Raw genomic sequence first — 134816 nt, forward strand, 5'->3', positions numbered from 1 at the left:
GCAGGAGCCATCGGCACGGTCCCGAGATGCCCCCCGGAAGGGGGCACCCATCCAGCTGCTCCCGGAGCACCGGCGCCCCGCAGGGCACGGACTCCTGCACTTTCCGGGGCGCACAGGGCTTCTGGGGCGCTCAGCCCCGCCCGCCCTCACCCGGCGTCTGCCGCGGACGGTCCTGCACCTGCCGGTCTCAGGGCACCGCCCCGGGAGCCACGGCGGCTCCCCCCCCCCCCCCCCCCCGCCCACGGCCTGGCCCAAGGCGACGGCCCACGGGGAAGCCAGAGGCTCCCGTCCTGCCCTCCCCAGTCTCCGCGAGGGCCGGACGCCCCAAGCCTGAGCCGGGGTCCGCCAAGCGGTCAGCAGAGCCCCGCGGCCTCAACTGCTCTGGGAAAGACTGAGGAGAGTCGGGTCCGGGGCTCTCCCGTCGGACTCGATTGGCCGAGGACAGGGCCGGGGTCCGTGGGGGGGCCGTGGGGGGCCCGTGGGGGGTCCACACAGCGGCCGCAGCCCCCGCCCGTCCCCGCCAAGGTCGCCGGCGGCCGCTTGCTGCCCTAGGGCGGCTCCGGCGCTCCCGCCTCGGCTGGAGGACCTGGGGACGGTCCAGCGGAACGGACAGACCGGGGACGAGAGTCCGCGGAGGACGGTCGCCCGATGGAAGATTTAAGCCAACCTGACATTTTAAAGGTCCCTTTTGGGACGTGGGGAGCCAGGCGCGCCCATACACGGAGATCTTCTGCGCCAGACACTAGGGAGTCGAGTCCGCCGCACAGGGGCCTCCCACGTTGCCTCACCGCCGCTGTTTGCCGGTTTCAGTGAAAATGACCGATTTCAGTGAAAATCCCGCTGCTCGGCTGGAGGGAACCGGTGGGCTCCCCAGGCAGGCCCGCGGATCAAGACGCTCCCAGGACAGTTTCACCTTCTGGGGGGGGGGGTGAGACCCGCCCCGTGGGGAGGTGACTTGTTAGTTTTTGTTACTAAAACCAGCATCCTGAATGGAAAGGGCAAAACCAAAACCAAAACAAAAAACAAAAAAACCCAAACAAACCGCGGGGATGCTGCTCCTAATGCTGGAAAATAAATAGAAAAGTTAAATTTTTCCTTTTAAAAATAAAGCGACAGGTCGACGGGGCAACGACGCGGGGGAGGACGGCCCCCTTCACGGGTGCGGCCGCGTCCCCGGGCTCTCCCGGCGCCTCCTGGCTGGGCTGCGGGGACCCAGTGAGCCGTGGGGCCGGCGGCGGGGCTGCCTGGGGGCACTGACCCGCTGTGCGCCCGGGCCCGTCCCGGAGCCTCAGCTGCCCCGAGCGGCCGCGCAACTCCACGGGCACCACCGCGGCGCGCACGCGGGCGTCTGGAAGGGCTGGGGCTCTTTACGCCGCCTTGGGAGACCCGCGCCGACCCCACGGTCCAGGGGTCGTCTCCGGGCTGCGGTGGCCTGTCCGGACACGGGACAAGCAGCCCCCTTCCCGCCTTCTCCTCCCGGAGGCGGGTGTGGGGAAGCCCTCGGGGCCGGCTGGCACCCTCCGGGGCTGGCGGGAACACGCCGCCGAGGGACGGGGCCGCGGAAGGGAGGCCTCCGTGACCTGCAGGACACCCGCGGCCCAGGCACACGGCGCAGCCGGGTCACCCGTGCGGTTGTGCTGGGACCCGTCCTATCGCCGTGGCCCCCGATGTCTCGTCTGGGTCGCACCCGACGACCCCAAGCTCAGAGCTCCCGACAGTCGCGGGGGGGCCGTGGAAGACAGGCTGCGCGGGGGCGGGGGGGGGGGGCTGGCAGGGTGGCGAGGTCTGTCGGCTGGTCCCGGAGAAGCCGCTCCCCTCGGCTGCCACGGCGACCCGGCCAGACGCCCCGGCTCCTCAGACGGCTGCAAGGAAGGACACACGGTGACTCCTGGGCCGTCCACAGGCTCTCGGGCCTCGCCTAGGTCCCCGGCCTCCACCACCGGGGCCGCGGCTCCTGACACTGTGCCCCTGGAGCCACGGGCCGGGCTGGCGGGGGCGGGGGGCGGGGGCACGGCTGCGCTGGGGGCCCGGTGCCCTGGAGGACGTGGCCAGCCCGTGGGGGAGGGCGGCTTCCCCTCGGGCCCCCTAGTGTCTCCCAAGGGGGGGGGCTCTGGAGGCCAGCTCCCCGACGTCTCCCTGCCCTGCTCCCTCCCCGTCCCTCCCGAGTGGGGAGGACAGCGTCCCGGGGAGCTTCGGCCAGGGCGTCTCTGGGAGGCCAGACCCTTCCAAGGCTCAGGGCTCACGTCCTCCCAGATGTGGGCAGAGAGGAACATTGGTGAGAAGCTTCCTCCACCCATTTTTTTTGGGGGGATTTTATCCATTAATTCCTGAGACAGAGAGAGGCAGAGACCCAGGTGGAGGGAGAAGCAGGATCCCTGCAGGGAGCCCCAGACCCCGGGGTCACGCCCTGAGCTGAAGGCAGGTGCCCCACCGCTGACTCCCCGGGGCCCGGACACTTCCTCCCGTTATGTCCGCCCCGAGGTGCACACAGATGGCGCAGCATCTGCAAGTCCTCTTAAAAGGCTCAAGCAACGTTCCTCCTGGTGCCCGACAACACGGAAGCTTCACCAGCTCTATGGATGGTCCTCCGAGGCCGTGGGGGAGACGGGGAGTGGGGCCCGCAGAGGCCCCTGTGGCTCACGGTCAGACCCAAGCACACCTTTGGCTGACTCAGTTTACCCACGTCATTCACAAACCCTCCCAAGGCCATGATAAGGGTTAACGCGTTAGCATCCTCAAGAGGCTCCTGGAGATTGAACAAGCCGCCCCTGCCTGGCCCCTGCCCCGGGGAGGTGAGGGAAGGGGGAAGGGGGCTCCTCCACCCGCTGTGCCCCTGGCGCGGCCCCTTACGCCCCTTACCTGTCTCCGAGTGGCAGCAGGCGGCCCTTCCCTTCAGCAGGGCGCTGGGCTTCTCGTGCCGGCACAGGAGGGCCTGGCACCACTCACAGTGCTTCCGGACCTGGCAGCAGCTGTGGGCAGAGGGCAGAGGACGCGGCTGTGCGGGGCTCGGGCACGGGGGCGCCGTGGCGCGTGCCCGGCCTTCCCGCGGGGGCCCCGGGCGGGCGTGCAGCTCGGCGCGCAGCCTTTCAGTTGGGTGCAGGCCGTTCGGGCCGCGGCGGAGCAGCACGTGGGCTGGCGGGCAGAGAAGCAAGCGCCGCGTGGGACGCAGCTGACGTGGAGACCCCTGGAGCTGTCCCCGCGGGCACGGGGGGGGGGGGGGGGGACAGTCTCCGCCCACCTCACGGGAACGGGCAGGGCTTCCTGCTGGGCGGGGGCCCAGGAGCCAGCGAGGAAGCGGGCCCGTCGCTGGGCCGCCCTCCCGGGGCCCGCTGGCGTCTCATGGTCCCCAGCCCGGGGCCCCGCATCTCGAGGCAGCGGAGCGAGAGCCTGTGACCCTCCGTCCTGGCGGCCAGCACCGTCTGTGTGGCACGGCGCCCTCCTGAGTCGCGAGGCCGAGGCCCGGGGGGTCCAGGGTTCCCTTCCGTGGGCAGCTGGCGGGGGGCTGGGTCCAGCCACGTCCTAGCAAGGGTCACCCAGGCGGTGAGGCGAGGCCTCCACACAAGCTGGTCGCGACCAACCGCGAGTCAGGAGGCCGCAGGCTGCAGCCCCGGCAGCCGGTGGGGTGGGGGCTCCCAGCCTCGAGCAAGGGTGGGCCGGGGAGGGGCAGAGGGACGAGGACCCGCTGCCTCCCTGGGAGAGAGGCCGCCCTGCCTTCCCGCCTCGTTCCCGTCTGCAGAGACCCTGGGAAAACCCCCTTCTAGATTCCCCCGGGACAAGCTCCCGGGGCCCCCAGCTTGTCCCCGAGGCTCTGGGACCCCTGGCCAGGCAGGCGCCTGGGAGCGACGGCGGGCGCAGGTGGGCGGCCCTGGGGGGCACCCTCGTGGGGCGCAGGCCCGACTGCTGCCCTTCCCAGCACACGGGCGGGACACACGGCGAAGGGCAAGGGGCGGGGAGGGCAGCCTCACCCCTGCCCCCGAGGCTCCGTCGACAGCACTCGCTCACTGTGGCCCCAGAGGCGTGCGTGTCGCCCCAACGGCCACTAACCAATGCAGGCCAGGGCCTCACGACCGTCTGTCCCGGCCCCTCGGGGCCTCCGTCTCCCCTTCATCACCACGCAGCCCCTCCCCGGCCCCGGTGCTACAGAGGTGCGGCACCCGAGCCGATGACGCACAGGGCCTGCTCCGTGACGGGCGTGTGTGGGCACTTCCGGGGAGGCCCGCGGCCCACGCTGCCACCACAGCACGGGGGCGTCCCCCTCTGCAGGAGAGCCGGGCCAGGACGCAGGGCAGGGGCCTCCCTTGGTGGAGGCGCAGGAGGGCCCCCGGGGATGCAGGGTGAGGGGTGGCAGGGGAGGCGAGTGCAGAGGGAAGGGCCATCGGGGACCTGTCCACGCGGCAACCCCGACCTTCGCCGCAGCCGTGGGACCCGCAGAGAGCCCCGGTGCGGAGGAGTCTGGAGCCCTCCCAGTCCCCCGGCACGTCACCGCGAGGCCTGCAAGCCCAGCCCCGGGGACACTGCATGCACCTGCTGTGCACCGGCGTCCGGTGACCGCAGTGGGGACCCTCCCGGGATGGGCCCTTCCTCCACTCGGGCAGGTGGCCGTGAGCTGGGCGCCCACAGATGCCCGCGGGGCCCGCCGTCGGGGGCAGCACCTACTTACTGTATCAGCACACACGCGATGATGAGGACGGCCAGGGCCACGATGGAGACCACCACCAGGGCGGTGATGGCCTGCTTCTTCTGGCTGGCGGCCACCACGGCCAGGAGGTCGGCGTGCTCACAGCGCGCCCCGACGTACCCGGAGTGGCAGCTGGGGAAGAAAGGAAAAGGCGCTCCGTCGTCACCGAGTCAGACGCGGCGACAGGGAGGCCGGTGAGTTAGGTCCCCAGGCCCCTCTGGCAGCCCACAGGAATCCGGGCTGTTTCTGAACTAAGTGCACGTATTCGGAGTTTGACGACGAGTGGAAAACACGCTAACCCAGCAGGAGACACGCACGGGCTGCGCTTTGCTGTGCCACCGTCTTCATCGAATTCCGTTAGCCCTGAGCATGCACGGAGGCGGGGGGCACGCGGGGCTCGTGCTGCAGCGGGGCTGGGCCACCTCTGCGAAGGCAGGGCCTGAGAAGCCAGCCCGTTCCAGCGACGCCGGCCTGCTCCCCCTGGAGGATCCGTGGGGGCAGGACGGAGCTGGAGCTGCGGGCAAGCGGCCCCCGGAGAGGGCACGGCCCCGTAGAGAGCACGGCCCCCATAGAGGGCATGACCCCCCCCCATAGAGAGCACGGCCCCGTAGAGGGCACGGCATCACGATCACGGGTATCACAGGCTCCTTCGCTCTCCCGTGTGCGTGTGCGTGGAGGCCCAGGCTGCTCCCTGCGTGCAGCTCTCGCTCCCGCTGCCTCCCGGACCCCCATCCCTGGGGCCGCCACGGGGTGAGCCCCTGGGACTGGGTCGGCCGAGGAGGGGATGGTCGTTTCCCGATGCAGGTGGTCCCCCCCAGCCCCGATTCTTTTCAACAGAAGATACTTGCTCGCGGCCCCCGCACGGGTCCCTCCGTCCTGCTGACTTGGCTACTGTACAGAATGTGGGGTCACCGCGGCCTCGGGGGGCCTCCTTCCCGCAGGGACTTGCGCCCCACGTCGCACATGGAGGCCGACCTCTGTTTCCCCCAACGTGGCCACGGCAGCCACCTTCTCCCTTTTCTTCCCGGGAGGCCCCTCTGGACGCTGGTCTGTGACCTTCACCTCGAAGGATGAGGGAGACGAAGGGGCTGCGGGGTCCGGCTGCATCGTGCAGGGCTTTGCGGTCCCCTAAGCCCGGGGGCGGGAGGGCCCCAACACGGTGTCGTCTCTGCGGCACAGGCTTCTCTTCGCGTTGATGTGGCGACGCTCGGGCCAGAGCAGCAGAGTGCGCCATCACCAAGGCGCACGGGACGCGCTGCCCGAGGCCTCCGGGGACGGCGGATGCTGCTCTGGGACTCCTGGCCGGGGTCTGCGGGTTGCGGTTGGGCCCTCGTCCTTCTTTTAGGGGTCCTGGCCTGGCACACATGCTCCCCCCATCCACGCACGGTGGTCGAGGCACCCGTCCAGCTCGGGGGACAGGTGGCTCACGGACAGGTGGCTGGGGACACAGGTGGCTGGGGGACAGGTGGCTGGGGGGACAGGTGACTGGGGACAGGTGGCTGGGGACACAGGTGGCTGGAGGACAGGTGGCTGGGGGGACAGGTGACTGGGGACAGGTGACTGGGGACAGGTGGCTGGGGGACAGGTGGCTGGGGACAGGTGGCTGGGGGACAGGTGACTGGGGACAGGTGGCTCGGGACAGGTGGCTGGGGGACAGATGGCTGGGGGGACAGGTGACTGGGGACAGGTGGCTGGGGACACAGGTGGCTGGAGGACAGGTGGCTGGGGGGACAGGTGACTGGGGACAGGTGACTGGGGACAGGTGGCTGGGGGACAGGTGACTGGGGACAGGTGGCTGGGGGACAGGTGACTGGGGACAGGTGGCTGGGGACAGGTGGCTGGGGGACAATGGCTCAGGGACACATGGCTCTGGGGACAGGTGGCTCGGGGACAGGTGACTCTGGGGACAGGCTCCCGCCCCGCCTGGCTTCCTGCGCATTCCAGGCTGCGCCCCCCAACACTGCAACGGTGGAACCAGGGGACCGTGGATTAACCCCTCCCCGCTTTTGAAAGTGACTTATTTCAGGAGGAGGCCAGGAGGGCGAGAGAGCGCCTGCGCGGGTGGGGGTGGGGGTGGGGGGTGGGGGCGCGGAGGCACAGGCCTCAGCAGGACCCACCCCGTAGCCCCTGAGCCCCACAGCCCCGCAGCACCCCCCCCAGCCCCCCAGCCCCACCCAGGCCCACAGCCCCGTGGGGTCAGCCCTGAAGCCCAAACCTCTCATCCTCTGAGCCACGGGGCCCCACCGGCCAAGCTCTCGCCAAGGCCTGACCCTGTTGGGTGCCTGCCCCCCCACACCTGCCCCCTCCCCGTGGTGTCCCCGTCACCTGCGCCCAGCCCACCTGCCACCCGCCCGCGTCAAGCGGTGCTCAGCACAGGCACACAGACACACGGATGGACCCACAGACGGACGCACGGCCACCGGGACGACCGCTCTCCGCCGCCCTGTCCCCGCCGCCGTCAGGCCGCACCTCGAGGGGCCCCTGCCTGCCCCAGGCGCCCCAGGATCCCGGCCCTCGGGCCGCCGTCCTCCGCGGCCTGGCCCCTGCCCCTAGGCCAGCACAGGAGGCTGCCGGGGAGCCTGCACTTCTGGGGTCTCAGGGGGCTCAGGGCCCTCACGGGAGCCTGCGCCAGGCCATGGCACGTCCCCAGGGGGTCCACGCAGCTCCCCAGGCTGTGCAGCGGGTCCGGGCGCCCCTCCTCTGGCCTGCAGGCTCTGGAGACACGACCCCTGACACCTCCCACTGGGGCCTCTGCACACCTGCCGCGCGGACCATCGGCGCGGGGCTCCGAGGATCCCGGTTAAACGACGGTGGCCTCGGGCCGATGCGCACAAGGCGGCCTTCCTGCCCCGCGCCCCGCTCCTCCGGGAAGCCGCGTCTCTTACTCCCAACAGTCACGCATGCAGGTGAGGCCGGGGCTGCTTAGGGACGAGGGGGTGGGGGGCTGCCAGGGTTAAGACCTAATGATCCCCCAGGGAGGCGACCTTTCTGGGGTCCTGCCACGGTCTTCATGGCGCGGAGGGCAACCTGGGGCAGTGCTTTCGCGCCAAGCTCCGAGCCTCAGTGCAGAGGGAACGGCGGACTGCTCGGTCCCCTCGCTGTGGCGCCGCCAGTCCCCCCGGCTCCCCCGCTGCGCCATCCACCCCCATGCGCAGGAGACACACCCCGGCTGGCTCACCTGCTGCCGGCTACCCCCCCCCCCCCCCCCCCCCCCGTCTTCCTCCCAGGGGAGCCCCCTGGTTTGTGTGCCGGGCCCTTGCCAGCCCGCCCGGCCCCAAGCTGCCCCTGGAGGGGCTCCGGCTCGTTGGAAGCCGTCGTGTCCACCGGCACGTCTCCGTGATCACGCACGTCTCAGCCTCAGGGGCTCAGGGAGCCGAGCGTGCGCGTGGCGAGCACTGCCCGAGAGGCCCAGGGGGACGCGGCTGCGCCCGACCACGGCCCTGCGGGTCCCGGCCTGGGCGCGCTCGGGGAAGAGCAGGTCCTCGCCCCGAGCGGCCAACTGCGTCAGGGGCGCGAGAGCTGCCGGCCGCGGTCCTCGGGTCCCTCCGCCCAGGCCTGAGAACGGTGGCTTGGAGGAAAGGCCAGAGGTAACAGTGAGGAGGCGGAGGCGGAGCCGGGAGCCACCCACCATGAGGGCCTCCTAGCGACATCCAGGTTGGCTGCCCGCTGCCGTCGCCTCGGGAGCCCGACACCACCCCCAGGTCCGGGCCGCGGCGTCAGAACCCGCGGGAGGCCGGCCGGGCCGCGGGCACCAAGGGGGCCGCAGAGGAAGGCAGTGGCCCCGGCCAGGGGGCCCCGAGGCCTTTCCATTTTTGTTCCCCCGTCAAGACGGCTTCGGTGCTTCTCCTAGGAGCGAACTGTGGCTGGAGGCCTCCCCGCGTGAACGAGAAGAGAGAAATGATCCTCGAGGCGCCTTTTCTGTCTCCCCGGCCGCGGGCCTGCGTGCGAGCCTTGCCGTCCACGGACGTGCTCCCTTCCCCCGGTCACAGGGCTCTTTTCCAATTTCCAAGGAATATGATGATGCGTAGAGGCCTATGCTCCCAAACGTTTTCTTTTTTTTCTTATAAATTTTCTCCAGCTGGAAAAGGAACGTTTCTACGCAAACTGGGAAGGGCATATATTACAATAAAGCAGGAAAAAAAAAAAAAGCCCACACTCGTTGACCCCACGTCCCCTAGTGGCAAACTGACATGTTCCTTTTTGAGCTATTTCTATGTAGTTTTTAATATTGTCGTTTCCTTTTTTTTTTTTTTTTTTTTTGCAGTCTTGTCTCGCCATGTCATTTCCATCTCGTCACCACGTCGTTAGAGGACCGGGAGGTCGTTTCAAATGTCGCACAACGATGTGTGTCCCAAACCCTTCCGGCTCAGGCCGTATCCAGCTCTGGCATCACGGACCCCGACAGGCCGTCACCCGACTGTACGCGCCTGTTTGTGCTGCAGACGATGTGCTGGGGACAGGGCCCCGCAACGGGACGCCTCACGGAACAGACCGTGGAGCCAGACGGCTCGAGGCCCGTTCGTCGTCGCCTGGTGCCTGCGGGGCCCTGGGGTGCGCTCCTGCTGGGGGCAGCGCGGGAGTGAGGACGCGCCCCTTCTCCAGGCCTACGGATGGCACAACCTCGTGACTTCTCCCTGTTTTTTACCTTAGCTCCGCGCCCAACGTGGGGCTTGAACTCAAGACCCCGAGATCAAGAGTTGCAGGCCCTGCCAACGGTGCACCGCCCGGCGCCCCAACGTCGACTGCGTGGCCCCTGCACCGGCCGCCGCCCGCCAGGACGTAGACCTGCGCCACGTGGCCCGGGCCCCGCCTGCCCGCACCTCCACCTCCCGCTCCCCTCCTTGGTCGCGTTGCAGCCGGCCGGGGCGGAGGGCACGTCCCCACGTGACGCTGGCCTCTGTGCGGAGCCCCCGACAACGTGCCTGGCCTGGCCCCTGGACAGCAAACCCGTGTTTGCTGCGGGAATGTGAAGTCGGGGTTCGGGCACCGCAGAGCACGCTGCAGGAGGGAAGCCGCGGACCGGCTGCCACGGGCTGAGCCCCGGGAACCCTCGGGACAGGTCACCTGAGGACGGTTCTCCGTTGTTCCAAGGCCCCGCAGGCAGCAGCCCCTGGGCTGAGTGTGCCCTGGGGGAAAGGCCGTGCAAGTCCCGACCCCGCACTCCTGGGGCTTTGCTGTCCTTGGAAATCCGTTCCCGTGTGCTCCTGCTGTCCCCGCGGGGACCTACCGAAGGAAGCCGCAAGCACCGCCCGCGGTTCAGCCGAAACGTGGGGCCCAAGACTTCGCTCACTACCGTCGGCTGCGTCTGACGTCTGACGGGCTGTGTGCTCTGCCTTCGGCTCACGCTTCGGGGTGAGACGTCATTCCAGGTTCTCCGGAATCCTGAGGACCGTCTTCTCATAGAAAACAAGGCTGAGGCACGACAGTAGCTTAGAAGGAGCCCCCGCTTCTTCGATTATGATCTCGGGTCACTACGGGCCTTTCTAAGGCCGTGACGCGGCCGGCCAGCCTCGAAGGAAGGCTGGTTTTATTGGCCGGAGTGAGTGTCAGCAACCCAAGGGGCGGTTCACGCGAGTGGGGACAGAAGGTTCTGCTCTCGGCCCAGACTGGGAGTTCCCGCTCTGGGGGGGGATTAGTTATCCCAGTCTTCTAGGAACTGCAGACACAAGGGTCCGTGTTTGTCCCCACCAGGCATCCAAGCTCACACGGTGAGCAGAGTGGGTCAGGGCCCACACCCGGGTCAGCACGGGGCAGTGGGGAGCCATGGGGGTGAGACCCAGGGAGGGCGAGCTGGGACGGCACGGGATGGGGATGGGGATGGGGTGGCGATGGGACAGGGACAGGGATGGGATGGGGATGGGGATGGGATGGGTATGGGATGGGGACAGGGATGGGATGGGGACGGGTATGGGATTGGGATAGGGATGGGGATGGGTATGGGATGGGGACGGATGTGGGATGGGGATGGGGACAGGTATGGGATGAGGATGGGATGGGGACGGGATGGGGATGGGATGGGGATGGAGATTGGATGGGGATGGGATGGGGATGAGATGGGGATGGGATGGGGATGGGATGGGGACGGGGGCTGGGATAGGTTCAGGGATGTGATGGGATGGGGACAGAGATGGGATGGGATGGGGATGAGATGGGGACAGGGTGGTGGGTCAGTGAAACTTGACCTCTGGGGATCCCTGGGGAGCTCAGCAGTTTAGCGCCACCTTCGGCCCAGGGTGTGATCCTGGAGACCTGGGATCAAGTCCCACATTGGGTTCCCTGCATGGAGTCTGCTTCTCCCTCTGCTTGTATCCTGGTCTCTCTCTCTCTCTCTCTCTCTCTCTCTCTCTCTCTCTTCTCTCATGAATAAATAAATAAAATCTTAAAAAAAAAAAGAAACTTGACCTCTGAAATGCTGGTAACTTCCTGCAACTCCTCAAGGATGACGCAGATCGTCCCCTGCTGCCACGTAGAACACACCTGTGGGCCGATTACCGCCCCCTGGGCTGCCAAGGTCTGCTGGGGAAACTGAGGTCAGGCGGCGCTCAGTGCTCGCAGGGCTGTGCCTCCCGACAGGTGGTCGGCCTTTCCGAACCACAGGGACGGCCCGGCTGTTTCTGGAGATCCCGCACTTGCCGGGTGGTCTGGGCGGAGGGCTGGGGGCGACCCCGACGTCCCTGTGTGCGCGGTGGGCAGACGCCAATGCCTCTCTTGGAAACAGAAGAGCCTAGTGATTCGAGACGTTCAAGAGCAAGACTGAACTGAGCGAATGTCGAGATCCCGTCGGCGTCCTGCAGCGACGTGTGACCTCCCGTCAGCCCGGCAGGTAGAAGCCGGGGGAGGCACCTGCGTGGGCGGCGTCTCTCGGGGCACACGGGGCCCCTCAGGCACGTGCTGTCACAGGAGCTGCCCCGGGGCGTCCCGGGCGACCGGCTGAGCTCGCTCCTGGGGGACGGCGGCGGGGGCTTAGCACAGGTGACTCCATCGGGGACCTGCCGTCTCTTTGTTTAAACAGGTGAGCTTTTTAGGGCCGAACAGAGAGCCGCGTGGGGCAGGAGCTGAGAACACGAGTTTGGGGCCTAGAATCGAGCGGACTGAACCCTCAGCTCAGCCATTTACCAGCTCGGGGGCCCTGGGCCGACGGCTTCCGCGGGGCCGCCCAGGCGGTCGTCTATGCAGCAAGGACAAGGACTCCCAGTCGAGAAGGGGGCCGTGAGGACTCCGTGCGGCCCTGCAGGCGGGCGCGGGGAGCCAGGCCCTGCACGCGGCTACGGCTTTTCCAGAAAGCTCGTGATTAGTAACATTTACAGCGTGAACGGGGGTGGGGGGCGGCGGGGGCTCAGGCGTCCTGACTGTGAACACGCAGTGCTGTGTAGACGTGGTGGACGGTGAGCTCCCCGGGCTTCCAGAACGAAGAGGACAAAACCCCCCGGGCCTCCTGCCTTCAGAGGCGACCGCCGCGGCCCGGGGCTCTGTCGCCGCGGATGGTGCTGCTCCCGGCGGGCGGCTCTCGAAGCACTTGCGGCAGCCCCGGCCGGTGCGGAAGGCGCCGGGGAGGAACTCGCTGAAACTTGGTCCCCACTCGGCAGGGACTCGCCGTCTTTCTCCAAAGAGGAGCCTCCGCCGCGCAGCTGGGTGCACTGGGCGCTGCCGGAGGGCCCGAGGGTCCCCGCCGAGGGTCCCGGCCACACCGGGGCTTCCTGGCGCACCGCGGCCTTTGTGGGCTCGAGCGTCCCGCACACGCTGTGCTGCTGACAACGCGGTGCCGTCAGCCCCCGGGGGCCCTTGCGTATAATTTAATAGAAATGGTAATCCTGAGTAATCGTCGTCGTGCTTTGTGTTCACGGGCTGGGACGCGGCCGGGGCAGCCCCCCGGTGAGGCTCCAGGCCCTGCCCGCGTCCATGCAGCTGCGCCTCCGGGGGACAGAAGCACAGCATCGGGCGGGCGGACGCACACCCGCGGCACCGTGGCTGGGAGCTCCTGCTCTGCAACCTGGGCGCGACCTCTGTGTGCCCGACTCATGGGGTCCTGACGGGGACGCGTGGCCGAGCCCAGGGAGCGGGCCTGGACCGGGGTCCGCGGAAGCGCAGGGCCCAGATCCTAGCTCCCGCTGACGTTGTGGCGTCCCTCACTGGTTCTGTGACGCTGGACCGGGCAACGGCTGCCTTTCTACCAGTTGTGACCCACGGAAACGGCGGCGACCGCACGGTGGGTGGCTTCCCATGGGGGCGGAGGGCGGGTTTTGTTCCCTCCCACCCCCAGGGGCCACCTGGAGGCTCGCGATGGTGGCAACTGTGAGGCGGGGGCGCCGGTGCCGAGAGGGTGGGGGCCGGGCTGCCGTCCCTGGACGCCCCGGAGGGCCCGGAGCCCCGCAGCTGAGGACTGCCCCCCCGGGGGTTCTACATGGGCAGATGGACAGACGGCGCTTCTTAAACACCCCTTCCCCAGACCAGCGTGAACCCTCCGCCTGGAGAACACAGGCCCCGGCCTCCGACTTGTCTCCAGTGTCGTCTCCCCGCTGGAGCCACCGCAGGTCCCCCGACGCCCAGGCCTGGGGCGCCTCCCCGTCCTCCCCGCCGGGCAACCCCCCCCCCCCGGCCGCTCAGGGAAGCTTCCCTCAAGAGCCCGGGCACGGGCGCCGAGCACAGCGAGCCCCGGGCCCCCACCCGGCGCCCCGCCCTCCGGAAGCCCCAACGAGGGAATTACGCCTGGACCCGGGGATTTTCAGAGTCGGCCGAACCCAAGCGTGACCCCGGGTGCTTGTTACAGACGCAGATCCCCAGGCTCCCACCCGCCCCCACTCCCCGGCGACCCCGGGGTCCCACCACTGGAATCCGGAGCTTCAACCCCGGGCTTTGAAGCAGGTGTCGCTCAGCCTGCTGTGCGGACCGTCCCCCCCCCCGCTCCGGGGGCTCAGGCAGGTGGTGGGGATGTCCCCGTTCCTCCCACGGGCTGCAGCGACGCCCCCGGCCCCGGGACCTCAGGACAGCAGGGGACACTTACACGCACGCGGGCTTGTCCTCCTGCACCAGAAACCTGCAGGTTCCATGGAAGCAGAACTGGCTGTGGGAGTCCGGGCAGTCGTTGAAGTGGGACACCACGGCGGCGGCCACGGGCGGGCGTGCTGCGGAGAGAAGGACATGCGGCTCAGACCCGCGGCCCCCGCCGCCCGCTCCCCCTGCACGGGGTCCTCGGCGCTCCCCGTCTCCGGGGCGGGACCTCGGGCGCCAGGCCCTCGTGCCTCCCCGCAGGGTGCACCGTGCCCCTACCTTGTCGAACACTGAACGGACTCTCCGAGGGACCCAGCGTTTAGGGCCTGCCCTGCGCGGCCGCACCTTAACTTTTGCAAAGCGACAGCGACCTTTGTTTCAAGAGAGCCTTCCCAGAACCGCGTTTCAGAGGCAAGAAGCCAGAAGGCAGTCACGGGGCAGTGCCCGACCCCCGAGGTGAGGCCGAGCGGCAACAGGGGACGGCGCGAAAGGGCCTCGGGATGCGTTACCCTAAATGAAATAGGTACGTTTCCAACGTGGTTTGTAGAGGACGAGCCCGCGGCTGACGTAGGCAACAGCTCAGGTATGGACAAGCCTGCGGCAGGCGAGGAGGCGCCGGGGCCGGGAGGGGCCTGGAGCCCAGGAGCCCGGGGGGAGCAGCATAGACACACACGGGAGGCCGGGCGTGGGGAGGGCGGCCCCCCTGGGAGCCCCTGGAGCGTCGGAGAGCCAAGGTCATGCCCTGGAGCCCCTTGGAGAGCCAAGGTCACGCCCTGGAGTCCCTTGGAGAGCCAAGGTCATGTCCCTGGAGACCCTCGGAGAGCCAAGGTCATGTCCCTGGAGACCCTCGGAGAGCCAAGGTCACACCCTGCTCCTGGACCTACTGAATCAGGGTCTTGGGAGGCGCCCAAGGACCTGTGACAGGCTCTCCAGGGGATTTTTCTTTTTAAGATTTTGTTTATTTGAGAGAGAAAGATAAAGAGGATAAGCAGGGGGAGCAGCAGGTGGAGGCAAAGGGAGGAGCAGAGGGCCTGATGCAGGACTCGATCCCAGGACCCGGGATCACGACCCAAGCAGAAGGCAGATGCTCCACCGCTGAGCCCCCCAGTGCCCCCAGGTGATCTCCTGTGAATCAGGTTTGTTGAGGTGGGATCACGGTAGGTTCGCAGGTGCCAGGGACCGTGCTGCACAGGGACGGGAGGCCTGGCTTGTGTCACACGCGGAACATTGTTCAGAGACAAAGGCCTCTCAGAAGAGCAAGGGGAACCCTTGTGGCGGCAGGTCACGACCCAGGTGCTCACGACCCAGGTGCTCACGACCTGGTGGCAGGAAGGCCTGCCCTGCGCCTCCGCCCTTCGTGACCCGGGGTCAGGTCCACGGCCACCCAGGAGGACGAGTCTGGATCTGCCCTCGGGGACACGGCTCTCCAGGGCCCTCGGGCAAGGACAAGGCCCCACCCTGTGTTCCCCGGTAGCCCGGCCCTATGGACGCTTGGCCACGGCTCCGAGACGACCCGAGAGTCTCTACCAACATGGGGTCATAAAGGGAGCGTCTCTACCAACAGGTGAGCGAGCGGAGAAGGGAAGGGAAGGGGGGCGGAGGGGACAGATGCAGGCCCAGCAACAGAGAAGGAGCCACCAGGCCAACGCGTTGGGGGGGGAGGGGGCAGGCAGGGGCAGGAGAGGTCACGCAGGTGCAGTGGCCCCAGGGCACCCAGAGCCCAGCCCCGCCCCAGCCTGGGAAGGCCACACACGCAGGCTTGGCTTCGGCTCTGCCCTTCCCCCAGGGCTCCACATGTCCCACCTTCTGGAGACAGAGCAGGATGCAAGCCCCGCAAGCCCCGTGCAAGCCCCATGCAAGCCCCGTGCAAGCCCTGCGTGGCCCTGAGGCCTGGAGCCGGGCGACGAGCAAGGCCTGCCTGCAGCCCACACACACTGGCTCCACGGCGCGGGGTCAGGGACCCGGAGGACGGGCCCTGGGTGCCCCTCAGCCGCGGTGGCCCCGAAACCTGTTCATCTTCACACTGTTTCTCCGGATGACGGAGCCACGACGGCGCTAGAGACCTTTGCTGACCCGTCGGAGCCCGTGCGAGGTGCGAGCGCCGCTTCCTCCAGTTGCTGTGCTGCACCCCAGGGTCTGCAGGGGGAGGCCCAGCCGCCCCGAAGGCCCATGTGTGCCCCGTGCAGGGCCCTGATGGGCACTGGGCGCGCGGAGGGGGGGCCCGAAGCCCGGGTGGGGGCGCGGCGGGCTTGCTCTCCTCCAGGCCCGGGGCTGGTCCCAACCAAAGCTTTTGGAACCGACCCTGCGCCGACCCCGCGTGACTCCAGCTGGAGTTGCCGAGGGCGCGGCCCGTGCACATCGCTGCAGACGCCTCTCGGGGGGGCCGCGGAGCTGAGCCCGGGGACCCCGCACCCGGCCATGGGCCTGGGGCCTGCTTCACAGTGAAGGGCGTCTGCAGCTGCAACCTGGGCACGAGGTGCAGGGACCCGACGGGGCGGCGGGGGGGGGGGCTCCCTGGCTCGGCAGGGCCAGGCCAGCCGTCCTGCGGTTCCCAGGCAGCGGGGTGGCCACCCGGCCGTCGGGGGGCCCTCACCGGGCTCTCTGGGCTGCTCGGGGAGGCTCCCCGCTCTGTGTCCCGGTGCCCGGGGTCGCGGACACGTCCCCACGGCAAAGCTCCCTCCACAGCCGCCTCATCCCTCCCTCCAGGACCGGGGCTGACCTCGCCACAGTTTGCTGTGGACACCGGGCTCTCTAGTAGGAACTTCCAGCCGAGGTTCCTGACCTGCGACCAAACATTCTCTCCTCAGACACGGAGGCAAAACCCAGTAAGGCTCCTGGAACGTCCTGGAGGAAGGGCCGTGGGTTCCCTGAGTGAGGCGGGGAGTGGGCGAGCAGCCGCGGCAGGTGAGCGGGGAGGGGGGGCGCACACAGATGCCGCGGACCCAGGGCCTCTCGCCCCGGCCGGGCTCCGTTCTGGGCCCGGGGGCTCGCCTCGGGCCAGCAGCCGCCCCCCTGGACGGGGTAGAGACGCGTCCCTGGGCCTCGAGGGCACAGTGAGCATCCGGGAGATCACAGGCATCCCGAGGGCGAAGGGCATCGTCAGGAGTGAGCGTGGGGGTGCTGCCGGCCTTCTCCGCGGAGAGGAGGGCCCCCGGGAAGGGGCCAGGTTTCCTGCGGCTGCGGGACTGGGCCGAGCCAGGGGGCGGCTGGGATGCGGGCGGCAGGAGCCCCAGAGTGCGGAGGAGGCGTCCCGGCCGCCTTACGGGGGAGGGCAAGCTCCTGTCCCAGGCACCTGCCCGTCCCACGCCATCATCTGGCCCGTTGGTTAAAACCGAGAGCAGGGGATGCTTTAAAGACAGCGTGGGGAGCAGCCTGCAAACAGCTCGAGACGGGACATTCGCTTTCGGGAAGCGACGAAAGGCAGCCCTCTCCGCGGCGCTGGGCCCCCACGGGGCTGTGCTGGGCGCAGGGGAGGCCGGGCCACTTCTGCCGCCGTCGTCCCACCCACGGTCCTCAACCTCCTGACGGCAACGCCTGTACCGAAGGTGCGGGTTCCCCCGAACGCAGGTTACGGACCCTTCACCGACCTTCTGACGCCGTCTAAGCCTAACCCGGGCGCCTGCCCACCCCCCTCCCGGTTTAGACCCTCCGTCCCCGGGGCTCGCCACGCGTCCTCCTGTTACATCTCCAGCCGGGCCGCGGGGTGAGCGCTACGTCCCCGCTCGGTGTGGGTAACCTGCTCAAGGCAGCTGCCTGGGAAGCGGGACGCACGGACGGCATCTCTGACTCACGGGGCCGCGGGGCCGCGGAAAGCGAGGGTGCTGCCCCGGCCGGGAAGGATGCGGGGTCGGCGCACGATCTGCGGGGCAGCCTAGGCAGCTCCGGGCAGCGGAGGGGGCGCTTCCAGGAGGAGCACCCGGAGGCAGGACTGCTTCGGGACAGCGGGGACTCCACGCGTGGAACGTATTATCTGCACGCGGGAGCGGAGGACGGACGCAGGCGCAGAAATCCTTTGCTGGGTTCACGCCCCGAAGGGCCTGGGCTTAGCGTTCGCAGCCCGGTGGGATCTTCTGAGGTCGGACTCTGCAGGGTCCTAATGACGGTGACGGTGTCAACCGCGGCGACCGTTAGTGAGTTGTCTACGGCTGTCTACACCACTGCCCGGCGCGGCATCCAGAGAACTCCAGGTAATCCTCGCAAAGGTACTAGCCCGGTGTGCTACGTGGAGAAGCCAGAGCCAGGCCGGCTGTCGCGAAAGCTCTCGCTCTAACAGCACACCGTCGCTCGGGGCGGGGGGGACACAGAGAACGTGGGGGAGTCGGGGGTCAAGAAACCCTTAAGGGCACCTTGCGTCGGGAGGACACCTCTTCCATTTGAAGAACAGACAAATCAGGGATGAGCAGGAAACACGAAGTCCTGGGACTGTTCTAGAAGCAGAAGCGCGTCCGGTCCCACGGCAACGAGGCTTTACTTGGCACCGAGGCTTCAGGAACCCAGTCCGATCCTGGTCCTGGAGCCACAGGCCCACACCGGGGAGTCTCACCCCACGACGTCCACACCCGTGCCACGGCCGGCGTCCGGCTCGCCCTTGCTCCACAGCGACATCGGCCCCGTCCCCAGAGTGCGTGGGGAGGGGCAGGGGGGGGAGGCGCCCCAGGAGTCCCCAGTCGGCGTCCGGGTCCATCCCGGAGTAAAAGACGGGACAGAAGGGGGGTACGCCCACCCGCCCCCGCCCCCACCCCCCGCCGGCTCCCCGGGCTGCCCCTCCTTCGGCCTCCGGCTTGTCCTCTCCCCGCCTCGCCTCGGCCCAGTCGGAAGCACAGAACCCATTAAGGAAATTGCAGGTCACGACTTCGCTTTGAAGACCGAAAGGCGAACCACCACCCCCGCCCCCCGCCCGCCCCCGTCTATTATTTAACGACTTGATTTCAAAGAGACAGAGCATTTCTTTCTTTCACGTCTTCCACCCAGAAAGCCCCTTATTCTAATTACATCCTCCTGGGGGCCAACAGCATCTGGAACCGCACTGCGAGCCGCGTCTACGCAGTCAGCGTCAGTGTCAGGCCCATCAGCCAGCCTTGAAGCAGAACGGGAACGGCCCCGGGAACGGCCCTGGGAACGGGCGCGGGGTCCCTCTGGACGGGGGATTCTGTCGGGCTTTGTTGAAGGAGCAGCCCCGTCGGAGCCCAGGGCTGCCCGGCCCCCTGTTCTCCTCTTCATTAACGTCGGGATTGCTAGGTAAGGGGGTTGGCAGGAAAGCCTCAGCCCACCCCTAGGAAAAAACGCTTCCTGCTGTCGAGTCTTTGAACCATAATCCCGTCAAGCCTTCCACCCTGAGTACATGTAATCACTACCCGGGTGACTGTTTTTCTAGAACACTCTATTCCCGCGGAGCTTTAGACAGATGCCTTTTTTCATTTACAGTCGGCAGATGTGGTCTGGATGGATGGAAGATGCTCTTCATTTTAAGTGAGATTGAGGCACCCAGAGGTGAATTTAGGGCAAAGCTCCATAGCCCTAAAAACCGGCTTCCCCGGGTCAAGGTCTGACCCTCGGATACGAGGCCGGACCCCACTGCCGGGGCCAAGGTGACCCTGGGGCGTCAGAGCCCTTCCGACAAGCACACCGAGGCCCGACAGCTCCCGACGACGATGACGATTTCAGTCCAAGAGACGGAAGGCGAGGGCCCTGCGCCTTCTCCGACCCGCGTCCCACAGGATCGCAAACCCCTGCAGCCGGGAAGACATGGGGCCGCCCGGGCGCGTCTCATCGGGGGCCTCGTACCCACCCTGTGTGTCCTGGAGCCTAATTCTATGTAAAACAACTTTTACAACAACCCCACAAGGAGTTCCATGGCTTGTTATTTAAGAAGTCCTACAAGTTCACGGCAGACGTTCTAGAAAACACCAAAAACCTACAGAGATTACTTGTTGGCTTATCGCTGAGGAATAACCGCCGTCCCCGCAAGTGCTTAGCATTTCCCGTTAATTTTCCTTGCTTGTCCTTTGCATATGGGACGATGTTTCTTTGACCTCTGTCCTCTTGTAGTGATTGAGAATACGTATTCTCTTCTCAATATATTGATTAAGAAACCAATTTAGAAGTAAAAAAAAAAAACTACTTAACGTGATTTTAACGTAAAGATTTACGTTAAAAAAAATTAACTGATTTACTGATTAAGGAGGACATCCGATGTTTCATTAGCCCAGCCAGGTAGGGCACTCTTCCTGCCTCCTTCCTCCTGTCCCCGGTTTCTAGCCATTATTTACTTATTTATTTTTTTAAAGATTTTATTTATTTATCTATGAGAGACAGAGAGAGAGAGAGGGAGACACAGGCAGAGGGAGAAGCAGGCTCCATGCCGGGAGCCCGACGCGGGACTCGATCCCAGGATCCTAGGATCACGACCTGAGCCAAAGGCAGATGCTCAACCGCTGAGCCACCCAGGCGTCCCTCTAGTCATTATTATAACTTGATTTCATGTCCTTCCCACATTATTTTTATATGTAACTTGTACTTTCTTTTGTATTTAGTGTAACCAGACTGACAAGTCACTTGGACGCACATTATCACTTGTTCTTCTGTCTTCCTGGTTTTGGGGTTTTTAATAATACAATTGTTTACTTAGCCAAAGAGGATTTTTATAAAGATTTTTTTTTTTTCCAGGAAGGGCGGCACGTGAGGCGTTTGTCTATCAATGAAATATCTTAAAAACACCGTTCTGTGCTCTCACCCAGGCTGACGGCTCTGCAGGCGAGCGGCAACTCGAGTCCCTCTGTGCAGACCCCGCGGGCCTCCTACCATTTCTTTTTTTTAAAAAATGAAAATTGTCAAATTGCACTGAATGTTAATATGTTAATAAGTCTTAACATTATCAACAAGTCGCTTTCGGCTTGAGAAAGTTCTCTTTAATGATCCCTTCGATGATGTTGTCAACCCTGGTTTGTTTTCTTCTTCTGGAATCCTTGTTCTGTATATTGGATCATCTAGTTCTATTTTCCAGATTTCTTTTTTCCTCATTTATTCTGTTTTTTTTTTTTTTTTTTTTTTAATTCTCCGAGTTCTGGGAGATATTTACCATGCTTGTGCATGCTCTCTCTCAAATAAATACCTAAATGAAATTAAAAAAAACAACAACAAAAACCAGATTGCTCTTCTCATAGAACGCATCTTTTCACGTGGCCAGTGATTTCTTTCTCCGCCGTCTCTACAGACACGAATCTACGTTGTGGAGCGTGACGGGGGAGCGAAGGCAGGTTGCGCCAAAGGCTGTGCGGTCCTGCTCAGTGTTTTAGGCCCAAATAAAGACAGAAAAGGGAAAGTTTAAATGTACTGGCTTCAAATACCTGACGAACCTGATGACCGAGCAAGCGCAGCAGAGCCTTTCCTCTCGGGCAAGGAGGACGTCTACCGGTGTGGTCCCCTGTCGGCCAGGCACCGTGCCCTCTTGCAGGCGACGGCGGACTGCACTCGTCCGCGGGGTGGCCCCGACTTGAGGCCTCGGTCCGAGCCCACGGAGCCCCCTGCGCCCCCCGCCACGCAGCCTCCCCTCACCGCATGCCAGGGCCCTGCCTCCACCGCAGGACTGTGCTCCTGACAATCCCCCTGCCTCCCGGGGTAGAACGGGGCCCATCTGCACATTCAGTGGCAGGAGTTCTGCGGAGCGCCCCTAGCTTCAGATCCCAGCGATCACTCTGATCACTCCGGCAGCACGTCCCGGGGCAGAGGGAGAAGAGAGGAGGGAGAGCGTCACCCCGGAAGCCGGGCACGTCCTACACGACGTGCACACCGGGCGACCCGCACGCCGCTAGCTCCCACCCCCACAAACACTCAGAAGTTTCTCCTGGAGGCTACTTGAAAAATGGGCGCTTGTCCCTTCTCCCCGCGCGCACCACAGCCCAGGGCTGCCTGGCGCTCCCGGAGTACCCTGGTGCCCCAGCCCCACCGGCCTACGTCCCTGGGGCTGTGTCCCCCTCCCTGTCCTCCAGGTCTGCCTGGGTCCCAGGGAGGAAAACTCCACACCAGTGTTCCTGCCCCTTCTCGGATCTAAAGGCTCTGCCTCCTATAAAGTTGGGAATTCTTGGGATCCCTGGGTGGCGCAGCAGTTTGGCACCTGCCTTTGGCTCAGGGCGTGATCCTGGAGACCCGGGATCGAGTCCCACATCGGGCTCCTGGTGCATGGAGCCTGCTTCTCCCTCTGCCTGTGTCTCTGCCTCTCTTTCTCTCTCTGTGACTATCATAAATAAATAAAAATTTAAAAAAAAAAAAAAAAGGAAAAAAAAAGTTGGGAATTCTTGGTTTAAGCCCCACAGGCTGAGTATAAACCAACCGAGTTGGACCTTTGTTCTTAAAAGGCGGAACGCTGGGGGATTCCAGAAACACCAAGGTCATTTGCTCTCTTGGTACCTTCTCCAAGCCACACTGGTTGCAGAACAAAGACCTTCTATTTCATCAAAACGCTTCTTTTCCATCAAAAGTAAAACCCGTGAAGCCCTGCAGGTAGCTCTGCCTGCTGCCTGGAGCCCCAGCCTCGGGCCCACGCAGGGCAAGCGCCTTCCGCCCACCTGCCGTCGGCCACCGAACGTGTGTCCGTGTGGCAATGGCCCGTGACGGCCAGTCTCTAGGGGGGGTCCCCACATCCCGGATCCACGGCCCGTGATGTCCCTCCCACCCCGTTGGGGGGCTGCACCCGGGAGGCTAGGCCAGAAGAGGCCCCACAGCCTCCGCTGCGCACGTGCGGCCCCTGCCTCTCTGCGCCCACCCGGGGAAGCCACAGGAGGTCGCCGTGGCAGGGAACGGAGGCCTCTCGCCCCGAGTTGGGTGAATGGGCCAGGATCCGGCTTCCGCAAGCTTCCAGGTGGTGGGGGAGCCCCGGTCGGAGCCCCAACAACAACTCCACTAACAAGCATTTACCAAAGGCGTCAGGGGTGGCCTCTGTGCTAAGACTCCTACACGGACCATCTAGATTAATTCTTAGAAAACCCCTGTGACATCACAGTTCTATTTTATACCCATTTTGCAGATGGTGATTGTGGGTTTGGAGAAGTTTAGGGCCCCCCCAAAGGCATGGAGCTAGAACAGGCGGAGAGGAAACCTAAAAGCAGGCAGCGTGACCTCAGAGCCCAGGCTCTGAAGCTGGAGGCCACGGGAACAGGACACAGCAGAAATACCACCTTCGACGATCTGATTTCCACACTAATTTAACTTAATTCTCCATCGATTTTGCCAGCGGTCCTGGAATGCTCCTGGGTTATATAAACTTGTGGTCACCTAAGGCCTCTCGCTTTTCTCCACACAATCTGCTGTCAAACGCGGCCTCCTATCCTTCCTAATTAAATCTCTCCCCTTTTCCCCCTAATTAAATCATTCTTAACCTAAATAGCGTTAAGCTCGTCACTGTTCAATTTAACCTGGTTGATTGGCTTTGATCCAACGTTCTGGCAAAGGGCTTTTTCCTCTTTGAGCTTTTGTTATATCATCGGATGCTCCAGCGATCACTGCGATCACTGCGGGCTGCCCGTCGTCTCTGCCTTCCAGCTCTTTCTTCAATATGTTCTTGGAATTCTCACCGGGAGCGGGAGATAATCCCGCAGGCACCCCAGGTCACTGCGAGTACAGCAGTGGACACCTTCTGGGATGTTCTGGCTGAAAACTTCCTAACCTTCCTGAAGGCTCCCCGGTGAACCCGGGCAGGCTATGCCTGGGGGTCCGGTCATTTCCGGAGGTGCCGGTCGTTGCTCCACTTTGCTGACCAGCCACCCTTCCCACTCCCATTTCTCCAGCTTGTCCTACTGAATACTTATTTTTGTCACGTGCTTTGCTGAAATCAGACTGTATCTTCTCGACAGCATGACCCTGGCAGCAGGATTTCCTTCATTGTCCTATAATGCTGCAAAAAAAAAAAAAAAAAAAAAAAAAAGAAAGAAAAAGAAAAAGAAAAAGAAAAAGAAAAAGAAGGTCGCTCTAACTCCTTTTTGGTGGGTTCGTTCGGGGCCGAGTATCCACTCTCTGCTGCGATAGCTTGGTCTAGGGTTTCCTTCAGAGAATCATCAGGTTTTATCCTCTATAGTCTACAGACTCTTCAGGTGTTTCCCCTTCATGTCAGAAACATATTTGCCTTTTTCCACCTTCCGAGCAGTTTTCATATTTGCTACTATTTCTTAAAAAAATCACCAACAGGGGTGGAATGATCTTTGCTACGACTTTCCTCGGTATCCTGAGGTGTTATTCATTGTACCCTTGAAAATAAACCCATTTATAGCATGAGGTGGTCTTTTACGAAGATCCTTGCTCACCTTCTGCTTCTTATGTACTTTGGCTTCATCCTCTCTTCATCTGTCAAGGACCCTTCTCCTTGACAGAAGATATGAAGACAGAATCATAGTTAGGAGGAGCCTTTTCCTGGTTCTGCTCTAACCGTATTTGACCTGCCCCAAAGGATGGACCTACCCCTTCCCTTTTCACCTGTCTGTTCCCAAATATGGTTTTTAAAGATTTTATTTATTTATTCATGATAGTTACACAGAGAGAGAGAGAGAGGCAGAGACACAGGCAGAGGGAGAAGCAGGCTCCATGCACCGGGAGCCCGACGTGGGACTCGATCCCAGAGCCTCCAGGATCGCGCCCCAGGCCAAAGGCAGGCGCCAAACCGCTGCGCCACCCAGGGATCCCCCAAATATGGTTTTTAAATGCCCTTTACCTGTGTGTGGCCAACAGCCACGTGGGCAACCCTCAGGTTCTCCGTCCTTCAGTTTTCCGGACGTTCTCACGAACACCTGCCAGCACCCACAGTCACACCTGCCACCCAGGAAGCACCAACATCCTTGTTCACCCAACAAAGTGTCATTCAGTACCGTTCTTTGTCATACCTCTTGGGACACCTCTTTCTTTTGATCGTCTCTGCGCAAGTTATTAGGTGGTACGGGAGACAGCGTTGGAGAACCCAGATGCACTTGGGTCTTTAAACGTGGACGCCTCATCTTTCTCTGCATCCTCTGACCATCAAAGTGGAACCATTACAGGGTCCAAGCTCCCCAGGCCATGTTCCTTTTTAGAAGTCTAATCATGCGATCCCATCTGGTTTTTCTCTGAATTTTTGTAGACTCTGCTTTGCCGAAGTTGAACTATGCCCAGTGCTTCCTTCTTTCATGGCTATAGACTTTAAAATGACACACAGATCAACCTGATGTCCCTTCTGGTCAAGTTGCATTCAAAGCAGCAGGTGACCCTGTTGTCTTCCCTATCTTTCGGGGCAACACCACAACCAACGGGTATGTAAGGAATTTTTTCAGGTGTTCCATTTGTGGTGCACTGAAATTTCCAGAAAACGTACCAATCTGAAGTTTGCCGTCAAGCCACATTCTATCCTTATGACTACTTTGTAATCAGCATCCGGCCAGTATTAATTACGCGGGTAAATCATCTCCGGAATTGATCCGTGATGATATTAGGTTTGATGCTCCTTCCTTTTACGTTTCAGTCAAACATTCAGGTCCCTGTTGAGTGTGCGCTCAACAATTTGGGGCTGCCTGGCAAACATTTTTCTACTTCCCAAGAGCACCGATTTTCTTTTGGGGAATTACCTCTCCCATCATGGGTTGACACTGCTTTAAGGCTACAGTCAGATGCCCTAACCTCTCTTATGTGCCCTCTTCTCTAGAATTTGAATCTTGAGAAGACAGAGGGATAGTGCAGGTGGCGTTCATACACCCGACTGCGGCTTGCTGAGCCCCATCCTTGTTTGGGGATGGAGTGTGTGGTGCCCAATTCCTGGCTCCCTGGAGCATCCTTGGTTACTCTTCATTTCCAATAACGATTCTCCAGCTTTTCCGCCAGTTTTGTGGGCTTCCAACAGCCTTCCCACGAGGTCGTTTTTGCTCGAGTTAGAATTGATTGCGGCGACCAAAGAGCCCCAGTTGGTGAACTCCAGAATGAGGCACAATCGTCCAGTGACGGATTCCAATACCATTCATTTCCGCCGGGTCTCTGACGCCCGCAGCATTGGAATCACCCACCCAACTCACTGGAGTCATCTATTTATTCCCATTTTCAAAAACATTTTCCCGACAAGCCCACAAGACACAGGGGAATTAAAATTTCAAGTTTAATCTATCGGCCGCCTCCAACGTGAGCTCTGGGGCTATAGTTACCTGAGGTCTTAAGTATTGTTTACAGCCATGCTATGCTCCACATCATTACTGCTCTTTCTTAACTCAGGCTCTCCCCGAGCTGACAAACATGACTTCATGGCCTCCTTGAACATTTTGTGAAATTTAAAAATAGATTCAATATTGTATCTGAGAGCTGAGAATCAATTCAAAGGGCTGAGTGTTATTTAATTTTCAAACGACACCTGCTACCCCCTCCATAGCATCTGCTCTTACAGTTTTATTTGTGTCTTTATCGCCTCCTCCGAATTTCTGTTTAGGGACATACGGTGCAGGTAGGGCGGCTCTTTGGCCAAACATGTATTTATTTTCCTGTCTTTACGTGATATAGTCTGTCTCCTGATGGAATCTTTATAGGCCACGGTCATAGTTACCTGTCATCTTTATATAGGCGGCAGGACCACTCCGGTCGCTGTGTTGGCTCTTCTGCATCATACGTTGTTGGATGGATGGTCAAGAAAAACCAGATACTTGCTAATTAGCTGCAGCAGGGCAAACACCACACCCTTCAATAGGAAATCACAGCTCCCAACCACGCTGTCCCCTCCTGGAATTGAAGACTCTTTGGATCTTCTACTTTCCCACGTTATCTAGGCGATGGCATTTGAAAGGCAAAGGCTCACAGAGCAAGTCTCTTAATTCCCGTGTCCTGAATATATTTTCCCCACCTGCCAGGTCAGTAAGTCACTGCCTCCTCTCCTCACTGAAGTGGGTCTCTCCCGCATGTGCCCGCCTGTGAGACTCTTCGTAAAAATGGGGAAGGTCTATGTTCTGCCTCCAGACAACATAGCAAAAATGTGCTCTGTAGACCTGGGTGGTGAAACAATCCAACATTCACATCTATTCCACACCAGTTCCTACGGGAAGGACCCAGGGAACAGGGCGGGGTACTGCGCCTCCTTGGATCTTTGTTTGGGTGCCTCCAGGGTGCACTCCTCCGGGTGGCACCAGACCCCAATCACAGGCCCCTAAGTGGTCTCTCAAAAACCTCTGAGTAAATCCCACCCAGATTCTTACGGCAGCTCCATCTCCCCGCCCCCGCCCCCGTTTTAGGAACTTATGAAATTGCAAAAGCAACCTGTGTTCGAGGCAGAAGACTTGAGCTAACAGCAAAGCACAAAGAAAGATAAAAAACGATAAAGATTAAAGTGTAAGTCGCTGCGAGCCCGTCTCACATAGATAATCACTACTGAGCGATAACCTTCGTCTTTTCCTTATTCTGTGTCCCCACTTTGTCCCCAGGAGGAAATCGAGTGACACGGCCGTGAACGCTTCCCCACCTCAGCGTTACAAGGCCAAGAAACCTTCAACGGCTGAAGTTTCCCACTGATACGGCTGCCTCAGTCTCGGCGGACCCCGTGACGGCTTCCCCACGCCTCAGTTTTGTGAATAATGCAGAACCGGATATCCTTCCACGTACATCTTTTTGTTCGTGCACATCTGTGACGACTTTCCTGGGAGCAGAATTAGTGCGACGAAAGGAATGCTTATTTCTAAGAACGTCAAGCTGCGTTCCAGGAGGTTCGCCCCAATTTACACTCCCCCTAAGAGGGAGGTGAAGGGCCCTCTGCATCCTTCCCAACACGAGATACCATCTCCCACTTTCCTCTTGGCCAAGTCCATGCAGGTAGATGGGAGTCTCATAGTGCACTTTCTTGATTTCCTGTGATGCCCCCTGTTTTTTCAGATGATTACCATTAGCATTTGTATTTCAACTCCAGTTAATTAGCTGTTTATATCTTTTACTCATTTTCCTACTGATACGTCCTTTCCTGTTTGTTTGTAAGAGGTCTTTAAAATAATTAGAAGTCGGTAGCCTGTTACATAGATATTGCAAATAACTTGTGGTTGGATCTTCATTTTGTTTATGCAGAAGTCACCTTGCATTATGTCTAGAGGTCTTCCCTTAAGATTATATATTTACCTACTTTTTCTTCTACTATTTAATGGTTTAAATTTTTTTTAAGATTTATTTATTTATTCATGATGGGGCGGGGGCAGAGACACAGGAGGAAGGAGAAGCAGGCTCCATGCCGGGAGCTGACGTGTGACTCGATCCTGGGACTCCAGGATCGCACCATGGGCCAAAGGCAGGCGCCAAACCACTGAGCCACCCAGGGATCCCCGGTTTACATTAAAAAAAATATATATTTTATTTATTTACTTGACAGACAAAGGCAGAGCAAGCATAAGCAGGCTCCTCACTGAGCAGAGAACCCGACGTGGGGCTCCACCCCAGGACCCCGGGATTGTGACCTGAGCCAAAGGCAGACCCTTAACCAACTGAGCCACCCAGGCGCCCGGGTTCACATTTAATCCTAAACCATCTGCAATTTTAGCGTACAGTGTATACTTTATTATTTTCTGAATAGCCAACCGATTTTCCCATTGCCCCTTATTATCCGGTTCATGGCTTCCCTATCGGTCTGAAATGTTCCCTCTATCACACATTAAACACTCCTTTTGTGGTCTATTTAGTTCCACTGAGATTCTGGGTATTTCCGCATCAGTACCAAACCGTGTTATTTATCGTAACCTCGTAACACGGTTCACTGGCCGTACAAATCCTTCATTCTCCTTTGCCGCCATCTCTCATGTTTTAAGGACGGATGTTCTCAGGTTTACTTTGTCCTGATGATCTTTGCATCATTTACAAGGTCCGTCCCCCGTAGCCTCATCTTTTGGAGACTGACATTTTAAATGAGCTTAGGGATAACGGGTCACGTAAATATGAAGATTTCCTAGTCACAAGCGCTATGTTTCTCCGTTTATTCGAGTCTCCTTTGTGCATCCGGCAGTGAAGTTCCTTGGAGCTCCTCACGCAAGCACCTTGTGGGGTTTGTATCTGCTTGTACTACCCCCAGCTCAGGGTTACCTGCCCCTCACAGGGACAGGCCTGGCCGGTCGGGCCGCTGCAACAGTCCGCCTGAACGCTGCACGGGAGGCAACGCAAGACCCTCCGCTTTGGCGGCCTGTGTCCTGGGGGGGCCGGGACGTCCACTCCTGGCGACTTTGGGAAATCATTCCCTTCCCTGAGTCTCAGCTTACTCCTCTGCAAAACGGGTTTTCCTGTATAGGCAAGGTCCCCTTCATATTAAAATTACGATTCTACCAGAAGTGTGACGGTGGGTGAGAGAAGCCTTCAGGGAGGACGGAGCCTCAGAGGAGTTAAAGTGCGCTGTCTGTCATTACGGTGGGACGGAGTCAAGAATACGGGGTGATCGTCTGCAGGAGGTTTGAGCTGAGAAGGCTCATAGGAGGAGGCGAGCTTGAACGGGGGTCTTGCACGGTGCAGCAGATCCGGGGGGTCGGTGCCCCGATGTGGGGCAGGTGCACAGCTGCAGGGGTGCAGGCGGTGAGGCTCCGGGTGCGTGGTGGCCGCCTGACTCGAGGTGACACTGGCGGGGGGCGACGCGGGCCAGGTTTCACAGGGCTGCCTCGCTGATACCCACACGGTCGGCCCCTCGGGGCACAGGCAGTCACTGGATCCGGGCAAAGTGGCTTAGGGGTCCCAGGCCCAAAGCAGGCGCCCCCGGAGTGCGCCCCTTCACCCGCGGGAGGCTCGCACGGGCCGCAGCCGGGCGCCCACGTCCCTCCGTCGGCAGGTGAGGCCTTCTCCCACCAGCTGGCGGGGAGGTGGGCGGTGGAATGCTGCTCCCGGGCACCCTGGCCTCGTGCAACCTGGCGTTTCACACACCCCTTCCTTAGCCTCATTCTCGGCCGTGCCATTCCTCTTCCCACACGGTGTTTACTAAGATCTGCCCTCCCCACCCGACGAAGCACGAGACCAGGCCTCCCGGGCGGCCTGGGGAGCGTTCCCACAGCTGGGCGAGCCTCCGGGGCAGACGTCACAGGGTGCCACCCTGCCGACCGCAGCGCCCCGCCACCCACTCCGCGGCCAGAGACCCCGTGGCCAGCTCGGGGGCGGCGCGCGCTCTCCGGGACAAGAAAACCGTCGGGCAGTGTCTGGGGAACGGGGGCTTTTCCTTTGGGGTTGGCACGTAATCAAACCTAAAACAGAAAAACCAACCTTGCAGGAAAAGGAAGAGAAAGAACTTGGGTGGCTTTGCTGCTTGTTTACAAAGAGGCAGCAGCAGTCAAGGGACAAGTGGGAACCCGCGTAGCATCTTATAATCACGGTGTCTACGATCTGCTGTCTAGCTGCACGTTCTTTGTTTTTTTAAAGATTTTATTTATTTATCCATGAGAGACCCAGAGAGGCAGGGACCCAGGCAGAGGGAGAAGCAGGCTCCATGCAGGGAGCCCGATGTGGGACTCGATCCCGGGACCCCGGGGTCACGCCCTGGGCCGAAGGCCTACGCTCAGGCGTCCCTGCAGGTTCTATAGTGTGGGCACTGCCCGGGGGCTGGTGGGAGATGCAGAGTGCCAGGCCCCACACCAGAACCGCGGAGCGAGGACCTGCGTTCTGACCCGACCCCGTCTCCCCGCAGCTGCCCCACAACCCGTCAAGCTGAGAAGTGCTGCTCTGGGACCGAGCGTCTCACTCCTGGCTGCACCCGGGAACCACCTTGGAAAAATACCCACGTTTAGATGCACCCCCGGGAGTCATGGTTTAACTATTCCGGGCTGCAGCTGGGACAATGGGATTTTGTACGGCTCCCCGGGTGATCCTGTTAGGGAGCAGAATTTGAGAACGCGTGTAAATACATTAGGAGGAAAAAATTAAGAAACTCCCCCCTGGACTCCGAGAGTCCACAGAAAGCTCCGCGAGCAACTAAGCAGACGCACCGGGAAGACCCTGGACGCACGAGCCCGGCCCCGCAGCCGCCGCGGACGGAGGACACGCTCCGGGCCGGTCGCGCCAGGACGGACCCTACTCTTCCGCGGAGCTGAAAGCCGGCGCCTCCCCTCGCGTGTCCTCCTCCCGTCCGTGGCCACTAACCCGACGCCTCGCGCCCGGCCAGCGGGAGCGGCTGAGCTTTCGCCCCGTTACAACAGGTTTATTTTCGCGTCGTGCTGTTCGGGCCTGATAAGGCGCCTGCTCTGGGGGGGCACAAGCACAGTGCAAGTCCTTGTGCTCCCTCGCGGCGCACAGAGCTTCCTTTTACTCACATGTTCCTTTGATGTCGTTGGACATCAATCTTTCTCGCCTAAAAAGGAGGTTTTATTTCCCTGCCAGGGGACGGAACTTCCAAAAAACACAAGTGTCTTTCAGCATCACGCTGGGTAAATAGCCCAGGGGCTGTGAGCTGGTCTCCTCTGACTTCCTGCCCTATTTTGCCCTCAGCTCAGAGAGCGCGGCCTGGCGCTGCGGCCACGGGCGGGCGGGTGGGCGGGCGTCGCGAGCCCAGGGGTGCCCGGGTGCTCCCGGCCTGCGTGTCCGCACCAGCCCGCACCTCCCTCCCCACCGAGCCGCTCCCTGTGGTCACCCAGGAAAACAGCCAGTGCGCTCGGCCCCGGGGTCGCCGGTCACGTCCGCTGGCGCACGCAACACGACCGCCTGCTTTGCAACAAGGCTCCGTGCGTGCACCCAAGCTCGGGAGCAGCACGGGCCCCCCCACCCCACATGCCGCCCCGGAGAGGGCGCTCCTAGCTCCCCGGGCCCCACCACTGAGCTGGGAAGGCCCCCAAGAGCGCGGCTGAGGACACGGTCTGGGGTCCCTGGCGTCAGGCATGGCCCTGGGAGGCAGCCGCCCGGCCCGACCTGCATCGCAGAGGCGATAGGTGTCAGCAGGCTGGCCGGGGCGCGCAGGGGACCCGCACCGCTCAGGACGTCCCAGCTGGGCGCACCTGCTCCACTCCAGAGGCTTCCGCCGAGGCCCGCCTGGGCTTGCATGAGTGTCCCCGTTCTACGAATCGGTCTACGTGGCTTTTAAAGACATTAGTTCTCTTTACCTTCATAGAAATTCAAGAGGAACACGCACGAACGCTGTGAAGGGTTGCGTCCCCTGTGCCCGGCCAGCCAGGGCCCCCCTTCCGGAGGCAGCGGCCTAACAGGGTCCCGTGCACCCTCCCTTCTCACAAGGGCTCTGCTCCGAGGCGTGAGCGGCCCTCTTTGCTCTGCTCTGACCCCCCAAGGAAAGGCTCCCCTACAGCTTCCTTGCCCTGAGATGAAGACCATGACCCTGCTGCGTCCCCACCTCCGTCCCCCGGGAACTCGCGGGCGGCCCGGCCACTCAGCGTGGGTAACAAGTCACGAAGTCTGGAAACGAGCTGCACAAAGGTACGTCTCCAGTGAGTTTCAGGTGAGACCTGCACCTCTATGACTTTTGTCACCAACTATTAACTCAGTGGGTTATGTCACCTGTGCAGGAAAACTCACTACAGGAGAGAAGACGCCCCGTAGGACACAAAACCAAAGATATTAAGAAGGACCGGAGGGAAGGAAGGAAGAGTGTAGACGAACCGTGGCCCCGGCACAATAAGGGACTGGGAAGGGGAAGAGGAGCAACGGAGCGCGTCTCACGCCGGCTGCGCCTTCCTCGGCCCGTCCTCGGCCCGCCGTGAACCTCAACAGGTGCCCAGCATGCACCTGCTCCTCCGCACCTGGCCAAGGTGGGCCCTCGGGAGGGGGCTCTGGAGTGGGACTTGGCGAGTTCTGTCCTGGATCCTGGTCCCCTGGCACAGCCTCGGCATCGTCTGAGCTGACGAGTGCGCCCCAGCGGCCGGGCACCGACAGGATGAGCAGCTGCGTGTGTCGCCCATCGCCCGTTTGTCAGGGTGACGACGTCCATACAAGCGGGTATTACGTCTCCCGTTTATCAGACAAGGAGACAGACTCCAGAGGTTAAGCGACTTGCCCAAGGTGACGCTGGTGGTTGGTACGGGAGCCACGCAGCGACCCCAGCCCGTCGGGTTAGCCAAGCCTGGGACCCCCCTTTCCACTGAGCGGGGCGGCTTTGCTCACCTCAGTGTTCCCTGACGTCCTTTTAGACTATTAAAGGGCGTCTGTGTAAAGTAGGGGTTTTCCGTATTCCCGTGTTTGACTTCAAACCCCGAGTTCTATTGCACAACCTCTCCTCACGTCGGGATGACGAGTTGCGACCGCGACCCCCACTTGGTTCTCACCGACCGTGCTCCACGTGTGCTCCGAAACCCAATGCTGCCTTCCACGCCGCTCCCGATGCACACACTCGCTTGGGGCGTGGACGCCGAGTTCGCCGCTCGTCTGTTCCCCGAGGTGACGGGACCGATTCATTCTTATTTTGAAACGTGGTCCTGATCCCTTGTGGGCACAGGCGGCACTCGGAGGGCCGCACGCACCTCTTTACCTTTCACGTGCTCCAGCCCCAGCCGTGATGGGTATTGGTCCTGGTTCCCGTGCGCACGGGGAAGGAACGTTCTGGAGAAAACCCGAGACGGCCCCAGCACACAGCGCACACCCGCACGCCGTGCACGCCGTGCTGACGCTGCGGGCTCCTCCGGCCCCACCGACCGGGTGCCTCCGTGGGCCTGTGGGTGGCCCACTCTCCCGGGCAGCTCCTGCGGGTCTGGGGGCCAAGCAGTGGACACCCGTCCTGTCCCAAGGCAGGGCCCGCCGCGCTGCTGTGGCCTCGCGCTTCTCATTCTCTGTGCACACAACTTTGCAGCCAATCGGAGGACGGGTCTGAGCAGGACGGATCTTCCAGAAGACCCCACAGGAGGATCTCGGGCCATCGCGGGAGGTCGTGCGCCTGGGGTCGGGTTCCCTCGCCGCCTTCTTGTCATAGTCCTAACGGCTGCTCGCCTCCGCGTGCGTCTCTTCTCACCTCCACCGTGCTCGGTGCGACATTCCGGGGTCCCCCGTACGAGAACGTGCCACACGCCCAGCGCACACCCCAGGAAGGGAAGTGCTAACAGTAGTGTGGCCCGATTCCCAAACAAACAAACAAACCGAAATCTGCTCGCCAGCCCCACCCGGACTTATCGGCGTCGCAACAGCCACGTAGCTAATGGTGGTGAAGAGATCCTTAAGGAGGAACAGAACTTGGGGCAAGAAGTGACCTGTAGGGATGAAGACAATGAGAACAAGGGAGCTTGGGACCCAAATCCAGATCTCTGAACGTCTCACCCAGGACCAGCCGAGGTATAGCTCCGGCTCAGGTACAGAGATTGGATTTTTCCGTCTTTTCCAAATGTATTAGTTTCTGTTTGCGGCTGTAACAAATCATCACAAACTTAGCGACGTCACACGACTGTGTCATGCTACGGTTCGGGAGGTCGGGAGCCTGGATGGGCCAAAATCGAGGTGTCATTAAGGTGTCACTCTTCAGACCTTCCTGCTTCTCTCCCCTGTGGGCGTTCGGCTGCGGTAGCCTGACGCGGACGATCTGGGGTGATCTCTCCACCCAGAGCCCTCAGCCTAATCCGACTACAAAGTCCCATTTGTCACAAATTCTGGGGCTCAGGGCGTGGACATCTTTGGGGGACTGTCATTCATCCCACCCCACCCAAAGGACAGAACACTGTGCGCGTCCAGTCACCTGCCGTCCTTCGAAGAGTATCTGCGCACCTGACGGCCCTTCTGAAACGCAGAACTAAGTAGAGCAGTAGGAAGAAGAAAGCGCCGTTCTGTTCGTACAGTTATAACCCGACGGGTTAGCGATGGAAGCAAACCGCCACGTCCACCGGCACTGGCCTAACCTAAGCAGATGCTGAATAAGTAAAGCTGTAAATCCGGCCCCAGATTCATAGTCACTGGGAAGATTCAAGGTTGAAAAACATCCCTCAAAAATGGGAAAAACAAAACCCAACCCAAACAATAGTCAGGTGCATCGCTGCCCCTTGTTTATTCACACGCAGGCCTCGTCTGACCCTCGGCTAGTGTCCCCGGGCACTCAGTGTTCGGTGAGGCCCAGCAACGTGGACACGGGTCCTGCCCGTCCCCTCCCCCAAGCAATTCCCCACCCTCCTCGGCACCTCCCACCGCCTCAGTGCCTGGAGTTTTCCTGCTCAGTGTCTTGCTGCAATCAGCGTCACTGTAGCCAAGACACTGCCCAAATCTCCCCATCATTGCCGTAGGGTAAATTCTTTCTGGGTCAGTGGGTGAGAAGGGCATTTTAAGGCCTCATGGTAAAAATACATACATACATACATACATACATACATAAATAAATAAATAAATAAATAAATAAATAAATAAAAGAAATAAGGCCTCATGGTGAGTGTTGCCGGACGGCCCTCATACAAGCTGTGACAACTCACCAACCACACCAGTCTCCAACCTCACCCACTTTGTTCACCAACACTTACCCTTATTTTCCCCAATTTGATCAATGAAAACGACATCTCACATTAATTTGCATTTCTCTGATGACCAGAGAGGCTATGCGTCTTTTTCAGCGTCTTTTTCAGCGTCTTTTTCAGCGTCTGTTGGTCACAGTTGTTATTTCACGACTTAACTATTCAAGTACTTTGCTTGTTCCCTTATTGGTTTGTTAAAGGTTTTTGTTACGGGTTTGTAAGAGTACTTTGTTATGAAAGATAGGATTAAATCCTCTTTAAGGATTTAAATACTCTCTCTGTGTCTATCATAAATAAAAATAAATAAATAAATCTTTAAAAAACATAAGGATTTAAATATTGGCAAATATTGCCTACGGATTTTCTCTATGGGAGGTTTTTTTTTTTTTTTTTTTGAGTGATGGTCACAAAATTGTAATTTCTATCTACCTATTTTCCTTTATGGTTTCAGTTTTCAATGTTCTGATTAGTTCTCTTTAAAAAAAAAATAAGTTATAGGAATAGTCACCTATTGACTATTATTTCTTATTTATTTATTGACTCTTATTTTCTTAAGAGAAATTTCACACTTCCATTAAGCGATATTCCAATAGACTAGAACTTATTTTAGAATATTAGGTTTTCCTATTTAACTTTATTTCTTTTTCAGTGTTTAGCCTCTGACCCCAGACTTACATGTGACCTCGTCCCTTCTTTTCCCGAGGGATGTGAAATGCTGCTTTATACCACATCAAACCTCATTTGTGGAACTGGCTCTCTTCAGGGGCTTCCTGTACTAGCTTGAATCGATCTATTTTTGTGCTGGTGTCACTACATTTTAATTAGAGCAGTTTTATTCATTAATATTTGATAGTACAAATCCTTCTACCTTTCAAAGCAATATTTTCTTGTGCCTTATTAAGGTAAGCTTTGAAAACCTTTAGTCAAATTCCCTCTTACCTATTCTGAAAGACTAGCACTTGCTTAAGTTTCCAAAGTAATAATGGGAAGAACTGACAATTTTATAACATTACACTTCCCTATCGAGGCACAAGTCTCTTTATTTAGTCAAACAAATTATCTCAAAAGGAAAGTTTTATGGCAATCTTCAAATAGATCCTCAACATCTTTTGAAGTTTATTCCTACATAATCCATATTTCACAACTCTTTTTAAAAAAGATTTAGTTTAGAGAAAAAGAGAGAGAGTGCGCCAGCTTGAGTGGGGGAGGGTCAGAGAGAGGGAGAGAGACAGAATCTCAAGCTGACTCCCAGCACGGGGCTCAGTCCCAGGACCCTGAGATCACGACCTGAGCCTAAATCAAGAGTTGGGCACTTAACTGACACAGCCATCCACTATCCCTATATTTCACAGCTATTTTGAAGGTGATCCTCCCCCCCCTATATTTTTAATTGGTTATTGATGGTTTACAGAAAAACCACTGATTATTTATTTTCTTACTCGCACCCTACTAAATACTCTTAACATTTCTAATAGGCATTCTGGTAGTTTGTGTTTCCTGGGTATATAATTATACAGTTTGTGAAAGCAGCCATGTATTTCCTTTCCAACCAAGTTTACTGAGCACCCTTTGTCCGTCCTCTAGTCTAAAAGTCTGGCTGCTGCACAGATCTGAGCAACACTGCGGAGTGGCTTCCACACCCACACGTGTCCACCTCTGACGCTCCGCTGTGGGAAGTGTTGCTACCAGAGTGTCATCGGTGTTGTCTGGAGCTTGGCCCTGCTTTCCGTGTGCTGCCATAATTATTTTTACTGTTTCCCAAAAACTAGACTTTAACACTTGCCTTTTTCTCAAATTAGGATCATCGGAAATCTCCGTGCTCCAGCGCACATCCACGACTCTCTCCAAAATATGCTTCTATCAGAGTATTTCCTTGTTGCTACCAAATTCTTTTGCATAAAACTGTGGGAAATGATCTGTTTTCATAAGCCCTAGACAAAAAAGTTTTGAGTCACAAGAATAAACCAAATACTTTCTACTAATAAATCTACAAAAGGTACAGAATAAGGCAAAAATTTAAGACTGAACCGTAACCTCAGATCGGACTCTGGCACACACTTTTGTAGGCAGGCGGTCGGAAGTCACATCTCAGCTCTTTACTAATTCTGACCTTGGGCAAGTCACCGAAACCCTGCGGGCCGCTGTTCCTCGTGTATCAATAGTGAATGTCATAAAAACGCGATGATGCAAAGTACTGGGTCGCGCTCGGTATTCACACACTCCCACGTGCCTCCTGCGTGCCGAGCCCGTGCTGGACAGTGGGGACACACGCGTGAACCACACACCATCATGCCTTCAAGGAACTTAGGTCTCCTGGGGGAGGCCGCAGATGATAAGAGAAGAAATGACATCACGACAGCGTGAGCACCTGGGAGGCCTCGGGCCCAGGCGTGACCCAGGGCTGCTGCGGGAGGTCACCTCAGCAGGACCTCTTTGCAGAGGGGAAGCAGGTAGGTGTGAGCTCTGAAGGACCCAGGGGGTCCGGGAGGGGGCCTGGGCGCAGAGCACCGGGCTGAAGGAGCAGCGAGTGCAGAAGCCTGGAGACAGGAGGGGAGCAGGGGTGGAGGGAGGGGAGCCCCCGGAGGCAAGGACACTGCTGCCGCCCCTGCTCTAACCTGGTGCCCGCAGGTGCCGCCGGGCCGCCCCGGACACAGAGGCGCACGGTAAGCTGTGGAGCACCTCGGGGGCGTCCAGCCAGTGTTCAGAATTGCTTCTAGACCCAGCATCGCACACCAACCCATGAAAGCCACAGCGACCGCCCCTCCTCCGTGGGGCCCCAGGGGTCCCGGGCACCGAGGTGCTCCTCGAACATCTTTCCCTGGGGCACGTGGCATCCCAGGCCCCCTGACAAAGAGCCCACGGCGGGGAGGAGGCTCAGGCTGGCGGAGGTAGGAAGCGGCCTGCAGCTTCTCGACAGCCTGGGGGGGCCTACAACCTGATGCCGGACGGCCAGGCTCCTCTGCCGAGGACCTCAGTGGAATGAGTCACACCAGTAAGAACCTTTCAGAGGACGTGCATCATAGCTGAGTAGGCCGAGGGCTTCTTTCGACCCTTGCATAAGCCCACGATTCATATCAAATGCACAAATCTGTATTTTTATAAGCAGTATTGCATTCATTTCCTGCGAGGGACTCTTGCATTGTTCTGCCTTGAAAACTGCTGTACATGAGAGGAAAAATAATTAAAAACAGCTTATTTCGGCATTAACTCTTAGCTGTGTCAATGGAAAAAAAAGGCAACGTGGTGCTTTGATAACTAAAGGAAACCGACTTCTGAGGCAATCTCCAGGTGACCAGAACAGCAGCGTTTCAAGAAGTTGCTTGTAAACCAGTTGGGTGGATTTCAGGATCTAAGCTAATACGAAATATTAAACTGTAGGAAACAAGATACTACAGAGTGGGTGAGAATGCTAGACCAGCTCACAGAAGCTGGTCTGACCTACTGCATACTTTACCTCTCAAACTGAGTGTTCTCGAATCTTCCAGCCCCAACGACACTGCCATAAGACAAGGTGCTGGAGACCCACTTTCTGAGGATATGGGTTTCATCTGCTGCTCAACCCATCGGAGAGTAGGAAGGGGCCTCCCCCAGGGCCGGGGTGCTCACTGTCTGCCCTGGCACGGGACTGGAGTGTCAGTGGGAAGGAGCAACAGGACGAGGTTGGAAATAGGGCTATAGTGGATTACGAGTCTCAGAGCGAAGGGAGAGTAAAGGGAAGGGGCTTGGGAAAGGCTCTAGTGGAACAAAAGCCTCAGCCTTCGCCTAAGGACTAAGGGCTTGCCACAGGCCAGGGAGAGTAATGCAGGTGCGGGGAAGGAGATTTTTTCCCCCTGCTTTTCTCCCCTTTGTCACTAAGATCTGCAGGAGGGAGGGAGAAGGCCCGGCTGCTTACTGACTGTGAGAGGAGGCAGATGCAGAGGTGTGGAGGACACTTTCCTCCTTCTGCTGGCTTTGTTGGGGGCGGGGCAGGGAGTAAATGGCAAGTGCACAACCTCTGTTTATATAAATGTCCACACCTGCAGTGTACACTAATAGACAATATTTATTCACTACTGTAGCTGGCAAAGATTTCACACTTGTTTGATCTTCACTACAATCGGCAGATACGCAAGCTGAGGCTCAGTCAGGATCACAGTCAGGATTCCAAGGCCCTTGTTCTTTTTCTTACGCCTGTGGCTTTCTTCCCTGGACACATACTAGAGTCCCCTAGGAAGACTGAGAAAATCCCGATGCTTGGACTCTCCCGCAGGCCTTGTGAATGAGGATCTCTGGGGGGTAGGTCCAGGGCGTCATTGTTTTTAAAATTCGCTGGGTAATTCTAACGAGCAGCTAAGGCTGAGAACTCTTGTCCTTCTCAATGGTCCTTAAATTATAGTGTCAACAGAGATCACCAAGGGAGCTGGAAATGGAGATTCCTGGACCTTACCTTTGAGATTCACATTAAGCTTGTGTAGCAATGTACACCTACCTCTACTCCTCTAGGCACACAGAAGTCTTGGTCTTCCTCACCGCCTGGAAGTTTGGATGGCCATGTAAGTGCTTCAGACAATGAGATATCAACACTGAAGAGCGACACATATCTGGGTAAGCAGGTCAACAGCTGGCACTAGACCTTACACCTCCCTCACTGATACGAAGGGCTAATCTGAACCGTCAGTTTCCCTGGAGAGTGACCCAGGGCCCATGGTGGACTATGAATAAGAATTAAACTTTTGCTCTTAAGGCAGTGAGATTTGTCACTGCAGCACAACCCAATATTTCCTGACTGAAACTGTCAGTCTGGAGTGAAGTCTGGGGATATTAAATTTTTTAAAATTTATTTATTCATGAGAGACACACAGAGAGAGGCCGAGACACAGGCAGAGGGAGAAGCCCAATGTGGGATTTGATCCCAGGACCTCGGGATCACGACCTGAGCCAAAGGCAGGTGCTCAACCACTGAGCCACCCAGGTGCCCCTGGGGGTATTAATTTTTATAAGCATCTCTGTGATTTTTATGCTAGCAGCCTATGGCCTCTACTTGTAGAAGTAAGCCCAATGCTGCGTTAACTTTCTGTGTGTGTGTTTTTTTTAAAATTAATTTATTTTTAGAGAGAGAGGGAGAAAGGAGGAGGAGAAAGTGAGCAAGCATGCGTGGATGGAGGGAGGGAATCTCAAACAGACTCCCTGCTGAGTGCTGAGCCTGAGCGTGGGCCTTTATCTCATGACCCTGAGATCATGACCTGAGCCAAAGCCAAGAGTCCAATGCTGGGCCAACTGAGCCATGGTATGACCTAGATCTTCAAGGACAGGTCAGCACTGCCCAAGCAGGGCATTTTCACAGGTACGCTTTTACAAGAAAGCATTAGACAGCTGGGCTACAGCAGAAAATTGGGGTGACACGGAGAGAGGACCCAAGGGGCTGCCATTCAGGGAAAGGTCCAGGACGGAGGGAAGCGGAGCAAGAGGTAACCAAGGTGCTGCAAGGTTCTAGAGCTGTGCTGTCTGGTAAAAATAAATGTGCACCATTATCGGTGATTCTACTTTTCTAGAAGCCACCTTTGGTGGTGGGAAGTGTGATTGACTTGAATATCTAACCCGACATAGACAAGACAGTGTCATCCCAATACACCACCAATACAAACAGTAATAGGGAGTTCTTAAAAAGAAGAATGGGTGAGCAGTCTGCCAAGCCTGGTGTGTAGGACATATTCTTGGCACAGCTCGATTGGGACGAGCCACTGGCAAGAGCTCCAGGGCCACTTGTGGGTGCAGTCCTGAACGGTGCCGCTCCGACGGCTGCCAGGTGCTGCTGGACACATCCTCTCCCGGGGCCCGGTCAGTGGCGCACGCAGCAGCTCTTGGTCCCGGGGTCTCACCCTCAAGCCCCAGGTGGGGGGTGGAGCTTACTTAAAAGAACAGAGTCGAACTTTCTTCAGGGAAAATACACTGAGCACTGGGCCCTCAATCACCTAAGAACAAAACGTGAACCTAGTATCCTCCTTGTGCCAGATTTTTAAAAACTGTCTAAGTCTTTGGACACCAATAAAAATACAGCGACATCTACAAATCCTGTCAGTGGCAAAGCCCATTCCCCGGATACCATCCTGGTTGTCTAATTACACGACTTACGTTAAGGGTAACAGCGTAAGTCAATCTGCAGAATTAACGGCAGAAGCCCACCTCCGGGGACTTCTTACACGGGCGACTGTTCGGACAGCTCTGTGGCACCGACACGCTCCGCCGAGGAAGACGTTTAACTTGCAGGGTGAGCAGCAGGGAGCGGGACCCCTCAGCTGAGCCCCTTCCTTCAAGCTCGGCGAACACAGGTGTCTGGGGCCTCCTCTGCTCTCTCCTGACCACGAGCGCCCGTCACCCTTTTAGAGAAGCCGACGTGGCTCGAGGCGCACGCGGGGTGATAGGGGCCTAGACACGTCACTGCTTCAGAATCCTCGACAGATGCTAAACTTAACTTGCTGAAGAATGGTCTGGAGACCGTACTCCTTCCTGTGGTCCGCAGGTGAGAGATCCCGGATCCTCCAAACACGCACCCCCTGGCCTCCCGCCGCGGCTGAGCTGAGGCCCGACGCAGGGGACCTCCTGAAGGCTCGCCCTGCAGCCCGCCCGGCCCTCCCGCCGCGGCCCCACTCACCGCGGGGGGCACTCGCTCATTTCAAGTCTCCCACACTCGGGGCCCCGCGTCTGGCTCGACGCCCGCACAGCCCTCTGCACCACGCCCTCCCATTCAACTGTGAGGCTAGCAAATACTCTTAACGTGAAAATACCGAAAGAAAGACCGACTCAGCTCAAATTGGGCCACAGATCCCTTCGGTATCATATCCCCTTTCTCGGGGGGACCGAAGAACTATTTTTCCTTTTCTTTTTGAGAAGATACGATTTTCTTCCATGTTGTCACCGGGATGTTAATCCTAAGAGCCACTGAATCCCAGCAGCTCCGGCTCCTCAATTAGCTGTGCCCTCAGCGTAACGGTCTAATTATTTCCCTGCCTTTCTGCGTCTCTAACCTGGGCTCCCCCTGGGATTCTCAGATCATTACAAGTAAAAGGGGAATTAGGAGTGCACGGTTCTCAGAGAAGCCACTCTAAACAGTCCCCACACGTGGGCATCGGCTGCTCCCCGAACCCCGCCCACGTGGTCCGAGCAGCCTGTTCATACGGCGTCTGGGGGCTTCCGCGTGGGGAGCGGGAGACTGCGGGTTCCTCGGGCAAGCGACCACACGGTGCTCACTGCTGGGCCCCGGGACACGTGCCGGGCGCCTGGCCCAGGAAGCCAGGACCTTCTCGACCTTCCTTTCCTGTCGTCTGGAGCCTTGGCTGGCCCCCAGCCTTTCCGCGGGTGGCTGCCCTCCAGGGTCCCTCCGTTCCCCCTGGATGTCCCCGCTCCCAGCTGCCCGTCCCCAGGGCCACGCTGCTTCCTCTGCGCTGGGTACTGTAATTCCAAAAGCGACACTGAGCACTTCGGCATCTGCTGCAGTGGCAGGTTCTGTGACGCCACTTCCCCGTGGCCGAGTGGGCTTCCCGACCCGCTGAGTGTGACCAGGCCACGGCCCCGAGCCCTTGCCGCTACAGCCCTCAGACCCTGACTGTGTGTGTGCCGCCAGCCGGCTCAGGCCCTCCTGGTACGTCACATACCACCTCTCCGTGGCTGCTGCTGCTTGTCTAGCTTTGCAAATCTAAACCGAAAGGTTTATGTGACGGACGCCCTGGCATGGTTCAACCGCCTCCCTCCCGTATGCCATCTTGCTGAGTCCTCATAAGGATGCTGCGAGGCAGGCCGGGTTGTTCACTCTACGGGGGGGGGGGGGGGGAACTGAGCCACAGAGTGGTGACGAAACTCACCTGAGCTCACGTCCCCAAGGGGCAGGTAAGGCCCGGACCCCGCGTGCCATCGCATTCACCTCCTCTGTATTTTTAAGCACTTTTCCATCAAGCTGCACTGAAACAGATGAAAAAGGCACAATTCCCTGACCTGCTAATGAGAAGCTGAAATCAAGGACCGCTTAAGCCCTGAGAATAACGTGGGAATTTCTAACCTAGGAGCCACCCCGACTGGATGCACCGGCAGCTGGCGGGTGGGGAGCACTGCACACAGCCTGGGGCCCTGCTTTCATCTCCACGGACGGACGGACCTTGTCACCTCGACCTCCTGCAGCTTTGATCCCTTGCAGTTCATTAGCCTACTAATGGTCATTTCAGAGAAACCTGTAAGAGGCTTCCTTTAGGACTAAATGTAAACCCTGAACCGCGCACCGCGGTGAGCCCAGTGCCCCGTCACCACACGGCCACACAACGTGAAACGCGACGTTATTGACCGCGCTCCCCCTGCTGCACGTTACATCCCTGGGACTTATTTAGGACTGGGGATTTGTACCTTTTGACCCCCTCTCCCATTCTGCCTGCACCACGAGCACAGACTCCCAGGACCGGCACCATCCGGCTGAGGAGGAGCAAGAGTCCGAGGGAAGGGGTGTCCCTGCCCTCAGGAGAAGGCACCTATGAGCCTGATACACGTGCCAGCAATAACCAAAGGAGCAAGGCAGCAGCGGCCGTTCGCGTTTGGAGCGCCTACTGTATACGCGCACAGCTCTGAGTGCCCGGTGCAGCAGCTCTCCCTCCTCAGGGGAGCCCCAGGAGCAGAGGAGCAGGTGCTACTAGATTCCTGTTACAGGCAGGGAAGCCGAGGTACAGAGAGGTCAGGTCGTTTACCCGAGGTCTCACAGCTGGTAGGTGGCAGAGGCGCAATCTGAACTTTGCCTGTCGAGTTGCAAATACTCACATTCTAGGGACTGACCCCATGGCCCGGAGAGTCGAGTTGCAAATACTCACATTCTAGGGACTGACCCCATGGCCCGGATCGGCCCAACTTCTCTTCTGAAACCCAGAAGTGTCAGGCACTTCGAGTTTTTGCAAAGTCGATCAAGATCCAGGGGCCAAAGGGGCCGCGGGACAAGAGCCGAGAGAAGCGTCCCCAGAACTGGGAGGTGGACGGGTTACTATTGGATCGGGGCCGATCTGTCCACAGAAAGGTCCCTGGAGGGCCTGCCGTCCATGCAGGGGAGCAGGGTGGGCCTCAAGCTGCGGGGTCCCGGGGGAGGGCAGGTCCCCAGAAACCGCACCTGAGCCGTAGGGACAGCCGCAGTCACGGGACGGTGCGGGAGGGCCTGGCACGACCCACCCTGGCCGCCAGACTCGCAGGCACACAGCAGCTACTGCCTCTTCTTCCCTTTTAAAAATAGGGCCCCATCCCTTTCTTCCTGATTATCGCATTAGAATATGCTCGTTGCTGACGTGGTAAAAAACGGGAAAGTACAAAGGAGATCACAATCACCTACATTCCCATTACCCAGAGCTCACTCCCCTGCCAACCCGCCGCAGCAGCTGGCGGGCGCCTCATCAAGGGAGACAACCCAGTAGGATTCTCTCTGGAGACCCCGAGCGAGGAGGCACAGAGACCAGAGACAGAATGAGTTGGAATAGAATTATCTTCGCGGGAGGCACCGGGTAGACAAACGGCGGATTCCTTAAAAATCAATCCCCTTTTACCTACGCTGGTGTGTCGCCAGATTCTGTTCTTGCGACATGCGGTGCCTGGCACAGTCAGAAGGAGGACCGATCACGCAGGAAAAGCAGCCCAGCGCCCGGGGCCCAACTGAGCAAGACGCACTGTTCCCCCCGCAAATCAATATGTAGCTTTTATTGCACCTTTAAAACGTCGTAAGTCTGAGGCGTCACCTGGCATCTTGTTGTTTCCATAGCCAGACAGCCCAGATCTTACTCATCGGCCTGCTGAGCCGTTCCTTTTTCAGAAACGTAGATCTCATCCGAAAGTTTTCTGCTCTTTGTGTTTATTTTTTTATTTTTTATTTTGCTCTGCTCTTTGTTTTTAACTGTTGGGGCTTTGCTGAGTCAAAACAGTGAGCCTGATACAAGTGCAGCGTCGTGTCCTTCAAGAATTAACTCCTCTTTCCAGGCTGGAGATACTAAACGAGCAACTCTTGGCTCTGTCTACACCCTGTGGGTGTATTTTTTTTTTTGCCCAAGGCATTTCGGATTTCTACAAGAGAAGTATCCTCTTGAATAAGGACCTCGGCGGGGAAGTGAGCACATGCAGACTCCGTCTTGCAGGGCCCGCCCCGTACAGCGCCCTTGATCCTGCTCTGTCCGCGACCGTAGGGGAATCGTTGCCTGTTCCTTTCTGTTTCCTCACTGTTTGTCGACCCAGAGCCTCTTTTTTCCCTTTTGAGGAGACAGAGTTCTACACTGATGTGGCTGAAGACCCCCTGCAGGCTCCTCTGCGGCCCTTCACAGCGGGACCCTTCAGAGAGACGTTCACGTTTTCTGACTATTGTCTTCAAGCTCACAGTAGATGCAGGAACAAAAGAAAGAGTAAGACACGATTTGACAAAGAATAAGAAATATGGGCTGGAAGTCAGAATACGGTCAAAGCAGGTGTTGTCCTCGGAGAAATCCACCTTGATAGATCAAGGCTTTGTCCATGTTTATGCTTTATCTTGAGATACAAAAGTCATCCGCATTATCCGTCTGACCCTATGCCCTCTGACGTCCGGGCTTCTTTAATTCTCATGTCTAACCCTGGGGTGCCTGGGAAGAGGTGGTATTTAATAAATGTGTGCTAAATAAATGCCCGAAACTAAAAAAGTGGGAGAACAGTAAGCTTCTATTGGCCTTGATTTTTTAAAAAATCCACAAGTTTGTCACTTGCCTTGCTCTTTTCAAAGATGGCAGATGGTCTCTTAGCTGGGCTCAACCTGAACCAAGCTCTTGATTGATGCAATCCCGTCCTTTCCTAGAAATATCAAGACCAGCGCTCGCCGCATGCAACATTTTAGCTCGTTGGCTAGTCTGGTTTACCAGTCCATTTCTGTTTTTACCAGTGAAGCTGTCTATTTATCAAGAGGACGTTTATGTTTTGTCCCCAAACCTGTTTACTTTGGTTGTACTCGTTGTACTTATGTAACTTAATTACGTATTACATAAAGCAAATGAAATACCTGTGCCTCAGCTGTTGTTTCTATTACAAGTTGAGTGTTTTGGAAAGACTTGCTAGAGGCGAGTAGATGGAAATAACTGCTTTAAATTAGAGGTGAGCACGACAAGCATAAAGAAATTAGGTGTATGTGGAGGGGAGACTGTGCTGGTCTAGAGGGATTTATGGCACTTTAAGTGTCCAAGTTCTCACACTAAAGAAATCAGGCCTGGACATCACGGGGGGTGCAATACAGGGACGGCTTATACGGGTAAATGACGAGGAATGCCAGTCAGAAGGAGTCCATTCATAACTAAAACAAGAATATCATGAGACATTCCTTGTCCTTCCTTCACACGATGTACTTGACATTCTCTATTCGCAGCTCTCCAATCTCATTTTTTAAAAAAAATGTTGGCCGTGACCCACGAGAGTGATTTTGTGACTTCTGGTTTGAAAGGACACTGCCTAATGCCGCTCTTCGATTTTATTGATGGGGAACTGAGGTTCTGGGGTTTTGAGGAGCTCTACTAAGGCCACACAGCTGGGGAGTCAGAACTGTCATCATGGATTTCACATCCTAAGGCCTGTCTGCTACCCTGAGCCACCCTCCCTCTCATCCAGCATCGTTTCCTTTGCAAAACGTAGAAGGTGAAATGAGCAACGGCACGACAGGGATAGATCCTAGAGAGGCACGCAAAGAATCCCTCGCTCTCTGCGGAGGCCCCACGATCCTCCAGACCTTCTCTGAAACGAGCAAGTCCCAGCACACGCAGGTGTAGGCGCTTCCCCTTCCAAGGCAGGCCGCACCTCCTGCGCTACAGACACGTATCTGGAACAGTGAACTGTGTACCTGGGTAGAACACGTGAGCCTTCTAATTTTAGAATGACTTCAGTTCCACGTGGGAAAACTCCAGACAATGGAACGGGGAAGCAGTGTGCAGTTCTGAAAAGCTTTTGTTAGGCGAGATGAGCAATAAACAGATCTCCTGGTTGCCGGCCGGCCCGTGTTCTACCTGTTTCCCAAACAGGCAACGCCTTCAGAGGCTTTTTCCTGTCATCTGATTTCCCTCCCTCCGTGCACCCCCAGCCGGAGCTCGCCTGCTCCACAGAGTTAGGCCCAACGTCCTCACCCGAGTCTGACCTCCGTCTCCCCAAGCCGGCGGTCCTGGAGACCTTCCCATGATAAACCACCACCGCATAATAAGATCCTTCCATGTCCTTTCACCACCACCTCTGAAAAAGCCCTGAGACTCTACCCTAAGGGAGCCTTCAAACACTCCCCCACTCCAGCTGGGTGGTGTTAGACACGGGTGACGGCAAGGAGACGTTCAGGAGGTTCGGACATTCCGCGAGGCATACACGTCGGGCAAGGCGGACGGCAGGGGGAAGCTCGGAGCCTGCTGCCAGGTGTCTGAGAAGGGCCTCGCCACACCCCTCGGCCATTACAGCGAGTCTCACGAAAACATGAGAACCAGACGGGCGGCCTGGGAAATGCGCAGTATTTCAGAGGGTTAAGCAAGGAGCCACCCAGCAACTTCACCGGCTGTGTTCTGCCCCTTTTAAGGGGCGTTAAAAGGTTCCTTTTGAAGACAGGTCATAACTCCTTTCTTGGGAGGGTGTGACAGGTGTTCTAAGCTGCAGGTGATGCCACCCTCTTTCCGCCTCCAGCTAGGTTTCTCTGCATGCTTTACAAATTAACAACCAACCAGATAAAAATTTCGCCTTAACCCCAGACTACTGACTTCACTCCCATAGCATTCGGTTCCTAAATCCCCCACTAAGCGGTCAGCTGAGGTGGCCTTCGGTCATTATGAGGCTGGATTACGAGTTCCCGTGCTATCGTGTGGTGGGGACACGATAGGACAAGGGTCGGGGAGGACTGCTCCGTTGGCCCCAGCAACTAGAATTTGAGAACCTAAATGCAAAAGGACATCTGATTCCAAGAGGATGAAATACAAGGCCGTCGCACTCTTGCCTCCCTGCCGTGGGTCCATGGCGGGTGTCAGGCATGGATCGTGGCCGTATTTCCGGAGAGCCTGAAGGCAGCCTTCCAACCCTTCCCGACAGAGCCTTCCGGGCAATGTCTACCAACTTATCAGAGTGGTCACGTGAAACATCTCACAGGCTCTTTCCTCCCGATTCAAGTCCAACAGGTGAGGAAACTCCGATCCAAACGGGAGACAGACAAACAACTTGCCCAGGGGCTCAGCAACACGACCGGCTGGGCCCAACGCCCCGACTCCTGACCGCCAGCCCAAGGCGTGTGTCTCCCCAGCGTCCCCCCCAAAGGAGATGTCTGAAAAGCACTTACTGACCACACTAATGCAGCTTCCTATGCGTCTGGCGTAGTTTACGCCTCACATTTAGGAATCTGAGAGGGAGGAAGATTGGGAGAAACCAACGAAACCTCAACAAGAAAGGCCAAGGGCAACTTTCAAGTGATAAGATCATGGAACTTCCTCCCGCCACCGAAAGCACAAGAAAGCCACACGTTCCCGGGGGTTCATGCCCCACGCTCGACTGGCGCTCAGGGTCTGCAACTCTCTCCGTGCTGCTCCATCGAAACGTGAGAGCGGAATCCTGATTAGGCCTCCAGTGTGAGCACTCGAGAGTGTATGAAAACCTTTTTTTTTTTTTTTTAAAGATTTTTACTTATTCATTCATAGAGATGCAGAGAGAGAGAGGCAGAGACACAGGCAGAGGGAGAAGCAGGCTCCATGCACCGGGAGCCCGACGTGGGACTCGATCCCGGGTCTCCAGGATCACGCCCCGGGCCACAGGCGGCGCTAAACTGCTGCGCCACCGAGGCTGCCCGTATGAAAACCTTTTTATGTCCGTTACTGTTTCCGAGGCCTGTCGCCCGTTAAGAGCGAAGAGACTTGCACAGTCACGTCATGGATGGAGCTTTGCAGCGTCTGTCCTACAACAGCCCGTCTTTGCAGCTAAGTGGACAGCTCTGAGACTTAGGAAGCTGCCTGCCGACATCCAGAGCACAAAGGGGTCGGGAGGAGGGACGCAGAGGTGCGAGTCAGTCTCCCAGGACACTAAGGAGCACACTCGATGAGCAGTGTTCACCCGGAAGGCAATGTAAGTAGAGAGCAAAATATGAAGACATTAAAGGAAAAGCAGATTAAGCGAAGCACAACCCAAAACCGAACGCAGCGTCCTCTACCCTCCGGATTTAAGGATCTGACAAGAGGGCTCCTCTTGCTTTCGTGGCTGTGATGCGACTCTGGCTTTGTTTCCCAAGTCCTCGTCTGGGCTCTAAGTAACATTCACAAGTGACACAGGCTCTGCTCTCACACGTCCCCGCCAAGGGAGAAAATCCAAACGGTGTGAGAACTGAGGAAAGAAAAGCGGCAGCCGATGCTCGTGGCTGAAGCTGGGCGACGGGCGTGTGCGGGTTCATTTCACGCTTACTTCTCCTGCACGTACGCAGATTCCCACCGAGCTCGGTCGCAAACGGCGTTGCTTATTGACGAGGCCAAGAGTGCGACACACACGCCAACGGCGGGGGTGGAGGGAGTGGCTGGGGGTTGGCCCCCCCGTTTGCGCTGCACCCGCAACAGGATTTCGGCTGCGTCTGGTCAGAGTGGGGTGCGCGGGGGTGGTCGAGGCCTCCCGGGGCTGGGGCGTCTCCGAGAGAAGTACGGCTGCCCTCAAGGAAGAGGAAGTGAAGCAAACAAGCTGATGCGGTTGCAAAGCCCCAGCCCTCGGCGAGGGGGCCGTGACACCACCGCCGCCGTCTGGACTTGTCCCCTGGCCCAGCCCTCTCCGGACTCCGGCCTGGGTCCCGCGGGGCAGGTGGAGCGGGAGTACAAACGGCGAGAGCTGCTCCATCCACCTGCCCGGGCCCGAGGCCCACAGCTGAGGGGCCCGCGGGGGCCGGGCAAGCAGCCCACGTCCCCCCTCCACAGGCCCCTGTCGACGCTGGGCTCTCCCGGTGCCCGCCCGGTGCTCGGGGCTGTGGCACTGCCCCTGCTCTCAGCCGGCACACGGCGCCCTCTGCCCGTCACGGGGGCTGTGAAGCCCTGCAGGGCGTGACCGGCTCTCTGGCGACACGCCGTGAAGAGGAAGAGTGAACATCGGGGACTCGTTGGGACAGAGACGTTCGCGCAGAAGCAAATTCAGAAACGGGAACAGAGGCTGGTCAGCAGCGCAGCAAGGACCGGCGCTCCGGGATGAGCACGGCAGGTCTTCCCACGCTTGTCCCCGAAACACCGGGAGGCCCCCCAGGGCCTGGGCAGGAGCGGCGCCTGAGGGGACAGGCTCCGGGGTGGCCCCGGGGCTCCGCCGCCGGCGTGAGGGGCTGCAGAGGGGCAGGAGGCAGCAGGCAGCGGCGCTGGGGTGCATCAGCGTCTGCCGTCACTGCGACTCACCACCCGCAGGTGACTCAGGACAGGAGCTGGCTCTTGGCCTCTCGGCTCCTACAGCGAGGACCATGGGGCTGAGGATGTGAGCCGGGACGCCCGGAGGCAGCCAGGGGGCCCCCACCGCACCCCCCACAGACGCACAGCTGAGCCCTCGCTGACAGGGGAGGAAAGGTGGACACTCTGGTTGACCCCGGGCCTCGGGGGCACCGCTCTGGGATGCGCCCGCCCACCCTGGTCGAGCGGAACACGGGGGAGCCAGGCATCCTCTTCCGTGGCATCATAGGCCCCCAAGTGGCTTGGACACCTTCGGGGTTCGAGTGCCTCAAGGGTGATGGCTCCGAGGGGAGGGTTCAGGGCTACAGAGGCAGCATCGTCTCCCAGCGTTTGGAGGGACAAGGAGTGGAAGAGACGAGCAGGGTACAGGGGCGCCGTGCGGCCGGTTGGAGGACCGTGAACGCACAGGAACCGCCCCTCCCCGCGCACACCTCCCTCGGGTGACTATGTGGGGGGCATCCAGCGGGGGCCCAGGACTCACACTGCCGGCGAGGAACTTGGCTCCCTGCACGCGGAGGGCTAGCTGGCGACTCGCCGCGGGGGTCACAAGGATATTCGTGTCCCAGGGAGCACCCCGAGGAAAGCCCCCGACCGAAGGGAAAGGCCCTGGGTGTGCGGGGGGGGGGGGCACCGTGATTTAACTGGACGCCATGTGAGGCCCAGCAGGGAGCAGCGAACTGAACCACACAGTCCGTTTTCGTGGATCCCGACGTTTTCAGAAAGATCCACTTATTAGTTACGGGGTGGGGGGAGCAAGTCCCCTACAAGCCTGGGGGAGGGGTGGGGGACCTCAGGCGCTGAGCGAGGAGCCCGACGCGGGGCGCGGCCCCACTACCCCAACCGCAGCCTGAGCCCGACCGAGAGCCAGCGGCTTCCCCGACCGCGCCATCCGGGCGCCCGAGGGTGACGTTTTAAAAAGATGCATCTCAAGGCTTTGCAGCAACGTGGAGAAACGTACAACTCAAAGCCGCGGCTTAGAGAGCAGCAGTCACGTCGCTTCCCCCCGCGGCGGCCCCACACAACTACGAGTGCACCGGGCGCCGCGAAGCGCCAGACACGCCAGCGGCGGATGCTCCGGGCCCGGAGCGTGGCCTCCCACTCTTCCCACGCCGCCCAGGACTCTGAAGCCAGGGCAAGGTCCCTCGAAATGTCCCGAGGTGACCCCCAGAGCAGCGAACAGAGACCAGCGGGCAGGAGCAGACCGCGGCTCGGGAACCCCGGCTCCCCTCTAGGGGCACCTCCGAGAGTCCCCAGCTCCACGGCGCCCCTGCCCGCCCGCCCCTGCCCCTGCACCCGGGACCCTGGGGCACAGCCTGCCGAGCCCAGGCCGGGGCCCCTGGGGACGCCCAGAGGGAGGCCCCACGAACCGGCCCGCCCGCTCCCCCCGCTCGCCGCGCACCCCCGGGCAGGACTCACCGCTCAGGGCGGACGTGCTGTTCTCCAGGGCCTGGCCCGCGGCCAGCAGGACACCTGTGCGGGGAGAAGAGGACAGGTGAGCATCCGCTGGCAAAGCCTTCAGGGCCGGGGGGCGGCGCTGGAGGGGCGACGGCCGGGCTGGCCGGGAACCGGGGGGCCCAGGGCAAGGACCGCCGCTGGGGCAGCTCAGTGCCAGCCGATTCCGTCCTTCCCGCCTCCCTCTGCCCGCCCGCGCCCCTGCGCTCCGGTTTGTTTCTTTGCTACTCTGTAACTTTTGAAGTTGTCTCGAAACAAAAGATTTACTTTGCAACCATTTTAAGCGTCCAATTCAGGGGCGTTAAGTGCATCGGTGTCGCCGGCCGTGGCCACGGCCCTTTCGGGCTTTACGCCGCCTCTCTCGAGGCACGTGGATTCCTGGGGGACCCGCGGCCCAGGGACACGTGAGCACGTGCGGACGACGCGCTGTGACCCGCGGGGCAGGGCACCCTAGTACTGCTCCTCCCCGGGGACCCCGACCCCGCAGACAGCGACCGCGAGGGCATCACAGCCTCCCCGCCAGGACGCTGGGGGACCCCGAGGGGGCCTCGTCCCTGCCTGGTCACCCACTGGCCTTGCCACGGAGCTGCCAGCTCGGGATGACGGCACCTGCCGCCGCGCCGTACTGCGGGCGCCCTGGGGTGCAAGCCCCTCACACCCACACCTCGGGTCTGGGCCCTCCCAGGGCGGCGGCGGGGCCGCGAGCCCTCGGGGAGGCAGGGAGGTGGCGGTCAGGGGGCTTGCGGGATTTCACGCACAAAATACAAATTTAAAGGTAAGACGTGAAGATTTCCAAGGCTGCAACCGCAGAGCATCACAGCCCGCCCTCGGGTCGCAGGCGAGCAGGGGACGCCGTGAGACCTTGGGGGGGGCCCTCGCACACGCCCGCCGGCGGGGATGCTCGGTGCCCTCACGCCACGGCGCCAGGGGATCCTGGAAACAGCGGCACGGCGCCCACGAGGAAGGAACCTCCCGGGGCCTACGCAACCGCGTGCGCGAAATCAGACGGGCTTCCTAGGGCCGAGGAGCAAAGACACGCACGGGGCCGCGCACCGGCCGGCGGCAGGGGGGAGGCGGTGCGGACCACGGGCCACGGGGAGGGCGCTGCGGGCTGGAGCTGCTCCGGTCCCTCCGCGCCTCCCCCTGCAAGCCGTCCCGGCGGGAAAGCTCTGGAAGGACTCGGACCCGCGTCTGGCGACCACACACTCTGTGGCCCGAGGGACACGCAGATGGCGACGACTCCTCGCGTACCTTGGAGGAGGCGCCGACGGCCGCCACAAGGTGTCCCCGAACCATGAGGTAGTCGCCGCGTCCGTGCCCGCTGTGTCCTCTCCGTGGGTGGAGCCAGGACGGCCGGGACCAGGCGGCGGGACCCTCGCCCCCGGGCGGGCTGTGCACCGTGGATCCTCCCTGCGGCGCGGCCAGCCCCGGGGCACGGTGGGAACCAGTCGGAGTGTGTGACACCTGTCGTCCCACAGAGAGGGCCACTGGGTCTCTCCCTGTGATCGGAGCCGCAGGGAGGTTCCCTTGCACACCCCCGGAATCCCACAGGCAGCAGCAGCCGCCCCGCGCTGCCCCCCCAACCGGGTTCGGCCACAGCTGGTGCTGATGAGGGGGAGGCCTCTGCTCTCCAGGCCTGGCCCGCAGGCTCATGCCTCAGTTGGTCCCACCGTCACCCTCGATGCCGCGTCTCCCGGCCTCCCTGCCACCCGCCCCCCGTCCCCCTGCAAACACGTGGTTTCACAGGAGGCAGCGAGGCCTGCAGGGGCGAGGGCTGTCCCAGGCCCTGGAGTCAGCGCGAGCCCAGGTCCGCCCAGGCCCAGGCCGGCGCCGAGTCAGCACCGCACTCGCCCTACCCGCCACCCGCCGGTCCCGGCCACAGCCCCAGGGTGCACGAACGGCAGACCCCGCGGGCCCCGGCCAAGTCCATGCCTCTGTTCCGGAGGCGTCTGTGCCTCTGATCCCCCCACGGCGAGCGGGCAGCCGGGTGGAGGCCGTCCAGGAACCTGTGTCCCGGCAGGCCCTGCGGCCCGACCGAAGAACAGGGCACCTGAGTGGGGACGGCACCGGCGCCACCACGGCGGCTTCAAGGCCACACAGGGCTCAGATGGAGGCCGCGGCCCGGCCACGGGTCCTCTTGCCTGCCACAGGCCCCCCGGCAGCTGCCTTTGCATCATTCCTGCCTAAGTAGCTGCAAATAGGGGGATCCCTGGATCACAGACTTCAGGAAAGAGAAAAGGGGAAGCGGTGAAGTGGGGAAAAGAAATGACCCATGAAAGCTGATCCTCACCGGGCCGGCCCTCGGGGCAAGGACTGCGGTGCTTAGGGCTCAGCTGTTCCGAACTTAAAGTTTCCAACAGAAAGTCAAAAAAGAGGCTCATCCACGTGTCCTGTGGGTTCACAGACCGGAGCCACCGCGCAGCCTGTGCACTGACGGGCCGGGCTGTCCCGAGGTGCTGGCCCTCCGTGCCCTGGGCCCCCGGGGCAGCCCTGCACCTGCACGTGGGATCAGGACACCCTCGTGACACCTGCTCTGGCGTCCAGTCTGGGAGAAGCACCTCAGGCCCCCGGGAACCCCGCCCTGGCATCTGGCAGGCTCCGACCCAGGCTCCAGCCCAGTCCACCTTGGGGTCCACTGTTCCCCCCAGAAGTCAAGAGCTGCACGTCTCCTCCATATTAAGATCCATGAGCCAGGGCACCCGAGCCAAAGGGTGAGGGTGAGGCTGGTGTCGGGGGACGGAGGGAGGGTCCTTCTGGAGGAGGACGCCCGGGTCCTGCAGGTCAGGAGCCAATGCAGGCGGAAGAGGGGTGCAGAGGGGGAGGGTGGGTGCTGGGGGTGCAGCCAGGACCCCCCGCCCCCGTGGCCTGGTACCCAGGGCTGGACGGTCACGAGGGGCGCAGCAGCAGCGCAGAAGGCCGAGGGTACCGAGAGCGAGGGCCCCGCAGCAGGGCTGAGGTCTACCGAGGACTCGCAGGGGCGACCGTGTGGGCACAGCAGGGCCTGAAGGGGCCACGCGACACCCGGGCCTCGGGGACAGGAATTTCATCCCACATCAAGCTTTACCCGCAAACACGGTGCGATTTCAACGGCACAGCGGACGCTGGGACGAGGCCTGACCTCAGGATTTTTAAACCTAAGAGGTTTTGGCTCAGGTGGCAACGCTGGTTTCAGGGTAAGAACTGAGTAGAAAAAAAAAAGAGAAAAAAAGAAAAAAAAAAAACGAAAAAAAAGAAAAAAGAAGAAGAAGAAAAAAAACAACCGAGTAGAAGAAAGAGAAAGAAGACACAGCGCGGTTGGGACCAGGAGGCGCTGGAGGGACCGGGGGGCAGTGAGCTTGTCCCCGCAAGACTGTCCACCCACGTCCCGGCTGGCGCGGCGCACGGAGGGCGGCCCACGGCTCCTCTCCACGGAGGGGCCCACGGCTCACGCTTGCCCGGTGCCCAGAGGCCTCAGTGACACCTCGGAGGGTGTCGGGCCCGGCGGCACAGGGATTTGTGGAAGAACTGGCCGGACGGGATCGGGACGCTCTGGGGACAGCAGGGAGAGCGCAGAAAATACGTGACGTGGGAATGAATCACCCCGGGAGACGGGCCTGCGGCACAGAGCGCCCTTTCTTTCACCGTCCCAGCATCTGGTCACTGCTTTTACAGGGCAGGTGGGACCCGCCCCCCGAGCAGAGTGTCCCCCAGGGAAGTCATTTGAAAGGTCTGCCGTGCGGCAGGTGGCGTGTCGCGATGCAAACAAGCCAACCGCGCGGGGAAGGGGCAGCTTCCGGTTACAGACCCGGGCCTGTGAGGTCCTGACCCCTTTGCCCAGAAGCAGCCGCGATGTGGGACATGTCTCTGTGCCTCAGGGGCCTCCCGCTCTGTCCGCATGTGGCTCCGTCCTAGGATTCCCGCCCATGCGTCCCCGCGAGCCGCAGTGTGAGCTCCGGCACTGACCACGTGCCCCGCGGAGTCTCCGTGGTCAAAGCAAGTCCAGGAAGGCGGTACCACCGCGCTCCCATTTTGGAGGAAGTCAGGGCGCAGGGGACGAAGCATGTGCCCCAGGTCACCCAGCTCACGGGTGACAGGTGCTGCAGGCTCAGCCCACGGGGCCCGACTTGGCTCGCACTCCTCCGTGAAGCACGGGGGACGCACACCAGCTCCCCGTGTGCTCTCCCGCGAGGGACAGGCGTGCGCCGTGACGCGGGGGACAGAGGCCAGGAGCCCAAGCCGCGGGGTCACTGCGGGGGGTCAGCCCCGGCGCTCGCTTCGCCGCCCCGCCTCGCAGGCTCTGCGTCTGTGGATGCCCGAGCTGGGCCCGGACGCCTGCCGGCCTTGAACTCCAGGAACCGGGGAGGATCCAGGGCCGGGGCTGGGGCCGTGGGCGGACACACGGCCGCACACGCACTCCTTGCAGGTGGGGCCCTGCCTTGGGTGAGGATCCCACGGAGCAAACCCGGCGAGCGAGCTTGCTTTGCCGTCACTGTCCTTCAGGTCGGCAGGACGTTCACGGCAAACGTCAGCACAGAGCGAGGCCCTCGTCTGGTCCTCCACGAGCTCGCCCCAGCTCCGTCTCAGCACCGTCTGGACCAGCTCACGACCCACGAGGGATGCGCTCGGGTCAGTGGGCCTGGTGCCCGGCCGCCCTCCTGACGACCTGGGGGCGTCAGTGCTGAGGCCACTGGACGTGCCTAAGGCCGCACTTCATGACCACGACATTACGGAAGCCGGTGCTGCCCGGGTGCTCCTAGGGGTTCCCCGCAACCCTGTCGATGCATCTGCGGATGGGGAACAGCCCAAGTACCGAGGGGGGACCTTTGGGGTCCCGGAGATGAGATGAGCAGACGGGTGGCTCGCGTGCAACCCTGGACCGTTTTCCTTCCTGATGCAGTCGTTAGGTCAGAGCAGGAGGGTCTGACCCCACTCAGCCCCCCACTACTGCTGCCCTTGCTGTCAGGCCCTGGCCGCGTCCCATCACTGGCCTTGCCCAGCCCTTGGCATCCTCAGTCCTACGTAGGGACGACAGCTGCTCGCGCGGCCTCCGCAAGGCTCCACACACAGAGAAACAGACCGTCCCACACGAGAGCAAAGGGGGTGGGATGGGCCCCACCATCGCAGGTTCCCACGGATGCTGCCCTGCACCCGACCCCAACCCCAAGCCCGGTGTTCAAACGCAAGGTCGCCTCATCCCTGAGCTGCTGCTCCTGTTGGCTTCGGGGCGGGGCTGGGGAACCACAGCATCATCCACCCCCCACCCCGCATTCGAGCCCAGCGCCCCCGCCCGCCCGCCCCCCTGCCGATGCCCCAGCTCAGGCCTCATCAGCCTCCTCGACGTGCCGCGCTGACCTGCTCTAAGAGGACCCGACCTCCGAAACAAGGAGCTTTCAGGGCAAAATGTCTTTATCGAAAAAATGGGCTCTTGAGGATGCGCCCCGCATCACGTCGGGCAGGACCGGCCCCGTGTCCCCCCCCACGCAGGTCCACCCTTTGCCCTCCCCGCTGGCTGGAGGGTCGAGGCTGCTCAGTCAGCCACGGCTGGGCCAGGGCCGAGCGGTGAGGTGCCGGGAAGCGACGGCACGTGGGGCGCGGGAACCCCGAGGGAACCCCGGGCCCCGGATGGCGAGGCTACGCGGGACTGTCCCAGGGAAAGTGGGAGCAGGCACGGGCTGGAGCCCAGGCCAGGCCAGAGCGGCAGGGGCGCCGGCTGCACCCACAAGGACCAGGTGGGCCCGGGGAGTCGGTACCCGGCCGCCAGGAAACTCAGAAATGGAATGGCAGCTCCGGGAGCGTCCAATGGGACGCGAGGGCCCCGCCCCATCCACGAGGTCCGTCCCCGTGCCGCGTCTCCGTCCCCCGCCAGGCCCTGCCTGGACCTCGGAACAGCGCGGTCGGCCCCGTAGCCCCCGTCGAGCCAGGCCAAGCCCTGGGCCCCTCAGGCCCCAGCACAGCCACCCCAGCAACTGGCGCAGGAGCAGGTGCCACACTGGGAGGAGGTGACAAAATAAGCGATCCTTGATTCCTGCACGGAGCAGCCCGTGGCGACAGCTCCGGCCTCCCCGCTGCCGCTCCCGGGACACCCCCAGAGCCATGTGCAGATCGCACCATGGCGCCCGGGCCACGACCAGGAGCAACGGGACATGGGGGGACTTTGGCCTGGGAACGGGGGGTGGACGGAGCCTGGGGCTCTGGGGCGACGCCGTCGGGAGGACTCGCTGCAGCACACGAGGCCCGAGAGGGAAGCAGGGCAAGCAGAGGGAACGCGTTCTGGGAACTGCAGTCTGAAGAGCTGAGGGGAAAACACCCTGCAGTTCTTGTGACCCCTCATTTCTCAATCCGCAGCACAGTGCTTCCCCGGGCCCCGGACGCGGGGGCGGGAGGGGGAGCGCCCGGGTGGGAAAGGCCCGGACACGGGGGAGGAGGCGCTAGGCAGCCTGCGAGGACAGCCCGAGCAGCCCCCCCACCGGCAGCGCCTCGCGGCTCTGGACACCTGTGGGGGTGGATCCCGCCGCCGCCACGACCGGGGCACTGCTGCTACCGGGGCAGGGAGAGCAGGGCCGCCACACACGGGATCCACGCCGTGCGGGGTCCATAGCGCACGCGGGTGGGAGGCTCTGCACCTGCCGGGCGGCCCTCCAAGCGCAGGGTGCGCAGCCTCAGCCCAGACCCGGGGTGGCGGCCCTCGTGGGAGCCCGTGAACGGCCTCCAGCCGCGTCCTACTCATCGGCTCGCTCTCCTTTTTTTTTTTTTTTCGCTCTCCTTTAACGGATGCTTCCCCCCGGGATTCCCTCCATCCTTACGACTGTTGGTCTCCCCGTGAGAACCCGAAGTGCCCGGGCTGCACGGCAGGAAGCCCACCCCTTGTCATGAGACGGGCGGAGCACAAACAGCCCCTGATCCCGGTGGTTCACAGTCTCGGGGTTCCGCAGAGGCTCAAGAGGGTCGGGAGGGTCGGGATGAGAAGCAAAAGGGAAGAGGGAGCAGCGGAAAGAGGACACTTTGCACTGGGACGGGTCAGCTGAGGCAAGAGCGGGAGGGTGCCCGGGAGCTACGTGGGGGGCGCCCTGCGCGTCGGGCCGGAGGGGAGCGCGGTGAGAAGAGGGTGTCGGCGGACGCTCGGCGTGCTTCCGAGGCATTGCCTAGGAAACAACCAGACTCCATAAATGAAGGTGATGTGAGAAGCAAACCCGCGGGTGAGACGGTACAGCTGCTTGGGGGACAGCTGAGTGGTTCTCGGCAAAGTGCAACCTCGTGGGACCATGTGGTCCAGCAGCAGAGCTTCTTGGTATTGACCCAAATGACCAGGAACTCGGGTCCACAGGGAAACCTGCGCACACGCGTGCAGCGGCCTGACCGCCGACACTTGTAAGGAGCCAGGAGGCCCCTCGGGGTGAAGGACAGACCGTGGTGCATCCAGACACTGGAGAACTGGACACATCGTATTACGTGAAATAAGCCAATCCAAAGGGGCTCTAAACTGCGAGTCCGACTCTAGGACATCCCAGAAAAGGAAACATACGGAGACTGAGAAGACGGGTCGGTGCCAGCGGTGGAGGAGGGACGCGGAGATCAACAGGGAAAGACGGGGACTCGGGGCAGAGCAGCAACCCCACGGGACTCACGACGGCCGGGGGCTCGTCCGCCACACGTCCCAGAACGGACGACACAGAGAATCAGCGCTAGTGCAGACTGCGGATTTCAGGTTAAATTCAACGTTAGAAAGTATGAACATTTTTTGTGTGTGTGTGTGTGGGGGGGGGCGCGATACCATTTTTCTCAGCAGTTTGGGGTTTCTCCTTCTGAATGTTTCTCTTGTAGGCTCAGACCCGAGCTCTTCCCGCGAGTACCGCCCACACTGCAGAACGGGATGGTCCGCCCTTCAGCCGTGACTGTCGGCCGTCAGTCATGGCTCTAAACGACCCTGTGGTTGAGTCCGTGGGGCCGATCGGTACTTCTTAATGCTCTTCTCTGGACTATTATTATTATTTCTTGAGCACGGCTGGCCCACAGCATCACATGAGTTTCAGGTGCACGCACAGCGATGCGACCACTCCTAAAGGTCGTGCTGTGCTCGCCGCCAACGCACCTCCGCCGTCCCCACGAGACACACCAGATCCCACGGGTCTCCTCCGTCTGCTGTGCCTGGCGCCCCGTGACCACAGTCACTCTGTGCCTGGGAGCCTGGACACCGCTCTGCGCCCTTTTTGCCCACACCCACCCCCCTGGAAACCGCCCATTTGTTCCCTGTACTTATAGGCCCAATTCTGCTGCTTGCTTGTTTGTTTGGTTAGAAAAACATTAACTTTTGTTAATAACAATGTGCTGACATTGGCTCGTCGATCGTAGCACATGTACCGTCTCAAGCGAGAGGGTGATAGTAGGGGAAGTTATGGGAATTCTCTGTACTTTACACTCAATTTTTCTATTAAACCTGAAACTACTAAAAAAATAAAGAAACAAAAGTCCATTAGAAAAACAGCCGGTGACGATTCTAACACTATGAAGCTGGATTATTTACTCTACGTTCCAACGTGTCCCGTCCTGGGGCTTCCCTAACTTCAGGGAAAATGTCCTCCTGGGAAGGCTGTGGCGGGGACCTGAGGCCTTGTGAAAACCAAGGAAACCCGGTATCGCGGTTCCGGGGCCATTGGCCTTGCTCTGGCGACTCCTAACGTACGACAGGTAACACGTCGTGGACACGCGGTCTCAGCTGAGGATGGGCCGTGAACACAATCTTCAAAGCTGTCCACCGGCTGTCAGCTCCGAGGCCGAGGCAGCAGAAAACAAGACCTGCTAGACGGTGGTTTCACCCAGTTTCTTGGCTCTCTGGCTACATCTGAGCGTGGGCTCCCCGGTGGGTGCCAGGCTCGGCCTTGATCGGACCCCAGTGAAGCTGCCGTCACAGAGACCAACTCCACGGCCCTCCTCCTGTCCTTGCAAACAGTAATTCAGGCAGAGAAAGAACGAGAGAGCACGGGGCGGGGGGGCTTTGAATTGCCCAACATCATCCTTCCGGGAAGACCTCCCAGCAAGGTGATGAAGCAAGCGGCTTCCCCTCCGTCTCCGACACGGTCATACGTGGGCTTATCTCCCGTCTCCATGGTAACAAGTGATGTGTCGGGGGAGATGGACTTTCTCAGCTGGCTGAACCCCGGGCGCGGAGAGCAGCGCTCGACACGGGGCGAGCTCTCGACAGCACCTGTTGAACGAATTCGGTTCCTTTCTGAGCTCAACCCGTCAGACCATCCGGAGGTGGTCAGGGAGTGCGACCCACAGAGGCCAACCCTTGGGGTCCTAGCTGAGCAGGAGCGGCTAACGCAGACTCTGTAAAATCTAGGTTCTTTCATTCTGGAATAAGAAGACACCTGTAGAACGTTTCTGTGGCGGGAGCTCTCCAAGTAATAGTCCAGACACCGGAGCATTTCCTTCATCATGGGATGATGATGAGAGAGAGAGGAGGACAGGGAGATAGAGTCACAGGGTCGCAACTGGTGACATCTAATGGTGACTTGAACAGAATGAGGGAACCAGTCCTGCAAATGCCGGGGGGAAGAGCACCCAAAGCTGAGGGAACAGCAAAGGCCAAGGTGCTGAGCTAGGAGTGAACTCCGCGTGTTCAAGGAAGAGCAAGAAGGTGGAACAGGACAGTGGTGGGAAACAAGGCTGGGGAGAGGCCAGGGGACAGCCAGGTGTCTGGGTTCCACGCTGGACACGTTTGAGCGGAGGGACGACGGCACTGGATGTACGTGTCAGGAGCATCGCCCGGGACACCGGGAAGGGAAGAAGCCTTGTGGAGGCAAGACTGGAAATTGGAAGAGCGGGGATGAGGCCACCGAGAAGTCCAGGTGAGGGGTGGGGACGCGAGACGCGGTCGGTTCCATACGACAGGGTGGAAAGAAGACTCCCTGGCCTTCTCCCGCTGTCCACACCTGCCCCTGCGTCCTCTCCACCCTCCTAGGCCGAGGGCGACCTTCAAGGCCTGGTTCAAACGTCAACGTCTTCCCAAACCTTGCCCGTCCACCTCAGACAGAGGACCCCCGTCCCTCTCGAAAAATTAAAAGGCAAACATGCAAACAACCGCCCGAGAGCACGGGGTGGAGAGACCCGCCGGCAGGCTCAACACCCACGGTGTCGAAGCCACACGAGTCCATGGTCTCTTGATCCTGATGTTCTCACTTCCCCGAGGGGCTTTCACTGATGGCTCCCTTCCAGTCTGTGCAGCGTCCCCGGGCTCCCCTGGAGGTCTCCACCCCGGGTGACGTGTGTGCCCCGGGGCAGCCCCGGCCGGGGCCTCGGAACCCTGTCCAGGTAGCTGCAGGCTCGGAGCCGCGACCCACGTTCCACGTCCAGGAGGAGCTGAGAGGCGCTGGTGCCTGGACGACGACCCGGGCTCACGTGGGAGCTCCTGGGAGCTTGCTGGGTGCACCCTGCTTACCACGCGCCTCCCACGCGGCCCACGGGCTGGACTGGGGCCTCCCGGGCTCACGACGGCTGCAGCCACCTGCCGCCACAGCACGCAGGCTGCAAATGGACAGACCGCAGGGCCTACTCTGGGCTCTGGGTCTCCACCCTCAACGTCCCGCCTCGGCAGCAACCTTGGCCCAGCCCTTGGCCACCCCCTGACCCCTGGGGGACATGCGGCTGGAGACACGGGGCGATGACCTCACTGGGTGCTGATACGCACTTTTATGCAAAAGTCAACAACTTTGTCTAGAAGGTGGAACAGGAGGTGACGTCCCGGCCCCCAAGTGGGTCCTGCCGAGCGGGGATGCCCCGGGGCCCAGGCCCTGCTTCCTTGCCCCCGGGTCCCCTCCCTGGGCGCCTGCCCACCCCGTGAGGCACACCCCAGGTCAGACCCCGTCTCCCCCATCCCCCGGGCCCACCGGCTGTGGGCACAGACACAGCGGCTCCATCCTCAGCCTGCAGACGCCCCCCCAGGCCAGCCCGTCCCCTGACTAGGGGAGGCCCATCTAAGGGTCGGGTGTGGCTGTCGTCACTGCTGGACGATCCCAGGGTCATCCCAGCTATGTCCCGCCCTTATGGCCCGGGCCTCGGGCCGGGGTGCGAGCCGATGGGCGGGGGGCACTCGGACCCACGGGGCCTTTCTTCTTGTTCTGCTGCTGAACGTCACCCCGCAAGAGCACCGGTCGCAGGAAGAGTGATCAGGTAGCGGGTGTGGGGATGGGGCGACGGCAGCGCAGATCCAGGCAGCCCCGCGCGGCCCGACACGCTCCGCGGAAGCCCCGCCGGCCCCCTGCTCTCAGGGCGACAGGGCTGCTATGAGGAGGTGCTGTCTGGGGGTCCAGCGCCGGAGGCGGCCGGTGTCCTTGCCGCCCGAAGCCTCGGCCTTTCCTCCCCTTACTCTCCCGGGGGCGGCGGGGCCGAGGACTCGAGCTGGAGAGCGGTCCAGGGAAGGGTCGTCAAGCAAGGTCCTTTAAATGAAACGGTGATTTTCAAAAATCTCGGGTTTTGTTTTTTTGTTTTTTTTTCTCAGAAATGACTTTTGTCATTGCAAAAGTGCTCCATCGACGCCAACGGGCAATCACTGCTGATTTATACGGAAACTTTATTTTTTTCTCTTGAGAGAAAGAGAGAGACAGAGAGCGAATCCTAAGCAGGCTGCAGGCCCAGCCGGGAGCCCGACCCAGGGCTCGATCGCATGACCCTGAGATCACGACCTGAGCAGAAATCAAGAGTCGGACGCTGGATGGACGTAGGCACCCCAATATATGGAAACGTTTTTGAGTATTCCTAGACCCTGAAAAATAATCTCTTGGGCCTTTCCGGTACCGAGGGGACGCATCCTGGTCACGGATGCACAGAATAAACAGGTAAGGCACAGATGCTCCGACGCGGCTCCGGGGCAGGGCCGCTGGGGGCTGAGGCGCGGCGTGTACTTTGAGGGAGTGAGCTTGGCGGGGCCTCCCCACCGCTCGGGGGAGCACGCCGCCCCCGTCAAGGCTCGCTGCCAAACAGACGCTGGAAGCTAGTTTGCATGTCTCTGGGTCAGCAAGAAGAGGCCCTGGGGCAGGTCGCCTGTGAAAGTGAAGCGGCCGCCGCGGACTCCACGCAGGGCACCTGGGGGCCCGACGCAGGGCACGGCCCCTTTACGTCGCCTCACGGGGAAAAACACCTGCCTTTAATGGGCACTGGTGACATGTCACGCACGGACCCGCTCACACCTGAGGACCCGGATGCCCCACGATCCTCTCTGGGTCACAAGGGCCACAGATGAATGCCGCCCCCGGGTGAGGTCCCTGCACACGAGGGGGGCCGCGTCCCCGGGAACGTCGAGGGGAAGAGCCGTAACGTGGCAGCTGCTAGCAACTGTGCCAATGCAGCTTCCACCTGCGGGGCGGCGACCAGCCAAACGTGTCAACCAAGAAGTGGCAAAGGCTCTGCCGTCTCCTGCTAACGCCCGGGCCGTGTAGCCTGGGCAGGCGAGGAGGCCGAGCGGCCCGCCTGGCCCAGGCCTCGGGATGACGCGGTCCAGGGCACCTGCCCAGCTGGCTGGGGGGACGGCGGCAGGGCCATCACTGCCCCTGTGCTGAACGCAAACCTTCAGGGAGAGGCTGTGAGATCATTTGGCCTCACGTCGGCCACAGGACGGCACTTCCTACACCCACAGCCCACCGTGAGCGCCACAGAGCAGCAGGATGGCCAGGGCAGCAAGGGCCCCGGGTGCGAATCCTCGGCCTGTCCCGTTGCAGAGCTTCAGCTCCCCCCGTGGAAGGGATAAGCGCCTTACGTCCCGGGGGGTGCGTGGGCTTGGGGGGCTCGTGCCCCACATATGAGACCCAGAAAGCAGGGCCAGGGCCGTGTGGTGGTGGCCTCCACTCCCCGGCGGCCTCGCCTCGTGCCCCACCAGCCCGCTGCCCAGCACACGGCGCCCACCGCGTGCCTCCCATCTGGCTGCAGACCTGCCAGCCTTGCGACAGGCGGGGATCCCGCGCCCGGGGGTGAGGCTCGGGGGGACCAAGCCCACAGGCGCCCCGCGATGGTCTGCCCCATGCATGACCCACCTGGAGCCCAAGACCCCCCAGACAACTGAAGACCCCCCCCATTTGGAGCTGGTGGCTCCCACTGTGCTCGCCAGCACCGGGCTCCGCAGCACAGGCCCAGTGACCAGGGTCTGGGTGGGCGGGCCCGGGAGCGGCCGGGTCCTGGGTTGGGCAGCAGTGACCGCAGCCGCGGGGACCACGGCGGGGAGCTCCACGCGCCTCCTGCTCCCGTGGCTGAGGTCCACAGAGGCAGGGCCGCCTAGTTTGCTGTCGCGGGGAGGAAGGCGAGCGAGCCCACGCCGCAGCGGCCGCCCGGCCCCAAAGCCTAAGCCCCAGCTGAGGGTTCGCTGGGGGTCCTGCTGTCAAAAACCTCACGCCCCACAGAGGATTCCAAACAAGACCTTGAAGCGGTGGCCCGTGTGCAAGATCCACCATCTCGAGGCGCACACGGCGCTAGCCTGGGAACCTGGAGTGACGGCGGGCGCGGAGGGAAGGGGCGCGACGCACCGACTGGTCGCTCGTGGGGCAAACGGGAGGTTGTGCGCTGGGCGCCCGGCGGCCTGAGGCTCCACCAGGGACGACCTGCGGGCCCCAGCGACCCGGAGACAGTGTCCTGCTCACTAAGAAGGGCTCGGCAGCGGGCACAGGTGCAGCCACCGCTCCCATCACACTCGGCACCCGCTGTTGGAGGGGACCGAGCCGCCGGCGGGCATCAGAGAGGACGGGCACCATCCTTGGGCCAGCCCGAGGGCCCCGACAGCCACACATGGGCGGCCTTCAGCGCCGGGCCCTGCGCCCACCTCTCAGGACGGGCGCCAGCCGTCGCGGCGGCCAGACAGTTGGCAGCTCCGCTCGCTGCCGGGACGCAGGTGCCGCAAGCCCGTCGACACAAACAGCCGGAAAATCCCCCGGTGCCGGCAATGAAACGGGACACTCCTCCAGAACACGGGGCTCAGGGGGACACCCCAGGAGCATAATGCTGCGGACCGAGTAAAAATGGAAATGCAGCTCATTTGTGGGACGCGGCCAGAACGGTGCTTAGAGACAAACGGACGTCACCGCATGAATGCTCTAGAAAGAGAAGAACGATCTAAAATCATTGATCTAAGTTTTCGTCTTGGGAAAACTTAGAGAAGCAAATTAGATCTAGAGCACAGGTATGGGGATCCCTGGGGGGCTCAGCGGTTGAGCGCTGCCTTCGGCCCGGACGTGACCCCGGGGTCCCGGGATTGAGTCCAGTATCGGGCTCCCTGCGTGGAGCCTGCTTCTTCCTCTGCCTGTGTCTCTGCCTCTCGCTCTATGTCTATCACGAATAAAAAAAAATAAAAAAATAAAAAAGTAGAAGGGGGAATGAGATTTCAAAGAGGGACAGCAAATCCCTTCCTGCCCCCAAGTAGGGGTAATAAAGGAACAAACAAATTCTAAGGCCTTGGAAGACAAGAACAAAGTGGTTTTCTGTAAAGCACAACACATCCAAGTGTGACCAGCAGAATGAAGGGAACGTTTTCAATATCTTAAGAACTGTTCACAAATCAGTAAGAAAATGACATGCCCTAAACCTAGTCTGATTCACAAGAAAATGAATTCAAAGGCTCAAACGTGAAAAAGCAGCCAATGTACCAAACATTGGTTTTTAACAAATACAAATTAAAACAATGAGATACCATTTTGCCAACGCAACGAGCAGAATCTAGAAAATTGTGATATTAATCACAGGGCTCGTTTGCCAACAAATAGGCATCCGCAACAGGAGGCAGAAGTATGAATCTGTACAGCTTTTCTGGAGGGCAGATGGTCAGAACGTATTAAGTGGGTTGAAAAAAGCGTGTCCCTTTTGACCTCCTAGTCCATTTCTAGGGATCTGGCCATAGAAGATACTGGTAATGATGTAGCTATAAGAGTTTTCACTTGGGGTTTGAGGATTTGAGTTTGAGATAACCCACATCTCTATCCATAAAGGATGGGTAAATACACAACGGCAGAGTTCTATAACGGAATGTGTGCAGTCATCAAAAAAAAAGAAGAGGTCGATAGATATATTTGTATTTTTGCCACAGAAAGATTTTCCCTACGTACTGTAAATAAAAAGCAAATTGAAAAAATACCAAATGCCTTTTTTTTCTTTAAAGGAAAAGGTGAGGGGATCCCTGGGTGGCTCAGTGGTTTAGCACCTGTCTTTGGCCCAGGGCTTGACCCCGGGGTCCCGGGATCGAGTCCTGCGTCGGGCTCCCGGCATGGAGCCTGCTTCTCCCTCTGCCTGTGTCTCTACCTCTCTCTCTCTGTGTCTCTCATGAATAAATAAATAAAATCTTAAAAAACAAAAAGGAAAAGGTGAGTATATGAAAATCTCTACCCATGGAGAGAAAGAGATCTGATAGGATAGTTGCTAGTTGAACCTAGTAAGAGGAGGTCTCTGGGGAGTCTGATTTGGGGGCGCTTCTTGATTCTTCTCTTTGTAGATTCTGATTTTGATACCGCTTTGGAAGAAGAGCACGTGAGACTTCACGAAGGCCCAGGTAGGGAGGTCCTGGCCAGAGTGCGTGCAGGTTCTCTGAATGGTAAGTGGCCTGCCCCAGAAGTGTGTGTGTTTTGGGGTTTTCTCTGCATGGCTGGGGAGTGGCTGATGGGGCTCAGAGAGAGTCTAGATCCAGGAGGAGTTCCCATCTGTGTGGCCTAGGAGTTTACCTCACCTCCCTAAATAATGCTCAGGCCCCAAGCTTGCTTTCATTCCGGTTCAGGGGCCTATGAGTCATCCCCTGAAACACTAATTATAACACTCAAGGTCTGCTATGTGCAAAAAACATCTGTCATTGTTCAAATTTGCTGGCAGGGAGCGTGAACAGCATGCAAACCGGCCCGATGACATGCTCCCCCAGTGCAAAAATAATAATCCAGAAACTGTTCCAGGTGAGAAGTGCTCCAGCCCAGAGTTGCCACCTGAGCTCAGGGACTTGGAGGGTGAACAGGCTGGACCCTGGCTTACATGCCCGCGCCTCGGAGCCACGGCCCTGGTAAAATTTACAGGTCTTAGGCGTTTTCTTTCTACCAAGAGACGTACGTTGGGTGTGTTTCTGCCGGGTTGGTTCCCAGTGCCTGGCAGGGGGAGGGAGCAGAGTGTGTAATTGCAAACCTCCCATTTATCAGCTTCAGCCGCTTTTGTGTCACCACATTTCGTGCACCATTTAGCCAGTTAATCTCCTGCGCCTCTCGGAAGTGCAGTAATTACCCGGAGAATGCCTCTGACCTGGCAGGAGATGACGAAGGAGCAGGAGAGGTGCGTCTGTCCTTTAAGTGCCCAGGAGAATTGTTTACTGACCTCATTCAAACTTGGATCAAAGGCCCTAAAAGAACCCAAGCTGGAGATATGGTGTCTTTGTAAGAATCCAGTTTTCACCTAGACGTTCCGATCTTAAAAAATAACCCCAGAGGAAATGAGCCAACAGCAGCAAAAATCTCCCACAGGAGAACTGGTTGTCTTGTTTCAAACGCCCGAGTAGCATCTAATGGACACACCAGCGAACCTGGAGGTTTTGAAACTTTTTCAAGCTGAAGGAACCAACAGAAAGGAGTCAGCGGCCTTTGCTACGAAGTACAAGGCCGCGCAGCGTCCGTCTCAGAAACGGCACTGCGTGCGGTTAGGCAGATGAACGAGTTCCTTCCCCGGGCTCCTGGGCACACTATTAAAATGAAGCCCTCACGTGAATTTGGTTTAAGATTAAAAAGAAAGGTTCCCTCCCCCCTAAAGCATTATATCCAGAAAAACAAACTTGAAAATGTATTTTATTTGGGGGCCTAGGTGCTTACTTAATTTTGCTGTTTGGTAAAGTCACATGGGCCACAGATGCATAAGAAGACTTCAAGTTAAAAGGAGATTATTTATAAAATCTATGCCCAAAATTTAGAAATCCAAATTGAAGAGATTGTGAGGAAGATAATTACCAATGACTCACGGGGAGGAGAACTTAAACTGACCGCTAGCAATTTCTTTCAAGCCTTCACAAAGCCACTTACATCCATGATATTTCACCTATTTGAGAGCATAAAACAGATGGAAGGTTTTAAAGTGTATTTTATAGGGACGCCCGGGGGGCTCAGCGGTTGAGCATCCGCCTTCGGCTCAGGGCCTGACCCCAGGGTCCCGGGATCGAGTCCCGAGTCGGGTTCCCCGCAGGGAGCCTGCTTCTCCCTCCGCCTCTCCCCCAGCTCACGCTCTCTCTCTCCCTCCCTCTCTGTCAAATAAAGAAATAAAATCTTTAAAAAATGTATTTTATAAAGCTGATACATTGTTGCTATCAAAACCTAAAAAAAAAGAAAAGAAAAGAAGAGAAAACCAAGGTCCCCAAACACTTCAGAACAGATCAAATCTAGAGGTAAGCCCAGAGAATAATACCACAGAGGGTGCATCCTGGGAATTCAAGGATGCCTCTAACATAAGCGAATCAATAAAAGTCCTCAAAACATCTGAAAAAAAAACCAAAACCCACAGCTCATATTATCTCCTCTTCTTTGAAAAACAAAGCAAAATGCCAAATATTTTAGAAAGTTGTGAAGAGAAGTACATTTTACTAACGCGATAAAGTGGGTTCGTAAGCAGACACACACACATTTTCATACATATGCACGTATAGAGACATTCTCACAACAAAGTCATCCTCATACTTAACTGTTAAATGATGCAAACGTAGCAGTGAGTCAAGAAAAGCACAAGCATATCTACTGACTTTTAAAAAAATGTTCTTGAAGTTCCAGTCGGTGCACTAAGTAATAAAAGATAAAAATATTAAAAGGAAGGAGGCAAAGATGTCACTATTCCAGATTATATGATCATGTGCCTGCAAACCTAAGGGAATAAACTGAAGGACTACCAGAATCAACAAAAACCATTACAATATAAATATAAATAAACCATTACAATATAAATATAAATAAATAAATATATATATATATATATATTTTTTTTAAGCTTTAAATACTAGCAACAGCCAGTTACAATAGAGAGCAGTGGGAAGTGTCCAACTCACTAAAACACAAGCTCCGTGTCTTATTCTAAGCGGATTCCCTAGCCTCTAGGAGCGCTCTCGGCAAACAACAGGTGCTCAATACATGTTTGCAGAACACATGAATGAACAAGTTCACAGTAAGTGCAAAAATGCAAAATAGCAGAACCAAAATAAAATTCTACAGATTCAAGTACTTCTAAGAATTTAGCACGTGATATAAATGGAATTTCAAACCACAGTAGACAAGATAGATTATTCCATAAATAGCAATTGGGACTGGTAAGTGTTTGGCTATGTTTTTTTTTTTTTTTAATGAGATGTTAAGTTGTACCTTACACCATACATGAGAATAAATTCTGGGTCCAATAGGTCAACATAATATAAGAGAGACTTAGGAGAGAAAAATAAGCAAATATTTGCCGTATCTTAGGCCAGGGGAGGTTTTCCTAAATGTGTAAGTGAAGGTAGAAACCTTATGGGAAAGGCTTATTTTTCTAGTTCCTGCTACATAAAAATAACCTTTTGATAAAAATAAAAAACACCATAATCAGTAAAAGACATACAATAAACAGGATATTGCAAAGTATCAAAATCCTTTTTATATAAAGTGTTACAAAGCTCTAAGAAAAGGATAATCAATCAATAAGAAAAAACATTGAAAAGGTTAAGGTGCGAACAAGAGGACATGGCCAACGAATAAACTGAGTCATGCTAACAAATACTATGAAGACTGGGCGGAGGTCTTTTTTTTAATTTTTTTTTCCAATCAACTTGGCAAGTGTTAAAACTAACTTCTTGTGTTAGGGAAGATTCAAGAAAATGGCATTTATACACTGCTTGTGGGAGAAAAGGCCAATTGCTAGGAATTTATCCTAAATAAAGATGGGCCAAACACTTAAGTACAAAAACATCTGTTGTATCCTTTACCTTCCGGAACCTCAGGCATTATGGATTTAATATCAGCTTGTTACAAAAAATCTAACCAATTCAAACCAAGGCAGGCCATCATGCATAGGGTTCTATGCCTGTCTCAACCTAAGATGTCATGAACCTTTATTCTTTTAAACAGATACATGGTAAATCATTGTCCATCACATGACTTATTTAAGGAATCTCCTTAAATAATTACAGCAGTAGGTACGGCAACTTGTTACTGTTATAAACTGAATCAACAATCGCCATCCTTTACATTTTGTCTTTGCACATTTAGGCAAGTATTTACGTAGGATCGTATCAAAAGGTAGAACTAATGACCCACGTTATGCCCCCTTAAGAGTGACGGCCACTGCCACGCTGCCTTCCCGGAAAGTCGCATCGACTTACGTTCCCGACAATAGCGCGTGGATTCTTCATAACAGTGAAAAATGGGGAAAATCTATAGGGCCAAAAGCGTTTCAGAACGGGTTAAATTATAGTAAATATAGTTAGCAGATTACTTCTGGGCCTCTAAGAATGATGTAATGACGCTAAGAATGAATGTTTAATGACATAAAAAAATGTTTATCATAAGGGTTGTTAAGTTGCAAAAACAAGAAGTTAAAACAGCACAAGTCCATCAGAAACACAGACGCTTTCAAACAGTATCTCCCTATACGCTCAGCCATATATAACAAAATGTGGTTATTGTTGGGGGGTGTGTGTGTGTGGGACTACAGGTCACGGAAACACTGTTTCTCTCATGCTTTCCAGAATCTTCTAAATGATCTAGAGGGAAAAAATGATTCTGCGATCATTAAAGACACTAAATCCTAATCTATTTTTAAAAAATAACCGTAACATGGGGATTCTGAAGACTAACTGCATCTGTGTTGCTAGACTTCATATGCGACCCCGTTTGATTATTACAATGAAGAGTTTCTCAGTATGGATGTTAACTCTGTGGCCAAGTATTTGCCGACTGAGTCTATCCCCTGGAGAATCCAGTACTGGGCACCCCAACGGGGTCAGCTTAGCTCCGTGGGCTAAGGGCAGAGATGGAGACCTCGGATCTCCGCCTCCAAAGCACCCGCACGCTACCAAAGAGGACAAGCACCGGCCAGGATTGGTCCGCAGCAGGACATGGAGGGACCAGAACTCTGCTGCTAGGGTTCCCAGCCAGGAAAGTCAACATATTCAAAGATTAAAACCAGGAAAGGCAAGGCATTGGCAGGCTGGTGTTCCGTAAGTCATACAAGCCGGATACACAAGGGGGTTGTGTGTCCATCCCTTCTTGAGGAAGCCCTAACCATCTCTCCACAAGTACTTGAGAAACGCAAACAACAAGGTGGGGGTAAGTGAGAGCTCTTCAAGGTAAGAAAGGGGACAAGAAAGCATGAAAAGCAAAAGTGCTGTGCATAGAATTCACTCGACTAGGGGAGAGACTCCATGTGGAACGGTGTTTCCTCTGATTTAAGGGGGGAAAAAAGAGTGATGTGAAATGCTAATGAGCATAGAAAATTAAATGAAACAAAAGAAAAGAAAGCAAAAATCCAATCAATTCCATGGTTAACAACCTCAAATTTAAACATATGAGAATTGGGTCGGGGGGTGGGGGGGATCAAACAATTGCCAAAGATTTAAGGAAGAACATGCTAGAGTGCAGTAAAACAGGTCCTCCCACAACCTCTCTCAAGACCTTACAATATTGCACTAGCAAATACATAAAATTCCATTTCAACAAACTCCCAACTTTTTCTAAGTCATATTTAATACAACCAATTCATGATGTTTCAAAAGACAACCCAGATTTGTATTTCAAAAAAAAATTTTTTTTTTTTAAATTTACGAGTGAGAGCATGCACGTGCACACAAGCTTGTGAGTGGTGAAGGGCGGCGGGGGTGGAGGGGGTGTTGCAGAGGGAAGACATCTCACTCAGACTCCGCACTGAGCACCGAGCGGGAGGTGGGGCCTGACTGGATGTGGGGCTCAACCCCAGGACCCTTTGCTTTTAACCAGCTGAGCCACCCAGGTGCCCCAACACTACCCAGATTTTAGAGCTGGTCTGAAGGACTGTGCCTTGTACTTGGAGAGCTCCTCAGAGATGCTTCTGCTGGCCTAGATTTTAGGCTTTCCTGATTCTATGGAAGATTTTTATACTTGACATTTCACAAGGGGGGAAAAAGCAAAACAAAACCAGAAGTCACCATAAAAGTACTCAAATTCTCTATCTAGATGCAATTTTTAGAATTTATTTATTTATTTAGCGAGAGAGAACAAGCAGCAGCAGGAGGAGGGGCAGAGGCAGAGGCAGAGGGAGAGAGAGAGAATCTCAAGCAGACTCTGTGCCGAGCATGGAGCCCGTCGCAGGGCCTCATCTCAGGACCCCAAGGACTGGTTTCAGGACTGAAACCAAAAATCAAGAGTCTGACGCCGACCCCACTGAGCCACAGGCACCCCTAGATGCAACCGTAAGCACATGAGCCTTTAGCACAGAATTAAGTTCATACTTTAAAATGAAGGGATTGAAAGTATTTGAAACGGTAGCAAGACAATGGTCAATTTTGGGCTTGGGCAACCTCCCAAAAAAAGAAAGTGCGACACGCTTAGGGTCAGTCAGCTTCTGTCTACTAACCAAGGACTAGCACAGTTGCGGGGGCAAAGGCCAAGAACGCTCCCGACAGTTGAGAGACCTGGTCGAGAGTCCCAGCCTTCGGCAATGGCTCCTCAACCACGGCTGTGGCACGGGCCCCCGACTCTGGATAAAAGGCGGCTGGCTAGGCCAGGACGTGGCCTCAGAGCTACCGCGGTTCTCCAAGCGTCCGTCTCTCCTGCCCGCCGGCAGCACGAGCCCCACCTGGACGCGTGGCACGCGTGCAAACCCTCCCCCCTCCCGCTGGACAGCCTGGTGCACCGAGCCCGCAGGTGGCCGGGACTCAGGGCGCTGCTCTGCAAGGTCCTCAGAGCTTTCACGGGCGAAGCCGAGCACAGGGTGCCCACTCCGGCGCGTGGGGCTCGCCCCTGTCGGCTGACCCAACCTCCACGTCCCGCCGCCCATCCCTTTCAGCCCACAGAGTAGGACTTTGTTCAAACACACTTTCAAAAGGCCCTCAGAGATAGGCCTAATGGAAAAGTCAGCTCGTTTTCCTATGTTACCATAGTAACAAAGCATCACTTGCTCCTGCAAGAAAGGTCCCCTTTGCAGGGGACACTGAATATTTACAGAAAGATCTCTTTATCCTAGGAAACCAAGTTTTGGAAAAGCAAATACGGAAGACTCAGCCTCAGAGGCTTCCAGATGCACCTACGGCCCACGTTCTAACTCTCCCCACTTGCGGCTGCCCACTGAGGACAACACGTGTCCTGGGTAGACCCTCCCCCCCGCCCCGCCCCGTCGGCTCTGCAACAGGTCACTTCCACGTACGGGCGAAGATGACCGTCTTGGTTCATGCCCCCTACTCGGCCCTCGGTCCCCAACGCACAGGGCCGCCCACCTGCTTCATCTCTACCATCCTCACAACACTCAGGGTCCTAATAGGACCCTTCCGTGGGCTACACTCAGCCCCACTTCTGGGAGCTGCCAGGAACGTAACCATGTTTACTTCTGGGTTACAAAACCTACTTCATCCTGTGTGTAGTTCTCTCTCTGTATAGTTTAGAAACAGCTTCTGTATTTACCACCTTATCTGATGCTTGTTACAACCTGTGAGGTGGGTGCAGTTTTTTTTTTTTTTTAAGATTTTATTTATTTATTCATGAGAGACACATACACAGAGAGAGGTAGAGACACAGGCAGAGGCAGAAGCAGGCTCCATGCAGGGAGCCCGACGTGGGACTCGATGCCAGGACTCCAGGGTCACGCCCTGGGCCGAAGGCAGGTGCTCAACCGCTGAGCCACCCAGGTGTCCCTGGATGCAGTTTTTTTTGTTCCCACTAAGAAAACTGGAGCATAGTGTGACTTCAATAAACTGACCATCGAACGTTAAGGAGGAAATACAAATGTTTTGCATCAAAAATTAAAGAACTCATGATGCCCAAGAAAACAATTCCAAACTTGCTTGAATCTCATTTGCTCCTGGCAAACGAGACTCTGTAAAATCATTAAGTAGGTTTTTAGGTTAGCTGATAATTCCTGGCTTAGGAAGGGCGGGGATAAGACAACCTGTCCCAGCTACAGAACGGACACAACCTGCTAGGACATCTGGAATTCTGTGGGGCTCAAAGTCGTAACAACGATGATGATGATGACGGCATTGAGGTGACTGCAGCTCTTACGACAAGACACACACCGTTCTACGCTCATGGAATATATTCAACCGCCCTGTGAGCGGCACCGGGTCACAGAGGAGACACACAAAGCACAGAAAAGCGGAGTCACCTGCCCCGGATCACACACGCTGCTCGCCGCTCACGGAGGAGGACATGCGGCAGGAGCCACCAAGCCCCCGAGAGGTGTGCCCGGCCAAGGACGGACACCTGCCAAGGAGGGCAGCGCCACAGGAACCCGGATGACGTTTCCCGCGCTGCCATTTAAGCCACCGTCTCCGCCAAAACATCAGTCAAGGCTCACACTCCACGGAATCCGGAGCATCGGCTGCGACTCCAGACAACCGGGACCCTCTCAGACTGTCCCTCCGGGGGTTAGGAAGGAGGGGAGCGATCTCAGTTTTCCAGATTTGCTGATTTGCCTGTACTGCCTTCAACTAATTTGAGAAAAATTAGAGAGGGAAGCAGCCCTGGAGGAAATGTGCAAATTAAGGATGCATGTGGCGTCGCTGAGCGCTACTTAGTAATCTAGCAGAAAGCGAGGTGGGGGGCAGGAGCTGGAGTCAACCGTTGGAACGGATGGCTTTAAAAAAATAGAAATATAAAATAAAATAAAATAAAATACTGGCACTCCTGTCTTCTTTTCCTCTGCTTCCCCCCCCCACTCCCCCCGCCCCAGCTGCTCATCTTTTGGAGTCGTGTGAACCAGCTTCTACATATTGGCCAATCTTTTTAGGCTTACATTACACATTTGTTTCTCAATGGAGGAAACAAGGGTCAGGTTCAGCTCTTGGGCAAAGAGGCAAAATAACATGATGAGTGCATGTAGTAGGATGGGGGAGGTGGGGCAGCTTTCAAAGGTGCCCTCCAATCTGCACAGCTTCATCATTTCCTGCTTCTAATTTTCACCGAATAACCTCAGGCCACCTTGAGATCCTAGGAGTCTATGGAAGACCCAAATCAACAGCGAGTTCTGGGGTATACAACTGCATGCAATGTCTCCTTCTGGGGATCCCTGGGTGGCTCAGCCGTTTGGCACCACCTTTGGCCCAGGGCCTGATCCTGGGGTCCCGGGATCGAGTCCTGATCGGGCTCCCTGCATGGAGCCTGCTTCTCCCTCTGCCTGTGTCTCTGTCTCTCTTTCGCTCTCTCTCTGTGTCTCGTGAATAAATAAAATCTTAAAAAAAAAGAAGAAGAAAAGTGCCAAAGCTGAGAGCGGGGGGCTCCACCGACCGCAGTCAGCTGACATTTCAAACCGTCCAGTGTCCCACACTCCAATAACCCCGGCCGGTACTTCCTACTGCGGGCCTCTGGGCTTCACTTTCCCGTCTGTGAAATGGGCATGGTAAGGCCTCCGGCACCGCCGGCGAGGACCTCAGGCGGGTGCGCGCTTGGCCCGGGGCACCGCTGCCCTGGTCGCGGGCTGGGCTGCCGGGGGCCGGGCAGGGGGGCGGCGCGGGGGCCTGTGGCGGGCGGCGGGGTCCTGCTGCCTCCCCAGGGTCTCGGGTCAGAGCCGCCCTCGGCACAGAAACTTGGAAGGGCTCTGGGGAAAGGGAGGCTGGGGGGCCGCCCCGGTCCTGCCACCTGTCGGTGAGTGTCGGCGCGGGCGGCCCGGCTCCCGGCTCCCGGCTCCCGGCTCCCGGCTCCCGGCTCCAGGCTCCCCGCCCGGTGCTCGGCGGCTTCCCCGGCCTGGATCCCCGCCGCCCCCGCCCCGGCTGCGCCCGGCGACACCGGGAGGCCGCGGCTCCGTCTGCGCGCTGGGGGGCGGGGGCGCGGGGGGCGCACGAGAGGGCACGGGGGGGGCGCGGGGGGCGCACGGCGGGGCGCGGGGGGCGCGGGGGCCGACGCGGGTCGGGCAACTGGCTCTGCGGGGCTGAGCCCCGGGCACCTGCGGCGAGCGAGCCCCGGCGCCCGAGCCGCGCCCACGAACCCGGCGGGGGCTGCGACCCGACCCCACCCCGACCGCGACCCCGACCCCGGCCCGGCCCCGGGCCCCGCGTCCCGCCTGCCGCCGAGGGCGAGCTCCGAGGGCGGCCGCACCGCTCCGCCGCGGCTCCGGGAAGTTGGCCCTTCCCCGCCCGCGCAGCCCCGGACGCCGGCCCGCGGCAGGGGGGTCCCGGGGCCCGGACTCAGGGCGGAGGGCGCGGGCGCTCGCTGCACCCGCCGTGGGCCGCCGGGGACCCGCGGGGGGGCAGGTGCAGGGGTGAGTGCGGGGGGGCAGGTGCAGGGGGCGCCCAGGTGCGGGGGGGCAGGTGCGCGGGGGGGGCGCGGGCCGGGGCGGGGGGCGGGGGGCGGCGGGCTGGCGGGTTGGCGAGGCCACGGTGCCCGCCCCGCCGCGGATTAAAGTTGAGGCGGACGCACCGGCCCGGGCCCCGCCGCCCCCGCCCCGCGCGGCCCAGCCCGGCCCCCGGCCCCGGCCCCGCGACCCCGCGACCCCGGCCCGGCCCGGCGGAGGGGGGGCGGGGCGGGGCGCGGGGCGGCAGGTGCGGGGGGCGGGCAGCTACGTACCCAGCGCGAGCAGGGCGAGCCGTCCGGCCGAGGGCACCATCTTCCGCGGCGGCGGCTGCAGCGCCCGGCCTCCCGCCCACCTGCGGTGCCAGCCCGAGTGGCGGAGCGGCGCCGCGCTGCGGGGAAAAAGGCGCCGGCGAGGCAAGGCCGGCCCCCGGCGCGGGCGGGCGGAGGCAGGACCGGGCGCTCTCCGCGCCGCTCCCCTGCCCTGGCGCGCGGCCGGCGGGCGGAAACGGGGCGGCGGTTGCCGTCGGCTCCCCACCCCCCGCGACCCGGCCGCGCGGACCCCCTCCCGCCCGCCTGGGGCGCCCCCACGGGCCCGGGGCGGGGGCGGGGCGGGGCGGGGGCGGGGGCGCGCCGGGCGGGCGGGGCGGGGCGGGGCGGGGCGGGGCGAGCGGGACGTGGGAGCCCCGCGGCGGGAGCAGGAAGCGCCGACCTCAGACCTCAGACCCCGCCTCGGAGCCGCCGCGCCGTGCGGGGGGGGGGGAGGGGGGGCGCTGCGGGCAGGGGTGCTGCGGGCGGGGGCGGGGGCTCTGCGGGCAGGGGTGCTGCGGGCGGGGGCGGGGGCGCTGCGGGCGGGGGCGCTGGGGGGCGTTGCAGGGGGCGCTGCGGGCAGGGGTGCTGTGGGTGGGGGCGCTGGAGGGGGCGCTGCGAGGGGTCTGTGGGCAGGGGCGCTGCGGGCGGGGACGGTGCAGGGGGTCTGCGGGCAGGGGTGCTGTGGGCAGGGGTGGGGAGCAGGACCCGCGGCGGGACCCGAGAGCTTGGCCGTCGCCTGCTCACACTCGGCGGGAGGCGGGTCTCCCCAGAGCCCAGCAGAGAATTTGCGCCGCCCGGTCTCCCAGCTCGCTCCATCCCGGTGGGGAGGTCGTGACCGCAGGGACGCGCGGCCACAGCACAGCGTTAAGAGCAGCCGCCTGTCGCCTACAGGGCCTGGGCTCCGTCGTGAGGAGGGTCCCTCAGGGGTCCCTGGTCCCACACCATGACTGCTGCCCCAGCGCACCCAGCCCAGCCCGCCAGGGGAGAACAGGGTAGCGCAGCAAGGGGGCCCAGACGGGGGCTGCTGGGGCGGCAGCCGCCTGGGTGGCCCTTTGGGGATATGTGGCTTGAAATCTGGGCAAGTGGAGACAGTCTGGGTAGAGAATGGAAGACCCATGGGTTTCTTGGGGACTAGCCCAGGTTCCCTGAGGACGGGCCATAGGGGACACTATGCCCCCAGGAAGTGACCCATCTTCTCGGATGCCCCAAGCTGAGGGACCACCTCTCCTCTCTCGCCGCCTCCAGCCTGGCTGCTTAGGGTGGACCCACTTTCTTTGGGGGGTGAGGGAATCCCTTGCTGTTTTCCTGGCCTAAAACTCGGACTCTCACCGTTGAGTCTTGTTAAGTTTGTTTCATAGGAGCAGAGGGGCCTCGTTTCAAAAAGGACACATCGGGCCATCGGCCTCAACATTTGGGCCGGAACAGCGGTGCTGGAAGAGGCCTTCGGAAACGACTGCTTTCCAGGTCTCCATCAGAGGACACCTTGCTGTCCCTCCTGCCCTTGACAGTCTGCAGCGAGAGGTGTGCGGGGAGTCCTGCGGCACGTCTTTTCCAGAGTCCCCACCGCCGGCCCAGGGAGCACCCCCCGCCCCCCGACGCCTGCAGGGCCCACCTCCTGGCTGCTGCTGCCCTGTTGGGGGGCTCTTCTGCCTCCTTCCCAGGCTAGCCGGCCCGGTTCCGGGAGGGGGGACGTCAGTCCTCACTGCCCTTGTCCTGTTCTCCGGGCCGCCCAGCGAGGCCTGCTCCCTGCCGGGATGCGCTCAAGTCCACTCTGGCTGCCAGCCTGCTGCCCAGCCTGGCAAGGGGCGGGTTCAGCAGCCTCGCCTTCTCTGGCCGCTGCCCGCGCGCAAAGTCGTGGGTGGGGGGAAGTAGCAGCACAATCAAACCCATGAGCTTGTCCCCTTCGGGACTATAAAATCTTTTTAATCAAGAGATAATTTGGTATCTAGTAAACTACAGAGTACTCCAATCAAAGTACATCCAGTGCTTTGAAATCCTTAATTCTCCGCCAACGTGTTCAAGAGCCAGTCCGCATCCACGGTTTTATGAACCATTCAGCTCACTCATGTCGAACAGATCATCAGCATTTTCTTACAAAACATCTTGGTGAACTGAATTGAGATAATTTTTGAACATTTATTTATAGAGCTACGAGGAATCCTGATATCCTAACATGCGAACACCCTGCCTTGGGATCTTCTAGATCTCATTCAATCCTCCCAACAACAATCCTCAACAACAAGATGGATTCCATCGTCCTTATCTTCCTTTTATTTGAAAATGAGACCTAGAGCGTTTAGCAACCCGGAGTTGCAAGGCCGGCAAGTGGCAGAGCCTGACCTAGAAAGCACGAGGAGCTGGTTCCAAGGCCGATGTGCTGGCTTCTTTGCTAAGCTGCCTCAGTTTCCACACTTTTAAGAAGGATGATATTGGACTCATTGGGTTGACGTGGGGACTAGGCGCAAGCATTCATCTGCATGCTTAGCGCAGTATCCCTTATCAAAAGTTATAGTCATCGGGGCGCCCGGGTGGCTCAGTGGTTGAGAGTCCGCCTTCGGCTCAGGGTGTGACCCTGGGGTCCCGGGATCGAGTCCCACATCAGGCTCCCCGCAGGGAGCCTGCTTCTCCCTTGGCTTGTGTCTCTGCCTCTCTGTGTGTCTGTAATGAATAAATAAAATCTTTTTTTTAAGAAGTTACAGCTGTTGTTTAAAGAAAATCTCTCTCAGTGGAAATACCGTTCCTCTCTCTCAATTTGCTGGCATTACCCTTATTTTATCATTTCCGTATCGTGCCTTTGCTCGCGCCTGCTGTGAGCGTGTGTGTATGTGTGAGTGCGAGCGTGCCTTCCTATGGGGTCGTTTCACAGCTTCCTCAGGAACGATGAATTTAGTTTCTCAGCCTGTAAAAGGAATGATGGGGGAGGGGATTTCAGGATGCCATTTAAAGTCAAGAAATCCTTTTCCCCCAAGGACGGCGTGATGTTTCCGTGTGTCAGCAGCGTGGACTACGACGCTGGCTGAGCTGAGTGGAGTTCTGGCGCTCTGCGCCTCGCGGCGTGGCAGCTGTCTCGCCAGGCCCTGAAGGTGCCTGTGGTACCCGAGGAACATGTGGCCTTCGCTCTAGGAGTACGCCTGGGCCGCGAGCTCGAGCACGGCCCCTCCTGTGCCAAGCCAACGTCAGCCTCTCCTCCCTGTGCGCACAAGAGAGCTGGTGGTGTTCTCAGGCTGGTAACATCCCACTGTCCGTTTTCCCTTTCTTTCCGTCTACATACGTGTTACGGGGCCTGTGTTTAAGGAGTCCCCCCCCTTGGCTGCAATGAGCCTCTCCCTCTCTCCTGACTCATCTGGGAAGTGACTGGGGCCGCAAGCCTCGGAGTCTTTCCTGAATGATTCAAGCCAGCTGAGCTTACTGTGGAGCTCGGCAGTTACCCAACATGCTGGTGAGTAAATGGCCTGGACGTTCTTTTTTATTTTTTTGGATTTGATTCCTTTAAAAGAAAAAAATTACGTACATTCAATTTGCCAACATATAGTATAACACCAGTGCTCACCCCATCACGTGCCCTCCTCTGCGCCCGTCACCCCGTCACCCCATCCCCCCGCCCGCCTCCCCTTCTGCAACCCTTTGTTTCCCAGAGTCCGGAGTCTCTCATGGTTTGCCTTCCTCTCTGATTTTTCCCACTCAGTTCCCCTCCTTTACCGTATGGTCCCTTTCACGATTTCCTATATTCCACCATGAGTGAGACCCTAGGATGACTGTCCTTCTCTAACTGACTTAGGTCACTCAGCCTCATGCCCTCCAGGTCCGACCCCGCCGCAGCACCCGCGGGTGTTCATCCTTTCTGAGGCCGCTCATGGTGCACTGTGTGTACAGACCAAGCTTCTGCATCCGCTCACCCTCCCAGGACCCCGGGGCTCCTCCGCAGTGTGGCCCCCGAGGACACTGCCGCTGCCAACACCGGGGGCGGGTGTCCCCGCGTTTCACTGCATCTGTGTCTTTGGGGTGAATGCCCCGCAGGGCAGTGGCCGGGTGGGGGGCAGCCCTCCGTCCAACCTCTTGAGGACCCGCGGCGCTGCTTGGGCCTGGACGTTCCGAGGGAGGAAGCTCGGCTGCGGGGCCACAGCGCCGTTGGGGGCGATTCCTGCAGACACGCTGCCCCGAGCAAGGCCCGAGCTGGCTTCGGCAGCTTGGGGCCTCCCGGGGTGGCAGCAGCGGTCGGGGGCACCGGCCCGAGGTGACCGACTGGAGACCTGTGCTTGGGGGGGGTCTGCTGGGTCAGGGGGTCCAGGAGCACACGGCAATGCCCGGGAGGCGTCTGCGGCCTCCGCCGTCAGTCTAGCGCTTGCCTCTAAGCCCAGGAAATCAGAGCCTCGTCCTCGTCCGCGGTCCCCGCCCGCAGGTCGGCGGGGCTGCCTCGTCCCTCCGCGGCCCGGGGCGTCACGGTCTACACCGCCGCGGGGGCTCCGGGCGCCGCACCCCGACGCACACACGCGCCCTCCGGGGGGCCCCAGGCCGTGACCCCGGGTCCCAGGTCGAGTCCGCGGCGGCCCCGGGAGCCCGCGGCGCCCTCCGCCCGCGTCGCGGCCTCTCCCTGCGCCTCGCCTGGGCCCCGGCGCCCCGCGGCGTCCTTCCCGGGGGCGCCCAGTCGGACGAAGAACCCCGGGAATTCGCCTCGAGCTCGAGGGAAGGACACACGGACTTGCGGGGACGAGACCCGGGAGCCGGAAGGGCGCAGCCGCCGGCGGTAGGGCTCCCCGGGGCACCCCGAGGGGCGGGGATGAGGGAAGGACGGGCGAGGGTCGCGGCGGAGGAGCGGGGGAAGGAGGGGAGGGGGAGGGGGGGAAGAGGGGAGGGGGAGGGGGAGGGCAGGGAGTGGGGAGGGAAAGGGGGGAGGGGGAAGAGGGGGGGGGGAGGGAAGGCGGAGGGGGAAAGGGGGAGGAAGGGGGACCGGGGAGGGGGAGGGGAACGCGGGGGGAAGGGGATGGGGGAGGGGGACAGAGGGGGGGGGTGAGGGAGGGGGGGGAGAGGAACGGGGGGAAGGGGAGGGGAGGGGGGGAGGGGGACGCGGGGGGGGGGAGGAAGGGGAAAGGGGAGGGGGGGGAAGGTGGGGGGGGAGGGGGAGGGGAGGTGGGGGGGGGGACCGGGGGGGGGAGGAGGGAGGGGGGAGGGGGGGGGGGAAGGATGGGGGAGGGGCGGGGGGGGGAGGGGGAGGGGGGGGACCCGGGGGGGGGAAGGGGAGGGGGGAGGGACGAGATGGGGGAGGGGGGGAGGGGGGATGGGGGAGGGGGGAGGAGGGGAGGGGAGGAGGAGGGCAGGGAGCGGGGAGGAAGGGGGGAAGGGGACCAAGGGAGGGGCGCAAGGGGAGGGGAAGGGGAGGGGCGCAAGGGGAGGGGGAGGGGAGACGGCGGGGCGGAAGGGGATGGGGGAGGGGGAACCGCAGGGGGGAGGGGATGGGGGGAGGCTCGCGGGCAGGCGGTTGTCCTCCCTGCGCCTCCAACGAGCATCAACCGCCCCGCGGGGCCGCAGAAGGCCACTGACGTCTGGACACCGGGACACGTGGCCTCTGTGACCTCCGCCGTGACCCCCGCCGTGACCCCCGCCGTGACCCCCGCCGTGACCCCGCCGTGACCCCGGTGGCGTGGCCTGCCCGGCTCTCCGCGGCTGCCTCCGCCCCTCCGCCCGGTAAGAGCAATGTGGGGGGGGGGGGTCCCCGTCAGGCCTCTGGGTGGGGGAGGAACCGCTCCCCGGGCCGCCGCGGGGGCCGCCGCCCTCCTTCCGTCGGGGCCGAGGTGCCGGGACACCGTCCTGCGCCCGGGGGAGCCGAGGGGAGCCCGGCGGCGCGGGGAGAGTCGGGCAGGCCTCGATCGGCGACCCGGGGTCACGCCTGGGCCTGAGGCGCCGCCCCCCCCCCCCCCCCCCCCGCCGGGCGCCCGGAGACGACGCCTGAGGGGAGACCCGCGGGGCAGCTGCGGCCCGGCCGCGCCCTCACCTCGAGGCCCGGGCTCCGTGGAGGCGGAGGACCGCGGAGCCGCCGACCGCCCTCACCTGGTCCGGCTGCGCCGAGGAGCCGCCGGCGGTTCTCGTCCGCGGCAGACGCGCGCACGGATCCAGACCCTTGGAGGAAGTGTCAGAGTCCGAGGAGGGAACCGCCAGGAGCGAAGCCCGGACGCTGGATGGGCGCAGGGAGCACGGAGGCATCTGGGCTCCCACCGAGCGTTGGCAGTTTTAACTCACCTTTTAGAAGACGAAATACAACGCGGGGCTTTTAAGGGCCGCACTCGGCGCTGCTACAAAAATCAAAAAACAGAAGAAAAAATAAATGCAAAACAGACGCCTGAGCGGCTCAGCGGTGGAGCGTCCGCCTTCGGCTCAAGCGGTGACCAGGGTCCCGGGATCGAGTCCCGCGTCGGGCTCCGTGCGTGGAGCCTGCTTCTCCCGCTGCCTGGGTCTCTGCCTCTCTCTGGGTCTCTCAGGAATAAACAAATTAAAATCTTAAACACACACACACACACACACACGCACACAACTGCCCTGTCTATGCCAAGTAAAAGAAATCTGATGAGATAATATCATTACGAGAAAATGAAAATTTGCACCAAAAAAAAAAAAAAAAAAGGAGTATATAAACAGGATTATTTTGGCAAAAACCGTTAGAGATCTAGGAGAACTACGGGACAAATTATGACCCATTTGTGTGGCCGAGGTCACCTTCGTGGCTCCCGTGGAAGCGTGTTCCCGGTTACCCGTGGCCGTGTACCGTCGCCTCCCACCCTGGGCCACGTGCTTGCTCAGTTCAGTGGGACTTTAGTCAACAGGGTGGTATCGGCAGAGACTTAGAAACGCTCCCGTGCATTGGAGCTCGCTCTCCTGGAACGCTTCTGCCCTCGTGGGAGAGGCAGCGCAACGCGTCTCCTAGAGGACGGGAGGCCGCACGCAGCAGGACCAAGCCGCCGTTCCTTGGCCCAGCGCCGGCCGGTCCGCCAGCCGCATTCGCTGTGACAGCGGAACCAGGCAACTCACAGAACCCTGACAAAGAATCAAATGTCACTGTTTTAAACCATAAATTTTGGGCTGGTTTGTTACGCAGCGATAGATAATGGCTGTGTTTTATGAAGCCTGAACGTCTCTTTCTGCCTGTGGTACCCGAAAACGGTAAACATTAGGTGAAGTCAGGATGAATTCGAATAGTTTATCTAATACAATTAATCTAATACATACAGAGCAAGGTGTCCTGTTCTGCAAATATGAATACATTCCTTTCCAGTATCCTTAGAAGACATTTAAGGATCCGTTGTATGCCGACCCTCCAATGAAACCTTAACAAATTCCAAGAAGGAAAAACTGTTTAGGCTACAGTCAGTAACTGTAATACAATTAGGTTAGAACTTAATAACAAAAGGACAATTTACATACAGTCACTTGGAAATGAAAGGTTTTTTTCCTAAGTTACTGTAGGATCGAAGAGAAAATTAAAATCGTGCTACAAAGTAAGTGATGAAAACAGTTGAGATTCAGCCAAAGCTATGCAAAGAAAAATCTGTAGCCACAAATCTTATTATTAAGAAATAACAAAGTAGGGATCCCTGGGTGGTGCAGCGGTCTGGCGCCTGCCTTTGGCCCAGGGCGTGATCCTGGAGACCCGGGATCGAATCCCACATTGGGCTCCCGGTGCATGGAGCCTGCTTCTCCCTCTGCCTGTGTCTCTGCCTCTCTCTCTCTGTATCTGTCATAAATAAATAAAATATTTAAAAAAAAAAAGAAATAACAAAGTAAATGAAATAACAATTTAACTGAAATAGAAAATTAAAAAAAAGAGAAATCTAAGGAAGGCAGAAATACAGGGTCACAATTAAGGCACAAATTAATGAATTAGGAAAAGCAAATACCAGAGAATAAATGCAAGAGCATTTTTGAGAAGAATAGTAAAAGCATGGCAAGACCAGTCGTGAAGAGTGAAGAGGAAACATGTACGGTGTTGCGGATGAGAAGTAGGATAGAACATACGCAGAAGAGATTTCTTATTTATGAGAATATAGTATGTGTAACTCAATGAATTTGAAAAATCTCACTGAAATGATTCACTTTTCTACACAGATGTAAATGCCAAATTGGCTTAAGAAGTAGAAACTGGAAAAGACTAAGAATCAGAGGAGAAAAGGAAAAATTGTCAGATAATTACTCCATGAAAGGTGCCTGTTCCACAGTCATAAAGTGTATTTCTCTTAGTCCTTGCGTAATCTAATGTCCTTGCTGTTTAAAACGGCCCAGAACATAAAAGTGGATAGAAAGCGTCCCCATTCAGTCTTTCTTTCCATTTTTTTTAAAGATTGATTTATTTATTTTAGAAAGGAAGAAGGGGGAGGGGCCAAGGGCGAGGGAGAGACAGTCTCTGGCTGACCCAGCCGACCTGTGGCTGGATCTCAAGACCCTGGGATCGGCACTTGAGCCCGACTAAGAAGGGGGTGCTATAACGGCCTGCGCCACCCAGGCACCCCACCCAGTTCAGTATTTCAAATTAAAGTAACCCTGGTATCTCAGACTAACAAAAGTAGTAAAAATAAACAAAAAGAAGGTGAAAAACCAAGCTACAGACCCATCTGACTTGAGAGCACAGATGAAAAAAGGTAGATAAAATGCTAGCACGTCAGATTCACAACATTATTTAAACCAATTTACTACAACCCGAGCACCTGGGTGGGTCAGCGGAGGAAGCAGCCGACTCTCGATCTCAGCTCAGGTCTTGATCTCGGGGTTGTGAGTTCGAGCCCTGTTTTGGAGCATGGAGCTTACTTAGCAAAAAAAAGAACGAACAAACCAAAATACGCAATTTCCTGTGACCAAGCAGAATTTATTCTGGTAATTCAGGCAATATTTTATCAATGTAAATAATTACCTTTTATTTTTTTTTAGAATTTTTTTTTTTTTTTTTTTTTAGTCTATGATAGTCACACAGAGAGGGATAGAGAGAGAGAGAGAGGCAGAGACACAGGCAGAGGGAGAAGCAGGTTCCATGCACCGGGAGCCTGATGTGGATTCGATCCCGGGACTCCAGGATCGCGCCCTGGGCCAAAGGCAGGCGCCAAACCGCTGTGCCACCCAGGGATCCCAATAATTACCTTTTAAATTGAGATATAATGGACATATAACACGTTAATTTTAGCTACGTGACATAATGATTCAATATTTGTATATGGTGCAAAATGATCACCACAAGGTGTCTAGTTAACACACGTCCCACGTGTAATTAGACATCTTTTTCACATTTTAAAATCAAAGATAAAATATAGTTATCTCTATAGTTATGGGAAAATTTCTTAGTTAACTAGAAATAGGCTACTTCACTAGCATAAGGAATACCTGTGTCAAATGGGCACCGATAAAATCCTTAATTTGCAGCTTTAGAAGCATTCCTGTTAGCAGGCAGGAAGCAACCAACGATGCAAATGAACGTTCTTGGTACAATTCGGTTTGGTGGTGGAGGACTTTAAGGTTTTTGGTACTCATTAACTTTCCACATTCTTTCTTTTTTTTCTTTCCGAAGATTTTATTTATTTATTCATGAGAGACACAGAGAGAGGCAGAGACCCAGGCAGAGGGAGAAGCAGGCTCCCTGCAGGGAGCCCGACGCGGGACTCGATCCCAAGACCCCGGGGTCACGGTCTGGGCCAAAGACAGACGCTGAACTGCTGAGCCCCCCCCCCCCCCCCCCCCCCCCCCCCCCCCCGCCCCGCGCCCCTTCCGCATTGTTTCTGCGGGTTTGCGCTAATCCCTTCACCGCACCACAGATCTGCTCTATTCTTGGGCCCGCCCGCCCCAGGCTTTACATTCTCTGTCACTAATCTGTCTCTCTCTGTCCCCCAACTGCTTTGCATTATTTTAGCTTCGTAGTAGGTTCTTACGTGTATTTTAACCCTCCCCCCCACCCCCATGTACACACGAGATAGGACCCCAACTGCCCTACAGAAAAGTTCAACAACTGAACGCTCCCACCAGTTGTGTGGGAAGCGGGTTCCCCTATTCGGTATTTCCCCAGCCAAGTCGGTAGAAATCATCGGTTCTGGGGTCACATGTACGTTTTGCAGAGACTCTGCTGTAAACTGTGAGGCGTCTTCCCCGCGCTCCCGCACTGCTCTGCTGTACTACGTCCATACCTACGTCTGCCTACGTTCACAGGCCGAGTTCTTCGAGTGGACAGGCTTCCTGAGGCTACGCAAGGACCCGGGTTAGCAGCAGCTGAAACGAGCATTCATCGACGTTCACTGCACCACGTCTCACACTGGAGTCTTTCATCCAGTTGCCGTGTCCGGGGGATTCTTCACAACGCATCCCTAGCCGGTGTGCAGGAGCCACGTGCCGGCCGGCCCCGAACACGGCGGGATCCGCTCGAGGAGAAGCAGACCAGGCCGTGGGGGCGCAGCCCTGGTTTCTTTCAGAGAGGAAGGCAGTGAAGGCGGTTTGGAGGGATTCGGGGTGGCGGGGAAAGCCAGGGGGGTCTCTCCTTTCTTGTCGCGGTGGAGACGATCGCGGGGTGGCGGCGGCTGAAGAGTGAACACCAACTGCGGGCGCCACAGCCATGGTGGCAGGAATCAGGCCCCATGGCTCCGGGGACACAGGGCCCCAGTGTGCGCCGGGCCTGTGATGGGCCCGTCCGCGCTCCGCGGACAAGGGCCCTGTGTCTGCCACCGTCCGACACAAAGGACAGAGGTCCCCTGTTTACTTTGGATTAGAAGCGTTCAGATGAAGGACAGCAAAAACATTTGAGTTTTCCCACTTCTCAGCTTCTTACAAAAAAAAGCAAATTGTAGTGAATCGGGGACTTTTTGGCATCTTCCCTGAATAAAAATCAATCACGCTGGATGGCTGAGGGGAGTCGTAAAGAGCTTCCTTGTTTGTTTATTTATTTATTTATTTTCGATTTATGGGGCTTAAAAGCTAAGAAGTGGCAGTGACCGAGTAGGCGCCTCAATCGTCCATTCATTTCCCAGGAAATGGGGCATTCCCAGTGCCTTGGTCAGCTGGAACAAGTGACCTTTGACCTTTTGCAACAAGCCCAGCATAGGCTGGGAGCACCCACAGACTCGGGGCCACGGCCCGGCCTCCTTCCCTTCCGCCCCTCGTCCCTCTTCCCTTCAGCTCCTCGTCCAATCCCCGTCTCTTGGGGAGGCCTGCAGAAGTGTGGAGGGCTTCTCGGGCAACGGACTCTTTACACCGTAAAAGCCAAGATGCTTCTGCATCAAAAGGCTGCGAGACTGCGGGGCCTGGGCTCCGAAGGCCGCAGTCACACGGCTCGAGTGGCGCGGGCTTTCGTAGTTTCTGGGTTCGGATCCCAGTCCTGGCACTACCGAGCCAAAGCTTCCCGAGCCTTCCCACGTGCTGACTCTCTCACCGTACCCCGGGGATCCCCTGCCCCTCGGCGCGGAGCCCTTGATGCGGCCGGAGCCAGACGAGGGGTACTCAGAGCCTGACGCCTGGCTCGGGACGGTGGTGCGGCACCCGGCATGCCTTGCCCTGGCGAAGCCCCGCTTCGGGGGACCGAGGTGTCCGGCCTGACGCTGGCTTGTTCTCGAGAAGCCACTGCAGTATCAACAACAAAGGGGGACGGAGAGCCCCACCGGAGGGGCTTCTGCGCCGCACATCCGTCCCGGCCTCAGAGTCTGACGGGCCCTCTGGACGTGTGAGACCGAGAAGGGCCACCGTGATGGCAGGTGACCCCACCACCTTGTGCGCGGTGTGCCAACGAGCGGTAGGTGCGGAGGGAAAGGTGAGAAAGGTGAGGCTAGCTCATACCCGTGTAATCGTCCCCTGCCTGCCTCTGACATCATATCTCAAGTGACACCCGCTTGTCACGCGCCAGATCCGGAGAATTCCTCAGTCAGCTCCTGCAGGGACGCTCTCTGGAGCCTGGGCCCTCCGACCCCCAGCAGGGCCGGTGCCCACTGCTCCGGGGCCGCCGAGCTGTCAGCGGCCCCCGCGGGAGCGGAGAAGAAGAGCAAGCCAGTGGGTCTCGAGACGTAGCTGAGATCGCACTGAGCCATTCGGCCGCACGTCACGAACTTCTCAGCGTTCCAGGGGAGACGGAGCATTTCTCCCTACGATGGGGAGATGAGCTATTTCTAGAACAGAAGTGACTCCTCTGAGAAATAACCGGAAGGCACGGTCAGTAACAGGTCGTTTGGAGGTCTGCGCGACACGTCACCACGGCCGTTTCTCTGGCTGTAGACCAGCTCCAGAACCTTCTGTTGGTCCTCCCGGCCCTGCCTCTGCCCTGCCCCTCTGGCCGCCCGCGCCCCACGGCACTGACCTCCGCCCTTTGCCCTCACTCGGCCTTGTCCCGCCGCCTCCCGCCGGCCACCGGCAACGGGACGCGGGGAGCTTTCCGGTGACTGCACACGTAGTTCCGACGGGTGAGGTCTTGGATGCTGCCCTCGGTCTTAGGACAGTATGTCAACATTTTATTTATTGGTTTTAATCTACATTTAGTTGGCCTTTGTGCACACGGGATTCACTTCGTTTTTTCCCCTGGGAGCGCGCATGTCCTTCTCCACTAACCACGGTAACAGGAGTCCTGGCCTGAGGGGTACTCTGTGCTGCCGTTCTACTTCTTACTCTCATGTGGCTGGATCTCTGGTTTTTAATAGATTTAATTTAATTTTAATACACGTTTACAAATACAGTAGGAAAGAGCTCAGCACAACCGGGTTCCTGCCGGTGACCCAGCCTTCACCTGCGTCCTGAGACCGCATCCTGCATCGAAGAACGAGTGTGTCTGCCTCCGGTAGCTCTCGCCCGATCCTTGACTTAGGTATCACGACGATCTGGCCGGCTGGCTAGCACGGGCTTCCTGATGCCAGACAGGAATCTGCCAAGTGACCTGCTTCTCCAGTTGGGCGAGACCTTGGAATTCCCCCGGACGGGACCTCCTAGGAGGGACAGGTTCTGCGGTATCGCTGTTGGATCACACCGAGTAAGATAACCAACATCTCGCGCTCGTGCTACTGCTTACACAGAGCTTCCGAATAATTAGCTCACTTGATCCTTACCTCAACCTTGTGTGGTGAGCTGCGGGTGTAGCCCTGTCTCATAGACGTACTACCGAGACCCCGGGGGACTGGGGAGTTTGTCGGGGTCACACAGCCAGGAGGAGTCGAGGCGAGCATCCGAATCTTGGCCCCTGAGTTCCAAGTCCAGGGCGTGGCCCAGAGTGGGCTCGGTACACATTTGCCCTCCTCCTGTACCCTCCACAAGCTAAATGAAAGTCACTGCTTCTCTCTTACAGGCCGTCCCTCCCTCCAGGCGAGGGCGTGACCACCACCAGGACCCTCAGCAAAGAGGAATTAAAGACATGGTCCTCTTGTGACCTTAATTATTCAGATCTCAGAACTTTCTTGGCCTCTTTGGATTTTCCCTGCCAGCTCAGCTGATGAGACTGCTGTTTTATGTAATACCTGCATGAAAAAGAAAGGAATTCCCCCCGTTTTTCACAGAAATGACAGTTGGGCATCATTGTCACAAAATAATAGAAATGTTAGCAACCAGATTCACATGAGGACTAAGTGGCCCCCATGAGTCACATTGACTCTCATATTCCACTTTGTCCTTTCTATAGTTTTCTGGGTAACAGAGAAAGCTTTTTCTTTCCAAGTAACAGTGGGATTGGCAAAATTGGCAATGAAGTTGAAACTTGGAACCAAATTAGAGAAGATGGATCGTATGTAAAAGGGCTGATGAAAATGTGAAACTAGGGAAAAAAAAAGAAAGAAAATGTAAGACTTGGCTGCTTTATTTGTGGGGCTCAAACTGGGAAAGGTTAAATACCATAATTTTTCCATTTGTTTGGCATTTTGATTCTGAAAAGAAAGCTGGCTTTGCCCATTTTTTATTCCTAAAAACTTATTTTAAAAACGAGAGAGAGAAAGGAACAATTAAAAAAAACCAATAAACCAACCTTAGAACATGACAGCCACGAGCAGCTAGCTGGAGCAGCAAGTGACTAAGGGCGCGAGGAATGACGAGCATGCCTTCCTCTGGGAGGGGCTCCACCTGCGCGGCTCTTCGCACACAGGAATCTCACCCGCAGACACGTTCTCACACGTATGATGGTGGTGAATGATTTGAAAGAAATTGAAGGCAGAACAAAGAAGAGCCTGGAACACGTTTAATGATTTACCTGTAGATCATTCTGAACAACCTAAAATTTGGGAGACCTCTCTGGGTGCCTTGCCGCTTACACAACTCAGCTAGGAAGCAAGAGCCAACACCTGTTTCCTTGGGAATGTCTCCAAAAGTTCCAGGAAGGTAAGAAATATCTCAACACGAGATTTAGTTGAAGTAGCCCAACTCGCCAAGCCATGATCATAATCAAAAGTTCATCCTTCCAATTCATTAATAGACTTCTCACCCGCAACAACATTCTCAGAACACACACAGACTCTGCCCCCACCCCACCCCCCCGCCCCCGCGCCCTTCCATGCTACTGAGTCTAAAACTTTCCTAGTTAACTCCTGCTCCCTTTCCTGGCTCAGCCTAAATGTCCTCCAGGCAGGCTCCTGTTTGCTCAGACACGGTCAAGGCCACCCGTGGACTCTGCTAGTACCGTGCCGGCTTCTCAAGGGCGCTCCTAGCATTTCCTTTGTTCCCATCTCAGGGTGTTTTATCTGACCCCGAAGTGCAGATACTGATGCCCTTCCATGCTTCCCCACCCCTCACTAGGTCTCTTGGGCTCCCAAGCCAAAGTGGACTTTGGAACCATGAGGGATTGGGGCTGAAGGCTCTCCGTCTCCCAACGTGGGCTCTTCGGTGGCCTTTCGTGGTCAGGAGAGAATGGAACGTCAGAAGAATGGACTGCCGCTGCAGGGGCACGCGGGTCAGGATACGGGGCCGCCAAAGTGGGAGCCATCCGGCCTGAGCTATGGGCCCTACCCTGTTTTCCTGGATGGCATCAGCTCCAGGGTAGCAGGAACCACCAGGGTGAACCTCAACAACATGGGCACGTGGATTCTTAAGCAATATTTAATTTGACGTAGGAGAAGTAGAGGGGTCTTTTAGCTAAATTCATGACCATTATACTCACACCACAATTACAATTACACAAGGACTTCCAAAATTGTCAGTTTTACGTCCACCTTCCCCTTTTGGAAACTTGCATACCTAGCACAGCCTACAATGTGGCCGATTCTCAACCAACGTTCACTGCACAGATAAATGAGTGAATCTTTGAAAAATTCCTCGATCTTCCGATAACACAAACTCCCTTGTTGGAAGCTTTTACCAAAGCAAAATCATAAAACTACCGCCACCCAACATGTTTTTGAGAAGTCTACCTCAGCCCTGCAAGTCTAAAATCACAAATTTTGAAAAAAAAAAAAAAAAAAAAAAGGTGTTTTGGTGTTTGGGATTTTTTTAAAGGTAAGAAGAATAGAGACCCTTTTGCTAAGGGTGAGCCCCAGCCCCTCTGCATTAGATATGTTGATGAAGCTCACCCTCTACCTCTGAGGGTCCCCCCAGACCACCCTTTTCTCTTGTGTTTTCCCAACTTTAACCACCTGGTCAAATGCTTGCAAAAGAATAAACCCAGGAAGCAGGCTTGGGAAGCAAGCAGTGGGCACTGCAGCTCTCACCTCGCGGAGAACGTGCTGCAGGGAGGCCTCCACTCTCTGGGGTTTCAACTGGTGGGAAAGGCGGTGGTTCGGTGGTTAGGAAAGCGTCTCCTGAGGGAGGGGAGGTAGGAAGAGGGGTCTTTTTGTGATGAAATCAGCGAGTGACATCTGAGGTGTGTGGACAAAATCAGGTCCTGTAGAAATAGCTCATGATACGTGATGAGACAATAGCCCTCTCTGTGGCCTGGACTCTGTTTCCTTACACCATCCTTGCCCAACCCAAACCAAACAGTCCTATTTCACAGATTTCTGGCAACTTGCCTCTCTCCCTAATGACACACATATAAAAATAGGTAGCCACCGAGAAGTGACTTCTAGCTTTAAATGCCATTTAGCCAGCAGCGAATGAGACGGCCCAACTTTTTTTTTAAATGATATTTATGAAAATGAAGAGGAAGACAAGAACTCAAAAAATACTAGAAACTTCAACCCAATCAATGGTTTAAGTAAATTTAGAAAGCATTTTCATGAATTCTAAAGTGGGACACGTGGGATTGGTGCAAAGCGATGCAGGTAAAATCTCACGCAATAGAGGTCTAGAGGAAGCCAGTTGCCCTACATTTTGTCAGAGACCCGGAGATTCAAGGTCTGTACCTAGTAGAACACGAGGCGGATATTCATGCCATGGAAGTGCTGCTCTTCGAGGATGCTGATGCGGCATCTATTTGGAGGCAGCTCCTCCCAGGAAATAACTGGTCAGGAAGTGTTTGGACACATGGGGGAGGGATGGGAGGAAGGAGAACCAGCAATTTTGTATTATATCCTGGGAGGTGCACTATTTATTCACAAGTTAAGCACAACAGGCAGGGGTGGGGGCAGGAGGCTCACTAATGGCAGTATGCACTATCCACTGTGGGTTTGCAGGTGACTCCTCGGGTGAGACGACTGGAGAATTAGGTGGGGGAACGTGCTGCCTCAGGAGAATGGAGCCACGGCAGGTGCGTGCCTGCCAGAAACTGAAATTTGATCTGGACGCTCTGCGTGCCAGCTCGTACTCCAGGGCTGAAGCCTGCTCATCACACGGTAGACTGAGAATGTGGCCGAGGGCAACACACTTTTGCTCCCTGATGACCAACATCTATCTGGAAAGACCATCTTCGTTCAAGATGAAGGGGAAAAAAACCCAAGTCCTACTGTTTACACCTGAAAATGGGGCATATGTAAAAAATCCTACGGATCAATAGAATTCTGAAGATTCTTGGGAACAACCTATGGTAGAACTAGAAGCAAATTTCAGGAAGGTTAGCACTTCAATAAAATGCAAGAAGACGTGGTATTTCCTAGGGTGATCATTTAATTTATCCTATTTAGAGTGAAAGTGAAGGGCTATTCATAATTCTATCAGTTACAGGGCAGTATCTCTCATGAAAAGAGAGAAAGGCCCCAGAGGCTCCAGTTCCCCGGCGTCCGAGCTCCAGCCATCATCCGACTACGACTGCATGAGACCCCAGGAGCATAGAGCTAAGTCCTGCCTGCATTCCTGACCCACAGGAACAAAAGGATATAGTAAAATAATTATTGTTATATGTCACTACATTGTGTTTTTTTAAATTTTATTGAGTTATGATTGACATGTAAAAAGTTGTGCATATTCAACGTATACAACTTGGGGCATAAGTGAAACCATCACCGTCATCAGAGCCATAGACATATCCATCACCTCCCAAAGTTTTCTTCCATGTCTGTTAGTAGTAGTAGTAGTAGTAGTAGTAGTAGTAGTATTTATATTATTATATAAAAGTGTGCATGTGTAGTAGGACCACTTAACATAAGATCTACTTTCTTGGCAAATTTTAAGTATAAAATGCAGTATTGTTTTTTTTTTAAGATTTTATTTATTTATTCATGAGAGACACACAGAGAGTCAGAGACACACGCAGAGGGAGAAGCAGGCTCCATGCAGGGAACCCGACATGGGACTCGATCCCGGGTCTCCAGGATCACGCCCTGGGCTGAAGGCAGGCGCCCATCCACTGAGCCGCCCAGGTGTCCCAAAATGCAGTATTGTTATTATAGGTACAATGCTGTGTAGTAAATCTCTTATTTACCTTATTGCTCTTATGAACTGAAGCTTTGTGCTCTTGGGCGATCCCCTCCCCATTGCATCCCCCTCCTCAGCTCTGGAAATCACCGCTCTACTCCCTGCTTCAGTGACTTTGCCTCGTATACGAGTGAAGTCATACAGGATACGTCTCTGTGTCTGGCTTACTTCACTTAGCGCCTCCAGGTCCATCCATGTTGTCACAGAAGGCAGAGTTTTCTTCGTTTTTAAGGCCGAAAGCACTCCATTGCCTGTGGCTCCGTCTGCTTAGGCTGCTATAATGGAAGAGACGGGGTAGCTCATAAATAAGTTCCACATTGTGGAGGCTGGGAAGTCCGTGACCAAGGTACTGACAGATCCCGTGTCCGATCCATTTCCTGGTTCATAGTTGGTGTGTTTTCACTGCGTCCTCACGCGGTGGGAGGGAGAGGTGGGCTCTCTCAGGCCTCTTGCAAAGCGCACTAATCCCTCGTAGGAGAGCTCCACCTTCATGCCCTCACCACGGCTGGAAGACTCCAGTCCTAACGCTATCGTCTTGGGGGTTAGGATCTCAACCTAGGAATCCATGGTGGGGTGGGCACAAACCTCAGGTCGATAGCCGTATGTGTAGACCAGGTTTTCTTTCCTATTTATCTGTCACTAGACTTCAGGTTGTTTCCACACCTTAGCTATTGTGGGTGCTGCTGCAGCGAACACGGGAGTGTGGATATCTCTTCAAGATCCCAGTTTCTATTCCTGGGGATGAATACCCCAGAAGTGAGATTGCTGGATCACACGGCAGCTCTATTTTTAATTCTTTGGGGACCTCTATGCTGTATTCCAATTTACATTTCCACCTCCGTGTACCCTTGTTCCCCTTTCTCCACATTGTCACACACGCTGATTTTTTTTTTAATTAATAAGAGGCATCCTGGCAGGAGTGAGGTGATGTGTCATTATGGTTTTGATTTGTGTTCCTCTGATGATTAGTGATGCCGAGCACCTTTTTATATGCCCGTTGGCCATTTGTATGTCTTCCTTGGAGAAATGTCTATTCAGATCCATTGCCCATTTTTAAATCTGATTATTTGTTCTTTTTTGCTCTTGAGTTTAGGAGTTTGTTACATATTTTGGATGTTAACCCCTTCTCAGATATGTAGTTGCAAATATTTTCTCCCGTCCTTTAGGTGCCTTATCATTTTGCTGTGATTTCCTTTGCTGCAAATATTTTTTTTCTGTATTGTCCCAACTCTTTATTTTGCTTTTGTTGCCTATGATTTTGGTGTCATATGCAAAAAACCATTGCCGAGACACATGTCAGGAAGGTTTTTTTCCTGGAGGTTCCAGTTCTAGATGGCAACCTAGGAGGCTCCTGAACTCACCTCCTCCCACGGACACCCCACATCTCTAGCTACACATGGATAAATTTCCTCAATTCCCTCTGAGAGAAATCTAGAAACTAGCTGAATGATTCCTACACGTTGAGAAAGTGAGAAAACACCCACATCACAACGGGCAGACAAGGCTGGAACCTTCCCGTCATAACCTTCACTCTAGGCACAGTTCCATACAGTTGGGAGGGAACACACAACTCCCAGCTTCTCCATGGTGAGCAAGGGGTTTGGACTCAGCATCCAGTACCACAACTCTCACGACCTCCACCCAAGGGATGGGCCCAGACACCTATCCCTAAAAGCATCCAGAAGACCCACAAGACTATTGCAAAAAAAAGAGAGAGAGTCCTAAGGGACTCATGAGGACCTGCTATGGCTACGCCCCAGGGCTCAGCAAAGGGGAAGCAGACAGAGGCACCCATCTCCCAGTCGCCCCCTGAATAAAACCTATGTGCCCACTTCAAAAGCTGCTGCCCAGGGCCAGGCTTCCATGTATCACACATCTAGGGGCTGCCTGTGGCCCTCCTGGAGACGGGGGAGGCCGAGGAGGCTGGCAGGGACCATCTCTACCTTCTCCCGCTGGCCTGCTCCAGGTCATCGGTGTCTTCCTGGAAGAGGTTTGGGCACATGCCCTGGCTTTTGTGGCCGCTGCCAGGGGGACACACCCGTTGATCACCTGGCCCTTATGGTCAGCGGGACGTGCATTTGTGGTCCCACAGGACTGTGGCAAACAAAGAGACAGTTTCAACCAGCTATCCCCCCAGGGCTGCAGTGGAAGCAATAGTAGAACATTGAGTCATACGCCTTTCAAGTTGTTGGTGACCAATACTTCTGGAAAAACACCCACAGCAGTTTTGAGGTTATGTCCTTAAGTAGAACGACAGTAATCACATGCATAAGGACTCAGCCTTTGCACTGGGGACATCTTGATGTTTATGAGGTAAAAACATAATGATGTTTGGCCCTTTATTGACTCCCACAGCAAAATGTGGCTGTGTTCTTTACTAGAAAACATGCTAATAGCACCCAGAGCCTTCACACTGTTTGATGTAAATACAGTTGAGAGGCTATCAAAGTGCATTCATTCATTTATTCATCAACACCGAGCGCTTTTACACCAGGCACCATTCTAGGCGCTCATGCTACGGTGGTAGAAAATAACCTCCAAAAAGCTCTTGCCCTCGTGTGGCTCACATTCTAGTTAATAGATGATAAACTAATAAAATATAAACTATGTGATGGTGATAAGTACTATGGAGTAAAATAAAACGGGAGAGGGAGAGAGAACAAGGTGGGCAAGTAGCTCTTTTTAAAAGGGGTATTCAGGGAAGATTTCACTAAGAGATGACATTTGAGCAAAGGTCTAAAGGAGGGGAGGGAGTGAGCAGTGCAGACATTTGGGATAGAGTGATCTGGGGTGAGGGAAAGTCAGTGCAAAGGCCCTGATGCAGGGGAATGTGGCCTTGAGGGGGAATAACAGGAGGGCAAGGGAAGCAGGGGGAGTAGTGGAGACAGAATTGGAAGCGGGGCAGGCTGTGCAGGGCCCCGTGGGCCATTTGAAGGACTTTGCTCATTGTTCGAGTCGATGGGAGCCACTAGCGGCGTTAGGCAGAGGCGTGACGTGGCCTGAGTTATGTTTGACAAGGACCACCTTGGCCATGACGTCGAGCACAGGACGAGGGTGCGGGAGTACACACAGTAGGGTCGGGCACAAGGCTCCCGCAATGCTGCAGGTGGAGGAAAGAGGTGACTCGGAACAGGGTGATTCCTGTGGAGTCGGGGGGAGTGCGCGGAAAAATACTGCTGGTGGATTGGAACGGCGAGATTGACGGATACGTGAGAGAGAGAGATTTTTGGCGCGGGCCACTGGGAGTTTGGAAAAGCCATTTCACTGACAAGGGGAACACAACGACAACCATGTACCAGGCGTTGTTCTAGTTGCTTAGGAACTAGAACATGATTGTTTTGTGGCGAGAATGTCAGTTTTGGACAAGCTGAGTCTAAGAGGAGATAGCTAAGCAAAGATGTCAAGTAAGCAGCTGGAGATAGCAGTCGGGCAGGAGGCACGCATTTTAAGCCCGCATGAAGCCAGAGGCCTGCTTATTAGCTGAGATTTTGTCCTACCCATACTGAAAACCAGCAGGAAAAGGCAAATTATCATTTCTGTAATTAAAGCTTTTGGGATTAGGTGGTTTCGTCTCAATCACACAGCCGTAAATAACAGATTGCATCCATCTGGCGACCCACCCATGCTTCAGACCACAACTGTGTTAACCTCAACCTCCGCAGGAATCGCTCTAGTGCTCTGCTGTGCGTCGAAATGTGATCTAGAGAAACATCAGTATCCAGTTTTTAACTAATGTGGTAGTGGTGAACTAAGTCCGAGTGGTGGATCTAATGTTGAAAAATGGCCTCAAGATCAGGGCATTCGGGAACTCGCCCATAGATGCCCTAGCCCCTTGCATAGGACCTGGGGCCATCAAATCAACACACTGGGACAAACACGTTATCAGTCTATTTTAAAATCGTTTCTGTGCCTTTCTCAGACTATTTCCCTTTTAAGAAAAAACACGATGGTCAAGGTCAAGGTCAGGGGACCTCAGCAGCCTGCGGTGGTCACAGTGGGTATGCTGTGGGCGGGTGTCCAGTCTCAGCCTCGCTGTCTCCGGCTTTGGAAGCCTGGCCTGGGTACCAAGGGCAATACTCGGGTTTCCTGAGTAGGCCCGTGGCTTCTAATTAAGGGCGACCCAAATGACAGTTTGGCCACCATGGAGGTTACGTTTCCACCTGAAAATTATGAATAATCACCTTCCATGTTGTCATGAGCACTCTGTAAACAACTTTTTCACTATTTCTTTACCTTTGCCAACTTTGACTTTGCATTTCTTTTTTTTAAATATTTTATTTATTTTTATTTATTCATGAGAGACACACAGAGAGAGTCAGAGACAGAGGCAGAGGGACAATAGGCTCCATGCAGGGAGCCCGATGCGGGACCCGACCCTGGGACTCCAGGATCAGGCCCCGGGCCGAAGGCAGACGCTCAACCGCTGAGCCACCCAGGCGTCCCTTACTTTGCGTTTCTTCAGATATTAGTGAGGCTGATCATTTCTTAATATATTCATTGGCAGTTCCTTTTTTTTTTTTTTTTTTTTTTCAGAGAGAGAGAGAGAGGGAGAGAATCCCAAGCAGACTCTCCTCTGAGCACAGAGCCTGATGTGGGCGGATCTCACGAGCCCGAGATTATGCCCTGAGCTGAAACGAAGAGTCGGAAGCCTACGCGGCTGAGCCCCCAGGTGCCCTCACTGGCGGTTCCTGTTTCTCCTTCATGTCCTGTCACTGCAGCCGATATTCCTGACACGCATAGCCCGTGGGTTTTGTTGCTCGTAGACCATGGATTGAATTTGTCTACTCTGTGAGAGCTTCCCGTTATAAATAGTCTCTGAATACGACCTTTAGCACCTTTTTAAGAATATTTTATTTCACTTCTGCTGGTTGCAGTCCTCGTGTCCTGATGTTTTAAACAAGCTAATTTGTCAACCCTACACACGGCCATCTGGAGATTTCATTGCAGTCTCCTCTGATATTATGCATGTGCTCCACTTGTGGGGTTGGTGGAACCCAAACAAGATATCCGTGGTCATATCCGTCTCTGAATGGCCCCAAGACAGCATGTACCTGCACAACCCCCTTTAGCCTTCCCAACTTCCACAGTTTGGATTCCGCACAGCCTTTAAGAGCAAATGCCTAAAACCAAAATGCCCAACTCGTTCTCTGCACACCTTCTTACACCTCCTACGCATTTGGACATGGTGGGTGCACGCAGGGCTGGGTGATGAGGGAGTAACTAGTAGGGCCTCTGGAGGTTATAAATGCTGCTAAACTCAAGATTCCTGCGGGAAATAACAAGCTATTTTAAGCAAGCCAATGACACCCTTGTGACACCCTTGCCATCACCCAAGTGTAGGTATTTCTCAAGCAGCTAATAGCAAACCCTCACAAGCCCCACGCGCTTGCTCGGAGTGGTGGCTGTCCTTGTCCAGTTGGGGTAGCTGTAAAAATAATCCAGCCTTCACCACGCAGAGTCCACGCGACGCGGCGCGGCTTCCTATGGGCCCCACGGGCTCGCTGAGGGCAGTTGCTGTCCCCCTCACTCGCTAAAACTGCTGTGACTGCGCCCCTGTGCCACATTTTAGGGAAGGTCATACACAAATTAATAGATAAACCCAGTCTTCTGTAGAAGCTCCCTAGGTTGTTGTCGACTGTTTGCTACTAGCTCCAAGGGGGTAAGAGACATCAGCAAGGCGCACCTTCGACCCACAGCAGAAGGGATGGGTGCTGGGCTCTCCAACACAATTAGTTCTGCACCAAAGTGTCAGTTTGACCACCAGGTGCTAAGAGAGAGAAGCAAAATGGTCAATACTTTTGAACCATGAAGTCACTTTCCAGTTTGGGAGCTGATTCTCGGAGATGCCGCGACAGGACATCAGGGGCCACGGAGAACTTGTATCCTGATGAGGCCTCGGCCGACCTGCCCGCATTGTGCTGCTTAAAGCATCTACTTCAACTGCATTAAGTTGATCTTTATCCTAATGTCGCACGTGAAGACCCTTCTCCTGCTGCCCATCTCTGTTGCTATGCCAACAGAGGAGCGCGTATTATATATAGACACATGTATTTGTAAATATATATATGCTTGCTGTGTGTATGCTTGTAAATACATATATTTTTCCTTCTTTTTTTTAAAAAAAGATTTTATTTATTTATTCATGAGAGACACAGAGAGAGGCAGAGACCCAGGCAGAGGGAGAAGCAGGCTCCATGCAGGGAGCCCGACGTGGGACTCGATCCCGGGACCCGGGTCACACCCTGGGCTGAAGGTGACGCTAAACTGCTGAGCCACCCAGGCTGCCCTATATTTTTCCTTCTTAACCAGCCTATTGAATAATAAAATATGTTTTATTATTACTAACTTTAAGCACATATTTAAAATCTGTGGGATAGGGATTCCTGGGTGGCTCAGCTGTTTGCCACCTGCCTTTGGTCCAGGGCGTGACCCCAGGGTCCCGGGATCGAGTCCCACGTCGGGCTCCCTGCATGGAGCCTGCTTCTCCCTCTGCCTGGGTCTCTGCCTCTCTCTGTGTCTCTCATGAATAAATAAATAAAATCTTAAAAAAAAATAAAGCCTGTGGATACTGTTATCTGTAAACTCAAGCACCGTGGTCTGACAGGAAGCATAAACCTCGCAATTTCCCTTCCTGGGATCAAAGCTGATTCTGCGATGCTGGAGTCGAGTTCTTGGTGAAGAGGAGAATCTGAAAACTCCAAACCAGAACACAGAGCTGGAGCTTCTTAAAAACTTCCTGAGTTTATGTGCACCTTCGGATCTGTCTTTGGAAAGTGTAGTCACAGTCAGGGGTTGGAAGCTCTAGGATGTCAGGAGTGTGATTTTTTAAAAAAAGATTTATCTACTTATTTATTTGAGAGAGAGAGAGAGAGCGAGCGCACAAGTGTGAGACACAGAGGGAGGAGGAGAGAGCATTTCAAGTGGACTCCGAGCTCAGGGAGGCGTCTCCCCGGGTCCTTGGTCTCACAGCCCGAACCAAGAGTTGGATGCCCAACCGACTGCACCACCGGGGCACCCCAGTAATTTGATTTTTCTGTTTTTAGAGATTTATTTATTTGTTTTAGAGGAGAGTGCGAGTGGGAGGGGCAGAGAGAATGTGGGGCCGACTCCGAGCTGAGCCTGCCGTAGGGCTTGGTCTCACGCCACGGAGCTCGTGACCCGGGCTGACACCCGGACTCGGCCGGCCAACCGACGGAGCGGGTCTCATGCCCCGCAGCTGGGTGTCGTCGGGGGCGAGCCGTCTTGCAGAGAGTGTGGGACACGATGCCTCGCGGCGAGCTGTGCACGGGGCTTCCACGGGGCTCCCCAAGCGGGCCCCCCTCTTCCTCTGCTCTCCGCTCATCAGTCACATTTTCCCAGCACCCAAGTCGGCGTCGAACTGCTCCCCCGTCGATGGTGTCAGAGTCAGAGAGCACAACCACGGTCGAGCCATCGGCTGCGAATCACGGCCGGCACACCCGCCGCTGGGCCGCGCACCTTCCCGGCGCTGTATTCTTCCTCCTTCACTCGCTTCTTTGAAGCTCTTCCTTTCCTGCTGTAGGCCTGGCTTTCTGACTCACTCTTTTCCTTCCCTCTAAAGGACTTTTTTTTTCTTTTTCTTTTTTTTTTTTTTCTAAAGGACTTCTTTTACCACTTATCGTGAAGCAGCTCTACTGGCAACGGGTTCCCTCAAGTTTTGTTTGTCCGAGAAAGTCTTTACTTCGCCCTCATGTTTGAGGGTCAGGCTCACGGCACCGGACGCCGGACACCCGGCATGTCTGGCTGCGCTGCCCCTTCGCTTGCAGGTCCCGGAGGCGAAGTCGGAGGTGATCTTGTCCCTCTGTCGAGAAGCTGGGTTTTGGTTTTGGTTTTGTTTACCTCTAGCTTCTTTCATGATTTTTAAAATCTACCTCCAGTTTTTCTGTAATTTGAAAATGACACGCTTAGGTATAACCCTTGGGCATCCGCCTTCCTCGGTGTTCTCTAAGCTTTCTCAACCTGAAAGCCATTTTGGGGGAAAATCTGTCATTATTGTTTCAAATATTTCTTCCGTTCCTTTCTCTTGCCTCCTGGCGTTCTCATGACGTGAACGTTACGCCTTCTCTGGTTGTGCCACATCCTTGGGTATTTTGTTCTGTTTCCTCAGCCTTTTTTCCTCTTCGCTCTTCTGTTTTGAAGGATTGTGTTGAGATAACCCGGAACTCAGATTCTCTCCGTAGCTGTGTCCGGTGTCTACGAGCAGCCTGTCAAAGGCAGTCTCCATTCCTGTCACCGTGTTCTGTTTCTAGCTTTCTTTCAGAAAAATTCTTTCTGAGGACTTCCACCTCCCTGCATGTGTCCTCCTTGGGTCTTGGGAGCTGCCGACTTCCCCGCTGGAGCCTTAGCATATTTATCGTCTTTGTTTAGATCATTGGCCTGAGCATTCCGGCACCCCTCCCAGGCCGGCTCTGATGTCTGCTCCATCGCTTCAAGTTGCAGCTTTGTGCTTACGCAGCCTCGGCATTCCTGCTGGATGGCAGGACACGTGTCCCGGGGACAGGGAACCGCCTTCAGCAACGCGGTCGCCAAGTGTCGGGGCGGCGGGGAACTGTTCTTTGGTCCCGCGATGAGATCCCAGGATTTTGGTGAGCCCGTGCCTCTGGGCTGTGAACGTCACGGATGTTTAGAGAAGCTGTTAGGGGAGGAGGATGGCTGCAGTGGGCCAGGGGCGGGGAGGCTGCAGATTCAGGCAAGCCCCAGGGAAATTCAACCCCTTTCCTGGGCTTTCTTTCCACTTTTCCGAGGTTTTTCTCACCGCTCACCTTCGCTCCACCCCCAGAAACAGCGATTTGAGACTTCCAGAGGGGACGCCTTCTCTCAGAGATACGTCGGGGAGCGGTAGTTTGGGTGGAGGCCTTGAGCACCCTGGGAGGGAGGGAGGCCTTGGACACCCCAGTTTGGCTCAACCATAGTGGCGACAGGCCCCCTTGCAGAAGGAGGGTTAGGAAACGACCCCAAACCATTTGCGGGGCGGGCTGGGCGTGCAGCGGGCTGAGGGACCGCCCTGGGATGGTCCTGAGGGGGGCACGAGGGAATTAATCAGGAGCCTGTGGCCCGACTGGGGAACGACGGCTGTATTCTCACAGTGTAAGGCTTCTGCTCCCGGTGAGAGCGGAGGGGCCGGAGCCCCCCCAGCAGTCGTCCCTCTGGGGGCCTGCGGGTCCTCGCTCGCCTGAGGGCCTGCTCCTGCTGCTGAGACACGCTGGCCACGCTTGCCGGGGTGGGCGGGGACGGCCTGGACGGTGGCCTCTCGGCAGAGCCACGGAGCGGAACCCACTGCGGCTTCCAACCCCCCGCTAGCCAGGGGTCCCCAGAATTGGGCCTGAGAAAACAGGGAAGACTCATGTGAATAGTTCACAAAGAAAGTGTGGAGGCGAATGCTAGTCTCCAATGTAGTCAAGAGATGCGCTCGTGACAGGTCCCCGCGTGAAACCAGAAGCCAAGGGGACAGGTAGGGAGGGGAGAGGGCAGGGCAGTTTCTTCTTGGGGCCATGGGAAGATTCTAGAATTAGAGTGCGGTAAGAGTTGGCAAGCTGTAAAGTTACTGAAAATCACTGAATTGCACACTTAGGGCATGTGAATCTTTACCACAAAAGCTGTTAAATTAAAAAAATAAAAAGGCAGGGCATGGAGAGCTGTTCTGGATTCAAGGAGTCCCTTCTCCCGCGGGTCGCACAACTGCTGGAAGTCCAGCAAAACCCAGGGCCGCGCAGAAGGTCGCGGGGAATCCCGTGTCCTCTGACCCAGGCCAGCGGGTGGCAGTTCCTGGCCGCGGATTTTGCCTCGACCTCATGGAAGGCCTTCTGACTGCCAGCAAGGCCCCGTCGGAACAAGAGTGTTTGTGGGGCAGAGCGCTCCTGGTCCCGGGGTCAAGCACTGGGCTCTCCCGAGAGGGTCCCTGCAGGGCGCTGGGTGACAGCCCTCCCGGGGGCAGGGCGGGTTAGGCTCTGAGGCTCCGGCTCCCTGCCCTGATGGGGAGACCTCCTTCCCCCCTGGCTCCGTCTGTCCATCCCAAAGCCAGGATGGTCTTTGCTGCGCTTCTAATTCACCCGGAAGGGGATGTTTGTGCGCTGCTCGCAGATGTGCTGACGGGAGAGACCAGAGGGCCTAGGAGACTCCCTCAAGCCCTAGACTCAGGTAATAACAGGAACTCGGCAGCCCACAGACTGCAATTGTGCCTCCATAATAATAGTAATTAATGTAAGAATAATAACTTCATTTTCGATTTCCTATTGCCGCTTGTGTCCTGGGCAGCCAACAAGCCACTTCTGGCCTATGACCCTATGGTAGCTTGTAGGTTTGTTTGTTATAGCATTTATGGTTTCCTAAAACATTATAAAAGTGCTATGTTGCCTATTAGAAAAGGCAGAGAGTAATGAAAGATAATAGAAACTACACAGGAATTCCACAAGCCAGTGTTACCCTATTGACATATATCTTGTTATATTTTGTTTTATGAAACTAAAAATGTGGTACGCATACTTAGTAAACGGATTTCTCATTTAACAGTAGAAAATTGCTTTTCCAAGTCACTAAGGATGCCTGCAAGACATTATTTTTAATGTTTGCCTAGGATTGTATACAACAATACATATTAATATATTTAATGTATTCCCTATTGTTTTAGATTTAGATTTCTTCTATTGCTTTTGCTAATGGCCATGAGGTTTTTGAGGTCAAAGCTTTTTTTTTTTTTTTTAAGTCAAAGTGCATATTTTTAATACAAATGCCCTGGAATGGACACCACATGTTCAATTTCTGGTTCAAAAATATATAAACATTATTCGAGTTTTTGATCTTTATTTCCAAATTGTCCTTCAAAGAGTTTGTGCCTGTTATACTCAAATTAGCAGGGTAGGAAGACACTCATTTCCTATGTCATCTATAATTCTAGTTATTATTTTCATTGTTAAGTGTTTATCAAATTGCTAGGTATACAATGGTATCTCATTTTTAAAAATTTGCATTTCCTGGTCATTTTTTAAAAATATATTTTATTTATTTATTTATTCATGAGAGAGAGAGAGAGAGAGAGAGACAGGCAGAGGGAGAAGCAGGCTCCATGCCGGGAGCCCGACGTGGGACTCGATCCCGGGACCCCAGAATCACACCCCAGACCAAAGGCAGGCGCCCAACTGCTGAGCCACCCAGGGATCCCCATCCTGGTCATTTTCAAAAAGGTTTACTTATTTATTTGAGTGAGAGAGAGAGAGAGCGCACACATGTGTACCAACAAGCAGGAGGTGGGGCAGGAGATAACAGCAGCAGACTCCATGCTGAGCGCAGAGCTCTACCTGGGGCTCCATCTCACAAGCCTGAGATCGAGACCTGAGCCAAAATCGAGAGTCAGATGCTCAACCAACTGAGCCACCCAGGTGGGCATTTCCTGGTCATTATTGACCTTGACCGATTTTTCATGTATCATGTGTTTTTTTGTCTTTTGTGAATTTCATGCTCACGTTTTTTGTTCATTTTTCTCTCCCACCATTCATCTTTTTCCTATTAATTTATAAATGCATTACATATACTATGGATGTAGAATCTTTGCTTCCTTTACTAATTGCAAATATCTTCTCCCAAACTGATATTTGACTATTAATCTTGGGAATTTTTTTGATATCTTTTTATGTTGTTGAAATTTAGTGATCTAGTTCTTTCATAACATCTGTCTTAGGAAGTCCTTCCCCACCCCCAAAATATATGTAACTATTTCTTTATTTTCCTTAAGGGTTTTTATAATTTCACTTTTTACATTTACATCTTTAATCTACTCGTTGAGATGCTGAATTATTGTGTGAGGTAGGAACTTCATTTTTTTTTCCCAAATGGTTAGCCATTTTACCAATTATTGAAAATTTTATTCTTTATTTATTTAGTTTGAAAGATCACCTTTATCACACACTATAGTGTTATGTATATTTTGATCTGTTTCTAGACTTTCTAATGTTTTTCATCAATCTTTTTGTCACCAAGCTTCTATTGCTCCAAGACTATCTCAACTAATGTCATTTATTGTAATATATTGTTTATTTGTATATTGTATTGTCTAAGTGGGCAAATTGCTGCTTATTTCATATGAAATTTATTTTTTAGATATTTTGCAGTTTCTGTAACTGTGGTCATTGGGAATCTTTCTTTCCATTGGATATTTTGAACAAGTTATTAGTGATATTTAGTAAAACCTTTGTTTTTTTTTTTTTGTTTTGTTTTGTTTTTTTTAATTTTTATTTATTTATGATAGTCACAGAGAGAGAGAGAGAGGCAGAGACATAGGCAGAGGGAGAAGCAGGCTCCATGCACCGGGAGCCCGACGTGGGATTCGATCCCGGGTCTCCAGGATCGCGCCCTGGGCCAAAGGCAGGCACTAAACCGCTGCGCCACCCAGGGTTCCCAAAACCTTTGTTTTTAATATATATTTTTAGAGCATAACTACTAAGCACTCTCCTATTATTCATATTAAAATATTCTTTCATAGAAAGCAGAACAATAATTTATTCCAAAAGATGACAGATGAATCCTGCAGACAGTTTGGTACAGTACCATCAGGCAGGAACACGTCTTCCCTCTGAATGTATTATTTCTGATTGTCCCATTGGAGTCTGGAATAAACACTTATCCGGAATACTCTGTGGTATATTTTCAAAATTATACAGTTCAAAAAGATTTGCTAATATTTTATTTAGGAATTTCCTCCCTGTACTGATAATAGAAATTGATCTGTAATTTTTATTGTCACTTTCATCTTCAGGGCTATGTTAGCTTTATTTTATAAATTGGTTTATTTTATAAAGCAGAAAGCCCTTATAGTTTTATACTCTCTGGGGCAGTTTATTTATTTTTGTAAAGATTTTATTCATTTATTTGAGAGAGAGAGAAGGAATGAGTGGGGGGGTGGGTAAAGGGAGAGGGAGAAGCAGACTCCCTGTTGAGCAGGGAGCACGAGCCCAGGACCCTGGGATCATGACCTGAGCCAAAGGCAGACGCTTAACCTACTGAGCCACCCAGGCACCCCACTCTGGAGCAATTTTTAAAAACTTTCCTTCATTATTTTTTCTTAATGGCGTGACATAACTTTCCACCAAATTGTTTGAATCTGTCCTTTCAGAATACTATATCCCAAGTCACTGGGGAGTGCTTCTCCTCAGTGTTTAGTCTCTGCCCAGCCTTATATTTTGTATCCTTACATCTCATGTCTTCAAGCTCCAGTCCGAGATGTTCCCCCTGTTTCTTGCCAATACCTGTGAATTAGGTCTTATAATTCCTGGAGCAAGAACCATATTTATAGCCTCGGGCTGGTCTGAGACATGATCATGGTTGTCAGCCTGAGCATAAGTAGAAGGGATGAGAGTCGACACTGCAAGGTATCTGCCTCAGCTGAGGTCTTTGCAGAGTCTCCAGGCAAGAGGAGATTGCTCCCCCTGATTAGGGAGAGGCAGCCATTCTCCTAGGGCAGACAATTCAGGGGGGATCTAGGGGGTTTAAAATCATTAGAGTCATACATTCGAATGTCCTCATCCTTGTCTCACAAATTCATTCTTTCTTGTATCAGGGCTCTGACTCTAACATGCGACACATATTACGGATACATATTGCTTCATTTTCTATTCTGATAGCACAATTAGATCCTGGGCCAGATTTTTGACATGGTGTGTCCTATAGCCCCTGGAAATGAGAGTGGGGTTTCAGTAAAGGTTTCTATAGAAGCAATCTGGCTTACACAGCATGCTTTGTGTGCTGAGAATTGGCTGTCCTGATTCCATCATTTTATTTTTTTCAAGACTTCCAATTTAATTGATAAAAACTAAACAACTTCAAAATCCTTATAATTCCAATCACCTCCAATAATTCAAGCACCTGCCCCTCCAAACCTAACACTTCACCTTTCATCTGTACTTTAACCCAGTCAACCATAGGTAAGATACTTGGTAATTTTGATGTCAATGTGTGTCAGGAATTATCACAATCCACTTATCACCAGCTATGGGGACTTGATGGCCATATGACCTGTGAATGACCCATCAACAAAGTCCCTTCTTGAAGGTCCACTTTCTAGGACCACTCCTGGTGCCAACTATCTTAGCTTGGGTTTCCCTAAAAGCAGAGCCTAGAACTGAAAGGAGAAATAGATGAATCCACTATCATAATTGGAGATTTTAACACTCCTCTGTTAGAAATAGACCCAAAAAAAGCAGAAAGTCAGTGAAAACATAGCTGAATTCAACAACACTGTCAATCAACTGGATGTAACTGACATCTCTAGTTGATTTCATGCAACAACTGCAGAATACACCTTCTCAAGCTCACGTGGAACATTCACCAGGATAGACCATATTCTGGGCCCCAAAGCATATCTTAATGAACTTAAAAGAATAGAAATTATACAATGTCTGTTCTCAGACTACAATGGGATTAAACTAGAAATCAAAAACAGAGAAATAACTGGAAAATCCCAAAATATGTGGAGATTAAACAACACACTTCTAAATAACACATGGATCAAAGAAGAAATCTCAAGAGAAAATTTTAAAATGTTATAGATGAAATGGAAATGAAAACACAGCTTGTGAAAATTTGTGGGATACAGCAAAAGTGCTTAGAAGGAAATTTGTATCATTGAAAGCATGTACTAGAAAAGAAGAAAGACCTAAAATCAATAATCTAAGTTTCCACCTGTGGAAACTAGAAAAAGAAGAGTAAATTAAACCCAAAGTAAGCAAAATAAAAGAAATAAGAATTAGAACACAAGTCAATGAAATTGAGAATAGGAAATCAATAAAGAAAATCAACAAAACCCAAACCTGGTTCTTTGAAAAGATCAATAAAATCAATAAGCCCCTGCCCAGACTAACTAAGAAAAATAATTTGACAGGACACAAATTACTAATATCAGAAATGAAAGAGGGGATATCACTACAGAGCTCTCTAATTTAAAAAGACAATACAGGAATACTATAAATAATTCTATGCTCACAAGTTTCATAGCTTAGATGAAATGGACCAATTTCTTGAAAGATACAATCTTCTGAACTCACACAATAGGAAACTGACAATCTGAATAGGCCTGTATCTAATAAAGAAATTGAATCAATAATTAGTCACCTCCCAAAACAGAAAGCATGAAGCCCAGACGGATTCACTGGTGAATTCCACCAAATGTTTAGGAAGAGATTATACTAATTCTCTACAATCTCTTTCAGAGGATAGAAACAGAGTTGAATGCTTCCTAGCTCATTTTGTTTTATTTTTTAGAGGGGGGAGGGGCAGTGGGAGAGGGAGGGAGAGAATCTTAAGCAGGATCCCAGCATGGAGCCTGATGTGGGATTTGATCTCACAACCCTGAGATCATGACACTTAACCAAGAGTCTGACACTTAACCAACTGAGCCACCCAGACACACTAACGGTACTATCTTAATAACTGAAACCAGACAAAGACATTACAAGGAAATTACAGAGCAATCTCTCTCATGGACATAGACGCAAAAATCTACAACAAAGTATTAGCACATTGGGATCCCTGGGTGGCGCAGCGGTTTAGCGCTTGCCTTTGGCCCAGGGCGCGATCCTGGAGACCCGGGATCGAATCCCACATCGGGCTCCCGGTGCATGGAGTCTGCTTCTCCCTCTGCCTGTGTCTCTGTCTCTCTCTCTCTCTCTCTGTGACTATCATAAATAAATAAAAATTAAAAAAAAAAAGTATTAGCACATTGAACCTAACAATACACAAAAGAACTCTATGTAAATACTTTCTCCAACTCTGAGGTTTACCTTCTTATTCTCTTGACATTATCTGTAGCAGCACAGGAGTTTTTAATTTTGTGGGATGTGGATTTTGTGCCATGACCAAGTGGGATTTATCCCAGATATGCAAGGATGGTTTGACATGTAAAAATCAACTAATGTAATCCATCACATTGACAGAAGTCCATCACTTTCCTGGATATTAGTAATGAATATGTGTAATTTGAAATTTAAAACATAATGCCATTTATATCGGCACCCCCCAAATTAAATAGTTTGGTATAAATCTAATATATATATATATATATATATATATATATATATATATATATATATAAATCAATATGAGGAAAACTACAAAACTATGATTAACAAAATCAAAGAATAACTAAATAAATGAAGAAATATTCCATGTTTACAGATATGAAGACTCAGTATTGTTAAGAGATCAGTTTTTCCAAAATTCATCTCTAGATTCAAGGCCATCTCAATCAAAATCCCAGGAAGTTATTCTATGAATATTGACAAACTGATTCTAAAGTTTACACAGAGAGGCAAAAGACCCAGAATAGCCACACAATATTGAAGAAGAACAAAGTTGGAGGACTGGCACTACCTACCCAATGTTAAGACTTAACTATAAAGCTACAGCAATCAAGATATTGTGGTATTGGCAAAAGACAAGGCAAATAGATCAATAGAACAGAATAGAGAGCCCAGAAATAGACCCCATAAATGCAGACTACTGATCTTTGGCAAAAAAGAAAAAGCAGGGGGATCCCTGGTGGCTCAGTAGTTTGGTGCCTGCCTTTGGTCCAGGGCATGATCCTGGAGTCTCAGGATCGAGTCCTATGTCAGGCTCCCTGCGTGGAGCCTGCTTCTCCCTCTGCCTGTGTCTCTGCCTCTCTCTCTCTCTCTCTTTGTGTCTCTCATGAATAAATAAATAAGATCTTTAAAAAAAAAAAAAGAAAGAAAAAGCAATACAATGGAGCCAAGATAGCACCTTCAACAAATGATGCAAGAACAGCTGAACATCCACATGCAAAAAAATAAATCTAGGTAAAGACCTATGCCCTTTGCAAAAATTAACTCAAAATGGATCAGAGGTCTAACCATAAAAAACAAAACTATAAAACTCTTAGAAGATGATGGAAGAAAACCTGGTTGACCTTGGGTATGGTGAGGACTTTCTGGATACAACACCAAAATCATGGGCCTGAAATAAAGAGTTGATAAGCAGGATTTGATTAAAATTAAAAACTTCTGTGCTGCTAAAAATAATGTCAAGAGAATAAGATAAACCACAGAGTTGGAGAAAGTATTTGCAAAAGATACATCTGATAACGGAATGTTATTCAAAATATACAAAGGATTTTATTTTATTTTTTTTAAGGATTTTACTTATTTATCTGAGAGAGAGCACAAGGAGGGGAAAGGGCAAGGGGGGAAGCAGATTCCCTGCTGAGTGTGGAGTCCAACGTGAGGCTCTATCCCAGGACCCTGGACACATGACCTGAACCAAAAGTAGACGCTTAACTGACTGAGCCACTCAGTCGCTCCAAAATACACAAAGAACTCTTGACACTTAACAATAAGAAAACAACCGAATTTTAAAAAATGGGACAAAGCCCCCTCAGAGAAGATATACTGATGGTAAATAAGCACACGGCAAGATGCTCCACATCATGTGTCATCAGGGACATGCAAATTAAAACAATGAGATACGCGTATGCATTTATTAGAATGGCCAAAATCTGGACCATGGACCACCCCAAATGCCACAAGGACGTGGAGCAACAAGGACTCTTGCATATTGCTGGTGAGAAGGCAAAGACGTGCAGCCACTTTGGAAGACAGTTCAGCAGTCTTTTATAAAAGTAAACATACTCTTACCATATGATGCAGCAATCATACTCCCTGGTGTTTACCTAGAGGTGTTGAAAGCCTACGTCCACCTAAAACCTACACGTAGCTGTTTAGAGCAGCCTTATTCATAATTGCCAAAACTTAGAGGCAACCAAGAAGCCCTTCTGTAGGTGAATGGGCATCCAAGACAATGGAATATTCCGTGCTAAAAAATAATGAGCTATCAAGGCATGAGGAGACACAGAGAAAACTTAAATGCATATTACTAAGTGAAAGAAACCAATCGGAAAAGGCTACATATGATGTGATTCCAACTATACAAAAATCTGGAAAAGGCAAAATTATGGAGACAGTAAAAAGATATGTGGTTGTCAGAGTTGGGGGGAGATGGGGGAGAGAGGAATGGATGGAGCACAGAAGACTTTCAAGGCAAGGAAAATACTCTGCATGATGTTATGATGATGGGGTCACGTTATATACACTTGTCCAAACCCATAGAATGTACGACACCAAGAATGAACCCAAGGTAAATAATGGGCTTTGGGTGATCATGACGTGTCAATGTAGGGTGGTCAGTGTAATGAATGTGCATCTAGTGAGCGATGTTAATGACGGGGGAGGCTAGGCGGTGGGGGTACACAGGGAATCCGTGCCTTCCTCTCAGTTTTACTGCAAACCTAAAACTTCTCTAAAAAATACAAAAATCTTTAAAAAAATTATAGGCACATATTAAGTCAACGTGAATGCAAATGTATTAGTAACCACCTTAAATATAGAGGAATTAAACATGCCAACGTAAAAACTAAGATTTTCAAACTGAAAATGAAATCAAAAGCCAATTGGAAAAAAAACAAAACTAAACAGAGCAGAGCCTGAGACCAAGGCTCATGTATGATTGTTCATCTGGGAGTAGGTCTGGGATTGGGATGGGAGTGAGGGAGGGACAGGGAGATGAAACAGGGAAAGGCGGAGAGGCAAAGCTAGGGTGTGTTATCAGGCTGACTCACTGATCCAGGATGCTCCATCGATGGGCAGCGTGAACTGTAGGACGCGCAGCTCAGGGCTTGCTCCTGGGGGAAGAAATGGGGGGGCATTTACCCACCTGTTTCCACCAGCCTGGTGGAGGTTGCCCCAAAGGTCACGGACTGCTTCTTACCTTGGCTGCTCAGGGTCCTGCGGCACCTGCGCTGAGAGAAGAACTAAGGTCTGGAGGACTCCGAGTGGTGCCCTAGAGGCGTCCAAGGGGTCATCCAAACTCTGGGACTACAGGTTTCCTTCTACGACTTTTAAATTTCTTTCAGTACCATCAGACTTTCTCCTCCTGTTTAGTCTATTCTGGACTAAAATTTGAAAATCAGCCCATTTCATCAAGATCCTCCAACCAGCCAGCAGTTTTTTCTTTTTCTTTCTCTCTCCTTTTTATAAAGTTTATTCATTTATTTTTTACTTAGAAAAAAAATAAGTATTTTTTACCTAGTAAAAAAAATAAGTATTTTTTACTTATTTACTATTTTTTATTTATTTTTACTTCCTCTTTTAGGTGTTGTCCAATGTGTTTTTGTTTTAAGGAGCCCAGATTGGATTGAACTATCAATGATACTTTTCTGTTTTTCAATGAATTAAGTCCTGCTTTCATTGTATTAATACTTTTTAATAGGTTCACATTTATGTCATATTAAAAAAAAAAAAGCACGTTGCTTCTTAGTCTAAAATAGCCAAACATGTAGGAGCAGAGGGGAGAATGGGGGCTGGGAGGAGAGGAAATTGGGGAGGCGATGGTCAAAGGGTACAAAGGTTCAGTCTCACAAGATGAGCCAGTTCTTGAGAGCTCAGTACAGGACGGTGACCTTGGTTAACAACTCCGTACGCACACTTGAGGGGCACGGGGGGTCGGTCGCCACTCACGGACACGGAAATAATAGGGAGGAAAAGACAGTAACCATATGAGGTAATAGATGTGTTAATGAGCTTGATTGTAGTGACCCTTTCCCAATATATACGAAAATCAGAGTTGCATATCTTGAACATAGACACAATTTTTGTTTGTTGATTATACTTCAATGAATCTGGGAGAAAAAGATTATACGGTGAAGGCTGTCAGAGGTCGGTGAGTAAGGAGATGAAACCACCCTCCGTAATTACAGAGGAAACAAACAACAACAAAACTCTGCTTCTTGAGATGAGTACTTAATTCATTATTTTCATTATTTCTTTAGAAAAATAATAATAGCATTCTAGAATAAGATTTTTTTTATTTTTTATTTTTTCTGAGTATGGCTTTGTCACATGCCAGAAGTTCTGAAACCCGGTGTTATTATTTATGGTTATTTTCAAAACACTATTTAATTACATGTTTTATTTCCTTTATTACCCAAGGGTTATTTGGAAGAATATTGCTTAATTTCCTGGTACTTGGATTCTATTATTTAATATTTTTCTTAGTAATGCTTTGTTTTGCTGGATTATGGTCAAAGAGAGTCTACATTTAAGAACTTATTGGAATTTCTTTTACGACCAAATATATTACCTTACTTTATGAATGTCTAATGGCTGTCTTATAGGGATATGAATTAAGTTTTTGTAGACTATGTGAAAAGCTTGTCGATTGCATTATTTAATTCCTTTATTTGTGGGTCAGCTTGATTAATCAAAATGCATAAAAGAAATGGTAATGTCACTGTTCACTTTATAGTCCTATCAATTTCTAAGATTTTTATTGTTCCTATGGAGGGGCTGTTTCATGCAGAACATAAATATTCATGAACCTTCTATCTTCTTTGTGATTCGCATCTTGTCTTGATAGAATGTTCCGTATTCTTCTTTATTTGATATTATTATTGCCATCCTGACTTTAGTTTCTGCTTTGTTTGGTTTTCCGATCTTCGTCATCCTTTTAAGGAGGAGCTCTGCGGGTCACTTTATTCTAGGCCCGCCTTTCCTACACAACACACGCCACCAGATTTCTGTGGACAAAACAGAAACCATCTTACATCTTCCAAGTGGAAAGGGAGTTAAGGCAGAAAGTCGGGTGCTTATTGAGGCTTTAGGGGAAGAGGGGGAGAGGCTGGTGGCCTCCACCGGGTTATGGAGCCCCACTTCCCACACAGGGGTCCGGAGGCTGCTGCCACCACCACCGCCGGGCCCGGCCTCCCGTCCTCACCTCCTTCCCTCCGAGTTCAATCCGAGGGGACCCACTAGAGCTGAATGGAGGCCGCTGCTGGCTCTGGTCCCCAGGGGCCCCGGGGGACAGTGTTTGGTTTATGAGGAAGTTGGCCTCGTCTCCTTTGCCCGGCCCCGGGAGGTGTGGGAGGCGCCTCCTGCACAGCCCACCCCCCCCAGGAAGGGTGGGAGGTGACTCTGTTTCCCTCTCTCTTCCCCTTGCTGTGGTCGCCGGTCCTGACTGTCTTCCACGAATCACAAGTCGTTGCACAACATACGGAAGCCAAGCAGCTGGTTTCTGCCTTCCAGGAACGCGGGTCCCACGCGGAGAGGTGGGTCCTTGGGGCCACGGCTCTGGAACCCGGGACACAGGCTAGAAGCACGTCCGCGGGTGGGACTCAGCTGGCGTGCACGGGAGGGGACTAGGGGCTGGCCTGGTCCCAAGGGCACAGCCAGAGGCCCAGGAGCCCTGGCACCGCGACCCCTTGGCCTGGGGCTGGGCAGCCCAGGGCACAGCGGTGACCCGGGGGCCATGCACCGGCTGCACCCACCAGCTGGGGGCCGGTCACTCTCTCTCTGGGGTTGGTTGGCTCTTCCACCCGGGGAGCTTCTATGTCGGCCACAGCCCGGAGAAGGGGTGCAGCAGAGGCAGGGGGAGGTGGGGGGGGCGTCCTGCAGCTTGGCCAGAAGGAGGGCCTCCCACGGGCTGGGGCCAGAGCCTCGGTGGGGAGAAGACCCGGGTGGGCTTGGGGGAGACCACCCAGTCGGGGTGGCATGGGGGCGGCCCTGTAGGCCCGGGAGAGGGCACGGGGCCCAGTCGGTGCCCAGGGCTTCCATGTCACCAGGGACCGCCTGGGGTGCCCGTGGCCCAAGTCCCCTGCCCAGGCCGCAGCTGGGGCCCCAACGGGTTCTCACGGACCTAAGTGGGTTCAAAGGAAAGAAAAGGAAGTTCTGGGTCTGGAAGAGCTGCCCGCAGGGGGCCGCGGGAGGGGGGGAGCGGAGGGAGGGGTGGGGAGGGGAGGCCAGCACCAGAGGGCAGGCGGCACCTGCACGCTCAGGCCCCGAGGCCCCGCTCCCCACCTTCTCTGACCTACCGGGGACCCAGGCCGCCCGCTCCTCTGCACCCCACCCCACCCTGCCACGGCCTCAGGCTGAGTCAGGCCCCCTCTGGCCCCAGGGCCCCGCAGCTCCAGGCCCTCCTTCCGCTTCCTTCCGGAATCCGATTCCCGGGCAGGAGATTGGCCTTCCTGAGGGAACTGGGGTGCCCGGCTCTTCCCGCCTTCCGGGCGCTCGGGGCCCTTGGGGGAAGCGCTCCCCTCCCCGGCCCGGGTCCCCCCCTCCCAGCTCCCCTCCCGGGCCCTGCAGCCTCAGCCTTGAGCTCTCAGAACTCAGGCTGGCGGCTGTGACCTGCGCCCCAGGATGACGGCGGCCTTGCACACCCTCTCCCCTCCTCTGCCGCCAGCCACCTGCCCTGGGCCCCGGCTGAGCGCAGACCCGCTGCAGCGGTGGGCGGGCGGGCGGCCCACTCGACCCCCAGGCCCCCGCCCTGACCGGCTCTGCGGGCCAGAGGCTCCACCTCGGTCCGTCTCCGCCACCGCCCCCTCCGGGACGGGTTCTGCTTGGAGCTGACGCCGATTCCCAGGATGAGCAGATGGGCCGAGCCCCGCTCACAGGGAGGCCCCTGAAGGCCCCACGTGGCCCCCGGCCCTGAGCGCCGCCCCCACCCCGGTGCCAGCTCGATGTCCGCAGTTCCCTCTTCTCCGGGGACTTTCCAAGCTCCCGTGGACCCCACCTGCCGCCCGCCCGGCCACGGCACCTGGGGGTGGACGCCGGGGCTCCTCTTGTCAGAGTTGTAGGGGCGAAACCCAGACAAACCACCAGCCCGACCCGAACACGCCAGGCTGCCTGCAGACCCTGCTGTGGGGTCCCGGCCAAACACACACGATCCCGCCAAAAAAAGATTGATAACTAACATAGGCAGGTATTTACTAAGCTTTTTCTCTAGATCTGGAAGAGGGGATTACTCAGCAAAGCGGCCAAAATATCGCCTAAATCCTTTGTAAAATATTCTTCTTACGCCCAGACTTTGACTTCTCATCAGTCTTTTTTTCCAGATTTTATTTATTTATACATATTTATTTATTTATGATTTCATTTCAATTTACCAGCATTAGCACATCATTGGCTTCAGATGTAGTTTTCAATAATTCATCAGCTGCGCGTGAGCCCGTGCTCAGTCCTCCGTCAGGCCCGTCACCCGGCTACGCCCTCCCCGCACCCGCCTCCCCTGCACAGACCCTCAGTTTGTCCCTTCGGTCCCTTTCGCTAGTCCCTGTATCCCCGTGTGAGGCCCTGTGCTGACTGTCCTCCGACTGACTCACTTCCCTGAGCTCACGCCCTCCAGGTCCGCGCACGTCCGTGTAGGTGTGGGCCCTCGCGTCCTCAGTCTCTTAGGGCGAGTGCTCAGGTCTAAATTTCTCTGCTTTTTCCTCCGCTTCTTGCCCCTTCACCCCTGTCTGTCTGTCTCGCTGTCTTCCCCTCTCTCCCTGTCCTGTTCTATCACATGCACTTCTTTGGCCGACAAGATCCAGGCGTCCTCCCCAAAGGGCCAGCCCTGGTGCAGTGACCGTGAGTCGGTCACTGATGCGGTCGAGGTACGTGCCCAGCAGCACGGGCGTCCTCGTAGCTCACCTCGGGGGCCACGTCCGTCCCATCCCTGGGCCCCTCAGGAGCTCCCGGCCCCACCGGGCTGCAGCTGTGTGGCCCTGAGACCCTTGAAGACGCGGGATTGTACAGCGCGACACCGGGGGATGGGCTCCTTCCATTCGGCTTAACTCCCAGAGGCTGGTCCAGGTCACCGCGTGTGTCGCTGGCGGCGACCCCCTTCATTCTGCGTCGTGGCCCCAGCCTGCCTGGGCTGCCACAGGAAGCCCGGCCTCTCCGCGAGTGGTCGGCAGTGCCGGGTCCCCGCAGGGCGCTCAGGCCTGCAAGCCCGATGCCAGGCGCGGCCGCTCCTGTTTCCCGGGGTCCCCTGGCTACCGGCGGGGCTTCTGGCCGGAGCCTCCCTTGGGAGACGCTGACCCCGTGGGGGGTCATGACACGAGCACTCCCGCGCCCCACCTAGCGACCCGTCACCTCGGGAGTTGGGGTGCAGGGCGACGCCAAAGTCATGCCAGGGCAGCAGTTTCCATGCAAGGATGTGCTGCCGTTTGTTTCCCTATTTTCAACCCCTGCAACACGCCTGGGTTGTGCCCAGGTCGGGGCCATCAAGGTAAAGCAGCTGTAAACGCCTGGTGTGCAAGTCTGCGTGTGAGCAGAAGTCGTCGATTCTCTGGGATAAGCACCAGGGGCGCAGCACCTGGCCCGCTGGCGGCTGCGTCCCCGAGTTCTAGAGAAGCTGCCAGACTGTCCCGGGCCGCCGCGTCGCTCTCCGCTGCCGTCGGCATCGTGTCCAGTTCCGGCGTCCCGGCCGGCGTTGGGCGCCGTTAGCATGGTTCTCAAAATTTGCGTCCTTGTGCTAAGTATGTCGTGACACCTCGCTGTGGTTTGAATCGCGTTTCCTTGCTGGCTAGGGGCTCCGAGCTGCTGCCGCGCGCTTACCGGTTCTGCATCCTCTTCCGTGGAACTTTTCTCCATGGCTTTGGGCCGTTTTCTAACTGAATTGTTTGCTTTTTTTTTTTTTTTTTTAACCATTGAGTTTTGAGAGCTCTTTATTTCAGATACTTGTCTTTTGTCAGCTCTGTGGTTTAAAAATATTTTCTCCCACTCTATAGCTTGTCTTCCCAGCCATTTGACAGGGCCTTTCGTAGAGCAAACATTTTTAACTTTGGTAAAGTCAAATTTATCAACTTTTCCTTTTACGGGTTGTGCTTTTGGGGTCAAGCCTAAGAATTTGCCCGGCCTAGATCTCAAAGATTTTTCTCCTATGGTTTTTTTTTTCTTTTTCTAAAAGTTTTATAGTTCTAGATTTAAGTTCACGATCCAGTGTTGAGTTAATTTTTATGTAAGAGGGGAGATTTAGATAAAGGTTCTTTTCCTTTTTCTTATGATAGCTAATTGTTCCAGAATTATTTTATTTTATTTTATTTATTTTATTAAGATTTTATTTATTTATTCATGAGAGACACAGAGAGAGGCAGAGACACAGGCAGAGGGAGAAGCAGGCCCCATGCAGGGAGCCCGATGCGGGACTCGATCCCATGACTGTGGGATCATGCCCTGGGCCGAAGGCAGACGCTCAACCGCTGAGCCACCCGGGCATTCCAGCATCATTTGTTTAAAAGGCTATTATTAAATTGCTTCTTTTCTTTGTCAAAAATGAACTGGGCAAATTCCTGTGGATGTATTTCTGTGTTCCGTGTTCTGTCTCATTGATCTATGTGTCTCGCCCTTCATTAGTATGAATTCTGTCTTAGTTACTGTAACTATGTCAGTCTTGAAATTGGGTAGCCTAATTCCTCCTACTTTCTTCTTCTTTTTTTCCTCCCAAAATCGTTAGAGCTATTCTAGTTCCTTTGCCTTTCCCTATAAATTTTAGAGTAATCTTGTCTATATTTTTAAAAATCCTGCCGAGATTGTGATAGGAATCATGTTCAGCTAGTATATCAATCTGGAAAGAATTGACATCTTTACTATGTTGAGTGTTTTAACCCATAAACACATTATGTCCCTCCTACTATTTTAGATCTGCTTTGATTTCTTTCATCAGTATGGCGGTCTGTTCGGCACAGAAGTCTTGCACATGTTTTGTTTGATTTATATCTAAGTATTTCTTTTCTTTTCAGTGATTCTCAATGGTATCGCATTTTTAATTCCAGGGTCCTTGTGTTCATCCCCGGTATATAGAAATACAGTCTTCATAGGTTTATCTTTTACCCTGTGATCTTGCTGGATCCTAGAAGGTTTATTAGTCCTAGGAAGGTCTAACACATATTTTGGGGTATATTCCTTGGGATTTTCCATGTGGACACTCAAGTCATCTGCAAATAGGGTCGCATTTACGTTCTCTCTTTCAATTTGTATGCTTTTATTTCCTTTTTTTTCTTCTGTTGCACCAGCAGGACTTTGAGAACATGTTAAACAATAGTGGAGCAAACAGACATCCTTGCCTCGTTCCCAATCTGCGGGGAAACATTCAGTCTTTAGTTAGGATGTGTCTTGGTCTGGATTTCTTTGGGCTTGTCCTGTTTGGGATTCACTTAGTTTCTCGAATCTACAGGTTTATATCTCACCAAATTCGAGGATTTTCCAGCCTTTATTTCTTCAACCGCTTTCTCAGTCCTGCCCTCTTTCTTCTCTGCTCCCAAGATTCTAATAAGACAAATGTTACGCCTTCTGTTATAGTTCCACGGGTCCCTGAGGTTCTGCTCATTCTTTTTTTCACCTTATTTTCTCTCTTTTATTCAGATTTGCCCATTTCTATTGTTTTATGTTCCAGATTACAAATTCTTTCCTCTGTCCTTCCATTCTGCTATTAAGACCATCCACTGGGGGGGATCCCCGGGTGGCTCAGCGGTTTGGCACCTGCCTTCGGCCCAGGGCGTGATCCTGGAGACCCGGGATCGAATCCCACATCAGGTTCCCAGCGTGGAGCCTGCTTCTCCCTCTGCCTGTGTCTCTGCCTCTCTCTGTGTCTCTCATGAATAAATAAATAAAATCTTAAAAAAAAAAACCTGGATATTTTAATATTGTGTTTTGAAGCTCTGGATCTTATTTAGATCTTTTGTTTTAGGTGATTTTCTCTGACATCACTATGGAGGTTTCTTGGATTTCAAGGTCCCTAGCTTGTCCACCCTCTTCTCTATACCTTTCAGGCTCTTTTTTTTTAACATTGGTTTGCCATATACTATTCAGGGTTTTTAGTTGTATTTAGCAGGAGGAATAAATAAAACTGCATCTACTCTATCTTCCCAGAAGCAGAAGTCAGGCAGGAATTTTAAAACTTTAAATTTATCTGTTCCTGTTACACATGGAAGCAAAACAATAAGACGTTTCTTTTATGCAGACTGTTCTAGAAGCTATGCGTTCGGGGGCATTTGAACATGACCCAAATGGAATCTAACAAAATGAAAAGTTATTGAGAAGAGATAGTGGTAGGATGCACGGGGAGAAAGAACAAATCCTAGGGATATTTAGGGGATGACATTGACATAGGTGATGGCTGGAGAACGGGGAATGAAAGAAAGGAAGGAGTCTAGACGGTCGGTTTAGAGCTTGGGTTTGTTTTTGTTTTTGTTTTTTGAGAGAGAAGGAGAGCAAGCAAGGGGGGAGGGGCAGGGAGAGAGGAAGAGAGTCTTTTTTTTAAAAAAAAGATTTTATTTATTTGACTCAGAGAGAGAGAGAGAGAGAGAGCACAAGCAGGGGGAGCGGGGGAGGGAGAAGCAGGCTCCCCCGCTGAGCAGAGATTTCCCCACGTGGGACTCGATCCCAGGCCCCGGGATCATGACCTGAGCCAAAGGCAGGTGTTTAACTGACTGAGCCACCGAGGCGCCCTGAGAGAACCTTAAGCAGACCCCTTGCCCAGCAAGGAGCCTGACATGGGGCTGGACACAGGGCTTGATCTCGTGACCCTGAGATCTGGATCCGAGGCAAAATCAAGAGAGTTGGATGCTTAAGGGACCGAGTCACCCGGGCGCCCCTGTAGCTTGGGATTTTAAGAAGTGACTATACTCTAAGATTGAGAACACGGGAGCAGGAGCAGTTCTCAGAAAGGGGGAAAGGAAGATGGATTTTAGGTGTATTGGGTTCAAGACACTTACGGATCCTCCAAGTGGAGGCACCTCCCGAGCAGTGACGCCAGCGCGAGGAGGCACAGCGGAGAAGCCGAGGCTGGTGCCACTTGTCTGAACGGCCTCCGTACAACACGGTAGTAAAGTGATGAGGAAGGAGGTCACGTGCTGAGAACAGAGAGGGAAGCGCAGCCTGCCAAGAAGGGAACCTGCAGAGGAACAAGGCAGGAGGAGAGGGGAGGGTGGTCTTGGAAACAACGGGGGGGGGGGGGGGGGTTGGGACTTGGGAGACAGAAGTGACCAGTGCACAGACTCCGCAGGAAAGGGCGCCGCGGGAGAGGACAGGGCCCCTGGATTTGGCCTCCCAGGAGCCGAGGAGCCTTTTCCAGAGCAGCTGCATCGAGGTGCTCAGGCAGGAGCTTGAATGCAGAGGAGGGAGTGAAGGGAGCAAGGGAGGAGGGAGAGCACGTGTCCACTCGCTTCTCAAAGCTTGACCTCACGGGGATGAGGGGCTGGGGCAGGAGCTGGCTGGCGGGTCTTGTACTCATGCTTTAGGGTAGGAAGGACCTCAGCAGTTCCAGGATGAAGGGGAAGAGCCAGTAGAGCAGGGGGTGCCTGAAGGTTCTGGGAAGGGAGGAGCTGCCTAGCAGAGCCGGGTCCCAAAGGCAAGGTGCAAACCACAAATCAGGGACGCAGGGGAGAGCCTGGCTTGGGCCCCGGTCCAGACGCCCGGGTCTTGGAGTTTGGAGGGACAGAGCTAAAGATGGGGGGGGGGGGTATGTGTGGATAAGTTGGAGGCAGGAAACAAGAGGAAGTTGTTTACTGGTGTCCACCCCGATTACCTCGGTCACGTGGGTGGTGGGGCCCCTGCCGGCTGCTACTTCGGGGGCGACTGGACGGGGAGCTCGGAGAGGGAGGAGGTGCTGACCGTGGACGAGGTTAAGGGTCATCAGCCGGTCAGGTCGGACCCACGGACAAAGAAAGGAATGAGCCAGACGTCTTGGCGATGGTCTCTCGGCGCAGGAACAAAAAAGGTTAATGTGCAGCTGGGTCTGTGGGACACTGTGCAGACAGCGCTGCTGCCCGCGCACGGGGCTTGGACGGCTCGCGCTGCGCGGTTGTCGCGACAGAAAGGAAGGACTTCCGTGACTCGCGGGGAGTTCCCTGGGCATCGGAGCCGCGAGGGCAGGTAGTAAGACGCGGTCCCACCCCCAGCCGTGTGCATGGAACCGTCTCTGCTGCCAGGACGATGCTCCTCTTTATGCCATGTCGGGCCCGGCTGCTGTGACTGTGGGAAGCCCCGTGGCTCAGCACCTGGCTTGGTGACCCGGGTCCTCAGGGCCCAGCATCCGGGGCAGCCGGGGCCGTGGACACATCTGCTGCCCCGCTCTGCACACGGCGGCCACGGAAAGGCGCAGGGTGGGGACGCGGCGCAGGGCCCCGCTCAGCCTGCGGAGCCCTGAGGACACCGGTGCCCGACGTCAGCCTGGGCTCCGGGCTGCCCCCGTCTCCAGGGCGGGGGAGACGGGGGCTCTCTCTGCGGCCGCCTGGCTGAGGCTGGCGGGGCGGGGATGACCAGCTGTCCGGGGGTCAGGCCCTACTCGGGGTTGCAGGAAAGGCTGCGATGGCAGAGGGAGGGGGAGACAAATCGTGTACTTCCAAGCTGGAGGCTCCGCCGTGTGACCGAATCCTCTTGAGACGAAGCCCTGAGTCGTCCCCGGTCCCGCGGGAACAAAGCGCCCACGGTGGGCCTCCTTCCCCAGGCAGCCAGCAGCCCTCTCCTGGCCCTCCGCTGGCGTGTCCTCTCTTCCTTCCACTAGGGAACAACAGGGACAGGACCCCTTCTTGGATGGTCCTTCCTTAACCCGCATAGACCCCCGCGACGTGGAGCGGGGCCTCCCCTTGACGGGGGAGCAAGTGGGGAATCAAGGGCCTTGGGGAGATCGGTGGTGGCCACGTGCACCCGAGCGGCAGGGCCGTGACTCGAACACAGGCCGCGTGCGTGGGGGCCTGTGAACGCTCCTCCCACGACACACGAAATCCGCACAGCAGCATGCGTGGGGCTGCCTTGTGCTCGGAGCGTCTGGTTACACGTCACAGAAATTTGCAGCCCGAGACTCAACGATGTCAGAGAGCAAGGGGGTGTGTGCCCGGCAGCCCGGGGTGGAGACTCGGTTTCCACTGGGGCGACCGGGGCGGGGTTGGGACTGAGCGCAGCCCACGGGGCACCCCTCGGCGTTCCCGCCCTGACCCAGGTGGGCCTCCACGGGGCCTCGGCCACGGCGTCTGGCTGCCTGGCCACCCCCTCACCTGTAATACGCGCCGGTGGAAGCATGAGCCCTGGCGACAGCCACTCACCTGCACGTCGTCAAGGACTTTTATGGAAGACGCACGACAACGAGGATGAGGGCTGCTTCCCGCTGAGCTGGGCCCTCGGCCTGGGGCTTCACCCGCGCACTGGGACGCGGGCGTCTAGACTCGGCCTCTATCAACAACCACCGGTGGGCGGACCTGGCAGGGGGCCTTCAGGAGTGTTGCTCATTCTCTCAGAAAGTGAGGCTCCGCGAAGCTGCCCAACCCGCCCCCCCAGTGTCCAGGGCCTGGGCTGGTCCCTTGGGTCTGAGGTCCCCAGAGGCGTCCCCGCCGGGCCAGGATGGGGCCGTCCGCTGCACGGACCAGGACGGGGCGCTCGGCCCCGAGGCTGCTCCACAGCCCCCGCCAGCACGGGCGTCTACGCCTGTGCCCCGCGGCCTCCGATTTCTGCCCTGCTTCCGCTCCCTGGACGGCGACCCGCCCGACCCTCGGATCCTGGGGACAGCCGTCCGCTAGGAATCAAGTGCGAATCACTGCTCCCTGTGCTCTGGTCTCCAGGCGCCTGGCGCAGCCTTCCTGCCACGTCCCGCCTTGGATGGCCGGCCCGCCGGGAGGGCCGCGGCCTAGGACCCCCGGTGTCGCCCGGGACGCCGCACAGCCCATCTGCAGCACGACTCGGGGAAGTGCGAGGCTCGCGGCTCAATGGGGCACCTTGCTGGGTGGGCTGAGGGCGGCTTCCCAGCCCGGGGTGCGGGCAGAGGGTCCGCTGACCCACGAAGAGGCCCAGGCCTTGGACGGAGGAGGGGCCTTATGGGCCTGACACCCGGTCGCCCGGCCTCACTAGCAGCCGCGGCGGCCGAGCTGGAGCACGTGGGGACCCACGGAAGCCAGCGGGCCGGGACGGTGGCCAGGACGGCTCCCACACCAACCTTTCCAGGTCACAGCGTGTCATCTGCAAACCGAGTCTTACTTCTCCCTGTCTTGTTGCCCGTGCTAGAGCTTCCGGTACGTTCTAGATTGGAACTGGGGAGAACAGAGCTTGTCTTGCTCCTGAGCTTAGCAGGGAGAGCATTTGGTTTCTCTCCACGAAGCCCACCGCCAGCTGTGGAATTTTCAAAGATGTTCTTTCCCGGACGGAGGACGTTCCCGTCCGTTCCTCGATTGTGCAATGTTTCCATCACAAGCAGCGTCGGATTTGGTCAAACGCCTTGTCTGCACCTATTAGATGATCACGTGGGTTCTCGCCTCTAACCTAGGAATCCGGTCTTTGCACGAACTTACCTCTCGGGCTGGAGTAACCCCCCCTCGCTGCCTGGGTCCCCGTGGGTTTTACATTTGAGGGGAGGGCTTGACGGTATCTACCACGTGGACGGGCACCGAGACGTGAATTAGCGTCTGCAGGTCACCCTGAGAGGCGGTGGTGCGGCCCGGGCAGGAGCCGAGCCAGCTGGCAGTGGGAGTGCGGCCCTCTTCACTGATGAACACCCTGTCGGCGCAGCAGCCAAACCCACGTACAGTTACCCAAGATCATGTTCACGTTCACCCCTTGGCTCCGGTTGGTTTCCAAGCCGAGTCCATCGGAGCTTCCCGGCCGCTGCGCAGTAGCGATGACCGAGGCCTCCCTCTGTCCCCTGCGGAGGCGCCTGCCAGGAGTGCCCGTCACGCAGGTGCTTGTTGGGGTGCCGGGACTGCCCTCTGCTGGCGGCAGGGACCAGCCACCTGCCTGACTGCAGCCGTCCCTGGGAGCAGGTTTCCAGAAAACGCCCAAGGTTCAAGGAGCCTCATTAGGCCCGCCTCCCCGCTTCTGGAGGCGATAAAGCCCCACACGACCACGTGAGAAAGCACACAGACGCACGCCCTGCCAGAGAGGGTACTGGAGAGGCCCAGACGGCGCCCGGACGGCTGCAGGCGGAGGGGGGCGGAGGGGCAAGGGGGGCACAGGCAGGGGTGTCACCCAGCCGGCAGGTGGCACGAGGCCCGGTGGACAGGGGAGGATGTGTCTCCGCGGGGACGACGGGCTGTCCATGCTGTCACGGGAGGAGGGCAGAGAGGAGACACGGGCCGGCGCTCGTGTCCCGTCGGGCATTGGTGGAAGGTTTCTTTGCAGTCAGTGAAACGGGAGGCAAATGCCTCAGCTGAGAGGGAGTTTTCAGGAGGAAGAGGGGAAGGCTGCAACAGCCGTCCGGGCGAGGGACGCAGCGGCTCCCCGGGCCAGGGGCCGCGGTGAGGGACCCACAGCACGACCTCCAAGAGCAACCGGTGGAGGGGCCCCTTCTGCTGAGGACGTGGAAAGCGACCGCTGTCACCATTCCCACCTGGTTTTTCTAGAACCATCAGAGAGCTGAGAGGACGAGGCAGCAAGCTTTTCAGCTCCTTTGCCAAGAGGTCAGCTGTAGGAAGGAGCCTAGCCTTTTCCTTCAGGCCCACAATGTAGGCTCTTCTCTAGATAAATGGAACTTCTGTCCAGGGGCCACATGGGACTGCGGGGCCGGGGGGACGGTGTCCCGGTGCTGGTGAGGCGAGCGCTCCGCGTGCACCGGGAAGACCCAGCTCGGGTCAGGCAGTCTCCGCGCTCATCCTAAAGAGCGAGGCGCCCGCGGGGGACCCCGCCAGCACGGCCCACTCCCAGCAGAGGCCGAGCAGAGCGGCTGAAGCAAGGAAAGGGCGACACGGCCTCCCATCACGAGGGAGGAATTGGCGATCACCAGACAGAAGACAGACACCTGAGTGTGGAACAACAGCCGCACAACATCACTGGGAAGGGACCAGGCCAAGGGGAGAAAACGTGAAAGCAGCCCTCTGATGAGCGTCCGCAGGGTTTTCAAGATGTCGTGCGGATACGGACAAAAACAAGAGCAGGGCGCCGTTGGAAAGAAACAGTCAGAAAATTGTTTAGAAAAAAATGAATAGAGCAGTTGGAGGATCAAGTCCAAGCGCTTTCCTAGGACATAAGGCCAAGAGCTGGAAACCCGGGAGGAAAGGTAAAAGGCCTGAAAGTATCAATCCAGGAAGTCGAATACTTCCTGAGAGGAGGACGTTCCGGAGGAGAAATAGAGAAAGTGGATAAAAAAAATAATAATTTAAGATACTTCCCTAAGGCTCAAAAGAAACCAAATTTCCGGATTTTAAAAGTCCAAGCAGTATTGACCCCCCCACACATCTTTAATGACTCTCTGCATTTTGAGGGGAGGGTACGTCCCAGAGCCAGGAGAGGGAGCAGGGCAGGGAGTTGGGGGGCGGGGAGGAGAGGGAGGGACGGGATGGGGGGTGGGGGGGGGGGGGGGGGGGGGGGGGGGCGGGAGGCAAAGAGACAGTCGTTAAAAATCAGAAAACAAGGGCCCCTCGGCAGCTCAGTCGGTTGAGCGGCTAATTCTTGATTTTGGCTCAGGTCATGGTCTCGGGGTCCTGAGGTCAAGCACCTTGCTGGGCTCCCGCGTGCTCCCTCTCCCCCTGCCCCTCCCCCACTCATGCTCGCGGGCTCTCGCTCTTTTTCTCAAACGAATAAATAAATCTGAAAAACATAAAAATCAGGAATCAGATTGTCATCAGGTTGCTTGTCCAAAACCGGATTTTAAAAGACAACGGATCCAATTCCTTCAAAGTTCTAAGGAAAAACGATTTTGGGTCTAGAATTCCAAGGGTGGCTCAGTCGCTCACGCGGCCGACTCTCGATTTCCGCTCAGGTTACGGCGTCGGGGTCCTGAGATCAAGCCCCGCGCTGGGCTCTGTGCTCGGTGTAGGTTCTCTCTCCCTCTCCCTCCAGCCTGCCTTCTCCTTCGCTCTCAAATAAATAAATAACATCTTTTTAAAAACGTGAGGCTGAAATAAAATGGTTTCAGCAATGCAGAGCAGATGACGATGGCTGCCGTGAAAACACACCCCGTGGACCTCTGGTTATGGGGACTGTCACTGAGGTGGGTCCACCTTTGTGCCTAAAATCTGTAACACATTTGTCAGCCGGTGACTGACTGTCGTGAAGACGGGGGACCCTTCAGTGTATCTGCCGAAGCTTTCCTTTGACTCGGCGTCAGTCTAGGTCACCGCACCCCCTGTCCCTCTCTCCGTCACCCGGCAGCCCACCTGCATCGCGGTCTGACGGCCTTCTAGGCCTTGCCCAGCTTCCTCCCTACCACCTCATGCAAATACATTTAACCCCATCCTGGAACCTACTCGTATGTACAGAGAAACCTGGAGATGTGAGTCGCAGGACAAAAGGGATCCAACATGCGTGTGATTGAAGAAGAAAACCAAAGTAACGAACCACGGGCGTTTTATTAAATGTCTGGGCACGTGGAGCACGATCTGCTTCCTGGTGCTGACCATTACCTTCCAAAATTCTGAGCTCGCCCGAAGCCCTCCTTGGCTTTGAAGCCATGTGGTCTTGCATCTGCATCTCCTGTCTTCCAGTTACTACGAGAGGTTTCAGTAGGTTCCTTGCCCCCCACCCCGCCGGGGCCCTGGGGTCCTCATACGTACAGTGTGCCCAGTAATACCCACAACACACGGACGCACTGAAAACCACACGAGAGCGGAACACAGTGCCTGGTGCAAGACAGGCAGAGTGAACAAAGGTACAGTTTAACTAGAAACAAGTTGCTGAAGAGAATCGGAGCAGATCACGCTACGTCTTTTCGTCACTGGGTCCTAGAGTAAATACAGGAACATTTCTCGAGCAAGACTGTGTGTAGATGTGGGCCCACATTTAGGGGCTTGAATCCCAGCGTTATCACATACTGATTGGGAGGTCTTCCATAATAGCTCTGTGCCTCAGTTTCCCCATTTGAAAATGATCGTCCTTATCTCTTAGGGCCGATATGAGAGTTTAAATGAGTTAGTACGTGTGAGTATTTAGATGACTGCCCAGATCACAATAAATAATCGAAAATGTTGGCTGTCACTGGGTTTGGATAACGGGCTTTGAGACGCTCCGGGTCCAGGTGCCCGATTGAATAGAATATACGCCTCGCATTTCTCCCCAGTGAAGAAACTTTAAAACAAAACGAAAACAAACTCATGACGGGCGATGGGGAGAACAAGAGCCACAAAAACTGTGAAGCTGGGAACCAGGCGGCTGTGCAGGAGCCCCGGGAGCAGAGCTGGTGGAGCCGTCCGCAGACTGCGGGGGCGGCCAGCCCGACTCACCTTCCAAGCCCTCCAAGGGCTCAGGAATGGGCTACACCGGGCGCCTTCAGAACAGGGGGTACGGGAGGGGCTCACATACGAAGCCGGGGTTGGGGGGTGGAGAGCTGGCAAGGAGCGGTGAGGCTTCTTCCTTCCGGGCGCCCCGGGGCTGCACCAACGTGGCACCAGGCACAGGCCTTTCCGCACAGAGGGAAGCCGAGGCCTGTGTGTTGCCGGGGAACAGGCTCGGGGCGGGAGGGACATGCAGGCTCCTCCTGGGGAGCCCGGCCAGCCCGAGAAGGAGGCCAGTGGCAGGTGCCCGGTACACAACCTGTGACCCCCCGGAACAGGCTCCCACCTGCCAAGGCCTTCACACGTCCAGGACTTCCCAGTCGCTGTTTTCAGAGCCCAGTGTTAGTCAAGAGCAGACAGTCGAGGCTGCTCAGACCTTGGGGGAGTTCTCTGCTGTGGGATAGAGAGGCCCAGCAAATAGGTGCAAGGGAGCCTAGGGGCGCCTGGGTGCCTCAGCCCCCTAAGCGTCTCTTGATTTCGGCTCAGGTCATGATCTCAGGCTGTGAGGTTGGGCTCCACACTGGGCATGGAGCCTGCCTGAGATCCTCTGTCTCTCCCTCTGCCCCGCCCCACCCTCTCCCTCTCTCTCAGAGAAGAAAAAAAATAATCTAAAAGAAATGGAATGAATGTGAGTAAGAAGAAAACTTCTCTTTTAGAACCACCATTAATACTCCTGGAGAACAAGGAGAGACGACGTCGGATGAAGCGAGAACTCTGTGTCCACCCAACCCCCCACCCCGATAATAACAATAACAAAAAAGCTCCTGAAAATTAAAGCAGGATGGCAGAAATGAGACACTCAGTAGAAAAACCAGATGCTAAGTTTCTTCCAGGAAGAAATTTCCTGGAAAGTGGAGCAAAAGAACAAAGAAATACAAATGAAGAGAGATGACATGAGAAGTTAGAGGGCAAGTGGAATAGACCCAAAATCTGACCAAGAGGAATTTTTAAAAGAGAACGGGGGAGGCTAAGGGGACCAGATCATCAGAAATAGTTTAAGGAAATCCCCAGAACTGAAGAACCTGACTTTCCAGACTCGAAAGGGCCCAGTGGGAGCCTGCAAATCCACGTGACGGGGCGTCACCGAGGACTGTCGGAATGTAAGATCCTCCAAGCTCCCAGAGAGGAAAACCAGATCACAGATAAAAGGAATCTAGTGGCTTTGTGCTTCTCAGTAGCCACAGTGGCGAGGAGAGCCCAGTGGAGAAATGCTCCAAAATTCGGGGCAATTCGAATTTTGAAAAAAAAAAAAAAAATTCCAACTTGAAGAATTATTTCCAACTTCGAATTCTAGAGTCAGTTAACCATCAAGGAAATGTGCGGACAGATATGATAAAGACAACTTTGGGTTCAAAAACTACCTCCCATGCACCCCTTCTCAGGAGGCCGTTGCAAGCAAAGCAAGAAGGGGAAGGACATGGGATAAAGAGGATTAATTTCAACCCAGAGACGAAATCACTAGAAACATGGTGAAGGGAGATCCCAGAGTGACAGCCGTAGGCCAGGTGATAGGGCAGGTGTCTTGTCGAGACTGGGGCGGCGCGATGAGCATGGGCACAACCTCGACGGCTGGACCGTCTTTTTAACCCGACGAGGCTCCCGGAATCGTGTTCTGTTCCACCAGCGGGTTAAACTAAAAAGGGGCAGACGTCCAGGAAACAGGAAATCCAACCTAAAGAGAAAGGCAAAAGTAAGTTCAGGGACGACCCCAAAGAGCAGTCGATCCCAGGAAGACGGCTACGCCGCAGGCCCCATAACGGGGAGCGGCCCCCATAGGAGGCAGCCGGGCTTCGTGAGGGGCGGTTCCAACAGCCAAGGAGAAGAGAGAGAAAAAAGAAAGAATTAAATCGCTTGATGTCTGTTGACCTTGTATAAGAACGTTCTCAGACACGTTTGGAAGTTGTGGGGTGAACTGACTGACAATCAAGTCCAGAAAATTCCGCCAATGAACAAGCAAGGGGATTATTAACTCCAGATCAAACAGCAATTAAGAAAGGAAACACAATCGCAGCGCCCTGCAGTGAGCGGCCGTGAACCGAGCGTCCTAGGCCGTCGGGGTCACTGCAGGGTGTACGTGGGGGGAGGAGGGACGGGAAACTGGGGTGCGCCGGGTGGCGGGGGACTGGGTGCGCACCCAGCGCAGCGGGGAGGCAGCGCCCTGCACCTGGACACGAAACAGTGAAGGACGACACCACGTGCTTGTCACTCAGAAACGTGGGGCCGCGGACACCCGGGAGGTGGCACTGCTGGCGGGGCTCCAGGACGGGCGGGGCGCGGGGTGGGGTGGGGCGCGGGAGCCCTACCTCCTCCTCAACATGTTGCTTCACTTTGACGTTGAAACCCCGTGCGCTGCCAAAAAACCCCGCTTTATGAATGGGTCGATTTCTCCTCGAGCCTTGGCTTGCAGCCTCGTGGCGGCCTCTACACGGTTCCTTCTAGAAGGCTCAGCTTCCCTTCCGAGGACGGGGACTGTTCCCTAAGCCACGGCCGGCTCACCCCGCAGCCAGGTGCCCACCGTGCTCCGAGATGATGGCCTGAGTGACACTAACTGCCTGTCCGACCGCAGCTCGGCCCTGGAGCTTAACCCTGGGGACCTCCGCCCTGGGACCTTGGGGCAAGGACCTCAGCCCTGGGACCTGACCCCTGGGACCTCAGGACAAGGACCTCACCCCCAGGACCTCCGCCCTGGGACCTCGGGACAAGGACCTCACCCCTGGGACCTCAGCCCTGGGACCTCAGCCCTGGGAGCTCGGAGCAAGGACCTCAGCCCCGGGACCTCACCCCTGGGACCTCGGGGCAAGGACCTCACCCCTGGGACCTCACCCCGGGGACCTCTGCCCTGGACCTCGGGGCAAGGACCTCAGCCCCAGGACCTCAGCCCTGGGACCTTACCCCTGGGACCTCGGGGCAAGGACCTCAGCCCTGGGACCTCACCCTGGGACCTCAGCACAGCCCTAGGAGTGCCGTGGGGCCGTGGGGACGTCCTGCGTGGTGAGCCAGCAGCTCCCGATCCCCCTTGCAGTCGGATTCCAGGCAGTGCGTGTCCCCCCCCGCCCCGAGGCTGGGCCGTGAGGCCCCACCAAGGGCCACCAGGCCGAGTCGTCTGGCTCTGGAGGCTGGAGGGCGGCCCCGAGGGTGGGCCTGGTTGCTCCCTCCCCTGGCACAGACCCTCCCTGAGTCCTCGCTCCCCCCAGGGCCCCGCTCCTCTGCCCTGTCCCCCGGGGCCGCCTGGCTGTGCTGGGGTGTCCGTGGGGCCGTTCACTCTCCTTGTGAAGACACCGGTTACATGGATAGAGGCTCCCCTCCCCTCGTCCAGCGTAGCCCCTTGGACCCAGGGCTCAGCAGAACCCCACCCACGTGGGGTCTTGGGCTGAGGCCGTGAAGAGCCGTGGGGAGGAGCCGGGGGGGGGGCCTGGGGCACAAGTGGGGGTCGGGGGGGACACAGGATCCCAGCCCGTCTGCCGGAGGAGCCCGGGGAGGTGGGGGACCCCAGTGGGGGCCTGGGGCATGGGCCAGGGAGTAGGGGGGCAGCGGGGACGGGGCAGCCACAGGATCCCAGCCCGTTTGCTGGAGGATCCCCCGGGGGGAACCTGGGTGGGGGCCTGGGGCGCGAGGGTCAGGGGCCCAGGCACCAGGCGTCAGGAGCACCCTGTGCTTCCACCGGCGCGAAGTTTGGAGGCGGCGATAATGCGCCAGCCCTTCGTCTCCGCGTGTGACCGTCCCGCGGGGCTAACCGGCCTGGTCCCCCAGGAGGGAGGACGGGCCACGTGGGTGTCGCCAGGGCAGGATGGCGGGCCCCTGGCTGGGGAGCCCCGGACTGAGCCAGAACACGGGTCCCGCCGGCCCCACCAGCCTGCGCTTCTCGGGCCAAGTCCCTGCGTGGGAGAGTCCCGGTCATCACCGCGGTGACGGTGGTGGGAGGCGCCTGCTTGCCCGCGAGCCCATCCCGCGGAGGCGAACATCGAGGCCCGGGGGACCACACTAGACCTGCGGTGGGGACGTGCGGGTCCCGGTCTGCACCTGGGCCGAGGGCCCCACGGGACAGTCTAGGGGACTTGGCACTTCCCCGCGGCCAGGAGTGCCAGCAGGTGTTGGCCTGCGCGGCCCCCCATCCCAGGCCCCAGGCCCCAGGTTCCCAGGTCACTGGCCCCCGCGTCCCTGGCTTCCTACTCCTCCCCGAAGCTTCTGGAACATTGTTGGTGGAGACAATCGGGCGGGCTGCATGAGTCCTCCTCCTGCCAGTATCGGGAAAGGGCTGCCTCGTCACTGGTGAGGGGGCATCACGGCAGTGACGTCAGACCCTGCCCACGTCAGTCTCCTCACCCTCGTCCCTCTGCCCCCCCTGCCCCTCTGCGCCCCCCTGCCCTTCCCCTGCCCCCCGCCCCGTCCCTCTGACTCTCCTCCCTGCGCTGTCCTGACCACCCCCCAGATGCCTCTGCCCCCCCGGGGTTAGTCCCCCGCCGGGCGGCCCCCCGACGCCACAAGGCCTCAGGACGGTCTGCAGGGCTG

At 56.2% G+C, this 134816-nt stretch overlaps 1 protein-coding gene and 1 long non-coding RNA gene across 2 annotated transcripts; one reads left to right on the top strand and one right to left on the bottom strand.

Annotated features, from left to right (window-relative positions):
* Positions 1 to 232: 232 nt before the first annotated feature.
* On the bottom strand, positions 233 to 77661 carry TGFA (transforming growth factor alpha). Its single transcript, XM_038551548.1, has 6 exons — positions 77558 to 77661; positions 51849 to 51902; positions 13680 to 13800; positions 4661 to 4810; positions 2860 to 2969; positions 233 to 1862 (listed from the first exon to the last, which is right to left on the bottom strand). The coding sequence occupies exons 1-6, from the start codon at positions 77595 to 77597 to the stop codon at positions 1855 to 1857; spliced, it is 483 nt and encodes a 160-aa protein (XP_038407476.1). The 5' UTR covers positions 77598 to 77661; the 3' UTR covers positions 233 to 1854.
* Positions 77662 to 83200: 5539 nt separating this feature from the next.
* Positions 83201 to 94770, top strand: LOC111097814. Its single transcript, XR_005366296.1, has 4 exons — positions 83201 to 83275; positions 87767 to 90557; positions 90870 to 91888; positions 94114 to 94770. It is a non-coding gene; the product is annotated as an uncharacterized LOC111097814 (long non-coding RNA).
* The last annotated feature ends 40046 nt before the right edge of the window (positions 94771 to 134816 follow it).

This window comes from Canis lupus, chromosome 10 (assembly GCF_011100685.1).
Source record: "Canis lupus familiaris isolate Mischka breed German Shepherd chromosome 10, alternate assembly UU_Cfam_GSD_1.0, whole genome shotgun sequence".
NCBI classification, from domain to species: Eukaryota; Metazoa; Chordata; class Mammalia; order Carnivora; family Canidae; genus Canis; species Canis lupus.

Coding starts and splice junctions, on each gene's coding strand:
- TGFA (XM_038551548.1), bottom strand. CDS start 77,597: ATGGTGCCCTCGGCCGGACGGCTCGCCCTGCTCGCGCTGG. Junction 13,801..51,848: donor CAGCACGTCCGCCCTGAGCG/GTGAGTCCTGCC, acceptor TTCTCTCCGCAG/CACGCCCGCCCGTGGCCGCC. Junction 4,811..13,679: donor GAGGACAAGCCCGCGTGCGT/GTAAGTGTCCCC, acceptor TTTCTTCCCCAG/CTGCCACTCCGGGTACGTCG.